General features: G+C 45.1%; 2 protein-coding genes and 1 long non-coding RNA gene across 8 annotated transcripts in view; 1 reads left to right on the forward strand and 2 right to left on the reverse strand.

Annotated features, from left to right (window-relative positions):
• Nucleotides 1-3,272: 3,272 nt before the first annotated feature.
• Nucleotides 3,273-5,356, reverse strand: LOC118941471 (uncharacterized). The gene is made up of 2 exons (XR_005037707.2): nt 4,728-5,356; nt 3,273-3,802 (listed from the first exon to the last, which is right to left on the reverse strand). It is a non-coding gene; the product is annotated as an uncharacterized LOC118941471 (long non-coding RNA).
• Nucleotides 5,357-6,317: 961 nt separating this feature from the next.
• Nucleotides 6,318-114,175, forward strand: LOC110497754 (homeobox protein Meis2). Its single transcript, XM_036954718.2, is given in 13 exon segments — nt 6,318-6,948; nt 7,501-7,730; nt 8,506-8,647; nt 9,026-9,076; nt 9,733-9,783; nt 10,380-10,529; nt 19,122-19,236; nt 45,202-45,347; nt 83,210-83,286; nt 105,930-105,988; nt 108,434-108,544; nt 112,401-112,630; nt 112,633-114,175. Coding segments are annotated over 13 exon segments (1,440 nt in total). The 5' UTR covers nt 6,318-6,936; the 3' UTR covers nt 112,699-114,175.
• Nucleotides 114,176-133,327: 19,152 nt separating this feature from the next.
• cdin1 (CDAN1 interacting nuclease 1) overlaps nt 133,328-144,179 on the reverse strand; it is a 78,210-nt gene continuing 67,358 nt past the window's right edge. For all 6 annotated transcript variants that reach the window (XM_090209605.1, XM_036954734.2, XM_090209601.1 and 3 more), the window contains one exon: nt 133,328-134,706. In XM_090209605.1, coding sequence (XP_090065731.1) covers nt 134,550-134,706 — 157 coding nt within the window. In that variant the 3' untranslated portion in view covers nt 133,328-134,549. The remainder of the gene's footprint in view (nt 134,707-144,179) is intronic.

Below are 144,179 nucleotides of genomic sequence, written 5' to 3' on the forward strand. Positions count from 1 at the left end.
TACACATTTATCCAAATGAAAACTCCCTCTTATTTAACTGTTCTTATTTACCACTACGCAAACGTCCCATAACAGGTCCATAATTGTTAAGATGTATATACACATAGGGGGGCTATATTCACCTGCCTTTTGATAAGACAATTTGGCGAGTTCAAAAATATTACCACGCACATGAAGACAGAGCCATCTGAAAGTAGCCTACAGTATGTCACTTTCACAACATGTTCCTGTAAAAAAACGATAATTATTAGTGTTGTATTATATTAAAAGTAGAGACTTTTCAACCAAGTAAAAGACAACAAAGCATTTCTGAAGGCTATAACTCGTAACAAACATATATATAAAATAGCATTGAACAATTTCAAGAAGAAAACTTTGCTAACCATTTACTTGTTACGCAAAGGGTGCATTACGTGGATGGCCTATTCTCACATTTGAAGACAATTGTAGGTCTGCAAGTAGCTTTAAATACATAGTGGGGTTTTCGTGTAGTGTCAGAAGCTTGCGTTAAGATAAGATATGGTTATCTGTTTAGTTGGATGCTTGTCTGACAGACATTCCAAGGTTTAAAGCTGCATGCCTAATTATGAATCTTGACACGTCTGCCATCAAGGCTGGCATAAAAACATCTCCAATTGTCCAGAGGGCAACCGAACACATTCTATTTGCGTTCTTGATTATTCTGTCCAATTGAATTCAATTCCGGGGCATGATGCAAGCATGAAAATGTAACACTTAAATTGTTCCCCTCTGTACTGGACAAACAACTCAAGGGTGGAATTTATGTTAAGTTTAAAGTGGAGAGGGGAATTAATACAATTTAATAACGGTTTAAATGGACGGGGTAGTTTCTTTGGTGCCTAAAGCCATGTTCCCCTTTGATCAGCGAGGGAGGGCGACTTTATTGGACATGTTTCTATTTCCAAATCCGCATAACACGCAACGATGCATGTATTTCCTATTATGTAGATAAGGAAGAGAGCGTTTGATATGTAATAAAGGTGGGCCCATAGCCTACTGCCTCTTTAAGCCCCTTAAGTCTGAGAAATGATGAGCGACAGAGGCACCGCGAGAGGGTCAGCGCTATTAACTTCTCGGTTTCTCGGGCTCCACTTAAACTTCTCTCTATTACATGTCGTAATGTGGCGCGATGGGCCCTTTACGTGTCCACCTCCTCAATCCCAAAATAAAAATGCATACCTGCCCCCCAAAGTGCTCGGTAAAATGATAGTCTAGCTACACATTTCTTTAGATTTGCTCAGACAGTTCGATACGAAGGGGACAAGGACAAATGATTAGGCTATAGTTAGGCTACTCTTGCACACCCAGTGTTTCGCGATAAACACACAATACAAGCCCCTCAGCAGCATTTGATGCATATGACCGTATTCCTCGCCACGGTCACTAATCTCGCCATGCCTGACTGAAACCGTGCTACTTCGGGAGGGATGTTCCTTCAGCTCTCGGTAATGATCCAGACAACTGTGGAAAAAGTATGATAGCATGTTCTTGCAAGAAAACCTCCGTGTCCTTATGCTAAATTGTGGTTGGTTTTGAAATTCGTTTCGGAGAATTCAAAACAGTATGACAAAACATTAACAAATTTATATTGACCTTTAAACATAACCAAATTTCTATTGACCTTGGGGGATTCTATTATATCATCATGGAAATAATAGAGTGAGGCAACATTAATCTATTTGGACGATATCGACCGGGAATAAATAATAGATTGCTGAAACATTCTAAAATATCTTTATTTCACGAAATATGACATTAATTCAAACGTGTTTATGTCCAAATAAATCAGACATATTTTTATGATTTATAATTAGATTGAAGCTGATTGCTTGTGATTTTGATATTAATTTGAATTAACAGCACTGTCAAATATTAGGCCTACATTAACGGATTGTAACAGTAATAATAACAGACAAATAATAATAATAACAATAATATAATATAATATACCGATCTTCATGTGTCATTTTTAATTACACCAGTTATCTATTTCGCAGGAGCTTTCATGTACAGAAAAACACCTTTGAGTAATTGCACTGAGGGATGAATGGCCTGCGTACCAGTAAATTCCTTTACATTAATTGAGCCAGAAACCATAACTAATGATGGTCCCAACTGCCTCACTGGGTTTTTCTATTTACTCCTAATCTTTGGACGAATAGTACAATTTTGGTTACCGTTATTTTGATATTACACAGCACCCTGCGTGGTTCACATTTCACTCAGAAAAATTGTTTGTTGGGATACAAATTATGCTTGATATATTGATAACATAGGCATTCGAATCCATTCTCTCCTCACAAAATATTTTTAAAATAGGCCTATTTTCCACTGTAAAATGTATTAAATTGCACTTTAAAAACATATATGGTTCACATAATAATGAATTCATTATGATCACAATTTATAATGCATATTTTTCGTTGTCACGCAAATTAGATTTTTCCTAAAGATTACCTATTTTTTTCTTAATTATTAATAGTGGCGCGATTCAACGTTTGGCGTTTGTTCAATCCGCCAGATGTCGCTAGAGGAATGCATATTTTACGCATTAGGCATGCTAAGTGTCTTTGAGACAGATCCCAAGGATTTTCAAGGGAGAACGCCACAGTTACATTTTGTGTAGCTCCCCACCCCACCCCCTCTCTCTCTCACCCTCCTCAGACACCAGAATCTGAGAATCGATAGAGGGGAAATACGGCTTAGGAACTGAAGAATTTACAGTTAGTCGCGAAACTTTGACAAGTATTTGAGTTGCTCATTCCACTTTCTGGGACCCTAGTCACATTTCACGTGGGGTCAGAAAGAGTTCAGCCTGGTGAGGTAATGCCGTATGTGTTGCATGAGGAAAACATTGACAGGGCTACGTATAAACAAAAAAAACTTCACTGTAGATTATGTAAACACTGAGATAAACAAACCTATATAAATGAATAGTTAGTTAATCACTAGATTTTAACATATACATTCGAGTATTGATATTGTCTGAACATCAATTGAACAAAAGCCTACTATAAAACTTCAGAAAATAACCAGACATTAAATATACCTGAACGCAATTCAGAATTATCTTTGTATTGACCTTAAGGTTACTGAAAGTGTTGGTTTTCTGTCCCCTTCAGAAAAGTCTATGATCTACTCTTATCTGTGGGCTTTCTATAGCCAACATTAGCTTTTCCTATTTGCATAATCTCAAATACTAAGGCGGGCCAACTCAGAACAAAGTAACAAACAAGATTAGGCCGATGTTATTTGTTCCTGTGGTTAAGCAGCGATTGTTTCTAAAGAAGTATTTAAGGTCACTAAGAGGATTTAAACCCCGATTCGTATCAGTGACCTTTTTGAAGGAATTAAATCAAGAAAATATTTCTCCATATTAAGCAACATATAGGCTACCAGGCTACTTTAGAGGAAGCCATGGCAAAGTGGAGATATTGGTGTCTGTTTTGAAATGGGAGTTTGGGGGTTACTTCTTTTACAGTAGGTGCACTTTTAGGATGTGACACCGAGTGGATCTTTAGCCTCGTGATTGTCTCAGTAGTGTTTTCCTTGAAATGGATCCGCTGTCCCCTAATGAATCCAAACGCAGCTGGCCATGTCCCACACGGACACCGAGAGCTTTAACCCTAAACTGACCTCAATTTGACACCACCAGATGAAATTTTACCGCCTGTTAATGCCATCTTCTGCAGAAGAGACGGATCCGCATGTTGACGGAGATGCACTTCTACTTGAACACAGATTTTGTTCATATGTATCCTTATCCATATGAGTCCTCAACCTGAAAAGTCACACAATGGGAAATCCACTTATTGAAAATGTAGTGCTAAACATAATGGAAACTTGGGCATGATATGGGACACTTGAAAGGTCTTGGTTTGCAAACACTTGCATGTTTCCAAAACCATGAGAACATGCTTTAGGTATCCTCCATTTAATCTAGGCTATGTTCTAGGTTTTATAAGGCTAATTTAATCGTATTATTAAATATGAATTATAATTATATTAAGACTATTAATTATTAAGATTGAAATACAATATCCAGAACGAGGATTTAGAGTGTATAAAAGTGTATTTATTGCCATAAATAAAATATAATGTCTCACTAACAGGATTCCGATTGATTTGATGTTATTCAGATTTATGTTAGATTTGAATGCTGATAGAGGCTATATTTTGGATTCACCATTGCATTGCATTGCATTGTAATGAATAGCATGTACTTAGTTTGTACCAAGAACTATAAGTAAAATACCTCTAATAAACTTCATAAACATTTAACATATTGTGTTATATACATTACATCAAATTCACAACTTTTGAATGTTCAAAAGGTTGAGGTGCATTTTGGAAGAAAAGGCTATTTCATATATCACCACCTCAAGTTTCACAAGCTCTTCGAATGTGTACATCCCCCGCCTTTAAGACCAAAATATTATATACAAGATAAAATATTTGTTTAAAAAAACAGTGTATACGATTTTGACCGTATAACGTAAAAATGTGCCACATTTTACTTATCCAACGTTAAAACATTTTACTTACATTTTTGGGGATTGGATGGCTCTAATGCGACTGAATCATTTTCTACATTCACAGAATAGGCCTAATCATATCAGCTACTTAGTCTGACTTTCCACAACTGCACTGTTGGAGAACCTTCCGTTTTACGAGACACAACAAAGGACATAATATGATTCACTTACCATGTTTGTCCGGAAGAAAAACGCTAGGGTTAGTGTACAGGTCATAGTGCACGATATCATTATAAGCAGTCGGGCTAATATCAAAAACCCATGTCTTCAAAAGCTCACGCATCCAGCCCCTGGTTCTGTTCACAGAATGTAACATCGGTCAGAGGTATTTGGAGACGATGCATGCCGCTCTGCGCATAACACTGTAGTTCCTTCTCGGGCTATTGCACGTTGAACTGTCCACACAGCCGTTCGTCAACCCTGCAGTCCTACTTTTTCTTGTAGGGCTTCCCACCCCCTTATGCCAACAAACATAATTGTTGTCACAGTCCTTCATTTTAAAAATATTTTTCAATTGCTATTTCTATTGTCATCCCAAGCAACCGTATGGCGCGTTTGTTTGTTGGGAGTATATTGACCTTACAGCTGAATCCAACCCACTAGCTCATTCAACCTATGAATGGTTAATTTCGACAACCACCAAAAATGTCACCGAGCCATAAATGTATCAATTTATGTGAAAACATATCAATTTAACGATTATGCCATCTGCGCAAAAGTGTATATTATCATTGATGGAGCTAAATATTAAAAGGGATAGATGGCCTGTTTCGGTTTTGTGCGTAAAAAAGCTTGGGCTCAGGGAAAAAGGGCTATAGCCTCAGCGCAATCGATGGCCGGAGCGTTGCTCCTCCTCTAAACTTCAAACTCAAGACATGATTGATGATCTTGGGGAGCTTTGATAATTGACTACTCTGAGGTAAGGCACGGATTTCTATCTAGAGAGGGGATTGGACGAGAGAAACATACAAAATGACTTTCTCTACAAAAGCTTTTTCTTTTTGGAAAAGTTCATTCTGGACTGAGAAGGGGTGCGCCATATCGTTTAATTTGCTAAACAGCCCCGTTCATAATTAGCAGTACGATTAAAAGGTATTACCGAGATATTTCATACTAGGCACACCGGCTATAACCACAACACAAGATAACAAGTAAGCGTTAACAAGTAAGCGTCATGCTCATAAATTAAACTCAAAACGAATCAGGTATCTTTACAGTGTCATTATAGATGATTTGACTAGAGATCATGTTTTGATTGCGTGACGGATTCTTAGTTTAGAATATTTTTGAGTGAAAACAATAAGTATGAGTGGTGATGTGTGAACAATAGGCTGTTCATGATTTATCATATTTATGATAACTTTTTTTGACTCGTGAACGGTACGGGGTGCCACGCGTATTTCTTTCAGACTATTTGCAATAGTGAAACTAGAACAAGTTAGTCGTGCGCCTTAGCTCGGGCATTTCCTACTGTTATTATACAGCGCTATAGGTCCGCGTTGGCATGTATAGGAAAACGCTGCTTCGGATCTAAAAGCAGAGCAGAGTAACACAAATAGGCTACTTCACTTTTTTGCCTCTCACTTATCAGCGAAGGGAATTGCCTGGGAGTGTAGAATCTGTGTTGTTTGGCTCCCCCCGTGAGGAGTTGAAGCCGTCCTCGTGCATACTCTGCATATCACAGGATTTGGTCTCTCCTCTCTTTCTGTAGCTGCTGTAGGACTGGCTATGGCCACCGCTACTTCCGGGTTCCGTCATTTCATTCTCCCGCCGATCAGCGCAGCAAACTGACTCTGTTCTATAAGCAAGCTAGCAGCCAACCTGCCAACACTCGCTGACACTCACTCATCTCAGACCGCGAGATAGACGAAATACCTACGGGGGAAGGAAAGATCTGAATTGCAATCTCTTAATTTCTATTGCTTTTTCTTTTTACAGTAATAATAAAACAAGATAGCAATCCGGAGGCATAAAGAGGACGCGGACTTGCTGGATGAAAACGGGCTGAAAAGATTCATCCTCTCTTGAACATCATCACCAACCATCATTCATTCATTACCTTGACAACCCCTGGCTTTGATTGACAGCTGGAGTGGCAAAAAGCCACGAGACACGACAGTTTAGTTACATGCAGGTTGTTGATGGGCCGATTGTAACCTTCAGTTTGGTGCTTGACAATTTTTTTTATTTTTTGGGGAAAGAGGAAAACAAGAAAAATTGCAAAACTCATCCTGATGCTTCTGCTTGCACTCTACCACATTGGAGAATAGGAGAATTCGCAAAGTTGGTTGAAAAAGGAATCTTACCACTAAATCACTTTCTAACCTGACTGGGATATTAAATATACGACACATCCAGGAGTTTATTGGAGCGCAGCCTGATGGCGCAAAGGGTAGGTTTTAAATCTCCAACACTTACCTATACAAATCCACTCTAGGAGGGCCTCCATATCGCTATCCTCTTGTCAGTGGCGGCTTATTTATAAATTGTTCATATCTAAGCCGTTTTATTTGACATTTTTGCAGTAGGCTACCTTTACTCTTCAAGCGGAGTTAAAGCCTCTGCTTAACCGACGGTCTCCGCAGCATTCGTGGAGCAGTTTTAAAGGGACTCCTAAGTAATTCGGTGTTTTGCCAAAGTAACCCACCTTCGGGGATTCAGAACTTTAAAATGTTTTTGGTAATTACAAATACAAACCTTATCAATGTATTCACTTGGTAGTTTAGCCATAGCGATTGCCTTTTCTGCCGAAGCAACAGGAATGGCACAAGGATTTGCTTACTTTTTTCAATTGCTGGTGTAGTAGCCTCGTTTTACTATAGCGCTTTGACTGTAGCCTACTATGACTTCAGTAACATGTTACCTGATAACTAGCCTATATGTACATTTTGGCCACGTTACGCGTGAATTTCTATCCTCTGACTTTGTTGTTGTTTTATTCCAGTACGATGAGCTGGCCCATTATGGTGGGATGGACGGAGTCGGGGTCCCGGCGTCTATGTACGGAGACCCGCATGCTCCACGGCCGCTACCCCAAGTCCATCACTTGAACCATGGACCACCGCTCCATGGCCAGCACTACGGTGCTCATGCACCCCATCCCAGCGTTATGCCCAACAGCATGGGCTCCGCTGTCAACGATGTTTTAAAGAGGGATAAAGATCAAATCTATGGGTAGGTGGACTATAATTACATACTTTATTTTTTAATATATTTTACGCTTTCAGTGTGTTTTGACTTATGGACGTTTTACTTGTTGCAAAAGTTAACCCAGCGTAGGCCTATATGCATTAGCAAGTTTACAAAATGAAGTGTAGTTTAGCTAAAAATGTAATATTGTCAAAACCTAGAGGTCTATGTTTATCAGTCATCTGATATTATCACAACTTACATTTTAAAAATAATATGGATAACCATTATAGTATACAATTAAAACTAAGCATGTTTTAAATAGAAGGATGCATCTTATTGGCATATTGTAAAAAGGGAATAAACACACACAGCAACGTATGGTTATGGCTACTTGTAAACAAGTTGATAGGTCCGAGTTTATATTTGGTATAATCGCCAAAACATTATAATAGTCAGCACTAATGCGTCAGTGTCCGTGCGTAAAATGCATTGGGAAAATATAAGACAAATTATGTAATTTGTAAACAATGCATTTTTGCCATTGATGTGCACATAGCTTATTCATAAAATGTTTACAAAGTAATCTACTTTATGGAAAAATGTGGAGATACGTTTCAAATGTTATCTCAGTCAAAACCTTGGAAAGTATAGTAGTTTAAATTATTCCTGACAAATTCTTCACTATTTACACTCCTTGGGATCTTTAGTTTTACGCACAACTTTAACTTGCTGTGTCGCCGTGTGATTAGCTTGTGTTAAGCCTGTGTGGAGGAGCTGGCTGCCAGGTTGTGCTCAGGCTCTGTTTCCCCTCTTGCAGTCACCCATTATTCCCGCTGCTCGCGTTGGTTTTTGAGAAGTGCGAACTGGCGACGTGCACTCCGAGGGAGCCTGGGGTAGCAGGCGGCGATGTCTGCTCCTCCGACTCCTTCAATGAGGACATCGCAGTCTTTGCCAAACAGGTCACTTTTTAATATATTTTCTAAACACCTAATAGGATTTTCCAAGTGCTCATGGCACACGTAGCACACGTATCTTCTTGTTAACTTTTTTACACATTTCACTTTTTTGATTTTTAAAGTTAAAGTTGAACATTTGAAAATTAAAAGTGTGTTTGTTAGGTTATATAATTTCGAAGTTAAAACGCAAATACACTGATAATATTGACTCATTAATGTCTACACATGCAAACATAATATAACTTTGAATTGTGTTTTATTTATTATACAACATTATTGCACTAAAGTCAAATATATATTTTGGAATGGATTCATGACTAAATGCATTCAACGCCTGTAAGAAGTAGTCGAATTAACCCCACATCTTTGGTGTTATTCTAGGTCCGAGCAGAAAAACCTTTATTTTCATCAAATCCAGAGTTGGACAATTTGGTAAGCACTATGCACGACCGTTTGCTTTTCAATTCCCTTTTTGGTGTAACTATTACTTCTACTTAGCTTGTTTTTGACTTAAACCATGCTCTTGTGTTCTCAGCATCGCAAAGTAAACATGTAAGGATTTGATGCAAAAGCACAACACAGATGTTAGATAGGTTTCTTTGAAGTGAACAAGGGGAAGCTCTGAGGGGTCTCGAGTGGCACAGCATTACGCTGCCTACAGGAGGCCGAGAGGGAAGCCTCTGATTAGGCTAAAAAGCGCTGGGACTCTCACTGTGCGAATCCTGCGCCATGGTCACTCATTGGGAGCAATGGAGCAGGGTTTGCCGTTGAAATCGCTGCCTATGTAGCCCAGATCAATTGGCTCGGTTGACCAAATGTGTCTTGCCTAATTCAGTTGTTAGTTCATCTTAACATTTTTATTTTTCGAATGTTAAATGAATAGCGAATGCAGTATCGCACACCACGACAAATGTGGGAAGCATAACTTTGCTCGAGAACCCCATTGTCTAAACTTCAAGAAAATGCAGGAGTGTGTTTTTGTTATATGAAGTGAAAATAACAATGCCTTATGCTTACCATTCCATTATACTTCATAATTTGATGACTCCAAAATGTTGATTTTTATTTTTGTTTATTCCTGTTTTCAGATGATACAAGCCATACAAGTATTACGATTTCACCTTTTGGAATTAGAAAAGGTATTTTTTTAAATATAATTCATATTTGTATTGTGTGATTATAGTGTTTGAGACGTGATCCGCTTTAGATTCTGCATGTGGTCCTGTATTTACATAACTCGTATTGTAAGTAGCCTAATTTGTTGCACAAATGTGAAAGTTAGACAGTTTTTGAATTTAGCTGAAAATGAGTTTACATGTGATGTAATACATTATTAAGAGAAACATTCATATTCAACTATTAAAATACCATAATATTTAATTGTCATAAAGAGACTCATAAAATAATTCCGAGATATTGGATTGAATTCACACTCTTGGGCCTATACAATACACTGACCGTATTGATAATGCTTTGGCATTATTGTTATGGTAATATCACAGGTTTGAAGGCTGGAGATTTGGCCTCAACTGGTTATTATATGCCGAGCTTACGCATGGTGTTTATTTTTTTCCGTTCAACTTGTTGCCCTGGTCTCAAGAGAATAATAACAGCTGCAACAATGTGACTATTGTTTCCTTGCGCGGATAATGTCCCTTAATTGTAGGCTAGATATTCTTGGACTGTCTGCACCGTTTCCCCATCCTGACCATTTTTTATTTTCTCCTTGTTCTAGGTGCACGAGCTCTGCGACAATTTTTGCCACCGGTACATCAGTTGTTTGAAAGGAAAAATGCCAATAGATCTAGTTATTGACGAGCGGGATGGAAGCTCGAAGTCAGACCACGAAGAGCTCTCGGGATCTTCGACCAACCTAGCCGATCACGTAAGTAATAAGCTTTTCTATCTTTATAGTAGTTTTATCAGAAAGTTATAGAGGCCTGTTACGGCGTCGTTGTGTGAGTGCGTATTGTTTGTTGTTTGTCATATTGAAGTAGACGTTTTCAAATAGTCATTTGTGACATTTTATTGTCGTTAGAAGTTGTTTCAAATGTATTTTACTAAAGGTGTAATTTGTTGATTGTTTTACATGGTGTGAACTGTCATTATAGTCACCGTTTAGCCTGTGTTGTGGTATATGTCCTCAGCAGTAGGCCTGTTGGTGCTGTTGCATGCTGCAGATGCATTTGGGAAATCGATATTTTTAGGTCAAAAGTCATTTGTGATACAATGCAGTGAGTTATTGTTTTAGTCTTTTGATTAGGGGCATTCATGTGTGTATAATTACTGTTTGTCTGTGTGTGTGTGTGTGTGTGTGTGTGCGTGTGCGTGTGCGTGTGCGTGTGCGTGTGCCTTTTGCGCGCGCGCGTGTGTGTGTGTGTGTGTGTGTGTGTGTGTGATAGAGAGCGTGTGTGTGACAGAAGGCGAGAATGTGTGCATGTGTGTTATGTTTTTTTGGGGGGATATGGATTGTTTTTTGGGGGATATGGACTGTTGGACATTGAATGTGAAAGCGATTAAATGTTGCTCAGAATTACAATAGAATAGCACGCTTTTGGAGTGGACTAATGATTAAAAAAAGCAAGGGCATAATTCCGAGAGACAGTGTAAGAGACTATAATGATTTGGGGCGTGCGTAAAAAAGCTTTCGTATTTTGCTGCAGAAAGGGCGAAAGTGATATTCAGTATGGGCTACCATCAATGTCAAGTTCATAATGTGGTATTAGGCCTACCTCACGGCTTGGCAGTGCAGTAATGGCGTTACTTGCTGTTGCTGTTAATGTGTTTAATTGTTTCTTATTGATCGCCCTGTGGTTCTGCTCTGCAGTGACTCTCTCCTCTGCACCCCCATTTTATGGACTTGAGTTTCCATAATAATGAATTCAATGACATACACCTGAAGTACAGTGCCTTTAAATGTCAAGATTTATCCCGTGCCTTAAACGCGTCTTGTTCGGTGTAAAAACGGGACGCTGCATATAATCGGTGCATTGTATAAAGGCCTAACGTTGATAATTCATTATTGATTTAATATCTGGGATCAGATCTAATATCCCTATTAAATAGGTTGTAGGGATGACGTTTTGGTGAATTCGCGGTGTGTATTTCGTGACAGAGTGACTGGTTTATATCTGAGCAGCACGAGCCCAAGCCTATTAGGAATGAAAGCAGATTTAAGTATTATTCAAAGTCACTGCGCTGCAACTGTTGGGTCTAGCTATAATAGCGGCTGATTCTCTTTGAAAAGCCGGCGCATTGTTCAGAGTTGCGCAGTCAGAGTGCAACGCATAAGGTGAATTAAAACACAATTAACACCCGTAGCAAAGTGGGGCCGAGCAGCGGTTAAAAGTTCAACATGGTGGAGCTCCTCTCCAGAATAGGCTAAGTGTAGAAATGAGGCATTCTGTTGTTTATACTGAAGAGATTAGATAAACTTGCCTGTTTAGTTTCGTGGCAGATGGTTGATATTCAAGCCAATTTCCAATGTTCCCTCGCAATGTTTATCCCTCGCAATGTTTAGACCTATGCAATTGTCATCGGGTCCAGTTGTGAGAAATATTATTTTGATAATTAGGTCATTAAATATGCCAATAAAGAAAATCAGGACCAGCAATAAACAAACGCGAAGGTGCACGACAAGTCATTTATCTTGGGATCGTTCACACTGACCACTTCATTAGTTGTTTTATTTAGGTTGGAGCGATTTCTTTCTTTCTTGTGGCAGCAATGATCATTTTACTACAGCTAATTGTTGTGCACAGCCTTACTAAAGCGAAGGGAGGTTGCGTATGCGTTTCTATATCTTGTTTACTGAGCGACTATAGTGCTGAACTGTATGTAGTGTGATTACAGGCTAATAATGTACATGCTCTCAGATTATCTTTATTCAAATGTAAAAAATAATTTAAAAAAATAAAAAATAAGATGTGCAGTATAAAATAAGATGTGCAGTATAAAATACACTGTAGCGTGCACGGACTGTTACGTTGTTATAAACGTAACGTGTACTGTGATAGGCTGAGCACATATTTATTGTTGCACTTACATGTATCGACTTTTTATTATACTTCTTGACAGTAATGTGAAATGCAGTGCAAAATATAATTGCTGATATAAAAGTAAAAACAGTACGGCTCAAACTATAGGTCAAGGGTCATGAAGAATACCGGATGCATACAACAGAAGAGTGTATATTATAGTGCCCTGTGCTTAACCAGGCCCTAAAACCCTGTAGTTAATGACTATATCCCCCACATTATGCTCACTCATTTCCATATAATATTTTAGTAGTTTGAGTTGTATATGCCTCAAATACGACGAGGAATATAATGAGTGAACACAATATTGAAATCGGTGTATAGCAACACGTGTGTGTAGGCCTGTGTGTAGGCCTACTGTTGGGTTTCTGAGTTGCAGCTACACTTGTTTTGTTTTATTTATTTTACTATTTATTTTGCTTCTGTTTTATTATTCATTTCTATCCTCTCTTCTAGTTGGAGAGGGGAAGGCAATTTGATAGTTAGATATGCTAATTTATTTAGTTAGAATCTCTCACGTCCATTTTTCTTTGCTTTGATATGCATTTTTAATATATAGCCCAGGGCTACATCTCATTTGGTGAAAGTTGGGCTTGCTGGAGATGATGAGGCTCTTCACGGAGACAGCCCGTTGAGCTTGTTTTTCCCCCTCTCCCTTTCCCTCTCTCTCTAACAAGGTATCATGGTCTGACTTCAGTATTCAACGTTTGTCCAGGGGATAAACGTACAATTTTGACAGTTAAGTTTAGGCATGAATTCCGACTGGTTAAGGTAAGGGTTAATGTTTGGGATAGGGGTTACGGTAAGAGTTAAGGTTTGGGATTGAACCCCCGATCCTCGGAGCCAGAGCATGCAAGCCTACTAGATGGTAATAGGTGCTCACGTTGCCCCCAGTGGACGGTATTGAAGGCATCTCCCAACGTCCTGGGGACCAGGACAAACGTCAAATACTTAAGTCGATTTGATGTGACCTGGCTGCTCTCCCTCTCTAGCCCCCTCAATTCTCTACCTGACAGTAGACCCTAATAAGTGCTCTGTTATTTACACTTCAACGCTGTATTGTCAGAGCTGATTGGATTATACCATTGTCAGAGGGGGCCTTTATGGCACTGTTGATTTCTTACGTTGGATTTCTATGACTATTGCTGTACTCGCATGTCTTTTAATTAATGAAATGACATTTCTGCCTTCTCTGTGCTACATCCAATTAAGGCACCAAATAGTCTAGAATGAATGGTTGCGGAATATGATCTGTTCTAATGAATTTGTTCTTTGTGCCTCCTCGTGTCTATTGTACAGCCTTTTTCCACCAAGCTGTACATATTGGCCAAGATTTGATTTATCCCCCAACACATGCGCATGCTGTTGACATCTTTTTTTACGACTTGTGCATAGTCTGTTATGAAGAAATATTGTTGGATTTGAGTTTTCTGCCACTCTCGGTTTTTCACTCAACGCTTGAGGGCTGTTGGTTATAGTTCCCACAAAGGTTATGCAGGTTATCCTAGCACTGCACGGCCAGAGAGAAAACACTAGTGTTTACATTTGGTTCTCTGGTAAAGGCTTGGGCTGTAAAAACCCATTGATCTGATGGAATGATGATGACAAGGAATCAAACCGATAATATGACATCTTGTACAACGTACAATGGCGTTTGTTGTTGTCATTGGACATGTAATGTATGTCCTGTTTCTTTATGTTCCTATGCTTAGCACTACACACGCTTTGCTCCATAATCATACACTCTGCCTCCCTGTGTTGGCCTTACGTCTAGCCTCCGGGGCTTCTGGTGCTGTCGAACCATGGAATTTCTCCATTTTGGAAGATGTTCTAATTTAACTAGCACTTAGCTCTCGCCGACCGAACTGTCTCTGTTTGGATCCCCCGTCAAAATAATATGTAGTTGAGTGGCCTGACTGCACTGTTCCAGACAATTGTTTTGTGATGGTAGAACGTCTGGGCCGACGTTTCCTATTTGATTTGTGTTCAGATGCAGGGGCCTGTTGGCAGGCATGTCTAATCAATATGGGTAGTAAGGGAGAGAAATACACACAATCCCTACTCGCCCGTCCCTCCCTCCTAGCTCCCTCCCTCCTAGCTCCGTGCAATGGACGCAGATGCAACCTACAACTGAGCCGGGGAGAAGAAAAAAAACGTTTCTAAAGCAGTAGTACTATTAGTTGTCAGATGACTTGCATGTTACACCTATTGCACCATGCATATTCATAATGACTACTGCCCAGGGGTGTGTATTCGCAATGCCTTTTCTTGTTGTTTTGTCATCTGAAATATTTGAGCTGTATTCTAAGACGCTGTTATCTGTGGTCGAGATGTCTTTTTGAATCAATCAGTTGTCAGATTGACGAGTAATGTTCTCGTGTTGGTATGAGTCGATGTCGTCAATCACATAGCATTCAATGGAGTGGAATCCCGTTCTTATCTGTGCATTCTGATAGAATGATTGCACATGTAATGTGCCATTCAGTGGAATGAGACTTATTTCGCCCTGAAGTAAATCCCCCACCATACACTCTGGCAGTCACCCAGGCCTCTCTTAAAACACACAACAGTGAATTATTAGTTACTTAATTAATGTTTCCTTTCTATTCTCGAAGGATAAATGTAGGTCTTGTAAAAATGCTCAGTTGTTCAGCAGAAGAGTACCTTCACGTTTAACATCTTTCTTTGGCGTGTCTCTATAATTAAGTGTAAAAATCGTCCAAAATGGCCGAGGACTTTAACTGCTTACGAGGGGTGGCAAGATGCGTCTTGAAATGTCAGCCGGCTATGATTAATGAATCTGTATGTTTCTAGTGTGTCAGCATTATGGGACATGTTCAGCACAGGAGCCTCCCAGGCCGAGCCGTTGAAGGCAGTGTTGTTAGAGACTACACTATACACCAGTGTAGTCCCCTGAATCACTCTGCATTCTTTTCTTTTTCAACCCCCCCCCCTAGGTATCTTGGGAATTTGAACAAAATTCAATGACAGCGCTAAATCAATTTGATTTGAAATTCCAAGGGGGAAAAGCCGGTGAAATTGCTGCGATGGGCATGTCAGACGTGTGTACATGAGAAAAGGAGGAGAACAGGAGCGGAGGAGTGAGTTGTTCTCCTGTGGCCCTGATGCACTACAAGCCTCTCCCCCATATTGTCTCCTGCTTTTATATTAATTACAACTTGCATTATCAGCTGTGAGACGCTAACCCCAGCAAATAGAAAAGTCAGCCCCGGGAGACCAGGCTTGCCTTGTATCTTATTTTCCATCTCGTCTACCTATTGTGCTGCCTGCCTGTCTGTCTGTCTGCCTGTCTGCCTGCGCTGTGTGTTGTGTTGTGTTTGCTCGTTGCTGCTCTCGTCTCTCCTCCTGGTAACAGTGCTCTTTAACACAATTAGAGAAGAGCATGGAGTGAACCATGTTTTGACTCGTAATTATGCCAAGCTACAGGGAGTAGTCACATGACGTGGTGCTGCTGGCTTTATCCCCCCCTTTTCTTCTTCTGTTTCTGTAGCGCTCTTGGTTTTTAGATTGATGAAGGAAGACCCTTTTCGGCGACGTAGGTTTTTTTTCCCCTCCAGCTTGTTTGAAGTTTAATGGACTCAAACACCCTTCCTAGCTCAGAAAGGTTAACCTTGTTGAGTGTGGAAAGTTAATGCCGGTGTTGTGATATTTCTTGTCATGTTGTGCGAGAGCGGTTATTGAAGAGAGGTGAGCGACAGATATGCACACTGTGGCGTCTGTTTGACCAAATGAAAACATCAGCATATGATTGGCCCTACATAATAATCTTACCGTTGTTTGGTCTTTGCTTATGTTACTGTGACCAACTAGGCTTAGTTTAGTCCAGGCCTAGATCCCTGGCCAAGCTTCCATTTACTGTACTTCTGGCTAGCAATTCACTGCCAAATATCACTCCCTTTAACACCATTAGCTAAGGTGTCTCTGATTTTAATTTAGTACCCGAGCCATTAAAAATGACACATTACTGTGCAATGATAGCTAAATGAAGTCCTATCGATTCAGCCGTTGCATTAAATCCATGTGGTTCCCTGGCATAGCTGGCCCTCAGACTAGAAGGTGACCTGGCTGGCTGCAGTGTTGTGGATGTGAAGAGAGAAAGAGAAAGATAGAGAGAGAGAGGGAGTTAGTTAGCGTACTGTAATGTATAGTAGCTTTCTAGGCCAGTCTGGCCGGCAATGGGTGTTTCAGTGTCAGGAAGTGGAACCCAGTCATTTTCTTCCCTTAGAACAACAAGAGGCCATTTGGAGTCTGGCTCTGGCTAAATACATCATACACTGCCTGGGATTCTTGACGCCTTTTTCCCTCTCTCTCTCTCTCTCTCTCTCTCTCGATCACTTACATTTTTTTTATGGCATTTGCTCGTGAGACTTAATTGAAGAGTTATGAGATGTCTAACATTAGTGATGTTACTCTCTATGTAAAAAAATATACCGATACTTGTAAACAAAGGCTCTTGGACGCATCAAAGCCCATCTCAGCCCATATATCTGATCAATAGCCCAGGTAAGCAGTAGATCCCAATCATCCGTCCCCTCTTAATTAAGTAGGGACGTTCTTCTTTTCCACTCCCTTGTTCAGAAGGGCTAAAACCCACGGGGGGCTATTGTTCGGTCCGGCCTGCCTTATTCCCCCCCACCTCCTCTCCTCTTCTGGGTAATTCTCCCAGTTCTTTATCTGATTGCCATCCGGTGAACAGCTGACGCTGAGAGGGGTTGTAGTGGAGCGCTGTGGCTGGGGCTGAAGGGCCTGCGTCTGTCTGCTGTTTGCCGCCCCGCTCTGAGCTGTTTGAGAACACAGCCTTCCTCCCTGAAAACGTACCAGATAAAAGGAGGGCTGCTGAGCTGAGGCACAGCTGGAGCAGGAGCACATAAGGACCAGGCACCCAAGGGAACCAGCGAGCCAGTCAGCGAACCGCTCTGTGCTGCTGTCTCATAGCCTCTCCTCGTGAACTCCTCTCCAGGCCCTCCCCTGTCTGTCCTCCCCCAGAACAGCTCACTCAAACTGGGACAGCCTCACTAGCAGGCGAAAGTTCAGCGCGAACGCTACCGATCTGAGGCAGAATGGTAAAAAAACGGGCTCTTTTGAAATATTTCTGTGCCATGTATTCCCCTCCCACTTTTCATATATGTATGTGTGTTTGTGTGTTTGAGACTGAAAAAAGAAAGCGGGGAGAAGTGGGATGAGGTTTGTGGGAAGCCTTGGTGCAGGCCTGTGTTTGTTTGGCTTGGGCTCCTTTCAAGGGGCTGCTTTTCCAGGCCCCCAGACAACGTTGGGCCAGCATTCGCCAACATTTTGTCATCGTGTTCAGGTGATGAGTTATATTTGAATAGGCTATCCTGTGTGTTTGTGTGGTTGTGTGTGTGTGACTCATGTGTCTGTTTGTGCTGTGTGTCTCACAGTCTGTCTCTCTGTGGTGTGAATGGCAGAGGAAATTCCCCCTCTAGCCTGCCTTCGTGTGGCACTGATAAAGCCTTTCCTGTACAGTACTGTAGAATTCCTGTTTCCCGGTCCGGACCTGCAGGGACCTGGGAAAGACCAGGAGAGAGAGGAAGGAGAGAGAGGAAGGAGAGAGAGAAAGGAAAAACTCTACTTATGAGCTCTATATTTTTCTGTAAAAACTATTACTGCACCAGTATTTGAGCCAGTTTGCTCTATAGGAGTGCTCTGTACTTTCTCTGAATGTGTGTGTGTGTGTGTGTGTGTGTGTGTGTGTCTCTGTCTCTGTGTGTAGGGGCGTGTGTAGGTGTGCATTTTTGGCAGATTAGAGGGAGAATCACTGTCATATCTTATTTTCATTTCTGACAGTGCTAATGATGAATAGCTCTTGTGGTGTATTTAGGCTTCTTACCTCGATATTTCTCACTTGACACGGAAGTCTCAATTGGTTACGGTATAAACTAACTCCACGGGGCCCGGCCATATGTGTTTAGACAATTCTTCAGCGAGCGCCCTGCCTGCACCGTTCAAAATCAGACGGCACATTAACCGTCGTCGCTGTGTTGTGTGCTCTTATGTATTAATGAAACTGTGTGATTGCAGAGTTGAGACTTTAGTGCCAGACGGTTTAATGCGCTAAGCTTGTTTCTTTCGGCCTTTGATTGTAGTGGCATTGTTGATTGTGTGCGAGGGGCAAAATGAGTGGAACTCTTTGCTTGCCCAGAAAATGTAAGCAGTCCAAGAGATCCTCACTGCACTGTAGACTCTTACAGATGTCACTCTCATGTTTCCAACATACTCATGTGGTCTCCCTTTCTCTTTCTCTCTCTCTCTCTCTCTCTCTCTCTCTCTCTCTCTCTCTCTCTCTCTCTCTCTCTCTCTCTCTCTCTCTCTCGCCACTCCTGGTTTGCGGTTTGGATGGGGAATGCGGACGGATGAATCCTCTCTTTCTCTCTCTCTCTCTTTTTGTAAAACCCATGCAGAACCCAGCTTCCTGGAGAGACCACGATGACGCCACCTCCACACACTCGGCCGGCACGCCAGGGCCCTCCAGTGGGGGCCACGCTTCACAGAGCGGCGACAACAGCAGCGAACTAGGTGAGCCAGCACACACACACACACACACACATCCCACACATACACACATAGAGGCATGCACATGCACACACACTCATACAAGCACACATGCAACATAATATTTTAAAGACTTGCCAACACACTACTTTTGGAGACGATCAAATTTACAATTACTGCTCATTAGAAATGGTGTTAAAGTGTTAATATTCTCTCACTTGCGCGCACACACACACACACACACACACACACACACACACACACACACACACACACACACACACACACACACACACACAGAGAGAGCAGCTTATTAACTGCTGTAAACTGTAGCTATTTAGAGGTAGAGTGCTAAGAAAGCTGGTGGTTAATAGGATATTTCTGCCAGTTCTCACTAGCATTTAAAACATATTAACTTTGCTAGCTCTACAAGCCCAATTACAGCTCAGAACAGCTTGTGCTTTTTATAGTCTGGACTGCCTGCCTGCCTATCATAATGCATACATTCTATTACAGTTATCATTTTTTTTATTTTTTATTTAACCTTAAGGCAATAAATAGGCCATAGTGGTGAAATAATTACATATAGCAATTAAACACTGGAGTGATAGATGTGCAGAAGATGAATGTGCAAGTAGAGATACTGGCGTACAAAGGAGAAGAAAAAAAATAACAGTATGGGGATGAGGTAGTTGGATGGGGTATTTACAGATAGGCTATGTACAGGTGCAGTGATCTGTGAGCTGTTCTGACAGCTGGTACTTAAATTTAGTGAGGGAGATATGAGTCTCCATCCAGCTTAAGTGATTTTTGCAATTTGTTCCAGTCATTGGCAGCAGAGAACTGGAAAGAAAGGCGGCCAAAGGAGGAATTGGCTTTGGGGGTGACCAGTGAAATATACCTGCTGGAGCGTGTGCTACGGGTGGGTGCTGCTATGGTGACCAGTGAGCTGAGATAAGGCAGGGCATTACCTAGCAAAGACTTATAGATGACTTGGAGCCAGTGGGTTTGGTGACGAATTATGAAGCGAGGGCCAGCCAATAATGCAAGTCATGTCTGTGAGTCTGCATTTTGGATAGTTAAACTGTTTAGATCTTCTTGTATTCACATTTTGTTGAACTATTGAAACACAGGCATCAACACGATGCATCAACACCAAAACAGAACAAACTTAAGTGATCTAACTCTGTTATCTTACTAGTGTCTTTGCTAAGACAACAGTGTTGATTAGCCATTAGCCTTTCCTTTCTTGTACTGCCCTTGTTTTCAGTGTTCTCTGTTGCAGTCAGATCTCCTTTCACTGGCGGCAGTGTGTGTGTGTGTGTATGTGTGCACGAGTGTGTGTTATTGTTTGTGTCCATTTCCATTCGGGGGTTTACATGGTGTTTCATCACACCACACACACACTCTTCTCTCTCTCACAGTCTGTCTCCACAAGACGCCAGACGCTTGTCATGTCCAATCATGGCTATCGTTTTGCCAATAGGCAATAAAATGCATCGATGGTGTGTGTGTTTCTGTTCTGTGGTTGTGCTGGTTTAATCATAGAGTCTGTCTGAGTCTGTGGGCCTGTTGGAGTGGCTGTGCTGCTGAACCATTACTGACCACAGAGACACTCCTAGAGGTGGGCCTGTGGTGGTCCCGTGTCAGGACTAGTTGCATTACAGGCAGCTGTCTGGCTGAGCGGAAGGGGCTTGACAGTGACAGTAACTCCGGCTCACGAGGTGCACTGCAAATTAGCAAGGTGGAAAGTAGCTCTAAGATTTAGCTCAAAGATTTAACCCACATTTACCCCATTTCTAGAAGTAAGTGTAGGTACATCTGTCAAATGACTTTTCTGTTATATTCAGGTTTATTTTATATTTATTGTTTGTCATTCCTGCAAAGCTAGTAGTAGAAGGGACTAAGCGATGCAGAAAAGAGGTTTGCACAAGGGGGAAAGGGATAGAGCAGAGAAAGTAGAGAGAGCAGAGAGAGCAGAGAGAGTAGAGAGCAGAGAGAGTAGAGAGCAGAGAGAGTAGTCAGCAGAGAGAGCAGAGAGAGCAGAGCGAGTAGAGAGAGTAGAGAGAGTAGTCAGCAGAGAGCAGAGAGAGAGTAGGGGAGCAGAGAGAGCAGAGAGCGTAGAGAGAGCAGAGAGAGTATGGGAGCAGAGAGAGTAGAGAGAATAGAGGAGTAGAGAGAGCAGAGAGAGCAGAGAGAGTAGAGAGAGTAGAGAGCAGAGAGAATAGAGAGAGCAGAGCGAGTAGAGAGAGTAGAGAGAGTAGTCAGCAGAGAGCAGAGAGAGAGTAGGGGAGCAGAGAGAGCAGAGAGCGTAGAGAGAGCAGAGAGAGTATGGGAGCAGAGAGAGTAGAGAGAATAGAGGAGCAGAGAGAGCAGGAGAGTAGAGAGAGCAGAGAGAGTAGAGAGAGCAGGGGAGTAGAGAGAGTAGGGGAGCAGAGAGAGCAGAGAAAGTAGAGAGAGCAGAGAGAGTAGAGAGAGCAGGGGAGCAGAGAGAGTAGAGAGAGCAGAGAGAGTAGAGAGAGCAGGGGAGCAGAGAGAATAGAGAGAGCAGAGAGAGTAGAGAGAGCAGGGGAGTAGAGAGAGCAGGGGAGTAGAGAGAGTAAAGAGAGTAGAGAGAGCAGAGAGAGTAGAGAGAGTAGAGAGCGCAGGGGAGTAGAGAGAGCAGAGAGAGTAGAGAGAGCAGGGGAGTAGAGAGAGCAGAGAGAGCAGAGAGAGCAGGAGAGTAGAGAGAGTAGAGAGAGCAGAGAGAGTAGAGAGAACAGGGGAGCAGAGAGAGTAGAGAGAGTATAGAGAGCAGATAGAGTACAGAGAGTAAAGAGAGCAGAGAGAGTACAGAGAGTACAGAGAGTAGAGAGAGCAGAGAGAGTACAGAGAGAGTAGAGAGAGTACAGAGAGTAGAGAGAGCAGAGAGAGTACAGAGAGCAGAGAGAGTACAGAGAGTAGAGAGAGCAGAGAGAGTACAGAGAGTAGAGAGAGTACAGAGAGCAGAGAGAGTACAGAGAGTAGAGAGAGCAGAGAGAGTACAGAGAGAGTAGAGAGAACAGGGGAGTAGAGAAATGCACTGCCTATTGATTATTTTACACACATAAGTACAAGTGACCTATAATCCACAGAGCACTTATCGACTCCTCTGCACCGGATCCAGTAACAGCTGATCAATATAGGCAAAGACAGTTACTGTACGACGCGGAGCAGGAGGCCGAGGAGGACCCCGTAGGACCTGGGCCTCCCTGCCCAAGACCAAAAGAGCCTAAATACTGTACACAGCTCCAGCTCAAAGCCTGGGTTAAAAAGCCCTTCAAACACAAGGAAAAGATGGAGGAGAGGGATAGAGCAAAAGAAAGAAAAAGAGAAATGTGGAGAAAAAAAGAGATTTGGGAAAATGAGTTGAGAGAGGAAATCAAGACAGAGAGAAAAAAAGAGTGTGAATGAGAAAAAAGAAGAGAGAAAGGAGAGAGAGAGGGGGCCGCTGATTTAATGGTCTAATGAGGCCGTTCTCCAGCCAGTTGTTTTGTGTGAGGCGCGCTCTGACCTTTCGCTCCGCTCAGGAGCCCAGCCGCCTCATTTTTCACATTCTTGCAATTACGTTAACGCTTGAAGCTCTCCCTGACTCCCGACTCTGACCCTTCCACTCTGACAGTCCCCACTCCTATCCACTCCACTTCACGCATGGCCAGGCTTCCCATCTCAACCATATTTCCACGTTAGAAAAATACACTCCTTAGTCGGAACACTTAAGCCCACAGTGAAAGAGCTAAACGTGTGCCTTACTTGGTTAATGAGGTATTTAACAGGTTAGCCTCTGTTAAAAGGGGTGGAGGTTAGTTGAGGTAAAAAGAATGAGGGGAGGGAGAGGGGTATAAGGAGAGAGAGAGAGAGAGAGAGAGAGAGAGAGAGAGAGAGAGAGAGAGAGAGAGAGACAGAGAGAGAGAGAGAGAGAGAGAGAGAGAGAGAGAGAGAGAGAGAGAGAGAGAGAGAGAGAGAGAGAGAGAGAGAGAGGGGGAGGCAGAAGGAAAGACAAGAGCTCCAGTTCAATCCTTTGGGTTCTGTGAGAAAACAAAACAAAACAGAATCAACCTTTTTCTGCAAACACCTTTAAAAGGTGTGTGGGGCTTAAATATCCCTCAATTTCTTTTAAAGGAGAAGTCTTAAGGACACCCTTTTGGGTCTTGTGCTTCCCAGCATGTGTTTGAAATGTTCCTGATTATATAAGATCTACACAGGGGGTCTCTGACCATGGCTGAGGGGATGCGTTGGCGAGTGTGAATTCTCCTCTTGTTTTCCTCCTCATGTTAATGAAGACATCACTTTGACAGTTTAGAGTTCCTGGTAGATGTACATTACAGTATACACCTCACATACCTCTCCCTCCTTACAGAGAGAGAAAGTGTGTGTGTGTGTGTGTGTGTGTGTGTGTGTGTGTGTGTGTGTGTGTGTGTGTGTGTGTGTGTGTGTGTGTGTGTGTGTGTGTGTGTGTGTGTGTGTGTGTGTGTGTGTGTGTGTGTGTGTGTGTGTATACAGGCCTCGAGATGGTCGCTGTGAGCAAAATGTACATTTGTAATCTCTGGCTTGTATCTCGGCACTGAGCAGCACTCTGAACCCCTGCCAGAAAACTATTTACCCAGTGAGAAAATATGTGTAGCCCCTCTTACGGAATAATTTACTGTGAAGCAGTAAAGCAAGGTGAAGCATGCTCAAAGCTGTCAGTAGAGATTGCCAGTTAAGGTTTTGACACCTTGTAAAGAGGGTTTGGGTACAGCACACAGGCCTGCTAACCCCCAACCCCCTCTGTCTCATCCTTCTCCACCTCATTCCTTCACACACTTTAAAAAAAACGGAATTTATTTAAAAAAAAACACAAGTATGCATTATTACCTTCAGACTTTCTGTGAGCAGGACTTCCTGTGTTCTAGCTTAAGAAACAGCACTGGCACATGGGAGAAGTTTCAATAGTTGTCCTTAAGAGATTGCAGCTCATTGCTCTCCACCATCAGACTATCAGCGTTGGCTCGGCTTACAGTTCTTTGGATTAGCAGCTCTTTTGATTTCTTCTGAGCTTATCTTGAGATATCAGAAACATCCTCACTACTGATACAGCTTCAGGGTAGGGAAGCTTTCTCTCATTCTCTCTCTCTGTCTCTCTGTCTCTCTGTCTCTCTCTCTCTCGCTCTCTCTCTCTTTAGACCGCTCCTGTAATTATTAGCTATGCATGAAAAGCAAATCCATTTTGACATCTTGAGTGGTGAGTAAAATGCCTCTCCACACTATTCCCCACTTTTACTATCAAAAGGCCCAGCAGAAAAAAAGATAAAACATTTTGTAAATTTTCTCAGCAATTGAACAATCCCCCATGTTCTGCAGAAACATAGACTCCCCAGAGAGATGCAGGGAGAGAAAGTGAGAGAGAGATTGAGGGAGAGAGAGAGGTTGAGGGAGAGAAAGAGAGGGAGGTTGAGGGAGAGAAAGTGAGAGAGAGGTTGAGGGAGAGAAAGAGAGAGAGAGGTTGAGGGAGAGAAAGTGAGAGAGAGGTTGAGGGAGAGAGAGAGGTTGAGGGAGAGAAAGAGAGAGAGAGGTTGAGGGAGAGAAAGTGAGAGAGAGAGGTTGAGGGAGAGAAAGTGAGAGAGAGGTTGAGGGAGAGAAAGTGAGAGAGAGGTTGAGGGAGAGAGGGAGGTTGATGGAGAGAAAGAGAGACGGAGGTTGAGGGAGAGAACGAGAGAGGGAGGTTGAGGGAGAGAACGTGAGAGAAAGGTTGGGGGAGAGAGAGAGAGGTTGAGGGAGAGAGAGTGAGAGAGAGGTTGAGGGAGAGAAAGAGAGAGGGAGGTTGAGGGAGAGAAAGTGAGAGAGAGGTTGAGGGAGAGAAAGAGAGAGGTTGAGGGAGAGAAAGTGAGAGAGAGGTTGAGGGAGAGAGAGGTTGAGGGAGAGAAAGAGAGAGGGAGGTTGAGAGAGAGCTAGAGAGAGGTTGAGGGAGAGAAAGAGAGAGAGAGGGGTTGAGGGAGATAAAGAGAGAGAGGGGTTGATGGAGAGAAAGAGAGAGAGAGAGAGGTTGAGGGAGAGAGAGAGGTTGAGGGAGAGAAAGAGAGAGGGAGGTTGAGGGAGAGCTAGAGAGAGGTTGAGGGAGAGAAAGAGAGAGAGAGGGGTTGAGGGAGATAAAGAGAGAGAGGGGTTGATGGAGAGAAAGAGAGAGAGAGAGAGGTTGAGGGAGAGAAAGAGAGACGGGGTTGAGGGAGAGAAGGAGAGAGAGAGGTTGAGGGAGAGAGAGAGGGGTTGAGGGAGAGAAAGAGAGAGAGAGGTTGATGGAGAGAAATAGAGAGAGAGGTTGAGGGAGAGAAAGAGAGAGAGAGAGAGGTTGAGGGAGAGAGAGAGGTTGAGGGAGAGAGAGAGAGAGAGGTTGAGGGAAAGAAAGAGAGAGACAGGTTGAGGGAGAGAAAGAGAGAGAGAGAGGTTGAGAGAGAGAAAGAGAGAGAGAGGTTGAGGGAGAGAGAGAGAGGTTGAGGGAGAGAAAGAGAGAGAGAGGTTGATGGAGAGAAAGAGAGACAGAGAGGTTGAGGGAGAGAAAGAGAGAGAGGGGTTGAGGGAGCGAGAGAGAGAGAGAGAAGTTGAGGGAGAGAGAGAGAGGTTGAGGGAGAGAAAGAGAGAGAGAGGTTGAGGGAGAGAGAGGTTGATGGAGAGAAAGAGAGAGAGAGAGAGGTTGAGGGAGAGAAAGAGAGAGAGGGGTTGAGGGAGAGAAAGAGAGAGAGAGAGAGGTTGATGGAGAGAGAGAGAGAGAGAGAGAGGTTGATGGAGAGAAAGAGAGAGAGAGAGAGAGAGAGAGGTTGATGGAGAGAAAGAGAGAGAGTGGTTGAGGGAGAGAAAGAGAGAGAGAGAGAGAGAGGTTGATGGAGAGAAAGAGAGAGAGGGGTTGAGGGAGAGAAAGAGAGAGAGAGGTTGATGGAGAGAAAGAGAGACAGAGAGGTTGAGGGAGAGAAAGAGAGAGAGGGGTTGAGGGAGCGAGAGAGAGAGAGAGAAGTTGAGGGAGAGAGAGAGAGGTTGAGGGAGAGAAAGAGAGAGAGAGGTTGAGGGAGAGAGAGGTTGATGGAGAGAAAGAGAGAGAGAGAGAGAGAGAGAGGTTGATGGAGAGAAAGAGAGAGAGTGGTTGAGGGAGAGAAAGAGAGAGAGAGAGAGAGAGAGAGGTTGATGGAGAGAAAGAGAGAGAGTGGTTGAGGGAGAGAAAGAGAGAGAGAGAGAGAGAGGTTGATGGAGAGAAAGAGAGAGAGGGGTTGAGGGAGAGAAAGAGAGAGAGAGGTTGAGGGAGAGAAAAAGAGAGAGGGGTTGATGGAGAGAAAGAGAGAGAGGTTGAGGGAGAGAAAGAGAGAGGCTCGGCGGGAGTGTGCTAGCCTTGGTGGTGGTGTGGTGTGTGTGTTTTCAGTGTGTGTTGGAGTGTGTGCAGCTCACCCACCCCTGGCCAGGGGCCCCTCTAGGCAGGGTCATTGTGGTTGAGCTCACTAGAGGGGGATCATTCCTGGTGGGGACAGGACTCCCTGGCCATATCCAGAAAGCACCAGCTAGCACAGTGCGAACATGGCCTGCTGAATCTGGCAGTTTCCGGACCTTTGGCTTCTTCTTCTCTTTTTTCAAGGCCTGGGTACAGCTTTTCTGTGTGTTTGAATGAGCCCCCCACAAATAAAAGTAAGGGAAGAAAAAGAGAGGAGGAGAGAAAATAATCATGAAACCACAACAGAAAGGAAGCCAGGGACTCAGCTAAAATGCAAGATGGAAGCCTTGTTGCGTTTTTGTGGCTGCTGTTCCTGCCCCAGAGTGAAATAGCTGGCTGTCTCTGGGTGCCTGTTCAAATTTAATTTAGAGTAGTAATTAAAGCTGAATACTGGCCCATAAACAACAGATAAACAATAAAGCAGAGCCTGGACCTGCTGTTCCATTGCCGTCACTCCCAGCTGTTGGAGGACTGATCATTTTTACCCAGTGCCCCTACCTCACCACAACACACCACCACAGCAACAAGGGTGTTTGTGTGTGTGTGTGTGTGTGTGTGTGTGTGTGTGTGTAAACATGCAGGCTATCCCTCCCTCTTCCCTCTTCTTTCAAAACAGAGGGCAGCGAAAGAGAAGGAAAGAATAAAGAAGGATAGAGCGATAGAAAGTGGAGTGAGGGCAGCCAGGATGAGGGCAGCCAGGCTGAGGGCAGCCAGGATGAGGGCAGCCAGGATGAGGGCAGCCAGGATGAGGGCAGCCAGGCAGAGGGCAGCCAGGCTGAGGGCAGCCAGGATGAGGGCAGCCAGGCAGAGGGCAGCCAGGATGAGGGCAGCCAGGATGAGGGCAGCCAGGCTGAGGGCAGCCAGGCTGAGGGCAGCCAGGATGAGGGCAGCCAGGCTGAGGGCAGCCAGGCTGAGGGCAGCCAGGCTGAGGGCAGCCAGGATGAGGGCAGCCAGGGTGAGGGCAGCCAGGATGAGGGCAGCCAGGATGAGGGCAGCCAGGCTGAGGGCAGCCAGGATGAGGGCAGCCAGGCTGAGGGCAGCCAGGCTGAGGGCAGCCAGGATGAGGGCAGCCAGGCAGAGGGCAGCCAGGATGAGGGCAGCCAGGGTGAGGGCAGCCAGGATGAGGGCAGCCAGGCTGAGGGCAGCCAGGATGAGGGCAGCCAGGATGAGGGCAGCCAGGCTGAGGGCAGCCAGGATGAGGGCAGCCAGGCTGAGGGCAGCCAGGATGAGGGCAGCCAGGATGAGGGCAGCCAGGCTGAGAGCAGCCAGGATGAGGGCAGCCAGGATGAAAGGTTTAGGAAGAGGAGCCTAGCCTCAGTAGATTGCTTACAAAACCACTTAAATGGCAACAATGATCGCATTAACAATAAATTAAGAGCTATCATGATGTGCCTGGTGTGCTTTCCGCCTGTGGCTTACTGGCATTTGGGCAATCAATCACGGTGTCCACACACCTTAGTGACACCCTAGCCAAAGCAGGAGACTGACGTCAGATAAACCCAGAGCTTTCCTACACAGGTCTGGCCGTAAAATAGACTTTACAGCATGACTTTCCTACATGTGTAAGATTAGTACATGAAGAGGTCTCCAAGGTGTTGTAACCTGTGTCACTACATGTCCAGGCCTTGCTACTCAGGTGTCTGTGGGGTTGTTGTGAAAGCATTGTCAGTGTCTCTGGGTTTGTTCGGAAGGGGCAGGGCTATTGTTGAAAGCTGAGAATAGTTGCTCTGGAGGGGGAAGAAAACACAGAACAGAGGGGATACTTTCATGATCCCATTAGCATAAGAGTGACTAAATTATTCATGCCGAGTGCTTAATCTATGGGGAAAAGTATAGTTAATGCACATAGTTTTAAAATGGATCCCTCCCGCTCCCTCAGCTCCCTCCACTCTGCACTGAGGCCAGATTCTTGCTGGATTCAGCATTCACAGGCATTTACGGGAACAGGGCCTCACTCTCTCTCTCACACACACAGACGCACGCACGCACGCACGCACACACACACGCACACACACACACACACACACACACACACACACACACACACACACACACACACACACACACACACACACACACACTCTCTCTCACATGCGCGCTGCTTTGCTCCAAGCTGTTTCAAAGGGCTCAGCTCTCAGGCTCATCCCCCTCTGTCTTTTAGTCTCTCCCTCTTTCTCTCTTTCCCTCTCTCACCCTCGCTCACTCACTCACTCCAGCACCACAGACTATCTGGCCCTCTTCCAAAAGGTGATTAAACAGAATGATCAGCTCCCTCTCTTTCTTTCTCCAGTCCCCCCTCCCCCTTCGCCCTCTCTCACTGCGTAACATGCTCAAATCTGTGGATTAACAAAAAAACACACATCAAAAGAAACAAAAAAGTTGTGTTAATGCCCTCCAGTAAGTCAACCAGAGGACTTCCAGTAACGTCATTTCTCACCCCCCCCCCCCTCTTTCCCGCTTCCCCCTCCAGTTTGCACCCCAAGCACTCTCCCCTTTCTCCCCTCCAATCCTCTCCTCTCTTCCTCTCATCCTTTCCCTTTGGTTCTCAGATGTTCCTCAGTCTCTCCCTCTCTGGCTGAGGCTAGGTCTCTCTGGTCCATAATCATGAACAGGCCGCCAGCCCAGTTCAGCCTGGCCCGCCCGGCTCTGATCAACCCGAGACTGGGTCCTCTTTCCCTCTCTTTCTCTCTCTGCAGCAGCACAGCCACAGTAACTGGGTCAGGCTAATGTGCAAACTAATGTTTGCTGGACATAGGGAAAAAATTACCAAAATTATTCTGACAGCAGCTGAAGAGAATGTATGTTATGCGCTATTAGGGGAAAGCTTTGGGGATACGCTTTTTCCTTTCTTTCTTTCTTTCTTTCTTTCTTTCTTTCTTTCTTTCTGTCTTCTCTTTGAGTAGATAAAGACCAGCTTCTCTGGACGTGAGTTGGGTATAATTAAAAAACAGAGAGGAAACGATGGGGGGAAACAGGAAAGCAATCATAATTGAACTATATGGAACATGGTGACTTTTTCTCTGTTGCACCTCGTGGGCAGGAGAGAGAGAGAGATACAGGAAGATGTAAATAGAGATATAGAGTAAGTTGGAGGTAGAGCAAAGGAGAGAGAGAAACACAGTAAGAGAGAGACAGAGTGACAAATAGAGAGAGAGAGTAACAGAGAGTGAGAGGCATAACAGGAGACATAACACAGAGAGCTTACACTCCTGGTCCCCTAGCTGATTACTCCCGTCACCGTGGCGATGTGGAACACCGTGGCGGGGCCTGATGTAATATGGCTAAAAGGGATTTGAGATCACGCCCCCCCAAGGGCACTGCCGTGTCCATTAATGCCTCCGCTTACTCGCTGCTGCTGTATTTTTACAGGGATGACAATGCTGCTCTGCCTCTTTAAAGGGATACTGTTTTCCCAGGAATTTGTCGGTCTTGTTTTAGCAGGCACCCTTAAGAGGTGATAATAATCCAATTGCTCTAGTCTCCACCAGATTGGCTTTCCACCCACAGCCTGGTGCTCTCTCTCTCTCTCTCTCTCTCTCTCTCTCTCTCTCTCGCTCTCGCTCTCTCTCTCTCTCTCTCTCTCTCTCTCTGTCTTTGTGTCTCTGTTTCTGTGTGTGTGTTTACATGTGAGTGAGGTGGAAAGAGAGTGAGTCCCAGAGACAGTCAGGTGCCATAGGCAGCACCAGACTATGTCTGGCCTGACCCCGGTCCCCATTCTAGCTGAGAGAGAGGTTAGGGAGGCCACGTCTGTCAAAGGCAAACCTGCGGGGGGACTCCGGTGCCCTGCGTAGCTGCTCAGCCAGCCCTGTTTAAGGTGTGCTTATTTGGGATTTATCCCTGACTCCCAGGGTCTCCTCCCTCGCTCCCTTCTTTGTGTTTGACCAATGGGCCTTGCTCTCTTTTACTTTCTCCTTTCTTCTGTCTCCCTTGGCTCTCTAATCCCCCCCCCCCCCCCCCCATCTCCTAACCCCACCTCAGCGCTAGAGTCCCACTCAAAACAAAACCTAGTTGAGGGTAAGTGTATTGCTAGCTAGCATGTTAGCGATAGCACGCTAGCTGTGTGCTGTGGTCTAGTCTAGTGTAAGGGTGGGTGTACCCTGAGTATTTAGAGCTGAGTAGAGCAGCTATACCCTACAGGTAGTAGCTGTAACTATGCAGCCTGCTGCCAAGAGAGTGGGAGGACGATAAAGAGATGATTCGGTTACGATCTGAGTTCTTCTCCCGATTTTACACGCACACATCTTCTACGTTTATGCAAATCTTTGGAGGGCATTATAGGGGATAAGCTCATTTTCTAGTCTGATTCCCACTCTGCTACATGCTTTAATGAGTCTTCTAGCAAAAGGGTGCTTGTTTTAGGGTAGAATGGAAGTCCCTATGGTAGTCTACTTACTACACATAGTCAGTGTGTCTTTACCACACTTGATCACTTTTGTTCCTCTATTTTAAGGGACAGGGGGCAGACTGAGGGAGAGATCTGAGTGCTTTAGTGCCAATAGCTCTGTTTATTGGAAGCCAGCGTCGAATAATGTTTTATTACCCCAAGGAGGTATTAGGAGTATTAGTCAGCAAGGATAATTTCTTATTTACATGCCCCAAGCAGTGAGCAAGCAGCACTCTTAAGGAAGAGAGGGGCTGAATGCGCAACAAAACAAATCAACATGCCAAACAAGATGCAACCGTCTTGGCTGGCTTCAGGGCTCAGGCTGAGAAAACGTTCATTATGCATTTACCATAATTCATTTAGAAGGTTATCACTTTCAGAATACAGGGGAGATGTTTGGAAGGGGGTGAGGGAAAATATCATATCAAAAGAGAGAGATAAAAAAGAAACAAGCTATAAGAGGAGAGGGAAGTCTGCGCCTGTATTTTTAAGTGCTGTTCCAATTACACACTTTTCCATGTTCCGAGGCCGGAACATGCATGTTAAATGCTGCCATATTTTTCCTTCTTTCCAGTGTCTTGCCCGACCCCCTTGAAATGCAGGAGCTTGATTTTGCTTTAATGAAAGCCGTTTGGTTTGGGGATTTACTTCTCTCTGCCATTTTGTTGTGATTGAGGCTGCCCAGCGATGCTCTACTTCAAATATTGTCTTTCTCCTATTTTATCGTTGTTTTTTGTTAGTCTTCTGCCCGGCCTAGTCAAGGGTTTGTGTGTGTGTGTGTGTGTGTGTGTGTGTGTGTGTGTGTGTGTGTGTGTGTGTGTGTGTGTGCGCGCACCATGACAGTGTGCTGTGTAGTATTTGCATGTTTCTGTCTTTCTCCACTGGCAACGATGTTTTTGAGAAAAAAACAAAGGTTTTTTTTAATGCATCTTTCCGTCCGCCATCAGGCAACGATGACTAAGGCCCCATTAGAACAATTGGAGGAAGCTAAGGAAGAAGGGAGGGTTTCAAAGAATGAAAGAAAGAAGAAAACATTGCTATCTTGCGATAGCCAGTCCTTTCTTTACATTTTACATCAAAACAAAAACCCCCACCATGGAAATAAAACACATTATTACAAAAAAAGAAAGAATACAAATTGAGAGAAGAAAATCACATTTCAAATATTTCCTAAGTGAGGAGGAAAAGCTGCATTGTTTGGAACGAATGCTTACTCCCTGGGATGCAGTCCTTAGACAACTGTCTGCAGTAGACATCTGTGAAGCCTGACCTCATGACCCCGGAAAGAATGCTCTTAAGGTGGGGGGGGGGGGGACTACCCCTGCCTTTACCCCTAAATGGCCCGAAGTACAGCCCATCCAGCACCACTGGAGAACAAACTCCACAACTATTAAAAACATACCAACACACAAAAACAAACGAGAAGTGTAACAAAAAAAAAAGAACAGAGATAGAGAGATGAAAATAAGACTGAAGGGGCCCAGGCATGGGCCAAGTAGGAGAGAAAGAGAGAGAGCAGAGCGTAGGACTTGGTCTGGATTCTGCCCCACAGGCCTCGCTGCCTGTTCCTCTTCTGGCCCCCCATGAGATCGTTTTCATCCTTTATAAGTCAAAAGGAAGCCCAGTTGAAAATGAAAGGTTACGCAAGCCAACCAGCATCGAGGCCCTTGGTACAAAGACAGAAAGAGAGAGAGAGAGAGAGAGGAGAGAAGCCCTCTGCTGCAAGGGTCCTGCTGCTATTCAAAGCACCTGCCATTGTGTGGGCGCCCATCCAGGGTCCATTGTTGGGAAGAAATTAGTCGTGCTCTCCTTGGCTCCATTTGGCTCCTGAGGCATGTGGCCCTCAGACCTCCTTGTTGTTTTCACCACCACAGATACGTGCTTGGATGGATGCGTGGCCCCGGCTACCGTCACCACTGGCTGGGGGCTTTTGCCCTTTTCTCCTTCTCTCTTTTTCTGTGTCCCACATTCACTCTCTTCTTCACTTCTCTTTCTCACATCTCTCAGCATTTGGAAGTTCAATCCTAATTCACCCTTATCCAGCTTGGCCTGAGCTCTTCCTATATCTCCAGTTTTCTCTCTTTCTTCCTCCCTCCCACACTCCTACTCTCTCTCTCTTCTCTTCTCTCTCTCAAGTGCTGTATATGCTTATTGTTTCAGGAGGGGAGCACCCTCATTACCCATGGTTACATTTTAAGGGCCTTTCTCTTTGATTTTGGCCTCCTGGGGTGTAAGCGCTGGGATGGTGATGAGCTGTGGGCTGCCCCTGCTCCAAGGGCTCCCCAGCCGGTGTCTCAGTGAGTGGGCTTGGGGGTACTGTCGGGCAGGTACTGCACCGCGGCTGCTCCTGCTACAGAAACACTCAGTGTTGCTACCACTGGTGGAGGGGGTGGATGCGAGTGGAAAATTGAAAAGTCAATAATGAAGCCCTGAAAAACAGAAGAGTAGAAACAAAGGGAGACGGCATCCAGCCTTCAGAAAGCTGAGAGGCATGGAGCACAGTTAATTAATAGCATCAGAGGAGAATTGTTTTTTGGGGGGGTTCTCCACAGAGCTGGAATTTTAAGGCTGCATATTAACTTGCAGGGCATCACGATTACAAGCTCAAAGAGGAGTAAGGCTCATCCTGGCGATAGCTGGCTTTTTTGGGAGGTTATGTTGTTTTGTTGGCAATGAGAAATGTTGTATTATAATGTTCTGGGAAAAAAACGTGTCAGAGCACCAGCAACAACAGAATTGAATTATGGTTGGTTGGACATTGTCACCTGCTACCCCCAGTTCACCACATATTTTAGACAGCTTGTTTCAGCCACCTAATTAGAAATAAAAAAAATGTGCCAGGAATGCGAATACTCTTTTGGAATACTCTTTTGGGCAGGTCAATGAAACTGAGTGGCAGTAATTTCAACCCTGGGCCTTAAAACTCTCACCTAACCTCAACTTGCCATGGCAACATCTACTGCAATCAACTGTCAAGCCCCTAAAATCTAAATTAGTGGCAGGACTGGGATATAATGAAATGACCTGCTGAATTTACCTTCAGGATCAGAGACAGTCAATAGAAGGCCTGTCAGAACCTCTCTGCCACTCCTGTTAAGGAAGGGAAAAAGTCTCTGTAAATGCATTAAGCACTGCGTACATCATCCAATTATATTTTCCCTCTCTGTTCATTAATCCCTCCACTATTTCACATTTTGCCTAAGCACTATGCTGTCTGAATGGGGACACTGAGAGCATTCTGGGTACACTGATGTGGGTCTCAATGAGGACTCATTGTTAAGGTTCCCACAAGGCAGGTACAGTATATAGGATCAGGTTATTTTGGCTACACTACTGTTAGTGTGTGAACATTGTGAGGACATCGGTTGTCCTCTTGGGCTTTGTTCCATGGAAGCCCCAGCTTTCTGAAAGACATGCTCCTCTTCTGTGTACTGTTATGCCATGTAAGAGAAGGAATACGAGTGATACAGTGCGAAAAGCATGAGGGAATGTACCTCACAACTACCTGGTGAGTGTATGTGCATCAGTGTGTTGTGGTGGAGACATAATCTACCGGTGCTTATTGTATGCTCATCTGTGTGTGTGTGTGTTGGTACAGTATGTGTGTGTGTGTCTGTTAGTAGCATACAAAAGGCCCTGTACAGAAGAGAGTCAGCAAGAGGGGAGACAAAAAAGCAGCGATCATCTAACGGAGCTCCTCACAGGCCTGACTAATTTATGAGGGCAAACTGTACTGCCGAAAGAGAGAGAGAGAGTGCAAAAGAGAGAGACAGATTGAGGGAGGGAGAGTCAGGTGGAGGAGGGAGGAACCGGAGGAAGTTTTCATTGACTCTCCTGAGCAGGACAAGCCGAGGCCCAGGGGGGGATTCCTCTCAGTTTGAACTTTATCAGGGGCTACGCTTAATCAATACGCTATTGGAAAAAGAATTAATTACTAAAGCAGAATAAAACAGCTGCATTTTAAAGCGTGGATTCATCAATTCAGTAATCTCTTGGTTACAGCTCAGGTGCCAGGAGGATCATTCCGACTCCATGTAATGAGGAACTGTGGGAGTTGGAGTTTCCCCTCAATCCTCCCTCCTCCTCCAATCTACCTATCCCTCCACCCCTGTCCAACTGGGGAGGAATTCACAATCACCTTCCTCTTCAGCTGTTTGTCATCCACCTGGCTAGCTTGCTAGCTACCCTTCCTCTCCCACTATATCCCTTTCGCCCATACTCCATCCATCCGATGGCAAGCTCTATCTCTCCCCTCTTCCCCTACTCCCCTTCCACTTCACCCCTCTCCCCTCCAAGCCACATTCCCACCAAATTCCTGTCTTCCCAGGGATGGGAGATGGGGTTATTGAAGTGGAAATCTCCGGCGTGAAAGCGGGCGGGAAAGGACCATTCCTGCTGCTGTTGGAGCCACTGGGCCGGACATTCCTGTACCGTGGCTGCCTGGGACACCCCTGCTGTTGGGTTTTAAGGGGGGCTTGTTTGGGGGCAGTGCGCTTTGGGGGGGGCGAAGAGGGAACACCCTTGGCGCCAGGGTATCCACACCAGGGTTGTAAACTCCCCCCTATCCCATCACCCCTCCACCCAGTATCTCGGCCCTGTAAACGGCTGCCCCTGCCTCTCCCATAATGGGGGGATTTCTTGGCGGGTCGAGAAGGGGTTATGGGTGATGAATTGGGTTTTTAGTGAGCTCATTAGGAAGCCAAACAGAGTTTAGACTGGCAGAGCAGGGCAGCGGCGCAGTAATCAGTTCTGCTCGCTTTGTTCCATGCCTCCAGGACATTTGTGAAGAAAGAGAAAACGTCACGGCAGTCGGCTGATGAGAGGGCTGCAGAGTAGAGGCTACAATCTGATGGTTGACTTGTTGATTTATACATCTTTTAACTCATTTTCGCACCCATACCCCACTCTTTACCCCACCACCACCAATCTCTGTAAGCCCAGCACTTTGATGCCATTGTCCGTGGGGTGTGGCAGGCCATGCAAGCCAGTAATAACTCCAAGGTGTCCTGCACTCCCAACACAAACTAGCTGCATTTGCTTGTTTGAGTCTGAGGTGTAATTGGGGGTAGAGAATCACTAGTAATGTTGCTCTCATCCTCCTCCTGCTGCCTCTAACACGGCGAGTGATCTGCGTTGCTGTATCACAAACTCTGCCAAAATAGGGAACCCCTCATTCCACTCAATTTCTTTCCTGCTGTTTTTTTGGAGAAGACTTTGATATGGTTCTACTAGGGATTAATAAAGTCATATAGCCCGTAGCTAGCAAAACAATCCATCCATGTGATGAGCTGCTTCTCTCTCTCTCCACTCTCTCTCTCCCTTTCTTTGTTTTCTTTACATTTCTCTGCTCTATTCTCTCGGTTCACGGTCTTATTCAGAGCTGAAAGGAGCAGCAAGACCCCCTATTTTGGGGGAGAAAATGGATCCAGTTTGCTTTGCTAATTTTCATCCTCTCCAATTAAATGAACATGACCCGGTTTTGCTTCCGGGGGGCACCCAGCCACCCATCCTTGGTGGGGCAAGACCTACCCTAGGAAGAGATGAAGTCCCTAGCTCAGAGGCTGTGAGGCACCATGGCCTATTATTTAGTTTTCTGCTACAGTAATAAAGATATCAAAGCTGAACAGGGGCAGAGAGGACATATGTCATTTTAACCAACCAGGGAGAGAATACCTCCGTCGTGCCAAGATCAGCTTTGGGAAGAAGAGGAGGGCAGAGCAGAGCTGAGAAGGGAAGAAGAGGAGGGCAGAGCAGAGCTGAGAAGGGAAGAAGAGGAGGGCAGAGCAGAGCTGAGAAGGGAAGAAGAGGAGGGCAGAGCAGAGCTGAGGAGGGAAGAAGAGGGGGGCAGAGCAGAGCTGAGAAGGGAAGAAGAGGAGGGCAGAGCAGAGCTGAGAAGGGAAGAAGAGGAGGGCAGAACAGAGCTGAGGAGGGAAGAAGAGGAGGGCAGAGCAGAGCTGAGAAGGGAAGAGAGGAGTAAGGCAGCAAGACTTCTAAAGATCTGATCTTTAAAAGTCGAGGGATGCACCTAGATAACCTCTGGGAGCAATTACAGCAATCTGATTTGGGAAAAGCTGAGGAGGGAAGAGAGGAGAGTATTCACAACGTTGTTGTGCGAGCGGCGCAGTGCAGACAGAGAGAAGTTGAGGGGGAACAGAAAAGGTTGGAGTTGTCAGGGAGGCAGCGAGTGTGAAATCTTTGGTCTAGACCCAAGGCCCTTCATTAGGCACTGATCCCTGTCTCTGGAGCGATCTAGGGGCAGTCATGGGCATCAAGACAACCTTTTAGTCCCCCCCCCCCCAAAAAAAGAGTAGGGGAGCGGTGGGGCGGGTGGTTTGGAGGGCCCCTCCCCGTCCCCTTTGCCATTCATGCAAATTGGATCCTGACATCTGCAACAGCCTGCCTCCTTCTTCTACACATCTTTATTCCATCCCCTTTCGTTTGATCGTTTTTTTTCTTCTCTCCAAATGATGTTCCTTTCCCACCCCGACTGGATGACAGTCTCCATGAGAGAGTAGCGTTACTCCTCCCAGGCCCAAGTTGTAGTCACAGGCTGAGACTACAGGATGTTATATGAGTACTCTTTATATAGATTCAGTGATATCTTTGTGCAGATAATCACCTTTTATCACACCGAAGGAATCCAGCTAGTTTTCTGTAAAACATTCCCCCTTAAGGTACATAAACAAATAGGAGTCCTTGATCATCCTGCAGGAAACGTTTACACACAGCTGTACTTGTTGATGAAGTGGCCCTAAAGACTTGCTCGGCACAAATGCAAGGTTTGTTGACTCCTAAAATCATCAGCACCAAGTGATTAACCAACTAATGAATAGTAGAGGCAGAGATCTTGGTCGGGGCTACTGGAAAAATCAGAGTCGCAATCAGAGAGAGGGCCAGGAGCAAGAGCCATTGTTAGCCTCTCAAAGGCCCTATTTATGATGTAATGAGAGAACCTGCTACCTGTAACAACACCTAATTACACTGGTAATTAACCCCAGCCCAGAGCCTTTGATAATATGCATAGCCCGGTTCTCTCGAACATCAGGCATATTGGCAGATGATTATTGCCTGGAACCAGAGGCCCCAGTGGCACTAGGAAGTAGAGTGCACTCTCCTTTGTGGCACCAGGAGAGAAGCTGTAGGAGAGTGGTAGTGGGGGGAAAAGAAGGAAGGATGCCTAGTTTTGCTTTTAGTCCCTATTTTGAGTAAAAAGTAAAAGAGCCTCACTGGCTCTAAAAAATTTGGCCTCAGTCCCCCCAACTCCCTCTTTACCCCCTCTCCCTCCCTGCCCCTCCCTCCTCTTATCCTTCCCCTGCCCCAACCTTACCTCCTCTCCATCCCTTTCCCCACCTTCTGAAGTACAGAGAGATGTGCACTGTGGGCCAGAGTAAGAGCTGGGCCTGTGAGAGAAGAATTAGAGAGAGAGAGAGAGAGAGAGGGCCCCAGTATCTGTGGAGAGGCGATAGTTATCTGCAGCATTCCTGGAATGACCGAGAGGTATCTGCCTGACGGCAGGGTTAGGGGGCTAGGAGAGCGGAGAGGGGAGAGGGAGGCGAAGGTGCAAGAGTTGAGCGACCCAACAGCCTTGCCTTGCCTGCTCTCTTGCCTGTTTTCCAGCCTGCTAGTCTGTCTTCCCACATTCAAGGAAAAGACATCTAATTAAAGCTCGTATTCCACTTCATTTAAGGGAACACTTCATTATGTGTTTTTCTGCAGAGACAACTGCACATTACTCCTCATGCACAAGGACCCACTCAGTCAGTCATAACTCGCAGATCACAGACCAGATGCAACTGCCTTAAGATGGAGCTTTACTCTTCTAGGTGTGCATGCAGGCTGGCGGAAAGCTGATCCCAGGTCACTCTGGCTGCAATGGTTCCTCTGGCCTGGTGTTCACCGGTGGTAAAATGGTAAAAGGCAGGGAGGCGACACCTGACTTTGGCGTTCGAAAGGGAGGAGAGCGGTAGTGAGAGGAGAGAGAGTGTAATTGCTGCGACAGGTTTTAGAGCTGTTAATGACTCCTGGAATGGCGCTCCCAATTTGTCACCGTGCTTTGTGTTTACTAAGTTGTTGTTTTATGGTCTAGTGCTTGTTTAAGCAGAGATCAGGGAATAATCACCCGAAAACATCGCTGGCCTTAGTGGCCAACAAACTAAAACAATTCCAAGTAAGACATCTCATCTATAGTGTGGTTCTGAGTGAGAGGGGTGTATAGGGCTTTTTAAAGTATATATAAAACAATTACATAGGAGCAGGAAGATAGAAGCGTCTAAACAAAAAACATTTTGTTTAAGGGATTTGGCATATTGCTAGCATTTTGGAGTATGTTTTTTTTATCTGAGGCGTTAGCATATTGCTAGCATTTTGGAGTATGTTTTTTTTATCTGAGGCGTTAGCATATTGCTAGCATTTTGGAGTATGTTTTTTTTTATCTGAGGCGTTAGCATATTGCTAGCATTTTGGAGTATGTTTTTTTTTATCTGAGGCGTTAGCATATTGCTAGCATTTTGGAGTATGTTTTTTTTTATCTGAGGCGTTAGCATATTTCTAGCATGCGGTTGGGACTAGAGAACCTGTAATCCCATGGGCAGGCACAGAGCGACAGAGGGCCAACTATACCCCTGCCTGCTGGAGTGTGAATGGAGGTGCTGCTTGTGTGTGTGTCTGTGTGTGTGTATGTCTGTCTGTGTGTGTGTGTGCCCGCGCGTGTGTGTGCCCGCGCGTGTGTGCCCACGTGTGCATGTGCGTGTGTGCGTCAGGAACATGTGGTCCCAGTGCTGTAGAGGGCCCTGCGTAAATCCTGAGTAAATAAAAGGGGGAAAGGCTGGACAAAAGAGGAGCCCCCACTGCTTCCCTTATTCGCAGCCATTTGGGGGACTGAATGTGCTAAACGTCGCTTATGCCGGCTGAAAAGTTGAGGAGAAAAAGAAGGGGAAAGGAAGGCATTAAATCCCGCCTTCTATTCTCTCCTTTCTCTCTGGCCCAGCCTGTGAGGATGGGGGGGGGTGGGGAGGGGCTGGAGGTCCAGGCATTGTAGAGACAGACCCAAGGTAAAGGAGGCATAGAGTGCCCCTGTTGTTCCCCCTGTGTCCCTCTATTTCCAATGGCCCGAGCGCTGTGCCCAAAAAAGCTGCCCATCTCGGCCCAGCCTGTTAACCAAGGAAGCCCCTGTCTCTACCATAAGTCCCCCACATCTACTTTGCCCTCTCCTTCTCTCCCTCCCCGGTGTGGCCGAGTCGGGGTGAGCATGCCTGAGTAGCGTTGCTCTGCAGGGGGGGCGGAGGGTTCCGTTGTAATTAGTCACTTTAACCACAGCCTCCGTAAGCCACTGCCTCCACACTCATGCTCCATTACCCTGAAACAAACACCGGAGCCCAGCAGCATAAATCCTCTGGTCAGGCTCTCAAAGCATACACGCTGCCAATCTAGCCATTATCAGGAGCAATCTGCATGAGTATACATAATAGCGTTGCGCTGAGGACAAATAAGTGTGCGCTATTTTAGATGCCCACAATGTGTGGTTTTGAATGGGATTTCTGAGTTATTACTCAGTGATGTATAGTGTGGGTGGACTGGAATGGTAGGGTAGGACATTCTTGTAGTATTGATAGGGCCACAACCTGTGTAACTAGTGGTTTCATAGTGTTCTCAGCCCTGGCCCCTAGTGGCTCCCTGAAGTGCTTAATGCCCTCTAGCCATGAAGAGTGTTCTATGGTGTCATTGTAGCCTTCAGCAGATTGCAGGACATAGTGTAGTGTACGACACCCATTATACTGCGTACACCTGCTATCAGAGACTCAGTCCCTGAATAAGATTTTCTTATTCATACTAACAATTAATGAAATTAATGAATGAATGAAATTGTATTTTTGTGTCAAATCGCCGGTTGGCAACCCATCCCATAATAATTGACACATAAACAATAATTCACTGTGATAATTCAATGATAATTCTTTTTCCAGTGTTCTCTGCAGTGCGCATCGCATAAAGAGTGAGAAAATGTAAGATACAAATCAATACATAATAGTAAACATGTGTGGTGGTAGTAATATATTTATCTTTACAGTCCTTTCCCAGCTCGTTAATGATCTCAGCCCTGAGAGATATCTGAATGCATTTTTAACACCCGACCATTGCTGATGAGAGACTTGATCTGACCGCAATGTTTTCTGTGCCTGCATGGTTGTTTCTGTGTTTGGTTTGTTTACTCGCGTGCCGCTCGCTCTTCATCGCATCCGGACATTCCTTGCAGCCTTCTCTCTCTCTCTCTCTCTCTCTAGCTGTGCACATACTTCCATTGTGAGCACTTTAAGTCATGAGAGAGAGGGGGGGGGGGGGGGGGGGGTGGTGAGGAGAGAGAGAGAGAAAGAGGGGATGTCTTTTCCCGTCTCCAAGGGGGCTGCTTTTCCAAAAGTGCCTGGGGCTACACTCCAGCACCTCACCTCCCCCAGGCCCTCTGCCCGCCTCCTAATAGCCATCCCCCATCTGTGTCACACGGGCAGATGATTTTTTTTCTCCACATTTTTTTTTTGTTGCAGAGTGCACATCCACACAGGTTAAAATGCCAGAGTTGCCAGGGAACAGTCAGAAGCCATTAGCGTTTGGGACAATTTGCCCTGCAGCACTCCTTCTCTGGCTCATAAGAAAGGAGTGGGGGAGGATGTAAATCACCAGCTCTCCTTTAGATGTAATGAGGTTGTGTAAGTTGGGCCCTTCTCTTCTTCTTTCTTTCTCTCTCTCTCAGCTTCCTCATTCCTCTCATCCAGAATCATCATTTCTTTGATTATTTCCACCTCTTTGGGCCAGCCTTCACATTCTCTCTGGTTACTGTGTGCGTTGTCTGTGTACACATTGTGCAGATGTACTATATATTTACACGTTTTTTCCCTGTGTGTCATAAAGAGCAGCTCATGTGTAAGACTCCATGACTGTATGCGTTAGGCATACGTACAGTATGTATGCGCATGTGAAAGAGAGAGAGAGGATTTGAAAGCCTGGGAGTCTGATTTCACCCTTGCTGGCCGGGGCAGGAGGGAGTGAGCAGGCAGGGTAATGAAGTGACAGGTCAGTCTGTAAATACGCATGGGTCGCCCCAGCCAGGGGGAGGCTATCGCATTGCAGTGAAAATGGAAACGTCAATAAAATGAATCTGCCAGCCTTTTGGCTACTGTGACTCTATAGGATGAGCCGGATGACTCCCAGCAGGAGATTCATTTGGAAACTAGCTCTGAAAAAAACTACAAAAACTAGAAATACAAAAACACAACTTAAAGTGTAACATTATTTAACCCAAAAGGCAGCATTGTGAAGTGTAGAGGACTGTAGGGTCCACTCTGGTTGCTGGTTTTGTTATTGAAGTGGAAAGCAACACTGGAGGAGTTAGACTAGTCCCTGCGTCTCGGTCACTTTTCTCAGGAAGCCACACACAGTCACGCTGGGGATACAGCTAAGCCCCAGTATATTGTTTTAGGCTTTCCTGAACAAGGATTCGTACTTAGCGTGGGATTTATGGCATTTGATGCTAATGAATGTCCATTCTACAATGACAACGCTCCCAGGCCGGACGCGTCCCCTATACCTATATGTCCTTCAGAAGGCTCAGCCACGTCTTTATCTCCAAGCAAGGAAGGAGGGCAAAGTCGCCTCTTCTGTTTCCCTCTTTCGTGTGGCTCCCACACTAATAATGTGGAAGGAAAACACAGCACAAACACACAGACAGACAGACAGACAGACAGACAGACAGACAGACAGACAGGGGAAATTAGGGAGAGCGAGGAGGAGGGGGAGACAGACAGACAGACAGACAGACAGACAGACAGACAGACAGACAGACAGACAGACAGACAGACAGACAGACAGACAGACAGACAGACAGACAGACAGACAGACAGACAGACAGACAGACAGACAGACAGGGTAAATTAGAGAGAGAGGAGGAGGAGGAGGAGACAGACAGACAGACAGACAGACAGACAGACAGACAGACAGACAGGGGAAATTAGAGAGATAGAGGAGGAGGGGGAGACAGACAGACAGACAGACAGACAGACAGACAGACAGACAGACAGACAGACAGACAGACAGACAGGGGAAATTAGAGAGAGAGGGGAAGGAGGGGGAGACAGACAGACAGACAGACAGACAGACAGACAGACAGACAGGGGAAATTAGAGAGAGAGAGGAGGAGGGGGAGACAGACAGACAGACAGACAGACAGAGACAGACAGACAGACAGACAGACGGACAGGGGAAATTAGAGAGAGAGGGGGAGGAGGGGGAGACAGACAGACAGACAGGGGTAATTAGAGAGAGAGAGGAGGAGGGGGAGACAGACAGACAGACAGACAGACAGACGGACAGGGGAAATTAGAGAGAGAGGGGGAGGAGGGGGAGACAGACAGACAGACAGACAGACAGACAGACAGACAGACAGACAGACAGACAGACAGACAGACAGACAGACAGACAGACAGACAGGGGTAATTAGAGAGAGAGAGGAGGAGGGGGAGACAGACAGACAGACAGGGGAAATTAGAGAGAGAGAGGAGGAGGGGGAGACAGACAGACATACAGGGGAAATTAGAGAGAGAGAGGAGGAGGGGGAGACAGACAGACAGACAGACAGACAGGGGTAATTAGAGAGAGAGAGGAGGAGGGGGAGACAGACAGACAGGGGAAATTAGAGAGAGAGAGAGGAGGAGGGGGAGACAGACCTTTATGCTGCATGTCCTTGTATTCTTCATCTATTTTGCATTTGACTATGCCGCCAGTCGGATCCGTTTTCTTTCCTCTCTTTTTAGTGTTATTAGTTCAAATATTTATGCAAAATTAGGGCTTGTATAGGTGCCCCTGATTGATGCCTCCCCAAAAACAGGAGGACATGCAAGTCTGAATTTTGAGAATGCCGGGGTCCTTCTCAGCGTTAGTGAAGGAGTTTTTCAGATACATAATTTAGATGCCCTCAAGGAAGGCTTTCAAGGCATTTGTGCCCGAGGGCAAGAAAAAATAACTATGACTGTTAAAAGTAAATCATTTTTGCTAATGCACAATTAATGGCCAGAGGAGAGGAGACAGAAAAGGCGAGGGCACAAAGATGGAAATTTTGGTTTAAAGGAGAAAGACTGCCTTGATATGCACTTGTTTTCCTCCCGAAATCAAACATTATTGGACATTAATGCAGGGAGGGCTCCCGAGAGGCGCAGCGGTCTAAGGCACTGCATCTCAGTGCTAGAGGCATCACTACAGGCCCTGGTTCGATCCCGGGCTGTATCCCAACTGGCCATGATCGGGATTCCCATAGGGCGGCGCACAATTGGCCCAGCGTCGTCCGGGTTAAGGGAGGGTTTGGCCGAGGTAGGCCGTCATTGTAAAATAAGAATTTGTTCTTAACTGACTTGACTAGTTAATTACAAAAAAAGGGAGAGAGAGCCGACCCTTCTACTGGCCTGCCATGCTAATCTGCATCAAACTGCAACAATGAACAAACCCAATGCACACCCCACTTAAATTCACAAGCTACTCAATTGGGTGCCCCCGAATGTTCGCAAACAAACTTCTGTGGGTTTGTTTGCGTGTATGAGTGTGTTCAAAAGACTCCGTTCTCAGTCCATCCAGACCCTTTGGATCAGAAAAAAAGCATGACATTATGTCAAGCCTGTGGATTTAATTGACTTAATGTACTGCAGCCCCAATCTTGAAGCCTCCTTGTCGTTTTTTCCCCTTCTTTCCCTCGCTCTCTCCTTTTTTCTCCTCCTATTGAACAATCTGGAGTGGAATCAGGAGCCTAGTGTTTCTGCTTCCAACCAAAACACTGTCATTAACCCCCATCCATTCCTCTCCACTGTTCTGGGTGTAAGAACTCACCTCTAGTTCTCTGTCTAAAGCAAACCCCTCTCCCTCTGTGCCTAAATCCCACTACTTCTATGCAGGCATTAGTGAAGGCTACTACTGTGTAGGCTATGGCATAGTCCTCCATCTAACTTAGATAACCCACTGGGTTAGCTTTAGCGTCTTATATATTAGGTTTAGCTTCTAGGGTTCTACCTAACCCTTTGTGGTGTTAATGCCAGGGCTTCTTATTAGTCCATCTTCTGTCCTAGGCTGCTATTTAACCCTGTGTCTTGTTTCTGCCTAGGAGATGGTTTAGAGAACAGCGTGGCGTCTCCTGGCACAGGTGATGATGATGACCCGGACAAGGAGAAGAAGAGGCAGAAGAAGCGCGGCATCTTCCCCAAGGTGGCCACCAACATCATGAGGGCGTGGCTGTTCCAGCATCTCACGGTGAGTACCCACATAGTGGAGCAGCCTGTGCACACTGGGGCCGGAACTGTGGGCTGTGGCAGTTATGAAATCTGTCAGCCGGTGATTATCAAGCAAATAACTGTCGGCCTCACGGTAATTGACCATTAATTAACATAAACAAATGTAGCATCTCCTGGCTTCCACGCATAGCCTACAAGCCACTGATGTAGACCTTTGGAACATCTACGTTTGACAAATTTGAATAAATCTATTTAAAATACACCATCACAATAAATCCATTATTTATTTAAGACAGGTCGAAAGAAGCATGATATAAAGAAAATGTAGTTTATTGCAGAAGAACAGAATAGCATTCTCTGATCTGTCTATGCCATATGGCTGTGGGCTACACTAGTTCATTTAGCAGACAAGATTTTCTTAAAATTCCGTGGCATTATTTTATATTATTTTATAGTATGAAGAATACAATTGAACATAGCTGAATAAAATAGAAAGGATGTTTTCTCCAAACGATTTCTGAGGGAGTACGCATACGGCTATTCAAAGAAACACGTCCTCCTATATGCTTAATTTATAGTTATTTATGCAACTTTAGTTGTGATACAAACATTGGACGATATGTTTTTATTTTTAATACATTCCAAGGCTGCATGATGCGACTCTAATGATGATTTGAAAAAAGTTGCATGAAAGGCAGGAGCTCTGCTTTATTTCTTGCTCAGCCTGCACACACTTCATCAGTCTCTCATTCACAATTTGACACTTGATAATATCTCGAATTTCCCAACGGCAGTGATGCTCCCTAAAAAAATACACGCCTTTTACGGCCATTGGCCGCTGTGCCCTTGGGCTGTACATGATAATTATAATTCCCTTCTCCTGGCTGTGTGTTCCGAAGCACCTCTCACTCACATGGCTCTCTCAGATATCTCAATTCTTATTAGCCAATGTCTGTCATGTGATCGGCTTCTTCTCACACGCGTCTATCTCAGCTCCGAAGTAGGCTATAAGTGAAGACAGACACATCGGGGATGCACCTGCTCACATCCTTGTTATTGAATTCCGAGGTGCATATGGAAGATGTTAGAAGAACTGTCCTCAATTACATTTCGTCAGCCAATAAGATGAGTAGGCCTAACGAACAGCAAAAGCACTAGCCTATGTCAATCTACTTCCCCCATAGTTCAAAAGTTGACCTTATTCTGTGCGAGAACTAAATATTCCAAACATAGTCTGGGACAGTTGTGGGATGTGATAGATCCCAAATTAATACAACCGCTCGCCTCCCAATTTATTTATTTTTTAAGCAATGAGGCTGAAGAACGTTTAGCTTAAAATGTTGATAAACTATTAGGTTATTTGTTTACATTATAAGCGCAGCAATGCACACACAGCAGTAGGCTATAAGCACGAGTATTCCAAGATACAATCAATTAGCGGCAAAACATTCTCAAAATGTATCACATATGCAATTATTGTAATGTTTTATTATAAAGGTGTATTTTTACAGTGAAATCATCCCCAAACTTGAAACTCACGCGCCACCTATGTATGCCAGTTAGGCTCTACACCGGTTGTAAAGCGGATGAATGTGTTTCATTTTAAGAAGTTATTTGTTACTTTAGTTGTGATACAAGCCTTAGCGAAACAAACCTTATTAAAACATATAGGCCTATGGGCTAGGCTTCATGAGGTGTGATACAAACCTTATGAAAACATATAGGCCTATGGGCTAAGCTTCATGAGGTGTGATACAAACCTTATTAAAACATATAGGCCTATGGGCTAAGCTTCATGAGGTGTATGGACTATGATTTGAAAAAGTCACCAAAAAAAGGCATGCGCTGTTTCTTGCCTTACTGCACACAAGCTGGGCATCATTCACAAATTATAATATATCATTCACAAGTGATAGGCTAATATTGTCACTCATCAGAGTATTCTTGATTTAACTTTGTCTTTACATAAACTAAATAATATATGCGTGAAATTAGTTTTGATTTAGAGTGGACCATTATCATGCACCTGTCTCAGAGCAGGGGCAGCGGGAAAAAATACATGTAACCTATGCACTTAAATAGCGAATGGAGGACGCTTTTCCCTTGGTTTATTTTCATGCCAGCCAGATAGTAAAGTGATGCAATGTGCTTAATATTAGGAAAGTTGAGAAATAAATATTGTAGGCCTAGCCTATAGAAAGCTGATGGGATCCTCCTCTTTTTATTAGAGGCCCTCAAAACTCTGTTTTCTCATGCAATTGCATAGCCTACAGAATTGTTGTGCAACATAAGCTCATGGGCTCTCTTGAAGTGTTTGATTTGATTTTGAATTACATTTGCATTGATATCAGAGTGATTAGAGGGACCAGGCAGTTGCAAGTTTGGTAGGCTTCTAATGACCATCAGCAGCATCAGAGATTGTAGAAGGCTAATTAACATGACTAAACGGTCACATGGAATTTGCCTGCGGTCATGACTCGTGACTGCCGGTGTGGCGGTAATACGAACACCCGTAACAGCCCTAGCTGGAACAATACCAGTATCGCGATACTCGTTAGTATTTTGGCAAGGAAATATTGAACTTCTTTAGGAAAACAGCCCTAATGTTGGAAACAAACATCCTGTTGTCATCCAGAGTCACATGTATTTATTTTCCAAGCTGTAGCACACAATATTTTACATACAGCAGGTTTCTAAAGGACCAAAGACTTTGGTCTGCTTCTTGTTTTTATTTTTGCCATGGGGAAAAAAAATGCGATATCGTCACAGCCCTAGTGGACACACATCACAGGAGGTTTGATGCACTTTAATTGGGTAGGACAGGCTCGTGGTAATGACTGGAGCAGAATATGTGGAATGGTATCAAATACATCACATACGTGATTTCTATGTGTTTTGGTGCCATTCCATAAAGTCCGTTCCGGCCATTATTATGAGCCGTGCTGCCGTCAGCAAGCTCCTGTGACACACATATACACAAGTGTACACACATGTACATGTACACGTACACAAACGCACACATACACACCTGTCACTGACTTGTCACGCTCGCCTGTCACTCACCTGTCATTGGTCCAGAGTGACCGGGTCAATTCAATCAGACAAAGCTAGTTTGCTCTGCTGAAGAGCCTCTGAGATGTGGAGGTAGTGCTGACGCCTAGCTAGTGTAACATCAGCAGCCCTGTCCACTGGTTTGGCACATACTGCACATCACATTGCCTTTCAATACAATACTGGCTCTGTGTTTATTCTACACTGACAGCTACACTGTTTTTTCACATAAACATTTTGCACAAACATCATCCAAACCGGAAAATGTAGCCTACATCAGTCCTAGCTCTAACTGACAAAAGACTGACATAACACAAGCAGTCATATTTAGCTAACTCTTGGCTGACCGAAACCACAATATGAATGAGCTAATAGCAATTACTATTTACAATTCATCACATCACGGGTGGTCTCTCCATTGATCGAAATAATTGAGTAAAACACTTGTTAAAAATCGAAACTAATCCGACATTTGTGCGCGCCACCACGTTTGTTTTTTCGCATCAGCCAAAGATAAGAAGAGGAGACAAGATAAGTTTAGTCTGTTTGCAGTATGCATGTTGAAGGGGGTGTGTCGTCTACGATCATTCATTTCCCTTCATTCACTTACGGAAGTTTACTCGAAAGATGAGTGAACCATTCCTTCACCTCAATATCCTCTCTAGGCTAGATGGGACTCTACCGTCCCACCTGACCAACATCCGGTGAAATGGCAGAGTGCCAAATTCAAATTAAATTACTATAAATATTAAACTTTCATGAAATCACACATGCAATACACCAAATTAAAGCAACATTCGTTGTTAATCCAGACAATGTGTCAGATTTCAAAAAGGCTTTACGGTGAAAGCAAACCATGCTATTATCTGAGGATAGCACCCCCTCAAACAAACACAGACAATCATATTTCAACCCGCCAGGCGCGACACGAAACTCAGAAATAAAGATGTAATTCATGCCTTACCTTTGACGAGCTTCTTCTGTTGGCACTCCAATATGTCCCATAAACATCACAAATGGTTTGATTAATTCCGTCGTTATATATCCAAAATGTCCATTTATTTGGCGCGTTTGATCCAGAAAAACACCAGTTCCAACTCGCACAACATGACTACAAAATATCGCAGACGTTACCTGTAATCTTTGTCCAAACATTTCAAACAACTTCCCTAATACAACTTTAGGTATTCTTTAACGTAAATAATCGATAAAATTTAAGACGGGATAAACTATGTTCAATACCGGAGGAAAACAAAGTGGAGCGTGCTTTCAGGTCACGCGCCTCTAACAAACAGCACACTTCACTCGACCCTCGTTCTGAACAGGGCTACTTCATTTCTCAAAGGAAAAACATTTCTAAAGACTGTTGACATCTAGTGGAAGCGATTGGAACTGCAAGCAAGGGCCTTAAAATTCTAGATTCCCATTGAAAACTAATTGAAAAGAGAGTGACCTCAAAAAAATGTTTCCCTAGATGGTTTGTCCTCGGGTTTCGCCTGCCAAATAAGTTCTGTTATACTCCCAGACATCATTCAAACAGTTTCAGAAACTTCAGAGTGGTTTCTATCCAAATCTACTAATAATATGCATATCCTAGCTTCTGGGCCTGAGTAGCAGGCAGTTTACTTTGGGCACACTTTTCACCTGGACTTGAAAATACTGCCCCCTATCCCAAAGAAGTTATAACATCTTTGGTCTGACAGACGTTTACGTGACACCCAGATTGCATTGTATAATGTCAACATGGTGCCACACATAGCTGGCAAACAGAATAGCGCATCATAATCAGTACAACCTTCAAAAAAGTATTTTATACACATTACAATCTATGCAATAATCGGAATGCATTATTTGTCACCAGTATTTGAAAACATGTGAATAAAACTGTAAATACATTATGCTCCATACATAGATACATCATATATACATACATACTGTATGCTACTGTACAGTAGAAATGACAACAATATACAGAAAATAAGGCACTTACTTTGATAGGAATGCACACATGTCCAACGTTATTATTTGTTATAAAAACAAACAATGAAGGCAATGCGAGCACCAGCCAGAAAAAGTTTGTTCAAGATTGCGCAAATGTCTACATACATGATCTGCGGAAACACTGGGGAAGTGCTTGGGCTCTCCTCCAAGAGAGAAGTTTGTCCGGCTAAGTAAAGCCTATATTCTGTCCGTTGTTTGAGGTTGAGAGGTTGCATGTTAAGCTGGCTTCTCGCCAAAACACAGAGAAGCTTGTTTGTTTGCCTCACTCTCTCTCTCTTTGCCGAACACTTAAATCAGACAACATCTGACAACGGCTCATTCACTTCAGTAGGCAAAGAGTGACACTACGCCTTGGATTAAATATTCAGAGGACACATTCATTCTGTGGATAGTTTTAGAAATTAATATCTGTGTGTGTGTGTGTGTGTGTGTGTGTGTGTGTGTGTGTGTGTGTGTGTGTGTGTTTGTGTGTGTTTGTGTGTGTGTGTGTGTGTGTGTGTATGTGTGTGTGTGTGTGTGCTTGTGTTTATTATTAGCGAGGGTCCCTGTCAAGCCACTGTAGAGTCAGGAGTCACTGAACAGTGTTTGTGTGCACTGAGGTGATAAAGCTAGCCAGGCAGCATGGTCCAAGAGAAGGGAGTGTGTGTGTGTGCGGTGGGTTGTCATGTCCCACCGCCCTCTCTGATGTCAGAACATTATCAGAACGGCGGTCTGTATTGATTTTTAACCGGGAGGTCTGATTTCAGGCAGAGAGGTGGACGGGACACACAAGCTGGTGCCTGCTGACCACGTGGCATAGTTAGGATGGACAGAGTGATAGGATGAAGGAGGGATGTATGAATGGAGAAGAAGAATGAGGGAGGAAGGTAGTGAGCCAGGGCAGGTCAGAACCCCAGGATGATCCTGATCCTCTCATTTAAGAGGGTCAGGTGCCCCACACTCCCTGTGGCTGCGTTGCCCAAAGCCTCTGCCCCCCTGATTACCTAACCAAAGCCCAAATAATGAGTGGCTAGCAAATACGGCCTAATTGAAAGGGCTGTAAATCCATTACATATTGGTCAGGGATAATCAGGAGTGCTTTAATCACTTTTATCTATTCAGGAGCAGTGGAGCTGCAGTACCACCACACAGCACAGCCCTTAGCCTTGCAGTACCACCATACAGCACAGCCCATAGCCTTGCAGTACCACCACACAGCACAGCCCTTAGCCTTGCAGTACCACCACACAGCACAGCCCTTAGCCTTGCAGTACCACCACATAGCACAGCCCTTAGCCTTGCAGTACCACCACACAGCACAGCCCTTAGCCTTGCAGTACCACCACACAGCACAGCCCTTAGCCTTGCAGTACCACCACACAGCACAGCCCTTAGCCTTGCAGTACCACCACATAGCACAGCCCTTAGCCTTGCAGTACCACCACACAGCACAGTTCATGGCTAGGCTACATATCCTTGGCTGGAGATTTCTCCCCAACCCGCAGAATAGAATGGGCTTTGTTTGGAAGCTGACAGTGAGCTTGAAGTTAGATGGTTGTCCTGTGTGTGAAGGAGGGAAAAAGGGGAAGATAGTGAGGGTTGAACATTTCGGGGGTCCACCTACCAGGGTGGTTAGAAACACACACACACACACACACACACACACACACACACACACACACACACACACACACACACACACACACACACACACACACACACACACACACACACACACACACACACACACAAACACACACACACACACACACACAAACACACACACACACACACACACACAAACACACACACACACACACACACAAACACACACACACACACACACACACAAACACACACACACACACACACACACTTGGTTAATTTGGTGCGCTCATACTACAGTACGTGACCAAAAGTATGTGGACACCTGCTCGTCAAACATTTCATTCCAAAATCATGGGCATTAATATGGAGTTTGTCTCCATTTTGCTGCCATAACTGCCTCCACTCTTCTGGGAAGGCTTTCCACTAGATGTTGGATCATTGCTGTGAGGACTTGCTTCCATTCAGTCACAAGATCATTAATGTGGTCGAGCACTGATGTTGTGTGATTAGGCCTGGCTCACAGTCGGCGTTCTAATTCATCACAGAGGTATGCGATGGGGTTGATGTCAGGGCTCTGTGCAGGCCAGTCAGGTTCTTTCACACTGATCTCGACAAAACATTTATGACCTTTCTTTGTGCACAGGGTCATTGTCATGCTGAAACAGAAAACTGTTGCCACAAAGTTGGAAGAACAGAATCGCCTAGAATGTCATTGTATGCAGTAGCGTTAAGATTTCCTTTCACAAACTTAGGGGCCTAGCCCGAACCATGAAAAACAGCCCCAGGCCATTATTCCTTCTCCACCAAACTTTACAGTTGGTGCTATTTATTCGGGCAGGTAGCGTTCTCCTGGCATCCCCCAAACCCAGATGTGTCCGTCGGACTGCCAGATGGTGAAGTGTGATTCATCACTCCATAGAACGCATTTCCACTGGTCCAGAGTCCAATAGCGGCAAGCTTTACACCACTCCAGACGACGTTTGGCATTGTGCATGGTGATCTCGGCCATGGAAACCCATTTCATGAAGCCCCCACAAACAGTTATTGTGCTGAAGTTGCTTCCAGAGGCTGTTTGGGACTTGGTAGTGAGTGTTGCAACCGAGAACAGACGCATTACGCGAATCAGCACTCGGCGGCCCCGTTCTGTGAGCTTGTATGGCCTACCGCTTCGCATCTGAGACTATGTTGCTATTAGACGTTTCCACTTCACAAAAACAGCACTTACCTATTGACCGGGGCAGCTCTAGCAGGGCAGAAATTTGACCAACTGACTTGTTGGAAAGGTGACATCCTATCACAGTGCCACGTTGAAAGTCACTGAGCTCTTCAGTAAGACCATTCTACTGCCAATGTTTGTCTATGGAGATTGCATGTCTGTGTGCTCGATATTATACACCTGGCAGCAACGGGTGTGGCTGAAAGGCCCGAATTAACTAATTTGAAGGGGTGTCCACATACTTTTGGCAATTTGGTCAAATTAGACATTTCTCGCTTTATTGAGGGATCATTAGGCTTCTTTCCTGGCGACTCGAGGAATGCCCATTTGAAGGCCTCTCACAGTTCCAATGCTCCTCTGCTACAAAAAAACAGAGAAAGAAGCAAAGAAAGCTTTTCAGCCTCTCCACCAATTTCCTTTAGAATTGTTTTAAAATTGCATTGAAAGAGTGGAAAGGGGAGACACAAGAGATTGGATCCAGGGGCAGTTGTTCTAATTCAGAGAAGTAAAGCTTTCAAAATCCCTTTTTTTCCCACTCTCCTTTATTACCTCTCCTGCTTTGAGATGTTTTCTCAAATCTTGATTTGTCTGTTGTGAGACGCCTAGGCCAGACTTGTACAAGCAATAATCCCTCCATTTTAACCTAACTTAATTTTTTCAAAGTCAAAAAAGAAGACTTATTGAATTATGCCCCTCTACTTTACTCTACCCCCAACACATCCACACACACACACACACACGCACACGCACACACACACACACACACACACACACACACACACACACACACACACACACACACACACACACACACACCCACGCCTTTTCTTTTAATTTGTTAGGCAAATGTACTTTCCATTTCAGGATGCGTTTGTGCAGGGGCGAATTCTTGGGGACTTTGGCCCCTGAATGGCCTATTGCAGCATTCTTCCATTGACACATTCATTAACTGAGGCAGAGAGTGAAAGGTAGCGGGGCTTGCATTTTCTCCAGCGTGCTAGCTTCTCTACCATGAGAGCGACCACAGGGGTCTCCCTACATATGTTCTCTACATCCAGCCATTGTCACCTAATTCTGAAAGAGCTCAAAAGGACGGGACCCCCTTCACACGCAAAAAACAACACAGGCCAACAGTAACAATTGTTGGCTTTCGGATTCAGAATAACAAAATCGCCTCCCCCTCCCCTCCCCTCCCTCCTGGGTTCCCCCTGACCTCACACTCTCATGGGAGAAATCGCAGGGCGGCTTTCTTCATCACAATCAGATATGGAAAATAGGCCTGCTTCAATTTCCACTTGCCCCTCAGTCCTTCAGCGGCCTTCAGTCAGCCCAGGGAGAATGAAACACAGCATTTTGTGTGTGGCAGCCGAGATCTGATATCTTCTATACGTAATGAATACGCTGGCAATTATTTGTTCGAGTTATTGTGATAAGCCCAGCCTCTTTCATGTATGTATTCATATAGCAGCAGAAAGCATGCGAGCTGGCTTCTTTTATGCCCTGTGTGGAATTGGCAAACTGCTGAGATCAGCTGGCGTAAGCTAGCACTAGAGGGCCAGAGACAGCCTCTCCCTCTCCCCTCCCTCCCTTTCTCTCCCTCTGTCTTTCTGAGTTTCTGGATGTCTTCCAGTCACATTAAGGGAAGTGAAATACCAGACTGTTGGTATAAGCTTTTCAATACTACAGGGAGATTATGTTATCAGAAAGGTAAACTTCACTGTTAGGGGTAAAATGTTCGACTGCACTTCAAAAGCAGGGAGGCAGAAAGGGAAGGAGGGAGGGAGGGAGGGATGGAGAAACAGGAAGATAGGATAGATGTAAGGAGCAGAGGAGAGGGAAAGAGAGAGGTGGGCTCTAGGGAGAAAAGGGAAGACATAGGCAGGGTGAGATAGACAGAGAGTGAGGTTGTGTTGCTAGGCTAACTGCTAGCTGGGGCGTTTCCATAGCAGTAAAAGGGGCTGCCCCTTCATTTGGTGAAGTTCTCCTAATTAGCCTTTTGGCGCCCTCAGCCTTCCGCTTTTGTAGCAACCTGCTAGCCCTCTGTTAGCCCCAAATAGAACCTGCTAAGGCAAGGGTCGAACCAGGCAATGAAAACAGGAAGCACTCGCATTCAAAGATACCACTCCCGGCCTGGCCTTGTCTTTTGACTAACCTAAATCCTCAAACACCTATAAAAATAAATAGGGGACCTCAGGAGCAGACCTAGTGTGTGTGTGTGTGTGTGTGTGTGTGTGTGTGTGTGTGTGTGTGTGTGTGTGTGTGTGTGTGTGTGTGTGTGTGTGTGTGCGTCCACTCACCCAGAAGTGTAATGCAGTCTATGAAGGAAGGGGTTGCACTCTCAGGCAGGCATCAAGCATCTCAGGTTTTGTGCTGGGCCATGCACCGTTTTGGTCGGGGTGTTTGGGGAAATGCTGTTAAGCTGCTAAGCCAAGTGTATTGCAACCCTGGGCTGTCTGAAAGGGAAGTGATATATCCCAGGGTCAGTTTGGGGGTCGTACGTTGAGCCGAACACTTTCACGTGGGTTCATTTGAATTGTGTTTCGTATAGAGCCCTGTTGCATATTCACTGGAACCTTAGATATGACTGGTATCTTTCACTGTCAAAAAGTGTGACTGAATGTTGTGAAACGTTGTGTCATTGAGAAGAATTAGTTATTTATATCATGGGTATTTTTTTATCTCCTACAATCATGAGTGTATGAAGACATCTGTAAATCAGATGCAGCAGGGTAGGAATGAGTGTCATGTCATTGTGACATGATGACTGCCATGATCCAGGGCAAAATTAGTTACACAAACATAACTATCAATGGTAACATAGGCAACAACAGCGGAAGTAGAGAGATGGCACCTATAGTATCAACCCTGTCAATATAGGATTTAACATGAGTGATGACATGATGAGTGGATGAGCAGTATTGACGTGATGAGTTGATGACTATTAATGACGTGATGAGTAGATGAGTAGTAATGACATGATGACGTGATGAGTAGATGAGTAGTAATGACGTGATCAGTAGATGAGTATTAATGACGTGTTGAGTAGATGAGTAGTAATGACGTCATCAGCAGATGAGTTGTAATGACGTGATGAGTAGTAATGACTTGATGAGTAGTGATGACGTGATGAGTAGATGAGTAGTAATGACGTGATGACGTGATCAGTAGATGAGTAGTAATGACATGATGAGTAGATGAGTAATAATGACGTGATGAGTAGTGATAATGTGACGAGTAGATGAGTAGTGATAATGTGATGAGTAGATATGACATGATGAGTAATGAGTAGTGATGACGTGATGAGTAGATAATGAGTATATGAGTGTTGATAATGTGATGAGTAGATGAGTTGTGATAACGTGATGAGTAGATGAGTAGTGATAATGTGATGAGTAGCGATAACGTGATGAGTAGATGAGTAGTGATGATGTGATGGGTAGATGAGTAGTGATAACGTGATGAGTAGATGATTAGTGATAACGTGATGAGTAGTGATAACGTGATGAGTAGTGATAATGTGATGAGAAGATGATTAGTGATAACGTGATGAGTAGATGAGTAATGATAATGTGATGAGTAGATGATTAGTGATGACGTGATGAGTAGATGATTAGTGATAATGTGATGAGTAGATGATTAGTGATCATTTGATGAGTAGTGATAACATGATGAGTAGTGATAACGTGATGAGTAGATGAGTAGATGATTAGTGATGACGTGATGAGTAGATGGTTAGTGATAACATGATGAGTAGATGATTACTGGTAACGTGATGAGTAGATGATTAGTGACAAAGTGATGAGTAGATGACCGGATGAGTAATGATAACATAATGTGTAGATGATTAGTGATAACGTGATGAGTAGATGATTAGTGATAAAGTGATGAGTAGAGGATTAGTGATAACGTGATGAGTAAATGATTAATGATAACGTGATGAGTAGATGAGTAGTGATAATGTGATGAGTAATGATGATGTGATGAGTAGATGAGTAGTGATAACATGATGAGTAGATGAGTAGTGATAACGTGATGAGTAGATGAGTAGTGATGACATGATGAGTAGATAATGAATAGTGATAATGTGATCAGTAGATGAGTTGTGATGACGTAATGAGTAGATAATGTAGATGAGTAGTATTTCACCTTTATTTAACCAGGTAGGCTAGTTGAGAACAAGTTCTCATTTGCAACTGCGACCTGGCCAAGATAAAGCATAGCAGTGTGAACAGACAACAACACAGAGTTACACATGGAGTAAACAATAAACAATAAACAAGTCAGTAACATAGTAGAAAAAAAATAATCTATATACATTGTGTGCAAAAGGCATGAGGAGGTAGGCAATAAATAGGCCATAGGAGTAAATAATTACAATTTAGCAGATTAACACTGGAGTGATAAATGATCAGATTAACATGTGCAGGTAGAGATACTGGTGTGCAAAAGAGCAGAAAAGTAAATAAAATACAAACAGTGTGGGGATGAGGTAGGTAAATTGGGTGGCCTATATACCGATGGACTATGTACAGCTGCAGCGATCGGTTAGCTGCTCAGATAGCAGATGTTTAATAAAGTTGGTGAGGGAGATAAAAGTCTTCTGAGATTTTTGCAATTCGTTCCAGTCGCAGGCAGCAGAGAACTGGAAGGAAAGGTGGCCAAATGAGGTTTTGGCTTTAGGGATGATCAGTGAGATATACCTGCTGGAGCGCGTGCTACGGGTGGGTGTTGCCATTGTGACCAGTGAACTGAGATAAGGCGGAGCTTTATCTAGCATAGACTTGTAGATGACCTGGAGCCAGTGGGTCTGGCGACAAACATGTAGCGAGGGCTAGCCGACTAGAGCATACAGGTCGCAGTGGTGGGTGGTATAAGATGCTTTAGTAACAAAACGGATGGCACTGTGATAAACTGCATCCAGTTTGCTGAGTAGAATATTGGAAGCTATTTTGTAGATGACATCGCCGAAGTCGAGGATCGGTAGGATAGTCAGTTTTACTAGGGTAAGTTTTGCGGCGTGAGTGAAGGAGCCTTTGTTGCGAAATAGAAAGCTGACTCTAGATTTGATTTTGGATTGGAGATGTTTGGTTATGATATCATTTAGTACCTTGAGCGTGGCTGAGGTGCACCCTTGATCGGCTCGGAAACCGGATTGCACAGCGGAGAAGGTATGGTGGGATTCGAGATGGTCAGTGATCTGTTTGTTGACTTGGCTTTCGAAGACCTTAGATAGGCAGGGCAGGATGGATATAGGTCTGTAACAGTTTGGGTCCAGGGTGTCTCCCCCTTTGAAGAGGGGGATGACCGCGGCAGCTTTCCAATCCTTGGGGATCTCAGGAGAGGTTGAACAGACTGGTAATAGGGGTTGCGACAATGGCGGCGGACATTTTCAGAAATAGAGGGTCCAGATTGTCAAGCCCAGCTGATTTGTATGGGCCCAGGTTTTGCAGCTCTTTCAGAACATCTGCTATCTGGATTTGTGTAAAGGAGAAGCTGGGGAGGCGTGGGCGAGTAGCTGCGGGGGGGGGGGGGGCTGTTGGCCAAGGTTGGAGTAGTCAGGAGGAAGGCATGGCCAGCCGTTGAGAAATGTTTGTTGAAGTTTTCGATTATCACAGGTTTATCGGTGGTGACCGTGTTACCTAGCCTCAGTGCAGTAGGCAGCTGGGAGGAGGTGCTCTTGTTCTCCATGGACTTTACAGTGTCCCAGAACTTTTTGGAGTTAGAGCTACAGGATGCACATTTCTGCTTGAAAAAGCTGGCCTTTGCTTTCCTGACTGACTGCGTGTATTGGTTCCTGACTTCCCTGAACAGTTGCATATCGCGGGGACTATTCGATGCTATTGCAGTCCACCACAGGATGTTTTTGTGCTGGTCGAGGGCAGTCAGGTCTGGAGTGAACCAAGGGCTATATCTGTTCTTAGTTCTGGATTTTTTGAACGGAGCATGCTTGTCTAAGATGGTGAGGAAGTTACTTTTAAAGAATGACCAGGCTTCCTCAACTGACGGGTTGAGGTCAATATCCTTCCAGGATACCCGGGCCAGGTCAATTAGAAAGGCCTGCTCGCAGAAGTGTTTTAGGGAGCGTTTGACAGTGATGAGGGGTGGTCGTTTGACCGCGGACCCATAGCGAATACAGGCAATGAGGCAGTGATCGCTGAGATCCTGATTGAAGACAGCAGAGGTGTATTTGGAGGGCAAGTTGGTCAGGATGATGTCAATTAGGGTGCCCATGTTTACGGATTTAGGGTTGTACCTGGTGGGTTCCTTGATGATTTGTGTGAGATTGAGGGCATCTAGCTTAGATTGTAGGACTGCCGTGGTGTTAAGCATATCCCAGTTTAGGTCACCTAACAGAACAAACTCTGAAGCTAGATGGGGGGCGATCAATTCACAGATGGTGTCCAGGGCACAGCTGGGAGCTGAGGAGGGTCGGTAGCAGGCGGCAACAGTGAGAGACTTATTTCTGGAGAGATAAATTTAGAAGTTCGAACTGTTTGGGCATAGACCTGGAAAGTATGACAGAACTTTGCAGGCTATCTCTGCAGTAGATTGCAACTCCTCCCCCTTTGGCAGTTCTATCTTGACGGAAAGTGTTATAGTTGGATATGGAAATCTCAGAATTTTTGGTGGCCTTCCTCAGCCAGGATTCAGACACGGCAAGGACATCAGGGTTGGCAGAGTGTGCTAAAGCAGTGAGTAAAACAAACTTAGGGAGGAGGCTTCTGATGTTGACTTGCATGAAACCAAGGCTTTTTTGATCACAGAAGTCAACAAATGAGGGTGCCTGGGAACATGCAGGGCCTGGGTTTACCTCCACATCACCCGAGGAACAGAGGAGGAGTAGGATGAGGGTGCGGCTAAAGGCTATCAAAACTGGCTATCAAAAAGGAGCAGATTTATGGGCGTGGTAGAATATATTCAGGGCATAATGTGCAGACAGGGGTATGGTGGGGTGCGGCTACAGCGGAGGTAAGCCCAGGAACTGGGTGATGATAAGAGAGGTTGTATCTCTGGTCATGCTGGGTATAATGGGCGAGGTCACCGCATGTGTGGGAGGTGGGACAAAGGAGGTATCAGAGGTGTGAGGAGTGGAACTAGGGGCTCCATTGTAAACTAAAACAATGATAACTAACCTGAACAACAGTATACAAGGCATATTGATATTTGAGAGAGACATACAGCAAGGCATAAAGTAATCGCAGGTCTTGATTGGGAGAGCTCGCTAAAACAACAGGTGAGACAACAACAGCTAGTCAGCTAACACAACAACAGCAGGTAAAATGGTGATGACTAGGCAGAGAGGGTCGGATTAACTACACACAGAGCCTGAGTTCGCGGCTGGGGCCGACAGATAAAACATAAATAAACTGAATGGAGTACCGTGATTAATGGACAGTCCAGCAGACATCAGCTATGTAGCCAAGTGATCATAGTGTCCAGGGGGCAGCTGTAGATGGAACAGGGAAGCCGCCACTATGCTAGCACGCGGGCGACACAGGGTTTAAAGTTAGTAGCCCGGGGGTGGTAGGGGGGGTCTGCTCAGATGGAGGCCGGTTGAAGGCACAGCGGATGGAGTATTCGTCGGCAGACCAGTCGTGGTGGTGCGGCGGGAGGCCGTGTCGACAGAGAATCCAAGCCAGATGGCGAAAGAGGTTTTGTAGAATGTAACTGGTGCTAGCTTCAAGGCAGTGGCGTTAGCCAAGGTCCAGAGTTTACAGCAAGGATCCGGTGGAGTATTGGGCTCTAGCCGAGTATGAGTGGGGTTCGGGTGAACAGCTGAGTAGGCCGTTAGGTGGACCTCAGGGATAGCTTCGGTACTGGGTGCAAGCTAGCTGTGAAGATCAGAAGTAGTGGTCCAGGGATTACGGCAGTTAGTAGGCCGGGTTAGCAAGCAAGCAGATAGCAGGGGCTAGAAAATTTGCCTTTGATGGACGTCGCGATGGGGTTAAGTCTGCTTTTGCCTCTTCATGCGGTGACGTCGATAGACCGGTCGTGGAATTAGTAGGGTTCCAAGTAGCTCTAGGTAGCTAGCAGGCCTAGCTGGTTAGCATAATAGGCCTTCAGCGGGCGTCGCGCCTGAGGGGCCTGTTGGAGTCCTATGTCGGAATTCCAGTCGTAGAGCATCTTTTTTTTTTTACCTTTATTTAACTAGGCAAGTCAGTTAAGAGCAAATTCTTATTTTCAATGATGGCCTAGGAACAGTGGGTTAACTGCCTGTTCAGGGGCAGAACGACAGATTTGTACCTTGTCAGCTCGGGGATTTGAACGCTCAACGCTCTAACCACTAGGCTACCCTGCCATCTGTTGTTGATCCAGATGAAAATGTTCAGTTTGCGGTGGGAATCCGGGGATAAAAATAATAGGTTCGATATGCTCTGGTTAGAGTCACGTTGTTCGAACTGGCGAGAGCTATTCGAGCTGAAGGTTAGCTGATGACCGCTAGCAATGGTTTGCTGACTGATAGCTGGTAGTTAGCTGGCTAGCTTCAGTTGAGGGATTCCAGATCCGAAGTAAATATAGATACTTTATGTGAAAAAAAGCAGATCCACGCTACATTGGGTGAGGCGGGTTGCAGGAGAGTATTTAGATGTTGAGGTTTAGCAAAATATTTTAAAAGATATGCAAAGAAAAATATGTAAAAAAAAACACGACAGGACAAAGACGTCTGACTGCTACGCCATCTTGGATCTTAGGATGAGTAGATGAGTAGTGATAACGTGATGAGTAGAACGTGATGAGTAGATATGATGTGATGAGTAAATTACTAGTGATGACGTGATGGGTAGATGAGTAGTGATGATGTGATGAGTAGATGAGTAGTGATGACGTGATGAGTAGTGATGTGATGATTAGTGATAACGTGATGAGAAGATAAGTAGTGCATCACATCAGCACCACAAGCATCCCTAGCAAATGATCACAGAATAATCTCCCCCTCAACCGAGCATTAGTCTCCATGGCGACCGGGTGTCTTCTCCAGGTCGAGCCCCGATGGGAGTGGCTCTGTGAACCAGCCCTTTAGAGTGAGAGAGGGACACAAAAGAGCCTGGCTAGCTAGGTCATTCTGGAGTCATGGGCTTGGAAGAGTTGGCCAAGCTTGGTAACCGGTGTTTGTCCCAAACGATAAACAAGTGCACTAGTCTGCCTTCGAAAAGAGAGGGCCAGCCGGTTGTGTTTGAGCAGACTAAACATCTCTCTCTGTAGTGTCCCCTGTCTGTATGTCTGTTTGTCTGTTTGAGTCCTTCTAATCCATGTGTATTGTTAGGGCCACCACTAGAGCCATTTCACTGGTATATCCCACATCTGCAAACAGTTTGAAATACACAACTGTTCTCATTTTACACCACTGTTTTTAAAACTGTTTATACCATATTTTTTGCTGCCTACACAATGTATTTTTATTCCACGATTTTGTATGTTTATAGGAGATAAAGAGTATGTTTTGTACGACTCTGGGTATTCATTGCGACGGTAGTGGTTTCATTTTCTCTTGTTTTGTGTTTTGTGAGGTTCAGAAGGGGGTGTAAGGGAGAAAGGGGGGTTGATGAGGTTCCTAAGGGGTCACGGAGGTTCAGGGCTGAAGGAGGCCCACACACTAATTTGTCATGTGCTCATTTGCCTCGGAGCCAAGAAGTCAGCTCTCCAGTCAGCCGAGGCAACCCAGGTAACCGTTTGGTTCACCGCCACTGCATAACCCTGTGTGTGTGTATGCTTACACATACCACATGACCCCAGGCTTATATGCCTATAAGAAAGCTTGAGTTGCCATATTAAGTGTATATATATGGAGTCTCTATCTGAAGTTTACAAAACTAAAGTGAAGCGATAATACATCAGGAAAGAGGAGAGTGGCTGTGTTTTGGAAGTCACTGAAGTCAAGGATAATGAGTGAAGGGGAGCTTCAGGTATGGTGGGGCGGGGCCTTTGGTTCCACAGTTTGTTCCTCTAACTAATGCTGCTCAGCTCAGCGACCCTGGAACGAGGACACAAGTCACTTCAGCTCAGTCTACCATCTGTTCCTCGCTAGCCTGGTTCTCACATGAGCCTGTGAAGCTGGGAAGCCACTGTACCGTCAGTCAGTCCTCATTGATAAAGACATACAACTAAACCTTCCACTAGAAGATAAAACCATGACAACCAAAAACTGGACCCTAACAAATGTTTTCATTTCAACTATAGGAAACACTTTTTGTCTACCAGGGCTTTACAAGAACGAGCGAGACCTTTTTTCATACACGACAGAGAGAGAAAAAAACTCCCTGAAAGTTTAGAAGGCGGTATCCAGTGACTCTGGGCCGTATAATTATATGACAAGCCACATCAACCTTTGGTTGTTTCATGTCGGAGCCTTTTTACAGTAATGCCCAGTGGTGTTGGTGTGTCGTGATTGACAAAGCTTTGTTTACAGTATGCACAGCCATGTAGTCTGGCTGGCTGGTTGCTCCACAGGTTTAGTGGAGCATTAGGGGGTAATAGCCGTGACTTGTTTCACGCGAGATCATTAGACATTTTCACTTGGCCCCCTTAATCTAGATCTGTCATAGTTCCACTTCACAGATCCCAATCTAGGGTGGCACTGATAGAGAATACAGAATACAGCACAGCTCTCTTGCAGTTGTTACACACCTACTGTATATCTGTGTCAATGTCTCACATAGATCCTTATTGTCTCTCTAGATAAACAGTGTTGTGTGCTATTTATTAGTTTACCCTACCTGTTATTAACAGGCAGCCTCTCGTACCTTCTCTCCTCCGCTCCTCTCCCTCCCTCCGTCCCTCCCTGTTGTTAATGCTCAGGCCTGCTGTTCGTGCCTTAACGCTCCTTGTTTAATGAAGTAGCAGAAATGAGTGCTTTCGCTAAGGGGATGTTTACAACACGTTGTTGACGCTGTTAGGAGGGGATTAAGCCATGTGAAACTCTGCCGCGCCTGCCAACAACAAAAAAAGAACAACCCTCAACATGTTCTCCCAAAAAGTAAAAACAACACCCCAAAACAACAACAAAAGGAAAACAAGTGCAATTGCAAGAGGCCCATGCATGTATGTTAGCACTGATGTTTATAGCCACCGAAAGCTTGAATTGTCTCAGAATTTGTGACATAAAGCTAGTTAGTTCAGTGCATCTTTAATTAATATTAATCTCTTCAAGAGAAGCCAGGGACTATCTTAAGCACATTCAGATGGGTGTCTACAGTGCTAGGGGCCACTTTGTGCAAGACCAGGGGCCCATACCCTGTCGAGGTTACTGCACATGCCCTGACCTGAGCAGAAGACAAACAGAGGAGAGCTGAGGAGTTTATAAACTACTGCTCCATAGCTGGAGATTCCTCTTGCCTCCTCTAAGGCCTCACACTTCAGCAAAAACAAGCCTCAGCTACCCCCTCGACCCTTGCGCCTCCCTCCCTCCCTCATAACATTGATCCATTGGCTAAGGCCAGGCCTAGCTTACTCTTTTGGTGAAAAGAGGTGAATGATGTAATGGACTTGGAAGGAGGAAGGAGGGCAGTCTGCGCTACTGTATGCGGTGCCCCAATGGTGGGAAAACTCCAAACCAGGACTGGCACTGTTACAGATGGAGAGGCCCAGATTATCTGAGGTTTTCCTTGTCCTTGTTTTATGTGGTTATCTTCTCCATTGCAGACTGTGTTAAAGGAATGGGTTTGAGGCTTTTGAATCTTCTCAGAGTAATTTTGTCAGACCTCTCATTCTCCCAACCTCACATTGTCTTCCCTCTCCCCTATCACATTTTCCTCTGAGCCATGCAATTTACCAAGCCAGAGGGGGTTGTGGGAAAATGGAAAAATGGGGAAAAGCCCCCTGCACTCTATCGATATCCCCCTTGGTCAGTTGAATCATGGGCCTGTGATGTGTTGGTGGTGATCAGCTAAATGAGATACTGTAGTTTTTCTCCCTCTAAGCTGCAGGCCTCAGAGCAGCCCATAACCCCCCCTTGGTATTTATCTCACACCAGGAAATGCAGGAAAAGGAGAAGCACAAATAGGTGTGAGGAGGGTGAGGTTAAAGGATGGAGGCATCGGGCAGAAATCAAAAACAGACCTGGTGCTGTTCCTCTGTTTGGTTTGTCATGGGACCCTGAGTCTACCAAATCCCACTCCTGACATTTTGTTGTGTGATTTTCCTTTCCTCCACCTCCCCTTTCCTCTCTCCCCTCCTCCATTGCTTTTGTTTTGCTGTGTGCTTATTCCAGGCAGGGGATTCCTTCACAGTGGGGTCCTTATAACTGGGAGCCTCTTGTTCTCACCTCAACTCCCCTCGCGCTCCTCCCCTCTTCATCTTTTCCATTCAATAATACGGCTCGCTTTGACACCATGGGCATGCAGTTTCATATCCGCCAATGTACAATCTATGTGGAGGATGGAAACTGAGTGAGTGGGTCAATTTGTTTGCGGTTTCCTCCCTCGGACACTTTTTTGACAGATTTTTATAGCCTATCCCCATGTGTCACCCCTTTACCCACAATGGATTGGTCCATCTATAGCACCATAAGGCCATGTGAATCTGAGCGTGTGTAGATATAGCCATGTATCTGTTATCTAGCAGGCCTAGTTCATCTCCTAAAATCATGTAAGTCTACACAGATGAGCGCATACGATACAGAGCCCTGCCACCTGCTGTATCAGAAAATAGCCCAGATACCCAAGAAAAAAAAAGATTTGAGGAAAGAAGGCAAGCAAATCTAATAAAAATAAGGAAATAAATCCAAATCTAAGTAGAGCAGGCCTTGGCTCCAGATGGGAATCTGTGTGAATATTGATTGAGGGGGAGAGCGAGCTAGTACCCCCGTATCCCCAGGGCTGGACCCTCTTGCTAAAGCTCATAAACCGAGCTTGTACAATTATTTAGATAAAGAGAGCCTGGCGCGACACCACATGCCTCGCAACCCTGCACCTCCTCCTCTCTCCTTGTTTCTCTTCCTATACCTCTTCCGCCTCCTCCTCCTTAACCTCATCTTCCTTATCCAGCATGAAAAAGTCAAAAGGGGGGGAAACCTGTAATTATCCACACTTTTCTGAATCCTTCCTTAATGTTCATTATTGAAACCAGCGGCAATTACAAGTTCAAAGAGGTTTAGAGGACCAGCAACCCGCATAATCAGGAGCAAATTAAGTGGCGCTCATTCGTCACAGCAGAGCACACACACACACAAACACACACACACACACACACACACACACACACACACACATTGGCAGGGGTGAATCATAGACACAGTGACAGGCATCAATTTCCACACAGGCAGGATCTCGGCCACCCCAGGGCTCTACCCCAGCATAGGATCCACAATCTTCTTATATACTGCTTTTGTGTTTTCCCCTGTGACAAAAACCTTAACGACAACATCTTAAGCAAACCCAGGCTGATACCACACTATACTATACCTACTATCTTTCCCTTGTTAGTGTCCTGTTGTGTTTGTATTTCCATCCCCCCTATCTCAAATCCTCCCCTCTCCTCCTTCCTTCCCCTCTGTCATCCTGTCTTCCTGCCTATCTGGCTGGGTCCTGCCTGCAGCACGTGGGAGTGTGTGTTTCAGGCCCGTCCCCAGTGGTGCATCTCTGTTACCTTTGGGGCTGGGTCACAATGGCTAATCCTGTCTTCAGGTGCCTGTTCAGCACACTGAGAGGAGAGAGGAGAACCGGAGGTGAGCTCCTGTTACAAGACTCCCTGACCAGGGGTCACCACAGACACACACACACACAGTGGTAGCCACAACACACAAACGCACACACACATCAAGTCCCACTCATCAGCCCCAGGTGGCTCAGCCCCTCCCTCCCTCTCTCTCTTTATCTTTCTACTGTACGTCTCCTTTTTCTCTCTCTCACTCTCTTCTTTCTCTCCCAGATCAGTCAAACTCTTGTTCGCATTAGGGGATCCCTGATATGATCACCGTGGGGAGCTGCTCTGGTGGCCATGTCCTCTCTCCTACCTGGCACCCTCTTTGTTAAAGCCTGTCTCTCAGGGACACAGGCTGGAGTCTCCACTGTATTGAATGTATAGAGCCGTGTCATCTGGACCTGCATCTCAGCCTGGGATTCAGCCACTGTTAGAAGAGTCCATTTTCGTTGTAGGAAAGCCATTCATCTCTGCACCCAGAGGCCGCCTTGTTTCATTAAGTAGCCCATCCAGGCAGACAGATGTGCTCGCCACACAGCCCTGTTTGCCTATGCAAGAGTGTGTATTAACCCACAATCGTTTGGGGGAGATGAATAGGCTAACGGTCTTCTTCCATTGATTATCTCCACGCCATTTCCCCTCCCTCCCCTCTCTCTCCTCCTGCTACCATATGAAAAGTAATGGAGCCTATGGAAAAGCATCTCTCTCTCTCTTCACGGGTCATTTTAAGTTATTTGGATTCAAACCGAGAGGGATCTCTTTAAGGCACAATTTGAGTGGAATTCAGTAAATAAAAGTGGAGTGCGCCGTGGAGAAAGAAGAAAAATACAGCGGGGACTGTAAAAAGATGTGTGTTTCAGCAAAGAAAACTGTACCGAACATAGAAGGAGGCTGATGTTAGCAGATGTTAGCAATTGCAGCGCAGGCAGAGGGATTCCTAGTGTTAGAAGGGCTCCTAATTGCCATAATGGACCTGGTAACCACTGACAGTAATGGAACCATCCTCAGCACCCAGAGTTAGGGGCCGGGGCCATCACCCGCCTGGTCCGCTTCAAGATGTCCACTGTTGATTTTAACAACAAGATGGTCAGGCAGATGAGGCCTTCTCCCTTCGACTCTCATCCCAAAGCCCATCCACGATCTACTATCCTTCATCCACCACTGTCATCCTTCATGGATGAGCTTTCTTATGGACGCTAACATCCGACCCCACTTATTCCAATGTTGATCCTGGTATTGACTACACCCTTTGTCCTCCACCGGGGGGGGGGGGGGGGGGGGGGGCAGGGCGGACCTATGCAGGCGGAAAGTTGAAAGTGGGCCTGTGTGTCTCTGTCTGTGATGGGCTGGGCTGGGTCACCTCTGTAGTGGTTCAGCCTGCCTGGTGAAAGGCAGCAGGGCGGCAGGCAGGGCTCTGTGGGGGAAAATGACTTCCTGAGACATTATCATCAATCACCAGACAGGTCAGCTAGTCAGGCCCCTGATCCTGCCATCAGGAGGGGCTGGGACGAAGAGAGGAGAGGAGAGGAGGATGGGGATGGGTGGAGTAGGACTGGAATGGTAGAAAACACCAGTTAGGTGGAGAGCGTAGAAGAGCGAGTTCCCATATTGGAAGTCCAGGTTTGGGGTGGTGGTCGTGCTTTGGATGCCTCCTCTTCATTGGAAGAATAGGTAGTGGAGCTACAGTCAGTACTGTACTGGAGGCATTACTATAGCTTAATAAAATCCCCTGCCCCCCTGCTGGTCAAAGTCTTCTCTCTCTCCACAGCTCAATTGACTCATTAATTATTCCACAGTACATGCAGAGGGGTGGTGGCAAATATAAAGAGGGCAAGAGACAGAGAGGGAGAAAGACAGAAGGAGGGCAAGAGAAAAAACAACAACAGCTGTCTTACACCTCCAGTCTGCCCCCCCCTCCCTCTCTCTCTCTCTCTCTCTCTCTCTCTCTCTCTCTCTCTCTCTCTCTCTCTCGCTCTCTCTCTCGCTCTCTCTCTCTCAACGAGAAAGGGAGAAAGGGAGGGGCTTGGGTTACCTCAGCGAGCGGTTGTGTTACATTCCTGAGAAGGGAAGGGGTGAGGGAGGGGGAGAGGAGAGAAGAGGAGGAAGTGGGGGGAGGGGGAGGGGTGTGGCTCAACGAGTTGTTGAAAAGAACACAGACGCTTGTCAACAGCCTCCGTGCCGTGGAGCCATCGTGCCTCGCTCTAGACCCAGTGGTTAATGACCCTCCCCTGCACTTTGGGGTCCGTGTGTGTGTGAGAGACAGAGAGTGAGACCGCCAAATCTCCCAGCAGTCCCACAGAATAGGGTGCGTGTCATTGCTTGTCTGTGGCAGAGGTCAGACAAAAGCCTCCAAATCCCCTTCTTTCCCCCCTACCTCAATCACTGTAGTGGATAGTCATACACTGAGTCACTGACTGACTGCGTGTGGATTAACATAGGCCTCTCAATGGCAGAAAGAGAGAGAGAGAGGGGGAGAGGGAGCGAGAGGGGGGAGAGAGAGAGAGAGAGAGAGAGAGAGAGGGGTAGAGGGAGAGATAGAGAGAGAGAGAGAGAGAGAGAGAGGGGGAGAGGGAGAGAGAGGGGGAGAGGGAGAGGGAGAGAGAGAGAGAGAGACAGCAGCAGCAGCAGCCAGGCAAAATGGCCCATTAGATTTAAGGAGTAAAAGTTCATCAGCTTTGTTAATGGCAATGTATTTAAATGAAGTATGACTTACCCAGCTTTTATGGAGTGCTGAGAGGGAACTGGAGTGTCTGATCTAATGTTTTAGTGAGCTCTGCCGGCCACTCAGATGACTGGGCTGAGGCAGGAGAAGAGGAAGAGAGGGAGGGAGAGGGAAAGACAGGAGATGAGCGGTCAGAACAGAAATACGCTGTAAGGTCCCCTGAGTCCTTCGCCTGGACGCCTGCCTGATTGTCACTAACATGCGTAGCTGATCGGGTTAGCCCAGAGACGGGGGACGTTTGTGGCTTCCAGGCTTTTTCTTCTTTGCGTTTCATTGGTTAGGAAAACCGGCGGCGTGCATGAAAAAAAAGGTCAGTTACGATCGTTTCTGATTAGGTTCCCCCTGCTCCTCACACACACACTTGTACACTCCATGCAGACACACTCCATACACACACTCCATACACACACTGCATACCCTTACACATACTTCCTACCCTCACACACACACACACACTCCCCACCCTGGTCTAATAAGCGGTAAGCTGAGCTAGCTGATGGTCATCCTCCCATGGGGTTGCTGGGTGGCTGCCAGCTTCCTGCCTGCTTTGTCAGTGGATAAAGCCTGTAACAAACGAGGGGCCTGTAGCCAGCCTGGGCCAGTCAGGTCAAAGGTCAGTACGGCCCCAGGGCAGGATCAGGCCAGAAAGCACTACAGGGAAAGAGAAAGAGGGATGGATGGATGGACGGACAGAGGGAGGATGGTAGAATGCACTTAAGAGTATAGCCACGATTAGCCGGCCTAGACCTCTAAAAGCTACCACTCCTCTCTTCTCCATTCCGTTCTTCTCTCCTCAGCTCATTATACAGGCATTTTAACTCCTCTGTCCTCTCATGGAACATTAAGAAAGTGAAAGATCCTCGGGGCATGTGTCAGACACGTAGTTGCACACGCGCGCACACACACGCACGCACGCACACACACACACACACACACACACACACACACACACACACACACACACACACACACACACACACACACACACACACACACACACACACACACACACACACACACACACACACACACACACACACACACACACACACACACACACACACACTGATGATTGACAGGGAAATCGCTTTCTTGAGTCATGCAACCGTCCCAGATCAAAGGGCTTCTCTCAAAGACGTGTGTTTGTGAAAGGCAGAAATGGCATCCTGCAACCTAAACAGACACAACAGGTATGGTGACTGATCAGGGCTGGGCTGTCTTGGTTTCACCTGAGTCGCTCAAAGTGTCTGTGATTTGAGATGAATACACTTGTGGTTCGCTCTCAGCACTTCCTTGTGCTGAGAGTGTCTGAATGGCCGTCTGTCTGTCCATCCGTCTGTCTGTCTGTCTGTCAGTGTTAAGACAACTGCTACTCCTCACCCCAGCAGTGTTCAGGCCATTCAGAGAAACAAGGACTTGACATGGTTGTCTTGAACACATTTAGAGTCATTAACAAACAGGAAATGTCCCCTGCAGCTGTTTGGGAAAGCAGCTCCTCAACCCCTTCACCCCCTGTAATGGACAAATGTTATCCTGCTTTGATATTTGAACCTCCCAAAAAACAAATAAATTGACATTACAAATGTGCTATAACATCTCCAAATAGGCTTGACATTATATACCTGCCCTGTGGGTTTTTGTTAGCCTCCACTAAATGGTTACTCTGCTGTTGTCGTTGTGTCCTAGGGCAGGCTATTATAGCATAACGTAGTGGCCATTTCTGAGGCCAACATGGAGTGTCTTTCTGAGAGACAGAATGGAGACGTCCTGGTCCTGTATGAATACTTAAATACTTCATTTAATACTCAAGTGGAAGGAGAGTCCATCAAGGGCCACTTTCAGGACCTCATCTAGCATAGGGGAACAAAACGCCCCCCTTCTTGTGAAAGTGAAACAATGTTTAGAGGACACAACAGAGAAGGGGGAAACATAGACAAACTCTGTAAATACTCAGTCATTCACAACAGACCATGAGAGTCTAGGAGGTGAAGTATGCCAGGCACTGTACCCCTGTCGCTTGACCCTGTTGCTCTTGGCTTACCCAGAAGCCCCTTGGAGGAGCACAGAGATTCCTGGGACACTCAGCGTGTAATAACCTTGTCCTGTTTCACGCAGACTAAATATATTAAAGTATGGAGCAGGGAAGTTCAGGCCCTGGGGAGAGGGACGGTGGGGGAGATAGATAATGGAGCAGGGTTTGTTCGGAGGTAGTTAGATGCCTAACGGTGTAATACATGGGACATGTAGGGTTTGTTCGGAGGTAGTTAGATGCCTAACGGTGTAATACATGGGACATGTAGGGTTTGTTCGGCGGTAGTTAGATGCCTAACGGTGTAATACATGGGACATGTAGGGTTTGTTCGGAGGTAGTTAGATGCCTAACGGTGTAATACATGGGACATGTAGGGTTTGTTCGGCGGTAGTTAGATGCCTAACGGTGTAATACATGGGACATGTAGGGTTTGTTCGGAGGTAGTTAGATGCCTAACGGTGTAATACATGGGACATGTAGGGTTTGTTCGGCGGTAGTTAGATGCCTAACGGTGTAATACATGGGACATGTAGGGTTTGTTCGGAGGTAGTTAGATGCCTAACGGTGTAATACATGGGACATGTAGGGTTTGTTCGGAGGTAGTTAGATGCCTAACGGTGTAATACATGGGACATGTAGGGTTTGTGACTTACAAGTCCCAGCTGTATTAGTGCTGTAAGACTTTTCAGTCTCCCAGAGAAAGATCCAAGTTAGAAAAGGCGTGTGCCACTCTAGCAGCACATGAAGAGTTAAGCCGGTCTCTTACAACGTGAAGGATTCAGTATTTCTATAGGACCATCTTTGTCTTTCCTTTATCCTTGCCGGAGGCTAGAACAGATTCTTTCTCCCCTTCACCGTTTGGCTACAATAGCCAGGTGGATCTGGACACCATTAAGTTAACGTGAGAACGTTTAGGCCCAAATTCTTCCTACTATGTCTTTAGACCTTGGATGCTTCGACCCAGGTTGTTAGCCTGCTAGCCTGCTAGCCTGTTAGCCTGCTAGCCTGATAGCCTGTTAGCCTGCTAGCCTGATAGCCTGCTAGCCTGATAGCCTGTTAGCCTGCTAGCCTGATAGCCTGTTAGCCTGCTCACCGATTCCCTGCTTTTTAAAAATGTAACCTGCCGCCGCTTTACAATGTGTGCTCAGGTCATTAAAGTGGTGTCGGTGTTTATCCAGCTAGCAGTGGACTGGGTCGTTTAGCATGTAAGCAGCGGCTCCCAATGTCTTTATGACAGGCAATAGTGGCAAGTGGTGTGGATATGGGGGGTCCTGAATGATGGGCCAGGGGGATGGGCACTCTCCTTTTTCACTGGCCCTAGGTGACCGTACCAGCCCGCTAATGACTACCTTATAGACCCTAAAAGTCACTTTCAAAGAGTATACATGAATTACTTCACACCACCCGCTGCAAGCTGTGCAACACCAAAGATGACTGCTCTTGCTGTACTGGAATACTGGTACAGTCTTTACAAAATTCCTCTTGCAATTAAACACGATAGAAACATATTATTATTATTTATATTTTATTAAAAAGGACTGTAAATTAAGTTTTGCCATGTAAAGCCAGTGATAAAAGTTTTCGCGGGGCAGTACAAGTGTTGACGTTTAAGAGAGCGAGAAGGGGGAGAGAGAGAGAGAGAGAGAGAGAGAGAGAGAGAGAAGGGGAGAGAGAGAGAGAGAAGGGGGAGGGAGAGAGAGAGAGAGAAGAGAGAGAGAGAAGGGGGAGAGAGAGAGAGAGAGAGAAGGGAGAGAGAGAGAGAGAGAGAGAGAGAAGGGGGAGAGAGAGAGAGAGAGAGAATGGGGAGAGAGAGAGAGAGAAGGGGGAGGGAGAGAGAGAGAGAGAAGAGAGAGAGAGAGAAGGGGGAGAGAGAGAAGGGGGAGAGAGAGAGAGAAGGGAGAGAGAGAGAGAGAGAGAGAGAGAAGGGGGAGAGAGAGAGAGAGAGAGAGAAGGGAGAGAGAGAGAGAGAGAGAGAGAGAGAAGGGGGAGAGAGAGAGAGAGAGAAGGGGGATAAAGAGAGAGAGAGGGAGAGAGAGAGAGAGAGAGAGAAGATGGAGAAAGAGAGTGAGAGAGAGAAGGGCGAGAGAGAGAGAGAGAGAGAGGGGGAGAGAGAGAGAGAGAGAGAAGGGGGAGAGAGGGAGAGAGGAAGAGAGAAGGGGAGAGAGAAAGAGAGAGAGAGAAGGGGAGAAAGAGAGAGAAGGGGAGAGCGAGAGAGAGAGAAGGGGGAGAGAGAGAAGGGGGAGAGAGAGAGAGAAGGGGGGGAGAGAGAGAGAGAGAGAAGGGGGGAGAGAGAGAGAAGGGGAGAGAGAGAGAGAGAGAGAGAGAGAGAAGGGGGGAGAGAGAGAAGGGGGGGAGAGAGAGAGAGAAGGGGAGAGAGAGAGACCAGGTACCCTCTGTAAGGATAAGGGGATCATATTCCTCCCCTTGGAAGCGGTGGGGTGGCCGTGTGGTAGAAAGAGAAGCCATGAACTTGATCTGATGATTAAACAGTCCCATCTCTATGGCTGCGGGCCACATCTGAGACCAGAGACAGGAAAACAACACACACACTCACATGAGGGTCTCCCAAACCACTCCATCCACCTGCTCACCATAAACAGTACAAGGCTGTGGTAACACCAAGCTCTACCTTCCCCACTGTGGATATTTTCTTAGATAGTTGATAATAAGGATGTTATCAAAAGTAATACACCAGGAGACATACAGTACAGTTCACCGTAAACATCTCTCCTCTGATTGGTTGCTGGGTGTAGGCCGTTACCCATGAGCCTCAGCCCTTGCGCTTGCTCTTGCTCTGGGAGAGTGTGGGAGTGATTGGTTTATAGCCTCATGGACATTTAAGCCCAGATCTCGCATATCCTCTAGAGATGCCTCCTCCCTTCCCCTCCCCTCCCATCCCTCCTCCCCCCCTCCCTCCCTCCCTCCCTCCCTCCCACTCCCACACCTCCTCATTTGCCAGTTCCCCTCCCTCCTTCACAGGGGCAACAGTTTGCTTGGCAGGCTCTTGCACCATCTCCAATGAACATAAATGAATGGTGTAGAGCAAACAGTCTGACTGGCTGGGGGCCAGGAGCCCCATGCAGGAGGCCAGCCAGCGATTGTTGAGCTGAGTTGAGGGGGGGCTGGGGCTACTGCCATAGTACTGCTGCAGCAGGCAGTACTACTATACTGAGCCCTGGCAGCCAACCTAATGCTCCACAATAGGGCTGCCTGGCCACCACTTTGATGTCTATGACATGATAACTGTTTTATTTCAGAGAACAGTCTAGGTGTTAGTGTGTGTGTGTGTGTGTGTGTGTGTGTGTGTGTGTGTGTGTGTGTGTGTGTGTGTGTGTGTGTGTGTGTGTGTGTGTGTGTGTGTGTGTGTGTGTGTGGATGGGGTCTGGATTGCTGGTGGATGGTTGTGTGGGAGTGTATTATATATATATATATGTGTGTTTGTGTGTGTGTGTGTGTGTGTGTGTGTGTGTGTGTGTGTGTGTGTGTGTGTGTGTGTGTGAGTGTGTGTGTGTGTGTGTGTGTGCGCGTGCACGTGTGAGTGTGTGTGTGTGTGCACATGTGTGTGTGTGTGTGCGTGCACATGTGTGTGTGTATGCGTGCACATACGTGTGTGTGCGTGCACATGTGTGTGTGTGTGTGCACATGTGTGTGTGTGTCTGGCACAGTCTCAGGCAGTTGAAAGCAACAGAGGTTGAGTCATTGAGTCATGTGGCATTCTTGCCTGTTTTCTCCCTGTTGTCAGGAAGCAGCTTAGTCCCCAGGAAAATAAAACAAACACGAACCTAACCCCCCTCCAAACCCCTCCACCCACCCAAAAACACACACACAAAGACACACACACACAGGGAGGGAGAGGAGGATAGGAATACACAGCCTACAAAAACCTTGTCTTTGAGCTTCAACAGCAAGCAAGGTTTCAAAAAATATGGGCCTACGTTTCAGCAGTCAAATGTTCATTGATTCTAATGAAATAGCGATAGTGTAAGATTGTCAATTGTCAGCCCATTTGACATTGTCAGACTGATGAACTAAATCCAACAATTCAAGGAAAAGGACTTTCATTATGAAATGTAAAAAACGATCGTGCCGTGCACAGTAATCAAATCATGAGGGATAACTTCAAAAAGTCTGATTGGATATATGTATGGCATATATTTTTTATCTATAAGAAATGCCTCAATCTCATTCAGAACTGTTATAATATTAACAATGGCATATTTATATTTAAAATGTGCCAATCTTACTCCAACTCTATGCAGAGTACATATTAAAATGTGCTAATCTTACTCCAACTCAATGCAGATTACATATTAAAATGTGCTAATCTTACTCCAACTCTATGCAGATTACATATTAAAATGTGCCAATCTTACTCCAACTCTATGCAGAGTACATATTAAAATGTGCTAATCTTACTCCAACTCTATGCAGATTACATATTAAAATGTGCCAATCTTACTCCAACTCTATGCAGAGTACATATTAAAATGTGCCAATCTTACTCCAACTCTATGCAGAGTACATATTAAAATGTGCTAATCTTACTCCAACTCTATGCAGAGTACATATTAAAATGTGCCAATCTTACTCCAACTCTATGCAGAGTACATATTAAAATGTGCTAATCTTACTCCAACTCTATGCAGAGTACATATTAAAATGTGCCAATCTTACTCCAACTCTATGCAGAGTACATATTAAAATGTGCTAATCTTACTCCAACTCTATGCAGATTACATATTAAAATGTGCTAATCTTACTCCAACTCTATGCAGATTACATATTAAAATGTGCTAATCTTACTCCAACTCTATGCAGAGTACATATTAAAATGTGCCAATCTTACTCCAACTCTATGCAGATTACATATTAAAATGTGCCAATCTTACTCCAACTCTATGCAGATTACATATTAAAATGTGCTAATCTTACTCCAACTCTATGCAGAGTACATATTAAAATGTGCTAATCTTACTCCAACTCTATGCAGAGTACATATTAAAATGTGCTAATCTTACTCCAACTCTATGCAGAGTACATATTAAAATGTGCTAATCTTACTCCAACTCTATAGAGATTACATATTAAAATGTGCTAATCTTACTCCAACTCTATGCAGACTACATATTAAAATGTGCCAATCTTACTCCAACTCTATGCAGAGTACATATTAAAATGTGCTAATCTTACTCCAACTCTATGCAGAGTACATATTAAAATGTGCTAATCTTACTCCAACTCTATGCAGATTACATATTAAAATGTGCCAATCTTACTCCAACTCTATGCAGATTACATATTAAAATGTGCTAATCTTACTCCAACTCTATGCAGAGTACATATTAAAATGTGCCAATCTTACTCCAACTCTATGCAGAGTACATATTAAAATGTGCTAATCTTACTCCAACTCTATGCAGAGTACATATTAAAATGTGCCAATCTTACTCCAACTCTATGCAGAGTACATATTAAAATGTGCCAATCTTACTCCAACTCTATGCAGAGTACATATTAAAATGTGCCAATCTTACTCCAACTCTATGCAGAGTACATATTAAAATGTGCTAATCTTACTCCAACTCTATGCAGATTACATATTAAAATGTGCTAATCTTACTCCAACTCTATGCAGATTACATATTAAAATGTGCCAATCTTACTCCAACTCTATGCAGAGTACATATTAAAATGTGCTAATCTTACTCCAACTCTATGCAGAGTACATATTAAAATGTGCTAATCTTACTCCAACTCTATGCAGATTACATATTAAAATGTGCTAATCTTACTCCAACTCTATGCAGATTACATATTAAAATGTGCCAATCTTACTCCAACTCTATGCAGAGTACATATTAAAATGTGCCAATCTTACTCCAACTCTATGCAGAGTACATATTAAAATGTGCTAATCTTACTCCAACTCTATGCAGATTACATATTAAAATGTGCTAATCTTACTCCAACTCTATGCAGATTACATATTAAAATGTGCCAATCTTACTCCAACTCTATGCAGAGTACATATTAAAATGTGCTAATCTTACTCCAACTCTATGCAGATTACATATTAAAATGTGCTAATCTTACTCCAACTCTATGCAGATTACATATTAAAATGTGCCAATCTTACTCCAACTCTATGCAGAGTACATATTAAAATGTGCTAATCTTACTCCAACTCTATGCAGATTACATATTAAAATGTGCTAATCTTACTCCAACTCTATGCAGATTACATATTAAAATGTGCTAATCTTACTCCAACTCTATGCAGAGTACATATTAAAATGTGCTAATCTTACTCCAACTCTATGCAGAGTACATATTAAAATGTGCCAATCTTACTCCAACTCTATGCAGAGTACATATTAAAATGTGCTAATCTTACTCCAACTCTATGCAGATTACATATTAAAATGTGCTAATCTTACTCCAACTCTATGCAGAGTACATATTAAAATGTGCTAATCTTACTCCAACTCTATGCAGAGTACATATTAAAATGTGCTAATCTTACTCCAACTCTATGCAGAGTACATATTAAAATGTCATGCCTTCATTTGCTTCTTTTTATTTAGACTGTAAGTATTATTATTATCCCTTCTAGTCACTTTGATTAAAAAACAAATAACATTGCAATCAATTTGGAAAATATCTGAAATCCTACATTTCATCAATACATTGCTGCATAAAGCAGAATCGAAGATCCAAGGAACACATTATCACAATACGGTCCTATCAACACAATAAGCAATACTGTCAAAAATATTTGACACTCAAACAATTATCATGTTGGTTTGCTAAGTGGCGTCTTTATTAAATATTGTTGAAATACAGATTGAAAGGATATATGGTTTTAATAAGCCTATAGCGACATCGATGGGACCAAATTACACCAATCAGCACAAGGGAGGAAAACAAAACAAATGGGAGGTTGGTTGGTGGTGTGTTGCCATGGCGTTAGGGGTAAACAGCCAATGGCCTGTGATTTCCTGGGAGGGAGGGAGTCATTAGCATGGAATGGATTTTCAGGACACCGCAACCCTGTGGCCTGGGACTATAATTCATGCCACACTGGCCCTGCCGCTGATGATGTCATCCATCAGTAGGCTCAGGGGTGAAGGGGTGGGGGTGTAGGAGGATAAAGCGGTGGGGGTGAGATGAAGTTGGGATGGGGGGAGGGGGGGGGGTAATGGCTGGACAGTCGCATTTGGGAGGGTTGTAGGAATGGCCACTGTATATTTATATGAATTTGATCCATAGCAAGACAGCCAGTAGATTTTAATGGATGGGGATGCAGTAGGAATTGATGGATATGGGATAAGGGTAAGAGTGGTCTAGTGGAGGTAGGGTAAGGTGGAAAAGCTGGTCTGGCAGGGTATTCTCTGGGGCTAAAGGAGGAGTGTGTAGGGAGGAATGATGGAAGCCTAGCTCAGCTGGTAATGTGCTGCAACCGCAGGGGCCATTACATTCAGCACTATCAGAGAGCACAGAGAGCATCACACCCTTAATCTGGCCAACAGAGCCATCACACACACACACACAAACACACACACACACACACACAGACACACACACACACACACACACACACACACCTTGCAGTCTGGTAGAACACCATTCACCTCAGCACGTCTCCATCACGTGTGTGTGTGTGTGCGTGTGCGTGTGTGTGTGTGTGTGTGTGTATTGGGGGGTGTATCGGGGGGTGTATCTGTGGGTCAGATAGTAGAAATTAGAGGAGTGTGGTTGCGGGATAGCGCATGCTTGTGTAATTAACAGAGCTGTTTCGATCACAAGAGGCCGGCCCCGCACTTTACTGAGCAATAAAACACGCAGCTCATTTCTAGGCCTAATTATTTATAGACTGGATGGAGCGCTTTAGATTTTGTGGCCAATTCCTTTTTTTAGGATATTGGTTTTGGTGTTTGTAACTCGCTCTATTGATTCCATTCAAAGCTAGCTGAGGGAGATTTTCAATAACCTCTTTGATCTCTGTGGGTTTGGTTTGTGTTGCATCCATTAAGAAATCATGTCACACTCATGCTTCTGAGGGTGGACAGACATCTTAAGGAAAGAAAAAAACAATCAACAATCAAAAACACTGAATGATTTATTATTTTCGACTTAACACATTTGTCTCTCACTCAGAGTATATCTATCTCGGGTTTTCATATTATTTCTTTGACATTGGTGATTTACTGCCCTAGATTTTTTACGGAGGAAATGAACGTGAAGAGGTTGCTCAAAGGGCTAAATACCCTTCCTCCAATTTCAGGGCTGCTGTAGCCCTCTAACCGCTAGCCTGCCATGATGGCCTGGTTCTCTGGGTTGTGTGTACAAAGCACCCCGGCCTGTATTAGCTCCTAACCGCAGCACTGTCCATTTTTGTCTGGCCGGGATATTCAGAGCCCCCATGCTTTAGAGTGCTGCCACAATGTAAAGCTGTGGGTGGCCTGCAGACTCTCACTCGTAGAAACAGGGGGAACGAGAGTGAGAGCGAGAGAGAGAGAGAGATGAGGAGGTGAGGTGAGGTGGAGGAGGAGTGGAGAGGGGGGTGGCTGTAAGCTGTAAGACACAGGCACACGTTTACTGTGTGCGTGCATGCGTGTATATATATATACTGTATGTGTGTGTGTGAGGCTGGGGGGGTCTGGTGGAGGGAGGGAGGCTGAGTGAAATAGGATTTTATTTTGTGTCGTGTCTATGTGGTTAGGAGTAAATCTCCTTACTCAGGGCTTTTTGCTGCAAGGGGCTTTAACATCCCCACTCTCCTTGATGAGACATCTTTCTTGTTTGTTCAAACCATTCATTATGTGGTGCTGCTGGCCACGGCGTGCCACGGCCCGCTGTATTTATCACCCGGCCCGGTTGACAGTGGGGCGATTGATGACCGGGTCTGAGCCCGAGAGGCCGAGGAAGCCTTAATGCAATGTAAATGACCCACTCCCATTTCCAATCTGGCCCTGTCTGCTCCTCTCCCCTCACCTCCGCTCCCCATTAGTGTGTGTGTATATGTGTGTGTGTGTGTGTGTGTGTGTGTGTGTGTGTGTGTGTGTGTGTGTGTGTGTGTGTGTGTGTGTGTGTGTGTGTGTGTGTGTGTGTGTGTGTGTGTGTGTGTGTGTGTGTGTGTGTGTTCATGTCAGAGTGTTTGTGTGGGTTTTGATGGTGGCCGAGGTCATTACTAACGTGAGGAAGCCAGGGAAGCTGAGAGTGGAGGGAGAGGGAGGAAAGGTCCTTACTCTTATTACATGTTGTTGTGCAGGGAAGAGAAGAGAAAGCCAAACACACGCTCATAAAGGTGGAGACACACACACACACACACACAGAAAAAAACGGTCTGCTTCAGCCAAGAAAATGTCAGCACCTGGCAATCAGGCAATGTATTTCTATATAAGCATTATCATCTTTCTTTGTTAATGATTTTAGCATATTAAAAGGGACTGCATACACAAGTAGAATCAGATTAATCCTCCTTGCAGCCTTGATTCATTATTTGTCCAATCCCAGCCTTGTTTGTTATTAATTGAGCGCATTCCTCAAATGTTTTTTTCTTCTTTCATTTAATTAAAAAGGGAACATTGAGACAGACATTGTTACCTGAAGAAATGTTCTACTGTTTGTTCTACTGATAGGATAGAACAAGTTATATTATCTATTCTTGTAGCTGTAAATGAGAAAATGGAGCAATGATTATCTTTTGAAGTTATTTTATATTGAAAAGCATAGGGCCAAAATGAGATTGCTAGAAGTTACTATCACATGCGTACCCTGCATTGGTCTGGTGAAAAACTGAAACAAGAAACAAAGTAATGGTTGGTGAGACAGAGGGTAAAGGAGGGAGGAGGTGGCAGAGGGTAAAGGAGGGAGGAGGGTGACAGAGGGTAAAGGAGGGAGGAGGGGTGACAGAGGGTAAAGGAGGGAGGAGGGGTGACAGAGGGTAAAGGAGGGAGGAGGGGTGACAGAGGGTAAAGGAGGGAGGAGGGGTGACAGAGGGTAAAGGAGGGAGGAGGGGTGACAGAGGGTAAAGGAGGGAGGAGGGGTGGCAGAGGGTAAAGGAGGGAGGAGGGGTGACAGAGGGTAAAGGAGGGAGGAGGGGTGACAGAGAGGGTAAAGGAGGGAGGGGGTGACAGAGGGTAAAGGAGGGAGGAGGGGTGACAGAGGGTAAAGGAGGGAGGAGGGGTGACAGAGGGTAAAGGAGGGAGGAGGGGTGACAGAGGGTAAAGGAGGGAGGAGGGGTGACAGAGGGTAAAGGAGGGAGGAGGGTGACAGAGGGTAAAGGAGGGAGGAGGGGTGACAGAGGGTAAAGGAGGAGGGTGACAGAGGGTAAAGGATGGAGGAGGGGTGACAGAGGGTAAAGGAGGGAGGAGGGGTGACAGAGGGTAAAGGAGGGAGGAGGGGTGACAGAGGGTAAAGGAGGGAGGAGGGGTGACAGAGGGTAAAGGAGGGAGGAGGGGTGACAGAGGGTAAAGGAGGGAGGAGGGGTGACAGTGGGTAAAGGAGGGAGGAGGGGTGACAGAGGGTAAAGGAGGGAGGAGGGGTGACAGAGGGTAAAGGAGGGAGGAGGGGTGACAGAGGGTAAAGGAGGGAGGAGGGGTGACAGAGGGTAAAGCGTGTGTCGATAGATGAGTAGGATTAAGATGTCACCTTTTAAACCCCAGTGTCTGTCGTGTGTTTGTGTGTGCATGCCATCCACACATGTATGTGTGTCGTGTGTGTGCTGCGCGGCTGAATGAAACACATAGCGACTCGTTTGTTGCGTTTGCGTGTACACTTTCCTCTAATCTGGCCCTTAAAGACATCTGTCACCAGCGATCACTGTTGTTTTGTCATGCTTCATAGCAGCAACAGCAGTGTACACACACAACAGGCCCAAGGTCTGCCATTTATATCATCTCATGTTTGCTATATTGAATCTGACACAAATAGTATCATTACAGCTCCACTCTGGGAATTACATTTGCAGGTAGAGGTGTTGAGATAGAGAGCGAGAGAGAGGGGAGACATTTCCTATCATTCTGTTCCTCTCAGCGCTACACTGGCCTCTGTATGAAACCAGAGTACCATGTTTTCCCTTCAGACATTCAAGGAAAATAAATGGATTCAATGCAAATCTTCACACACTCATTTTCTATATTGTATTACAAACGGGAGTCTAAGACACTGGAGATTGAGGGGGAGAGAGGCTGTGTGTGTTGGATGGTGTGTTTGAAAGGCTTGTCAGTGTGTGTGTTGGATGGAATGAGGAAGACGAGTTATCGCAGTTGGCAGTTTTGACAAACTTGTTTGACCTCCTCTTGACAGGTTTGCGTGTGTGTGTGTGTGTGTGTGTGTGTGTTTATGTATGGGCAGTCGTGTGTATGCTTTGTATGTCATGTCTATACATTAGGAAGAGGCGGGGTTAGTTGTAGGCCATGGGAGGTATAGTCTTCACCTACACAATACATGTTATGCCACAACACACACAGTGCAATACACCTGTACATAGTCATGACTGGAGAGCTACAACATCCGTACCTCAGCCACGGCTCTCGCCCTCTCTGAGTGTGATACGGTACGGGGATATTTATGTTTATCTCTTTGAGCAAAGAAACTCATCTCGTCTATCTCTCTGTCTTTCTCTTGTAGCACCCGTACCCTTCTGAAGAACAGAAAAAGCAGCTAGCCCAAGACACAGGCCTGACCATCTTACAAGTAAACAACTGGTGAGTCAAGACTTCACGTCCTCCTATCTCTGCCACCAGCATCGCTCTGCCTTTCATTTTCAAAAGCCTTCGTCTCCCTCTTCCCACCCGCCAGCCAAGACGGCTAAGACTCCTAAAGTGTGAAAACCGTTTATGTACAGTCCCCCCTCCTACCACACCTCATCACACACACACACACTCACACCGAACACACACATGTCTTTGTGGCATCCCTGGACGCCAGGTATAAGGATGTTGTGGCTTTATCAGCAAAGAGTTTAGCACGAAGTCACCAGTCTCTGCTGTTTATATACATGTATTCACTTGGAATTGGTTGAAGCAAAAAGGAGAGATCACATGCCCCCCCCCCCCCCCCCCCCTCACCTTACCTCCCCTTCATCTACTACCAGTACCACCACCACCGCCACGCAAGCAAAACCCACCAGCCGCCCCCTCCCCTTTTTACACATGCTATATGGTGGATTAAGGTTTTCGGTGGCCTGGCCAGCAGTCTCTTTGTAGATGGCTTAGCACATAACTGGGGGTGGTGGATTAAATAAAATGATCACAGAAGCAGAAATGATACAGGAATTACGTATCAAAATACTAGCCCAGGTTTTATCTACGGCTTCATTTTGTTCAGCACATTCTCGGGGTGATGTTCAGATTAATTGAACTGACAGCTTCCTTTCAGAATTCCGGGAAGGTATTTGCACGGATTTCAGGTCTTACACAAACTTAATTACATGGAACCCCATTTTATCATTCTAATTCCATGTAGCGAGGGTTCTATTTACAAATGAGAAGTCCCTGCCTTTTATTCGCAGCTCTCCTTAATATATTTATCAAAGCGGGTTCATTTACAAAGTGCTCTATCAGTTGGGTGCAGGCGGGCCGACGTTAACCAAGCTTTTAGGTTTATCACACTCGCAGCCTGACAAGACACCCGAGGGTCAATTGATTTTTTGGTTCCTTGATTCATTTTTTTTCTAATTTATCCGGGATCACAATGAGAAACATGCCTGGAGAATTAGCTCGGTTTGTCTGCCTTATCTGTCAGGCCATTTTGTTCCTTCCCTCTCTCTCTCCTTTTTTTTTAGCAGAGGGAAGTCAAGCTACTTAAATTGGCCACAGGAACCACTGTTATCAGACTTTAATGCACCCTACAGTGTGGATAGCATTTCAATTACACCAGTAACCAAAGATTAGCCCCCGCTTGCCTGTTTCATGCCTCGCTGTGCTGCTGTTTCGGGACGCCACGCACCTTACCTACAGGAGCAGAAAATTGAGTTGCCTTGCCTGTGTCATGGTGATTAATGCAGAAATAGTCTACTAACCTGAGAGGAATGAGAGAGAGAGAAAGAGAGAGAGAGAGAGAGAGAGCGAGAGAGAGAGAGAGAGAGAGAGGGGAGAGAGAATACAAGGGAGAGAGGAATTGCGACAGAGACAGAGAGAGAGATAGAATCAGAGAAAAATGCAGCCGATCTGTTTATAAACCGGCTGAAAATGTGTCTCGGCGGGATGCATCGTCACGAGCCCAGTCTCCCAGCCAGAGCCAGCCCAGACACACCGTGAGCCAGAACCCATGGCCTTAGTTTCACTTATACATTAGCGCTAGCTAACAAAAACACACCAGGAATCTGTTTTCACAAATAAAGTCATTAGAGAGGCTTATAGTGGCTTCTGGTGGCATGCCTCTGGTGTCTCTGGTGGCGTGGTGGGATAGAGGGGGGAAGGGAGAGCCGTTGGGAGCCAGCACCGTGTTATTTGGTGTTTAACGGTGCAGGAAAGATGAGCCATAGACAGGATGAAATGAGATTATTTTATAACCAGGCATGGCGGTGTGGTGAGGTAGAGTTAAATGGTCCTTTGTTTGGGACCCGGCCCCTCTCTCTTTGGTCTGCTGTCGTCTCCTCCCGGGTCCAGGGCCCTGAGAGATGGGCCATCCCTCCACCCAGGATATGATAGAGGATATTTCGGCCTTATGAAATTCCTGTTGATGGGGCCAGAAAAAAACGGCCTCTGAAATTCCTGGCTGGCCGAGGGAGTGCATTGTGTGCTGCTTTCCTTTGATTTGGGGCGCTGCCGGGTTATTGGCCCGCGACAGAGAGATAGACGGAGGGAGGGAAAAGAGAGCGGGAGAGAGAGAGAGCGAGAGAGAGAGCGGGAGAGAGAGAGCGATAGAGAGAGAGGGAGAGAGAGGGACGGCCACCGTCTTCAGTTTCCAGCTCTCCCCCTTGGGGGAGGATGTCCTGAATCACGGCTTTGTCCACCGGCACAATCGCGGCCCGAGGAGGGCACAAGGGTGCTCTGTGTAGTGTCAACGGACGGTGCATCTCCCTCTCTCTCCCTTTCACCCTGCCAAGCCCTCCACCAACCTCCCCCCAGCACACTTACCTGCCCCTCACCTCAACTGTATTACCCCCCCGAAGGACTATTGCAGCTGTGGAGTATTCCTTTGGTTATTTTCCAAGTCCCTTAACTAGAAAGACTAGGCCTTACAACGTATTAGCCTTGAAAGCTATAGGCTAAAAGCTATATGCTGAGTGCTAGCGGGAAGCTACTAAGTGTCACTGTAAGCTGTTAGCTTACAACCTCACCTGTTGTCTTATACAGCCCACACCCCATTAGCCAAGTGTTGCTAATATGGAACAAACAGTGCAGGTTAAAGTACACTTTATCACTGCACTGATTTGCAATGGAGGAGGAGGAGGCAGGGTAAGTTGTTCCTCAAACACTGGCCTTGTGTGTGTTAATAGTTAGAGTGACACTGCACCCTCTGTGTGTGTAGAGTAGACACTGTGTGTACAGTGTGGTGGGGGACATAAGTTCACCATTAGTTAGCGTCTTGTTTGCTCTGCTTACAGTGTGGAGATTAGTGTCACCCTAACAGTATTGGGGAGTGGTCGGAAAACATTGAAACATTTGTTTGAGACGAAAAGGAGGGTGAGGGTTGTGACTAGAGGTTCCACCGAGCAGAGGAGGTGAATCAGCAGGCCTTCCTTGGCTCAGGTAGAGATGCCTTGGAACAGCTTGGGGACTGGAGGCAAGGATCCAGAATGTAGAATCCAGCTGCAGTTGTCATTGTGAGCAGAATGCAGCAGCTCTGTGTTATTCTATCAGTCTGGGCTAAATGGGGCCTGACCGGATCCTTTCATGTCTCAGCATCAGCCCCAGCACGACATGCCCCCGCTCACTACCATCAACACACCATTCATTATTTACTCCTACACACACACACACACACACACACACACACACACACACACACACACACACACACACACACACACACACACAGGGTTATTACGCAGCCCTGAGAGATGAGTCCGATGACAGACGACTGAGGAGAGCAACAGCGCCTAAAAAAAGGAAGGAAATCGTCCCCTCATTATTCCCTCATCTCATAGGCAGGCAGGCAGGCAGGCAGGCAGGCAGGCAGGCAGGCAGGCAGGCAGGCAGGCAGGCCATTTCCATGGCACACAGAGAGAGAGAGAGAGAGAGAGAGAGACAGACAGACAGACAGACAGACAGACAGACAGACAGACAGACAGACAGACAGACAGACAGACAGACAGACAGACAGACAGACAGACAGACAGACAAAGTGTGAGAGAGAGAGAGAGAGAGAGAGAGAGAGAGAGAGAGAGAGAGCGAGAGGCTCTGAGGCCATAATGACTGAGTGTCATAGCACTGGAGCACTAATAACAATAAAGAGGGCACTGAGCCACACTCTATTGTTACCTATCCACCTCCTCACTGGGGCTCGGCGCTAGGGAAAACACACACAGAGGGAGAGGCTCTAATTAGCGGCAGAAAGGAATACAATGAGTGAGTTATTAAGACACGGGGGCGACCTTTGGCCTCTGTCAGAACACAGGTCACATGATAAGGGGATGGATATCCACCAGACCATGGCGCCAAGTACCCATTGATGCCAACGTGGGAGATAGTCAGGCTAGACGGGATCCATAGACAGTAGAGGGGGAGGCACAGCTGAGGTGATAGAGGGGGGGTCTGTCTGCGCCCCTCGAAAGTCCAAATTCCATTTTTAAGTAAAATCACCTCATCTACTACTTGTGATGTCACAGTTTGGACTGCGCCTCACTGTTTATTTTGTCCATCCAGCCAGAATCAGTAAAGTTTCTCTATTTGTTCTCCCATACGGCTCGCTGTAGATCAGCCTGCCATAGTTAGTGTGTTAGCTAGCATATAGCCTGACTGCAGTGGAACTCCCTTCTCAGCATGCTATCCCCCCTCCCCCCCTCTCCCTCCCTCACCCCCTCCCCTCCCTCCCCCCCTCCCTCCCTCCCTCCCTCCCTCCCTTCCCCCCTCCCTCCCCCCTCCCTCCCTCCCTCCCTCACTCCCCTCCCTCCCCCCCTCCCTCCCTCCCTCAGACTTGGACTCACAGTAGAGAGGCATATGCCGCTATAGATTCTAATGCAACATCTTATTAGTGGTGTGGATAACTAGATACACAACATGTGTCTATAGTGGTGTCTGGGTAGGTAAAAAAAAACGAAGGCTAGCTTTTGTTACTTCACTTACTGCAGCTTTTTCCTCCCCCTTGAGAAAGCCCAGGGAGACACTTAGAAACAGTGCTTTTTATGATATGTACGATTTCTTTATGACCCTCCAACTTGGCATGAGGAGCTGTCATGAAATGCTAAATAATAACTCATATTTTCCAAATGTAATCTGAAATTGGTCCAACTTCGTTTTGTGTTTTTATATCTTCTCACTCATCTAAGCATTTTGGGGTTTTACACAGAGGCATTTGAGTTCCTTTCCACCCTCTCTCCCTCTCTCCCTCTCTCCCGCTCTCCCTCTCTCCCTCTCTCCCGCTCTGTTTGTCCCCTGGACTTCTAAATATACTGCAGAAGGTTGTAGCAGCCGGGTGGATGTATATATCTTTCTATCTACAATGGCAAGAAAAAGTATGTGAACCCTTTGGAAATACCTGAATTTCTACATAAATTGGTCATAAAATGTGATCTGATCTTCATCTAGGTCACACCAATAGACAAACACAGTCTACTTAAACCAATAACACACAAACAATTCTACGTTCACAGAAATGTACAGTACAGGGTGGGAAAAGTATGTGAACCCTTGGATTTAATAACTGACTGACCCTCCTTTGGCAGCAATAACCTCCACCAAACGTTTTCTGTAGTTGCGGATCAGACCTGCATGATGGTCAGGAGGAATGTTGGACCATCCCTCTTTACAAAACTGTTTCAGTTCAGCAATATTCTTGGGATGTCTGGTGTGAACTGCTCTCGAGGTCATGCCACAGCATCTCAATCGGGTTGAGGTCAGGACTCTGACTGGGCCACTTCAGAAGGTGTATTCTCTTCTGTTGAAGCCATTCTTTTTGTTGATTTACTTCTGTGTTTTGGGTCGTTGTCCTGTTGCATCACCCAACTTCTTTTGAGCTTTAATTGGCGGACAATAACCTAACATGCTCCTGCAAAATGTCTTGATAAACTTGGGAATTAATTTTTCTGTCGATAATAGCAAGCTGTCCAGGCCCTGAGGCAGCAAAGCAGCACCAAACTATGATGCTCCGCCACTATATTTTGGTGGTTGGGATGAGGTTTTGGTGTTGGTGTGCTGTGCCTTTTTTTCTCCACACATAGTGATGTGTGTTCCTTCCTAACAACTCAACTGTAGTTTCATCTGTCTACAGAATATTTTGCCAGTAGTGCTGTGGAACATCCAGGTGCACTTTTGCAAACGTCAGACGTGCAGCAATGTTTTCTTTGGACTGCAGTGGCTTCTTCCCGTGGTGTCCTCCCATGAACACCATTCTTGTTCAGTGTTTTGCGTATCGTAGACTCGTCAACAAAGATGTTAGCATGTTCCAGAGATTTCTGTAAGTCTTCAGCTGACACTCTAGGATTCTTCTTAACCTCATTGACCATTCTGCGCTGTGCTGTTGCAGTCATCTTTGCAGGACGGCCACTTCTAGGGAGAGTAGCAACAGTGCTGAACTTTCTCCATTTATAGACAATTTGTCTTATCGTGGACTGATGAACATCAAGGCTTTTAGAGATACTTTTGTAACCCTTTCCAGCTTTATGCAAGTCAACCATTCTTAATCTTAGGTCTTCTGAGATCTCTTTTATTCAAGGCATGGTTCACATCACATTTTGCGTGTGTTTTTTATAGGGCAAGGCAGTTCTAACCAACATCTCCAATCTCGGCTCATTGATTGGACTCCAGGTTAGCTGACTCCTGACTCCAATTAGCTTTTGGAGAAGTCATTAGCCTAGGGGTTCACATACTGTTTCCAACCTACACTGTGAATGTTTAAATGATGTATTCAATATAGACAAGAAAATACAATAATTTGTGTGTTATTAGTTTAAGCACACTATGTTTGTCTATTGTTGCGACTTAGATGAAGATCAGATCAAATTTGATCCAGGTAATTCCAAAGGGTTCACACACTTTTTCTTGCCACTGTGTGTGTGTGTGTGTGTGTGTGTGTGTGTGTGTGTGTGTGTGTGTGTGTGTGTGTGTGTGTGTGTGTGTGTGTGTGTGTGTGTGTGTGTGTGTGTGTGTGTGTGTGTGTGTGATTTCTTGTGTGCGTGTGCGCGCATGTGTATGTGTGTGTGCTTGCCGGGCGCTGCCAACACGGGCACCATGATCCCTCTCATTTAGGGACCACTAATTGGCAGTTAATTAGCAGAATTGACTCTGTTGTCACATCCCAAGTGCCTCACTCCACCAACACCCCCCCCCCCCCCCCCCCCCCCCACCACCACCACCAACAGCCCCCTCCCTCCAGGACAATTTGATCTGGCTGTAATATTAATCCCACTTTAGTTAAACCATTTTCCATGTTTGGAGGAGAAAAACATATGTTTGATTATTGCCAGAACAGAATCCCTCTGTGTTGGGCTGCAGTTTTATTTGGTTCATCGTTTTGCTATAAGTGTGACTGGATGAGAGACTAATGTCTAGCTCAGTCACACACACACACACACATACATCCATTTACTGGTTCTCACACTGAGATATGGGTGGCAGTGCCAGCCATGATGGTTGGCTGAGATTAACAAGACCCTGTCCACCTGTCTGGGCATGAAGGGCCACATTGGGTCATAGGCTGGCACAGTGCGCCCACCACGCCATGGTCATGGGGCGAGAGAGGTACCCACCTCCGTGTGAGAGGGGAGTTCTGAAAAACAGTTGGCTCCTTAAGAAAAGCTGGCACACTCAGATGATCATAGAAAGTGAAGACCTTTTTTAGTTGTTTTCCCGTAACCAAGTCAAGCCTTTCCAGAGTTGGGGTCAACATGCTACAAGAAGCCAGACAAGGCAGGAGGGAGGGTGAGAGAGAGAGAGAGAGGGGGAAAGAGAGAGAGAGAGGGCGTGAGAGAGAGAGGACTAGAGAGAGGGCGAGAGAGAGAGAGAGGGTAAGAGAGAGGGCGAGAGAGAGAGGGCGAGCAAGAGAGAGGGCAAGAGAGAGAGAGAGGGCGAGAGAGAGAGAGGGCGAGAGAGAGAGAGGGCGAGCGAGAGAGAGGGCGAGAGAGAGAGGGTGAGAGAGAGAGTGAGAGAGCGAGAGAGAGAGAGAGGGCACGAGAGAGAGGGAGGGAGGGCGTGAGAGGGAGGGAGGACGAGAGAGGGAGGAGGGGGGGGAGAGAGGGCGAGGGAGGGAGAGAGAGAGAGAGAGAGGGAGGGAGGGCGAGAGAGGGAGGAAGGGAGGGAGAGAGAGACAGGGCGAGGGAGGGAGAGAGAGAGGGGGGGAGAAAGAGAGGGGGAGAGAGAGAGAGAGCGAGAGCGAGAGAGAGAGAGAGAGAGAGAGAGAGAGTCATTGTACATCTAATTTTGGCTCTTTTATTCTACAATGGCTTGGTTTTATTGGTGGGTCGTTTAATAACAAGGGCTCTGCGTTTGAAATGAAGTCGAGCTGCATTTGCGTGGGCAAGCCTCCTTTTCATTTTAAGATGGTAATTTCTGTTTGGGGTAAGAGCTGGAAAGAGCAAGCACCAGGGCTGGAGAGAAAGGCTCATACACATAGAGAGTAAAGGAGTGGGAGAGAGAGAATTCAAGGAAAATACAAGGGGGAAAGTAGGTTAATTTATTTCATTTGCAGGTAGAGTTTTAAAAAAATAGAGTGGAGAGAGAAAGAAAGAGAAAAAGTGAAGGATGCCGTTTTCATGAATAAGCAGCTGAATGCGCCCGGGCAACCAGTGTAAGCCTGGCAGAATCTCTCAGTGCCTGGGGCCATCTGTGAGCAGAATAGCAATTTTATTACTTTGTCATTAAACCAATTTCACAGCAGTGTTGTTTGTTAATGAGCAGCCGCAAACGAGCGAAGATGTCACATACTAGAATAGCAGCAAGATTTGTGACTCTGCTCTCTTTCTCTTTCTCTCTCTTCCTCATTCTTATTCTCCTTTTTCTTCTCTCTTCCCTTTCTTTATATCTTTCCATCCTCTTCACCTCTCTCTATCTCTCTCCACCCCCCTCTCTCCCTCCCTGTTTGGAGAGGTCCCTGGCCCATAAAAGCAGAAACTGCTTAAAGATAAAATGCAAAGTCTATACAGTCAAGTCTCTATTTATGAGCTTCCACTTGCCTTTAGAGCTCATTGGGGCGAATGGTTTCTCCATGGGCTTTCAGAGACTGCAGCTGGAAGGGCCAGGGATATTGGCCTGTTATGTAGCACTAAAGTCCACCATTTGCTGCCAATGTCAAGCACCAATAGAACAGGCATTGGAATTGATACACTGGGACCAGAATCATCGATGTCATGCACGCAGTATTGCAAAGGGACTAAATGTATTAGAGCTACAGCTTTGTTCCTCCTCATCAGACTCACCAGACCTTACTAATGAACATAGATTACACTGATGTGGATGTCCCCCTTCCAAGTAATGGCTAAAATAAAGCATCTAGTGATGTCTGGGGGCTAGGGACAACAATGTCTGCTCCTTTTCTCTCTCTCTCTCTCTCTCTCTCTCTCTCTCTCAGCAGTCACTGTAAACAGGAGAGGTGGCATCCCATCCTGCACATGCTCAGTGCAAGGTGCAATTGAAACATCATTGGTGATAATGGGGGAGATAAATATTCATAAGGCTGGGGGGAAATCCCAGATTATACTGATAGGGGCCTCATTGTGAGCCTAACTCTCTCTCACTAAGCTTGGCTGTGCATAATAGTTCTGACTTAATACCTCCAGCTTCCTCTGATAACTTCATCGAGGAGTGTGTGTGTGTGTGTGTGTGGGGGGGGGGGGGGGGGGGGGGGGGGAATGAGGTGAAAGGGAGGGCTGCATCGTTTATTTCTCACCTCTCTCCCAAATTGCAAATTACCAGCTTTTCAGGCCACGTTCCAATTAAAAGTGGATTGTTCTAGCCTTGCTTTGCACTGGGAGCCTAGGGGACTCTCCTCCCACGCTGTGCAGCGCTTCACACTTATTCTATTGATACCTCATCCATAACAAGCTGAACCCTGGCAAAGCTTGCTGAATCAAACAAAGGCCTGTATTGATTTATAGGGTCCTCCATGATGGGGTTATTGGCATGGGCCTCGTCTCGCAGCCATAGGGCACCCAGCCATATAGAACTACTTCAAAAAGAACACACACAAAACAGGTCAAAATAATATATTAAGGTTGTTGTGGATGTGGTTACAATGGTGTTAGGAAAGGGATAGGGGGGAAGGGGGAGGGAGGTAGGAAGATTGAAAGAATGATAGGTGGGGTAGGTAGATACAGCATTATGGAAGAGACACCATTCCAGGAGAAAGAGAAAGACTAACAGAGAGAGAGAGGTAGAGAGAGAGGGGTAGAGAGAGAGAGAGCGAGAGCAGGCCTGGACAGATAGAGAATACCTGTCTGAGGTTCACTGGATTTAGATGGATCAGGTAAAGAAGGAGCTTCTGTATGTCTCCTGTCCGCTCTGGCTCCCTAACACAACGGCCCCAGGGCCACTCTGTCACACCTGGTCACCTTAACCCTCCACACACACACGCACGCACGCGCACACACACACACACACACACACACACACACACACACACACACACACACACACACACACACACACACACACACACACACACACACACACACACACACACTGCCCCGACCAGTCCCATAACTCCCTCCAACACACCACTGTAAGCCTATGGATAACTCTCCCTTCCACATACTGCAACCACAATTGCAGCCATCTACCCCAACCAGCAGATAAACTAATTATATCAAATATTTTCTGTCAGGTTGGCTGGTCCTCTGGGGCCAGTGCTCACTCTCTCCGCCTGAATCTCTCTCTCTTTCCTCTCTCTTTCTCTGTCTATCATTTCATCTCTGTTCTACATGCTCATCTGCAATGTCAGCAGAACGCCTGCTCCATCTATCTCTTAATCTTACTGTATTCATGATTTCATTCAGGTGCTATAGCGAGGTGCTATAAATAATATCAGGAATAAAGAGGCCATTGATCGGTCACTGACAGAAACCAAAATAGGTTTATATGTGATTCTACTACAAAGTTTGATTGAATTGAGAACTAAAGCCCCATTTCCATTGGCACTTTGTCCATTGTCAACCTGGGTTGGGCTGGCCTTGGTGGGCTGGCTGGAATTGCGTATCCACTGACTCCAGAAATGAGAAATGATGTCATGTTGCTAGGTAGCCAATATGTGATTCATTCACCCTCACCATGCTGTAACTAACATTACCCTGTACTCCTGCCAGTGCCAACCAGACTCAGAGCCATGTATTTAGCAAGCTAACCAAGCAAACCAGACAACAGGTTTGATATGATGTAGCTAGCTAGCTATCTTTCAATACGACCTGGCCAGCTAAAACTCCTACTAGCTCACGCTAGCTAGGTAGCTTGTTTCAACTCTGATTTGCTAGCTAATGTTAGGTAGCTAGCATTTGAGGGCTGACTGTTCTTATGGACCAGCTATGGTGGTCATTTGTGTCATGTCTGACTACTGCAGTACTGCTTGTCCGTGTGCTAGCTAACAGCAGCAAGCCCAGACGAGCTAGCTAAACGTGGTGTCAGCATCCAGCAGTGTAGTAACGGCGTCACCAGCACGAATTCTAATGGAGCTAGCACAAGTTGTGAAACTGGGCTGCACTGGACCGGGTTTCCCTCGACCCAGCTCCAATTTGAGAATTTAAGTGCCAGTAGAAATGGGACTTAAGTGGCTGTAAGGTTGTAAACTCATGGCCTGGTCACATATGGAGACACAATGAGATGTATCCACGGACAGTAGCTTATCTGAGCCTTAAGCCATGAAGAGGAGATATTTGGCAGTCGCTGGACACGTCTGACTGCTCTACAGTGTCAATGCTGCTGCAAACAAATCTATTTATATTACTAGACTGATGTCTGACTTTTTACCCCTAAACTGTGGTTTCTCAGAGTGTCCATCTGTGTGTTTCTAGTGATTGAGGGGCCAATTAATTATTTAAGAGAGAAGTCAGAGGAGAGCCAGAAGTATTTGACTGATGGCTCTCAAGGCCACTAACACAAAATACTACACACAGACTCATTCTCTCTATGTCGGTCTCACACACACTCTCTACCACACACCACAGACACAATGATGAGGAGATGATGACATCCCAGTGGGCCACCCGTGGGAGAGTGTTTCCTAACACACACACACACACACACACACACACACACACACACACACACACACACACACACACACACACACACACACACACACATACACACACACACACACATTTCTCATCCCTGCCAATCCTTCTTTAAGAGCGTGAGAGCAGAAGAGTAGAAGCGAAAGTTTCTGGAATTAGGGAACTCAGACAGTCCCCCAGACAGGTTTAGATGTCACTCCTTAATTGCTCAAACTGCTGTGCATTTTCACTGCCCTAAATTCGTGGTTACTAGCAAGGGAGTGTGAGAAAAATAATACAATTAAAAGGGGGCACCTTTCTACCCTACCACTGGCTCAGTTTTCTGTCTGTTCCACGTGCATTTGAGAATCAGAGTATGTGTGCACGCTTTCGTGTTTGTGCATGTGTGTGTGTGTGTGTGTTGCATAAGGAGCAACACACAGGGTTGAAGCCCCTCTTTGCAGGTCCCCCCTTCTAGAAGCAACCTGAGCTGAGAGCCCATTATAGTGTCATAACCCAGGGAGGGAGAATAGACGATTGATTCAGATGTAGGATCTTAATTTGATCACTATTTTGTTGCTGAGAATTTGCAACTTTTAGTGTATCCGTGGTTTAAAAGGATTTCTAAAGTTAGTAATTTCCACTTTAAAATGTCAGACTTGATTTTCCCTCACGAAAAATGTATCAACCCCTACAAAAAAATGTCCATTAATTATAATCCACATAATTCACATTTCCTGTTGCTGCAGGATTATTTTCCTGTTGTAGCAAACCGGCTCCAACTAAGATCCTACATCTGAATGAAGCAAAGGAAATAGATTGGCCTTATTTCCTGCCTGGCTGGTGTGCCGCAGACACTTGTGTTGCCTAGACGATGCGGTCAATTGACACTCAATTTTGTTTGAAATCTCATGCATCCATCATGTCATTATCAGTTTCCCCTGGTAATTCAAAAAGCCGCCCATTTGAAATCTGACAATGGGGGGGGGGGGGTTGCGGAATCTTTTTCTCTCAATTACTGAGAAGAGAGAGAAAGAAAAAAGAGAAAGGGACAGAATGAAAGGGAGGAGAGAAGAGTGGAAGAATGAGAGAGAGGGGAAAAAGGCCCATATTTGTGCGATAGCGCCCTGCGATTAGAGGTGAGGGCGGTTAGCGTGGAAAACAGCGATTATACCTGAACTCCCTACAGAGACAAACAAAGGGTCCCAGCACGCCGGGAATTGTGGGGAAAAGCAGGGGCGGCTGCATAAAGAATAGGAGCTGGGCGACCTCACGAACACCTACTTATTTTAGGAGGCTGGGCCTAATGTGTGTGTGTGTGTGTGTGTGTGTGTGTGTGTGTGTGTGTGTGTGTGTGTGTGTGTGTGTGTGTGTGTGTGTGTGTGTGTGTGTGTGTGTGTGTGTGTGTGTGTGTGTGTGTGTGTGTGCCATAGTAATGATAGTGCAGGACTCTCTCTCTCTATCTCTCTGTGGACTCAATAAAAGGCAGATAATTGAGACGTTTTGTGGAGTCTTCCCCTGGTCGCTGGTCTGGAATTGAATGACAGAGGCCAGTTGACTGGCCCCAGGTGCTTTGAGGGCTCCGACCTACACAGGGGCTCTTTAGGAAAAAGGAGGCGGGGGAGGGGGAGGTGCACACACACTGAGAGACATCTAGCAAAAGAAGTCTAACCATCTCCTTCTGCAGTATATGTATACTTATCTCTCTGTTCGGATGTGTTCTTTTCATGTGTGTTAGAGGCAGTGTGTGTCTGTGTGTGTGTATTTATATTGCCAGCGTGTGCCTGTGCTGGCCCTGCATGAAAGCGGAGAGCCCTGGCCAACCCTAAAGGTGAGAGGCTGGCTTTTGAGAAGAGTTACCTTCCAGCGCTGAAGACCTCTGTCATGCCGCCCACGCTAGAAAGACTTGACAGAGGCTAATATTGACATGAGCTGGATGTTTTCAACTGCACTTCAAACAAGGGAAAACACAGCTGTTGTTCCCCCTGAGCCTCGGTTTACCCAGACAGGGATAGGAACACCTTTAGTGCACCTATGCACCTTATTAAGATGTTGTCTTTGGGGGGAAAGAAATAGAGAGAGAAAGAGACTGAGGGCTAACAAGAGGATGTAGATCAACTCCTCTCCCTAATCTCTCCTGTGCCGGTGATAATCTAAAATAATAGCACCAGTAAAAACATTCCAAGGTGACTGCCTGGAGAAGAAAGGGGAATTAATGAGGGAAAATATTAGGGTGCCTTCTGAGAGAAGAGCAAAAGAGAGAGAAAGAGACACGGTGGCATGCACTCTTCCCCCTCCTTAACAGCCTAAAAACTGGTAGAGCAAGGTGCAGGTTTGCAGCGTTGCCAGGTTGCTACAATAAGGCCTCTTTCATACAGGTGTGTTGACGCCCGGGGCAGGCTTGGCCGCATTTGAACAATAACTATCATATCTCTTAAAAAAGAAAGGAGGGCGAAGCGTCAATAGGAGATGCCTGAGAGCCCTGCTGGGGCCAAGAAAAAACCCCGGTGCAGTTGTCAGAGCTTGTTGATGTTTCTTCATTCCCCCCCCCCCCCCTCGTTTCTTTTAAATATTTCTCTGGTTTTCCAGTGGTTTAGGATGGGTTTTGTTCTGTGCCCCGAAACAGACAGAGTAGGGAGAAGAGAGGAGGAACGGAGGAACAAAGTCGTGGCTGTGTCAGGAACAGCAGCTGCTAGCCAGATCCAAATAGCGACGATCGTGGGCTTCCTGGCCCTGTGGGCCCGCCCACTGGCCACTGGCGGTGCTTTTGACAGACAGTCAGCAGCTGGGGTCTGGCCGGCCCCGCCACACAGGGGTCAGCCCTCAGCACCCCCTAGGAACACCAGCCTTACCCCACAGGGGGAATGGCCCAGGGGTGACATCCCTAAACTTGCTTGGTTTGGGGGAATGTTGAGTTGTGACGAGGTATTGGTGGAGAGCACAGGAAATATTTGTCTCACTGTCCCATTTTTTATGACTTCACCCCATTGCAGATGTATTTGATAGAGAGGTCCCTCACCCATAAGCCTGATATAGATCATCTGATTGGTTATGATTTGGATAAGATAATACAGATGGAAATACCTGATTGGGAGTTATATCAGAGGTAAAGCCAACAGTGAATCACCCCACTTCTGCACCCCAGAGAGAGAGAGAGAGAGAGAGACAGAGAGAGAGAGACAGAGGGACAGAGAGAGAGACAGAGAGAGACAGAGGGAGACAGAGAGCGACAGAGAGAGAGACAGAGGAAGACAGAGAGAGACAGAGGGAGACAGAGAGAGAGACAGAGGGAGACACAGAGAGAGAGAGAGAGACAGAGAGAGAGACAGACAGAGAGAGAGACAGAGGGAGACAGAGAGAGAGAGACAGAGAGAGAGACAGAGAGAGACAGAGAGAGAGAGACAGAGAGAGAGACAGGGAGACAGAGAGAGAGAGACAGAGAGAGAGACAGAGAGAGAGACAGAGAGACAGAGGGAGACAGAGAGAGAGAGAGACAGAGACAGAGAGAGACAGAGAGAGAGAGACAGAGAGAGAGACAGAGAGAGACAGAGAGAGACAGAGAGAGACAGAGGGAGACAGAGAGAGACAGAGAGAGACAGAGCGAAGGAGAGAGAGTGAGCGTGCCGCAGTGCTATTGATTTATTTTAATTAGCTGCTCGTTAAATCGTGTCAGTTTGCAAAACAAATATATAATTCTTTGTCTGATTTACCACTCCACTCTTAATGGCTCCTAGCGGGTTGGAGAGAGAGACAAATGGCTGAGAAATGCTAATGCTGCTCATATTTTGAAGAGAGAGGAATGTTACAAAAGTAAATGAGAGAAAAGCTATAGAAAATGTGAAAAAACAGGTCAGTGGAAGTGTATGGAGAATTAAAGGTGAAGCTATTCCATTTTGAGAGACAGGCGGGAGAGACAGAGCGAGAGAGAGAGAAACTATGTAAACACAGTGGCTGCCCTAAACGTGGGCCTTTGCAGCCTCGCCGACGTCCCAAAAAAAGCAATTCCCAGCTTCGCTCCGTTTCACATCTGCACTAAATCAAACACGGCAGTGAGGTAATGCTGCACGGCTTATGTCTCTTGACTCCTGTTTTAACTTAAAGAAGGAAAGAAGAGAGGAAAGGGACTCTCCAATAGGAATAGCTGGAGGAAGTTTCATTGCTCCTCCTCCTCTTCCCCCGCTTCTCCTCCTCCTCCCCACCTCCTCGGCTCGTGGAGTAGCTTTTGAAAAGATTATTTCTGATAGTTTATGATAAATCCGTAGATAGGTGCTTACAATCCGGTGGCTGGCTTAAACAGTTACTGTGTGTCTAGGACGCCCAGGTGGACAGATTCCATCTGTATTTACATCACAGTAGACTATCAGCCTTGTATCAGCTCAGTGGACCCTGGGCTGCCCTGCAGACTGCCTGATAATTGGGACCTGTTTGCTTTCTATTAAACAGGTCAAAGTGCATCAGCTGTATTCCATTTTTTCATTCCAGCTAAGAGTGACTCAACCACTCACTCAGAGTTCAGAATGTTTATCTGCCTGAAAGCGGAAGTATGGATGCAATGAGTTCTAATAGAAACCAGAGGACAGCGATGTTGGCAAACAATGATCCAGGGATTGAGTCTAATCTTGTTCCAATTCAGATTGCGTCGCGTCTAATCTAAATTCATAGGCCCAGAATTTGACTGGCAAACGGAAACTCGCTCCGACCCTACCTCCCCTAACTCTAACTCTGGCATGGGTACTCCAAACGGCCATGTTCAGGTCAGCTATGGAAGCAGTAAACTGTCAACTATTTCCGTGTTGCGATCATTTGAAGGACCCCTCCTCTCTTAGCTCCGGAGGGGCTCAATTTGGAGCCATGGCCCTGGTTTCTTGGAGGGCCATGTTTGGTATGTCTCTCTCTCTCTCTTGCTCTGTGTCTCTCAACTCGTCAAACAAGTGGCTCCGCTCCTCATTGGCTGGGCTCCCTCAGATCTGCCTGTGATTGGCCCGTTGAGTCTCTCGCTCTATTGCTCTCGCGCTCACTCTCTCTCTTGGCTGCGCTCCATGGCTGGTTGGTTTGGCATGAGGTTTTCTCAGGGAAGGAATGCTGACAACAGGAGCGAGTTACCAGGTGTGGCCGCGAGTCAGTTAACCAGAAACAAGGCCTTTCTGACAGATTGAAAGGAGGAGGAAGGGAGGGGAAGAAAAAAAACAGGAGAGGAGAGGCAAGACCCTGATATTCAGCAGCAGGACTGGTTTGCTGTGATTTAAATGCAAAATTACTCTGTTCTTCTCTATCTCTATGATAGACTTTTCTTTCTCTGTGAAGAAACAGCATGTGACAACACAGGAAGAGAGAGAATACCAAGGCTAAGGTCTTCTGAAGGTGAATCTCTCTCTCTCTCTCTCTCTCTCTCTCTCTCTCTCACACAGGACAGCAGTCATTGTTATAGAACTGGAATCTCCCACCTCTCATACACGCGCGCCGTCTCTGGTCTGACGATAGCGTAGCATAGTGTGCTAACGCGCTAGCCGGGGTATTTAACACCTAAACGGTTGCTTTGCAGTGGCACCCCTCTGTTTGAGTGAGCTGAAATCAGTGGCTGGGGATCGTGTGTTGATCCAGCTCAGTGGAGAGCCAGGTTCAAGTGACCTCCTGCTGTCTTGACTCCATCACTCTGCTGTTTTTGTGTTACGCTGCAAAGGCCCCCATATAAAATATAATTCAGAGCTGCAGTAAATCCAAGTCTCTATAGGACTTCTACTGAAAGTGATACCCTCTTGGCCTTGTTGCAAACAGAGTATTTGTACATAGACACACTATGTTCCTGGTGGATAGAGACGTGCTGGGTGAAGGAGTGTATCTGTGAGTGGAGGTCCATTATCACTACACTGTACAGAATGTGAAAACACACTCATGTACAGGAGGCTACATCCACGGGTGTGCACACACACACACATGTACAGTAGGCTACATCCACGGGTGTGCACACACACACACATGTACAGTAGGCTACATCCACGGGTGTGCACACACACACACATGTACAGTAGGCTACATCCACGGGTGTGCACACACACACACATGTACAGTAGGCTACATCCACGGGTGTGCACACACACACGTACAGTAGGCTACATCCACGGGTGTGCACATACACACATGTACAGTAGGCTACATCCACGGGTGTGCACACACACACATGCTGGATATTGGCATGAACAAGTACACATACACACACACAAGCATTTTCCTTGCGAATCACAAGTGATTGGAACCTTTTTTTCTACTCGTTATGTGTCTCTGAGTGGATTAGTAAAGCAAGGTGCCCTGCACAGCCTCTCTCTTTCTCTCTCTCTCTCTCTCTCTCTCTCTCTCTCTCTCTCAGGGTAATGTACACATTCTGTTGGGTATCCATAGAAATGACCTCCCCATGACCCCGTAACCTTACTTTAATTATTTGTTTGAAGACAACATGGAGTTCCCATGCTGAAGCCGGTGTGTGTGTGTCCCTTACAGACAAAACACGATTTAACATGTGGAAAATCATTTCACGTGAAAGACTTCACATGTGATCACGTTTTCACGTGTAGTTTTCGTGTTATCACATGTTGCATTAAATGTAATCACATTAATTTCACATAATATCATGTGATCACGTGAAAACGTGTTTTTGGAACACTTCACATGTGACCACGTGAAGTTGATGTGGTTTTTCTGTTAGGGTGTGTGGTAAGGTAACACTGAGCAGAGTCAGGACATAATAAGGGAAACCACCAGAGGTAAATACTAAAACATGGTTGTCTGTACCTGGTGTACCTGCCTCTCTCTCTCTACTGGTCTGGTTAACCCTCGAACATGTAGAGGCAGTGGATGTGGTGTTGATGTGTGGATGTATGTGTGTTAGCAGGACGTTTGGGAGTGTAGTCCCTCCCACCTCCACACATCCATCCATCCCTCCATCCCTGCCTGCCACCCACCCACCCATCCATCCATCCCTGCCTGCCTGCCTGCCACCCATCCATCCATCCCTCCATCCCTGCCTGCCACCCATCCATCCCTCCATCCCTGCCTGCCACCCACCCATCCATCCATCCCTCCATCCCTGCCTGCCATCCACCCATCCATCCATCCCTCCATCCCTGCCTGCCTGCCATCTATCCATCCATCCATCCCTCTATCCCTGCCTGCCTGTCTGCCATCCACCCATCCATCCATCCATCCCTCCATCCCTGCCATCCATCCATCCATCCCTGCCTGCCTGCCACCCACCCATCCACCCATCCATCCCTCCATCCCTGCCTGCCTGCCACCCACCCATCCATCCCTCCATCCCTGCCTGCCTGCCTGCCATCCACCCATCCATCCCTCCATCCCTGCCTGCCTGCCTGCCATCCACCCATCCATCCCTCCATCCCTCCATCCCTGCCTGCCTGCCATCCACCCATCCATCCCTCCATCCCTGCCTGCCTGCCATCCATCCATCCCTCCATCCCTGCCTGCCATCCATCCATCCCTCCATCCCTGCCTGCCATCCATCCATCCATCCCCGCCTGCCTGCCATCCACTCATCCATCCCTCCATCCCTGCCTGCCTGCCATCCACTCATCCATCCCTCCATCCCTGCCTGCCTGCCATCCATCCATCCCTCCATCCCTGCCTGCCACCCATCCACTCATCCATCCCTGCCACCCACCCATCCACCCATCCATTCCTCCATCCCTGCCTGCCATCCATCCATCCCTGCCTGCCTGCCATCCACTCATCCATCCATCCATCCCTGCCTGCCATCCACTCATCCATCCCTGCCTGCCATCCATCCATCCCTGCCTGCCTGCCATCCACTCATCCATCCATCCATCCCTGCCTGCCTGCCATCCACTCATCCATCCCTCCATCCCTGCCTGCCACCCATCCACTCATCCATCCCTCCATCCCTGCCTGCCACCCATCCACTCATCCATCCCTTCATCCCTGCCTGCCTGCCATCCACCCATCCATCCATCCCTCCATCCATGCCTGCCTGCCATCCATCCATCCCTCCATGTGTGAGAAGAGAAAACAGTGTTATCAGGCCTGGCTCTGATAATCTCAATTGGCTTTACTCAAACTGATAAAAGGCGCTCTGGGGTCATAGAGGGGGTCTTGGTTGGTCAGCAACCCCCCTCCCTCCCGCAACCTCGCCAATTGCGTTACTGTGGCAACTTGTTCAGAGAATAAAAACAGAGCCTGTTGTCATGTGGTTGGGTTGTGTGTGTGTGTGTGTGTGTGTGTGTGGCCGCCAATGGGGACAGTGTTGACAAGAAGGGAGTCAATCTCGGCAGCAACCCTGAGGGAAAATATTTGAATATCCATATATGTTTGTGTATGCTGCTGTAAAGAGCTGTTTTTCCTACTCAAATGACCATGTCAGAACAGCATAACATTTGAGTGTGGACAGCAAACCAACCCTGATATGAAAATATTTGCAGGTAAACTTACACAATACATGTCCTAAGTAGTAGATACTGAGCAGCAGTTGAGTTGAATAAGATCAATACCACAAACACACTGTTTCGTGTGCACTTTGTTATTCCTGGGGAATCTTCCCATCAATGATCGGGTATTGGAATATTTATCCCCGGCAAGGAACATTCCTGATTTGACGTGTTTATGGTTATGTCCCAGAATAGGTAAGAATCCACATGGTTCTAATTTCCAATCCTTTGTGCCGTCTTGGGAGAAAAAAGAAAAAGCCGGGTGTATATTTCTGTCAGGCCTTGCTCTGTGAGCCTGCCCAGAGAGGGAGCACGATGGTGGGACATTCTGCTGGGTTTACTTGCTCAGCTGGTTTTGATGCTGGAAGCCTGTCTCTCTCCTAAGCACTGCAGGCATAGGGACGTAGTGAAGGTAGACGATAAACGATAGACAGCCAAAGATGCTCTTTTATATCCCTCTTGCTCATAATGCGTGAGAGTTTAACCGTTTAAAACAGTATTTATGATATAGCCCAAACAAAACCACCACCTTCAATAGATCACAAATTACAGCCCCTTTACCCTGTCCTTTCCCATATACATGTTAGTGTGTCTGCCTGTCCTCTCTCTGGGGCCAGCGGTGCACCCTAAACCCTACCTGTACTCTGGGTGCCCCCTATATCCTACCTGTACTCTGGGTGCACCCTATACCCTACCTGTACTCTGGGTGCCCCCTATATCCTACCTCTACTCTGAGTGCACCCTAAACCCTACCTGTACTCTGAGTGCACCCTGAACCCTACCTCTACTCTGAGTGCACCCTAAACCCTACCTCTACTCTGAGTGCACCCTATACCCTACCTGCACTTATACCCTACCTGTACTCTGAGTGCACCCTATACCCTACCTGTACTTTGGATGCACCCTATACCCTACCTGTAGTCTGGGTGCCCCCTATACCCTACCTGCACTCTGGGTGCCCCCTATACCCTACCTGCACCCTATACCCTACCTGTACTCTGGATGCACCCTATACCCTACCTGCCCCCTATACCCTACCTGTACTCTGGATGCACCCTATACCCTACCTGCCCCCTATACCCTACCTGTACTCTGGATGCACCCTATACCCTACCTGCACCCTATACCCTACCTGCACTCTGGATGCACCCTATACCCTACCTACACCCTATACCCTACTTGCACTCTGGGTGCACCCTCACAAATGAGCACTGCTCCATCTCTTTTCCCAACAATGCATTTTGTCCATTTAACTATGGCACTTTGAGCGGGCAGATTACAGCCGTTTACGTTAACAGGAGACGGTAAGGGCAGGTATCAGGGGTTCACGGGGGATTAGGAACTGAAATTGGTTCCAGAACCTTCCCTTTTTCCATCTAATGACCAGTCCTGTAGCGTTGCCCTCTCCACGTTCCCAGAAACCTATTTTTTTCTCAAGAGGGCTCCATGCAGGAATACCCCACGATGATTTGAAACATCTCTCTAATATCAACCACATGTGGGTACCTGTAGTGCTAGCGATCTCACTCCTCTCTGACTTCTTAGAGAGAGAGAGAGAGATGTACTAGATGGAGATGGAAAGAGAGGGACAGTTGCTCAGTCCGTAAAGGTAAAGCCGGTCCGGGGCGGTGTAGGCAGCTTGTCTTTGACACGGCCCTGGGTCCCTGCGTCCCAGGTTGCCCCTGGCTGGCAGTCACCTCCAGATGACCCCTCTGTCTTTACAGTGGAAAGCGGCGGGAGCAGAGAGGAGAGTCGGGGAGGACTGCACAGGGAAGGCTTTGTGGAACTGCACTTATTCGCCGCTGTGGCGGTGATAAAACTTCACACAGCCTAATTGATGGGCTTGGTGACATAACAATACCTTGTGAAAGCACCGAGTGGCCAGGCCTGGTCCTCATTTATAGACAGCTGGACGGGGAGCACAACCCCCTGCAATGAAGGGCCAGAGAGAGAGTGTGTGTGTGTGTGTGTGTGTGTGTGTGTGTGTGTGTGTGTGTGTGTGTGTGTGTGTGTGTGTGTGTGTGTGTGTGTGTGTGTGTGTGTGTGTGAGAGAGAGAGAGAGAGAGAGAGAGAGAGAGAGGGTGGACAAATGAAAGGAACGGATTGTATGTTGCCCCTTGCGAACTTGCACATTATTTTGAATTTCTAATGAGCAATAACACGCTAGGAATAACATGTTTATAGGGTCTATGTGAGTGCGTACGTGTGTGTGTGTATGAGAGAGAGAGATGTGACATACTGAGTGGTCTAGCTCCTCAGTTGCACCTCCGCCTCACCACAGCACAACACTTAATGCCTGTGGAATGGCTCCTCGGTCTCCATAGCAACCGAATGTAATCAAAAGCTTTATTAAACAAGGGGAATAGATCATAAGGGCATTAAAAGAAAACCTTGTCGGGTTCCCAAGTCTGCTCACAATTGCCCTTTTGTTACTGTGTGTCTCTGTTGTGATAAGCCAGTGGATAATGTTACTAAGTCATACAAAACTGTGTTGTTTTGGTTGCCTTTTAAAAAAAAAAAGAATACTGCTACTTGTATCGTGTGAATGCTGTGTGATTTAAAGTGTGTTTCTCTCTCCTCTCCTCGCTCCCAGGTTCATTAACGCCAGGAGAAGAATAGTACAGCCCATGATTGACCAGTCAAATCGAGCAGGTAACGAAATGACTATATATCTACATATCTCTTCCCAGAAACACCCACTCCTTGCAAATCCACCCCCCTATTACCACACACACACACGCACGCACGCGCATACACACACACACACACACATAAAACACACGAGTCGTTAGGTGATTAACTGTAATTGGCGATATCCCAATCTAACCCTGAGAGGTGCTTTAGCAACACGTTCCCTTTCTGTGAGTTACTAATTGGGCACAAGAGAAGCTCCAGGAAGGCTTGGAGCATTTTCATTTATATTTTTTCTTAAGGCTGTTGTGTATTTTTTTCTGTCTTTTTTTTTCTTCTATCCTTCACAGCTTTTGGGGGGATAGGTAGGGGGAAAGAAGAGAGGAGGGTTTCAATTGGTATCTACTTTGTGTTTTTTAATTCACTCGATTCCCTCCAGTGTCAGTCCTCTAGCTGTTGTTCTGTATTCACTTAGTCCAGATCTGAAATATCAAGGGTCCTATATATGCGATTGTATTGAACTTCATCATTTCAATTTAGTAATTATGGGCGCTTAATTTATTCCGGTCATGAAAAACAACCTAACGGATGAGAATGAGTTTTATATGATCCATTGATCTCTGATTCCTGTCTGGCCGCCCTACGTAGGGAGAGACATCCATTCCTTTGAAAAGGATTAAGGATGGGTTCATATTGTAAATTGATCAGGCATTGATTTTCCATATCTTCCATGGTCAGACGACAAACACTACTGAAAGATTGAGTCATAAACATGCCACTGAAATTGAGCAAATAATCTGTACAGGAATTTATGTAGCCACCCTATGCCGCATCGACTGTGACATTACGATGAAAAAACGGAAAGTAATATGTCTCTGAGGAGGAAAGCTCTTTGTTGATTAGCTAGCTCCGAGTCTAGAGAGAGCCCCGCAAATTGGGGAGATTTGTGCAAATGAAGTTAAGCAATTATTGAAATGAGACGTGCCTTTCCAAATCGCACCGACTCCCAGTACAATTACTGCGGTTTGTTGGGAATATTTGAAAGAGAGGAGATAGACAGAGAAGGGAGGGCAGGGCGTGTGTTTAGGGTGTGTCAATCAGCAATCTCTCCAAAAACAGCATGATTTACAGCTTCCCCTAATCTTCGGGGTTTACAGATTACTCCGGATTAGGCTGTTTAGTCCGGGAATATGCTGTTCGCTAGACTACACAATACTCTTACTCAATAGGTCTAATAATAGGACAGTATGGTGTAATTTGATTTCTACTGTACACAGTATTATAATGTTATAATAATATTATGATATGAATCTCATTTGTAAATAATCATCATAATCAGTTCTTTCACCTTCTGTAATTTGAAGATTTTAAGTCATTTAAATTTGCAGGGATAAATAATGACAGTTGCAGGGGGATAAATAGTGATATTTGTGCAAATTGTGTCACATATTGTGTTCCTGTCCAATAATGTTCCATATTGTGTTCCTGTCCAATGATGTTCCATATTGTGTTCCTGTCCAATGATGTTCCATATTGTGTTCCTGTCCAATAATGTCCCATATTGTGTTCCTGTCCAATGATGTTCCATATTGTGTTCCTGTCCAATAATGTCCCATATTGTGTTCCTGTCCAATGATGTTCCATATTGTGTTCCTGTCCAATGATGTTCCATATTGTGTTCCTGTCCAATGATGCTCCATATTGTGTTCCTGTCCAATGATGTTCCATATTGTGTCCCTGTCCAATGATGTTCCATATTGTGTTCCTGTCCAATGATGTTCCATATTGTGTCCCTGTCCAATGGTGTTCCATATTGTGTTCCTGTCCAATGATGTTCCATATTGTGTCCCTGTCCAATGATGTTCCATATTGTGTTCCTGTCCAATGATGTTCCATATTGTGTCCCTGTCCAATGATGTTCCATATTGTGTTCCTGTCCAATGATGTTCCATATTGTGTTCCTGTCCAATGATGTTCCATATTGTGTCCCTGTCCAATGGTGTTCCATATTGTGTTCCTGTCCAATAATGTCCCATATTGTGTTCCTGTCCAATGATGTTCCATATTGTGTTCCTGTCCAATGATGTTCCATATTGTGTCCCTGTCCATAACATCCCTGTTGCTTGGGGAATGGCTGGTGATGGTCTTGACAGAACGCCCTGATCTCGTCAAACTGCATGCTTTCTTTTCTCTGTTAGAGAACAATGCTTAATCTCTTCTGTTCTCTAGTGTTAAAGTGTGTGTGTGTGTGTGTGTGTATGTGTGTGTGTCTCTGGTGTGTGTGTGTCTCTGGTGTGTGTGTGTATGTGTGTACTCATACTGTGTGTGTTTGCATGCCATGCATCAGTCATCGGGGACACAATGTGTTGCAGTATGTTTGGGCCAGAGCTGGGACAATAAGCTGATTGTGTGGTGTGTCTTCTCTTTCTTTCCCTTCCTTTGTGTCCACGTTTTGACTACAATCAGGTTTTCTTCTTGATCCTTCAGTGAGTCAAGGAGCAGCATACAGTCCGGAGGGCCAGCCCATGGGCAGCTTCGTGCTGGATGGCCAGCAGCACATGGGGATCCGGCCAGCTGGTAAGCCCTCCTCCTCCTATCCTGCATACTGTATACCAGTCACTGGACTGTGTATGTGTACAGTCACCAATACAACCCATTTTACTTTGTGACTACTGTAGACTGCCAGGAACACCCACCAACAACTCTAGCCATGGAAATATCACCCCAGCACTGACTATTGTACTGTACATGACAGCATCATCAACCCAAAACTAACCAATGTCACAACACTACTGATGATATCACTGCACCCTAGTAAACTCCACCCTCCAACTCCCCTGGGTATCACCCTTTGCCTGCTGCCTGCCTTGCTTGTCTCTCTATTCACCCATCTGACTTTGTAACAAATGTAGAGATTTGTGGGGACTTGTGGGGATCTAACGGTTTTAGACTCTTTACTACGGCCCCTTCCCTTCCTACATTCTCTCTGCCGTTTCCTCTTCAGACTTAACCAATCATTACTTCTACCAGGGTGTCTGTCTGCTCTGACCCATCTGTGATTCGACCTTTGACCTTTTGCTGATCTTTTCTCTGGCGTGTTTCCCCTCTTCTAGGGCCTATGAGTGGAATGGGGATGAATATGGGCATGGATGGGCAATGGCACTACATGTAACCTCCATCTTGTAAAGTAAAACGCAAAGAAAAAGGGGGAAGTAAGTACAACTGGGCTCTTTTTTTCCTTGGATGTATTTTTCAAACCTCTGGGCTTGTGGTTTGTACCCACAATCCCCCTTATTCCACCACAATCCCTCTCCCATCCGCACCCTAATTTTACAACAACCTCCCCCACAGCAACCCCCACGACAACCAGTGAGTGTGATTGGTGTAGCATGGTGCTTTAAGGGGAGAAAGGGGGGTAAGCAAGGGGGGTTAGCTAGCTACTGAAGGATGAATGGAAGGACTGGGAATAGTCACCATGTCGTGAGGCTTTCTCCTGTCGGTCCTTGGGAGGGGGGGGGGGGGGGGGGGGACTTGTGGCGCCAGCCAAGACAACAGGAAAACATTCACCCCCAACAACAACCCTGGCCTAGCATGGCATGTACCGATGCCACACATTTATTTATCACAACAGGGCCATCGCTCTCCCCATCTCCGACAGCCAATGCAAATGTTGGACATTTAAGGGAAAAATAACATCTCCAGAGGCAGGGTCTGGCGGGGAGAAATTAAGCAGGCTCCAGTGAAGCAATAAAGAAGGAGAAGTGAAACTGTCCTCCGAGTGACATAAATCTGTCTGGGGAACGATTGATGCCCAAATTATCTTATATGCAAAGACGGCGCGCAGCAGTACATTACGGTCCCCGGGTGAGATATACGGGCCGTGGGTGACATGGCCTATCCTTCACTGTGGGGTGGGGGTGGCGAGAAGGGGGGGTTTGGATGTTTTTTACTCGAGGGGGCATTGACTAGGCCCGACATGAGACACACACAGATCCATTTAAAGGACCAGAGACATTAAAGAATGGCTGTGTTATAAAGGAAGGAATCTCTCGCTCTCGCTCACACTCACACACACTCTAAATGGCTGCCGTCTGATTGAGCCTGGCCATTCTGCCTCCCGCTAGCACCACATCGCTGACATTTGAGAAATCAAGACATATCACATCCCAAAGGCAGCGGTGCAGAAGAGATTTTATTGAACACCCAAACTCCTTTGCCCAATGAGGCACAATATAATAACACTTACCTTGATTAAAAGAACCCTTTATATGTAAATTGGGCCTGGATTTTCCATAGGGTCACCATAGCCAATTCTATCGACAGAGCCCATTTCACCCCTCGTTTTTTCCTCCCTCTCTCATCTCCTTTTCTCCTGTCTTTGTTAATGGCATCAGGGATAAAAACCCTTCAGGAAGCAATGTTCCCTAAAACAGGCAGATAGAGACAACATTTGCTCAGCTTGGCTAATTCTTAATATAGGCTATATCATTTTTGGACTATTTAATTACATAACATATTTTATGCTTCATGACCAATAACATTAATAGCTTAATACAGAGGAATATTATCCTCTCTTGATATGATTAAGCTGCCACACAATATGGTATATTTGGTACTTAATTATCGCAAGCCATTGAGCAGGCCTGCTCTGCCAGAACAGGACAGAACAGAACAGGTAGAGAGAGAGAGAGAGAGAGAGAGAGAGAGAGAGAGAGGGAGAGGGAGAGAGACTGGTCACTATTATTGTCTTCAGATGGTTGAACCACTCCTGTTAATAAAGGGGGCCCACAGATCTACTTAACAGAATGACTGCAGCTTACAAGACTGGAGATTACCAGCTTACAGTGTCAAAAACATCTGTTGGGCCTTTTAACAGGAGCCACTCCAGGTTATATAGAGGTGAGAGCACCCCTCACATACCCCTCGCCTCACACCCCAGTCCGGCCCAGCCCAACCCAGCATGCCCAGATTGATTTACTTATTTTATGACCCCGATAGTGAGGTTTTAAGAGAGCCTTCTGACAAACATGTGCATTTCCAATGAACTGATGTGGATAGTAGGGGTAGCGAGTATTAGAAAATGGCTGCCCACCTTTCAGCCAATGAGATTGGTCATTAATCTCTGCCTCTGCTGTCCTTTTTCCTCTCCCTTCCCTCCCCACCTTCTCCCCCTCCCCTCACCAGGCCCTCTTGTGTCATTTCTTAATTGCGGTGTATTAAGGTGGAGGAATGTGGAGAGTGAGCATGCCTGGTGACCTTGCTGCTACCCCTCCCCCACCCCTTCTCCTCAGCAGGGTTAATTCCCCAGGGGTTCACATTACAAAGCAGGCCAGGTTGGTCCAGGACCCACTGGCTCCAGCTCCAGAAGTACCCAGGCCTGCGCTTCCCTGCCTGTTCCCTCCTCTGGACCAGGCCTGTTCCTATACTCCATTCCCAGGCCCCAGTCCCCTCCCCACCACCACCACCACTACTTCCCCTCTGGTCTGTTGACAACAAACCCCCCCTGAATACCCAAACAGAGGCAACACTGAGCAGGTTCTGTCTCCACCACCCAGGCACAGTGTGAGGGAATGCCAACAGGCTGGGGTCTCCACACACATCGACACAGGGTCCTACTCTCCATACCAAGGGGTATCGCATCAGCATATTCCTTCCTCCCTCCCTCTTTCCTCCTCCTCCTCCCTCCCTCTGTCTTTCGCTCTACATCTCTCTCTCCCTCCTTTTATCTCTCTGTGCCTCCATCTCTTGCTGTCTCTGTGCTTTAGCAGTTGTCGTCATTATACTCCTAAACCCACACTCCCTCTATTCCAAGAGCAGCACTTTGTTTTGTTTAAAAGTGCCTCTTATTGGAGGGGAAAACGCAAAGCCTTGAACGCTATTCTTAGACTGGCATGTTGTGATAGTTAACTGAGCTCTAAATTATTTAATAACTTCTTTAAGGGGTTTTAAATCAAATATGTTCCCAGTAGCGCGTCCCCCTGAGAAAATGCCTCTTATTCGATTTGTCACTACATTCAGCGGGGGAATTGACTGTTCTGCCTGTAAAAGTATTAGTGCTACTAACATCAATACAGCTGCTAGCTTCTCCATACGCAATCCAAAACGACAGTGTCTGGATGGTTGGAGATCACTTTCCAACCTGCGAACTGACCATGATTCTATTGACATTGTGAAGGACTCTCCATCACCTAAAATAGAGTGATACAAATGCTTTTTTTAGCTCCTTGAATACAAATCTCTGAAGTAGCTTTTGGGATATGTGTAATCCTAAATCTAGCTAGTATGTTTTTTAAACTTTATTTCTACACCGCAAGATGAGCTCACTTTACACAAAGTATAAATTAATGTATTGTTTTTTGTCAAAGTCACGCTAATGGAATTCAGTATTAAGAAATGGTGAGTGCTTGTTTCTAAACCTCTCTCTCTCTCTCAGGTCTGCAAGGCATGCCAGGGGAGTACGTACCTCAGACTGGTCCTATGGGCATGAGCATGGCCCCACCAAGTTACAACCCTACTCATCAGATGACCCCTCACCCCTCCCAGCTTCGACATGGACACCCCCTCCATCCCTACCTGCCCGGCCCCCACCACCCTCATCACCCTGCCATGCTGATGCACGGAGGACCCCCCTCTCACCCAGGAATCACCATGTCTGCAGAGAGCCCCCCCCCCTGCTGACCCCCATTGACCCCAGCGCTGGAGGACAAGGCTTGGACATCCATGCCCAATAGTATAAGCAAACTTTACTACCACAACATCAACAACAACAGTAGCTTCTAAGAGAAGAAAACAAACATCAACAACCCTAAAACAAAGATATCTTCAGACTATTTTTCTGAATAAAAGCAGAACCGTTTTGACCATTATTAGACAGTGAAAACAGAATTCCAGATGAGCTGTGATGATTCTTCTTCTTTTTTTTTAAAACTTTATAATTTTGTTACTTTCATCCAAATGGAGGACCAAGCTGACAAGAACACTTTGTAAAGTCTTGGGCTTTTGTTAAAGATCAACAGAAGATGTTTTGAGGACAGACACATACGTGCGCACACACGGACACAGGCACACACTTAAGACACACGCATTCGCACACACACAGTGCACACTCTCTCCGGTGACACGTTCAACTCATTTTTTCAAAACGGAATCACTCTGGAAGATTGAGAGAAAAAAGAAAGACAAAAAAAGACTCCAAGAGTTATAACTACTGTAGTATAAAAAGTATAGCAACTAAGTTAAAACGTTTGCATTTTTTGTTGATCACTCAATTTCCTGAGCTAGTTGTAGAATAAAAGGTTAAGCCTTTCTCTCACACTGTGTGTGCTCCTTCCTGGAGGAGAAACTGTCTCGGTGGTGAAGCAGCACCAGAAAAAAGAAAAGATGGAACATCTCAACAACGGACGCCCACTTGCTCCCAACCACAGCGACAGGCAAAACAGGCCCTGTCCCCCATAAAGAACAGGGCATGATGGGAAAAGGCTGCTAAATGACACCTGATCTCTCCAGAAGATTCAGTTTGAACATGTTTAATGCCCCTCTTTTTTTGGTTCATGAATGAATGTTACCCTGTAGGTATATACAAAAAAGTTCTTAGTTTGAATTGCCCAAGCACTGGATTGTGTTGGTTTTATACATTTTCATTTGATTATTATTTGATTTTTTTAGTATCCTGGACTCTCATTGACAGAGCCTATTGAAGGAAACTTAATCGTGGAAAAGCAGCATCCTACTCTGCTTCTTTGCCTCTGGATCAACATACTTGCCATATGGACAATACTGACACAATGGTGAATTCTTTGGCACTGGGAGAAGCAATTGGTGGTAGATGCACCCAAAAACCTAAAACTTCAAAACAGAAGTAGAAGAAAAGAACTTAAATGATGAACTCAAAGCTTTAGGGAAAAGCTAAGAGAATATTGTAACAAACTTCGTACAGAGTTCAGTCTATTAATTGTTTCATGTTAGATATTCTATGTGTTTACCTCAATTGAAAAAGAATGTTTTTGCTAGTTTCAGATCTGCTGTGGCATTGATATTGTATGTCCATGAATTCCTTCCTTTTTCAGCACGTGTTCCTCACTAGATGATAAAATGCCGTCTCCCTTAAGCTTTGTCAAAAATACATTATTAAATACTTGTATGAGGACTGTGACGTAATGTTTAAAAGGTGTTCAGTCACAAATGCTGTAATAAATATTTCATTTTTGATTTTTGTTAGATTTTTGTGTGCTGTGTGTTAAACATAACTTTAAGAGTAGGCTAATAGTAATTACGTTGTAGTGGGTTTACCTTTTATTATAGGTTGTATATTATTATTATCATTATTATTATTATTGCAAAGTTGTCATGGTGCTGACAGAAAATGTTTAACAATGTGTGGCTAAATAGCTAGGTAATGTCAATATTAAGGTAATGCTACTAAGCTCAATTGTGCATTCAAAGACAGAGCATTTCCGCGCCCTTTGGTTACCTAACCTGTCAAGGCTTATAGTTGCAAAACCCCCAAGGGAGTTGCGCCACTTTAGTCGAATGAAGCATAATGTGATTTTATGATTTTCACAATGCAACCTGTTGCAACCAAACAAATGAATAAGTTAATATTCATTTTAAATGTGTGTTTAAATTATATTTGCAATGGTTTGTTTTCTTTTTCCTTTTTTCAGTGGAAATTAGGAGGTGCGAAGGCTTGTGGAGATGATTTGCATGCCTTTATGGTAGAGTTTTAAACAGATCATCGATTTAGATAAAGTTTAACGTGGGCCTATTTACAATCACCTGAGTTTTATCACAGACAAATAATTGCATTAGCTCCAAACAATAGAACATTCATTTGTCCCTTCCCTTGTGCTGCAGCCGTTTCCAACTGAGAACAGATCCTCAGTAAACTGCATGTGCTGCAAGTGGATATTTCCGCCGCTTTACAGCGACCCCTGCCGGCATAATCCGACTTGCTCACGGGTTCCCTCACATTCTTTTGATATCTCTTTGCCAGTGTTTGCCCGCGGCCATAGAAGTCATAGCCTTAAACTAGAAATGACAATCTACCTGTCTCGCAGGAAGAAATCTTTCTGCCCTTCAGATAGCGGCTTTAACTCCAACAGTGTTATAATGGACTGGGCATATTTTTACACTCCTGTCCATTATGCTATTGTAAAACATAGTGGATTGTGTTATTATTTTCCACACAGCGAAAGCAGTGCATATAATACAAAATAATAATACATATGTTTTTAATTGCAGGAAATATATCTAATACTTTCTGTCTTATTTGAAAGGCCCACTGTCACTACACCATACACGTGGTATTTTGTCCTTCGAATAGTCTACAGTAGGAGAGAACTGTTAGGGCTACAGAGCTTCCCTTATATTTACCGCTCACCCGTTATTGTAGCCTTGGTGACTTCAAGACTATATAGGATTGGGTTGTTGCGCCAGAACAAGCACGGGGCTGGTGGAAAAGGGAAATATTGCTGTTAATTATGTTCACTTCCATTGCAACGTACAAACTTCGAAATGCCTAATGATCTTAAACATGAAGCAAAATCAAATTAGTTCATGTGATTATCGATATTTTGTATCAGTTTTCCAATCCGCTGAATAATCATCGCTTGATAATAATTTATTTAATTTCTAATCATTCAACATCCTCGAAAACAAAGTTTGCAAATCCAAAATTATTTTGATAAAGTTTATTATTATTCGCGTTTATTATTATTCGCTTTTCAAATTGTTTGGTCAATCTATTTTATTCCATCAATTGCGCCGCATCCATGAGTTTCAGTTGAAAACGTGAAAATAAAAAAACATTTACAAATGGAAGATTGCATTGGTAATAGAATACAAATAGTTTCATGAGTATTTCAATATTACAGGAATAAAATATGCAGGCCTATATATTGAAACATAAACCAAATAAAATAATGAAGTAAACATGCAAAATATTCTACACATCAATGTTTTAAAACTACGTCAAATTAAGATACAAAACACTTTTCTGGGCCTTCCTTCGACAGGTTGGGCAAACTGTTTATTTTTCATCCACGTTCACAACGCATTTGATGATGTATAATTTCAATTGCTTAAAAGCATATAAGATGTTTTATCATCCTCTATGTGGATCAAACGGAAGAAGCCCTCCGTTTTGTGTGGAGATGATCTGATCTAAAAGAGAGAAAACGCCTGGATTATTGTGGATGGTGGTATTGGCTGTGGCGGTGGCGTGGGGTGGAGGAGGGATTTTAATATTAATAGTTTTTTTTCTCCCTTTTTCCCTTTTCGAGGAGACAGAAGGTAGATTGCCTCTGCTGCTTCCCTTTGCCGATTCGGTGTGACAGGAATGATGGATGATCCAGCCGAGCTAAACAACTCCGCCCCTTCATCTCCTCCCTGTCAAAACTAGTTCGGGTACTGCTGCAGGAATAAAATAAGGAATAGTCCCGCTGCACTGCTTTCTCTGCACAACACACCACCACCCGGCCTCCATAGCACCTTCCATCTCCTCTCCCATTCTCAGACGATGATATTAAATGTCCACAATACACTGCAGAACACGACGCCGTGGCTGGGTGCAGCCTATGTGTACACACGCAACATGTTAATAAAGCCCTAACCTTGTGATAATATGGGCTCTTCTACACCTGGAAAAGCACAGTGGGTTATTCGATCTGCACCACTGGCTCAGGCTTTGGGGGGGATGCAGAGTTTGAGGCGCTTTGAGTGAGTTACAAAAATGCCATTGCTACTAAGATGTTTTTCTGCAAATAATTAGGTATTTTAGAATCACAGTTGTGTGTCAAGTTAAACCCCCATTGCACGAAGTTTGTAGCTTTCTTCTTTCGAAATGCTGCATTGGAAGTGGGTGCATGAGTGGTGGGGCTTCGCGCGTCCTTCACTTTGCACCTGGCCTCCCCAAAATGCCTTGCTTTGGGAACAGTTTTTATTTAGGCCGGGTTTCTATCGCTCTGTTTTCGTTTTTTTGTTGCCCTCCTTTTTGAACATTTCAGCAGTTTTCTCTATTTTTGCCATAAGGTGTTTCTATGACTACGTTGTGTATGTGAGCGGGCCAGAGGCGGGGGTCCCCGGGAGAAAAGGCCGCATTTCGGTGATCATTTATCAATGTCAACCGCATAATGATTCTCCCTGCAGTCCCCTATTGATGAGGATAATTACATTAGCTCGGACTGACTGATCAATAAAGCACGGGGAAAATGGTTTATTATAGCACACCAAAAAGGATTGTGGAGGCTAGGGGAGGTTTGTTGTTTTGTTTGATAAAACTGGGTTAGAGGGGAATAGGGAAGGATATCGAGTTGGAGGAGGATTGGAAACAAACTTCACTTTGACAGAGGGAGCGTTTGAGATGTAGAGACGATATTGTTTGATTGCTTTGCTGTTCCTTGACTATACTATGTGGAGATATTTTAATCGGCTCTGCTATTGGTTTGTTCCATGATGATGGAAAAATGTCGATTTATCAATACTTGTCTCTAAAAATGAGATGCATAAATTTTCAGTAGGTCTATTTCTAATACTAAACATTTCCCAACTGAATATAACATAGCACATATAGGCCTATCATTTTATTTGGATGAAAAACAGAAGCCTCCAGTGGCCTCAGAAATGCTGTTTTACAGCGTAGTGCGGGTTAGTGTATGTTAACTTTGACTTTAATAAGGACCTACCCATATTTCACACAGTGTTAGGATATGAAGGAAGAAAGGGATGTGTTTATCGCGTGTTTATCAGCATACATACAATGTATCTCTCTCCTGTGTGTGTGTGTGTGTGTGCGTGTGTGTGTGTGTGTGTGTGTGTGTTTTAATTGTCAACAACTTATCCCCTGCAGGAATGTTGCTGACTCTTTCTCCTAATTCTCCGTAGTGCTCTGCCAACTCCCATTTACCCTTGATGAACGCGTCTACTGAAGACAGCTCCATAGGCTACAACCTATTTATCATTAATTATATTTTCACACAACTACTGTATCCGAATAGAAGCGTTTCTTTTTATTCAAACATTGCCTGCAGCAACCAAAAGAAAACACCCCGCACATTTACTGGCCATTTTTACTTGAAAGAAATAGAGCTACAGCCGAAAGCTCAAATACAGCAATGTAGGCCAAACAATAATACCACTAACCTATAATACAATTTACATAAAACATTTATTAAAACGTTGATCATAATACCTCATGATAATGATATGGCTAATAATAGGCCTTTCTTTAGAAATGTGCTTAAAATCATACAATTTCTCTACAATAAATAAATAAAAGTCACCAATCGTGCATTGAGATCCAGAAGCATGATTGTGATTGACAAGATGGACTAGTGAGACGCATCAGACAGTCAAGTCTTCACCACAGCCACCATATCGCAACCTGCATCCCACTGCGCGCAGCCTAAATAGTAAATACTTACATATAAGGCCATTAATAATCCATGGGCGAGTGGAAACATGCATTCAAATTATGTTGTGGAAAAGGAGAGAAAACTAACGATGGGAATTCTGTTGCAGGGGGAAATCACATTAATAACTAGCAGGCTAATGTTGAGGACTTTTTGCGCTTGGTCGCTTTTTTGAATTAGAGCCGATTTTTTTTACACTCCAGTGGTGCTTGTCTATTTAAAAATGAATGACATATTTTGCTCTCCCCCTCTCCCCTAAAACTCAATGATGTAAAATGTATAATTAGTTAAATCACATAGCTAAAGGGTGAAGAATTGGCAATCGAAAACTGCAGTGCAATGGTCAGTCGGTGCGTTGGGAAAATAGAAGGAACTTGCACGTGTGAGTGGAGAATAAATAAAGCGCAATAAAATGAAATAGCTGGGAGTTTCAAGCCGCTAGGTGCAGCTCGAGCCTTTATATTTGAATGAGTTAAGATTTAATTAAGCCAGCCTCCGGCAGGACGATCTGATACTTCCTCATTAGGTTGCCTTCCGTAATGCTGAGTGTTACATGGGCTTGAAGGTTTTCAACATTTGAACAGTTTTCCAATGAAATAATCGTGGTTCATAGCTCGAGGACTTCAAGATTCTGCAAATAAATCTAGCCTCATTCGGCGAAACTAACAGGCGGAAAAATGTGGATAATTCGTCGTTGTATACCTAACATGGATTTATGTATAATTATTACACCTATTTGAACAAAAACAAGGTTAAAAATATATTGCGGGGAGTTTAGGGCAGCAAAGTGAGACATTTCACGACAACTGTAAACAACAGAAGGGCTCTGGCAATGGAATGGCGCTTCTAGAGAAAGGAGAGAAGGAGATACGGGGAGAGAGGGAGTGAGAGCAGAGACAAGCAGCAAGAGAGAGAGAGAGAGAGAGATTCTTTCCCCCATCTTTACCGAGTACAAGCGGACCCCTGGGCACTGTGCAACATCATGGCGACCCCTTCTGGAAGAGAGAATAATGTGTTCATACTGCACTGAGCTGCGTTTCTCCTTCCTCCCCATACACGCATGTTATTATAATGTTTCCAATTAGGTTATCTTGATTCATTTAAATACGGTGTATCGAAAATTTGACAACATTTTGGAAAGTTATTTCCTCCAATGCTTGTGTATAGCTTGTAGGCCTATTGAGAGTGCATACTTTGCTATAGCCTAGTATATTTTTGAAATCAGGTGCTTGCTTTCACATTTAGAATTTACTAGGAAAGTCAAGTACCGTAGCCTACTTATCAATCACATACCTCCCCGTGATTGATGATTTATCATTAATTTGCAAAGCCTTTCGATGCATTTTTGTTACACAATCCTTACCACATATTGTTTCTTGGTGGCCATGACGTTTTATGAAAACGTAAGCAAAATTGTCCAAAACAATGGTCAATGGGCCTATAGGTTTATCTGACGTCTCAGCGTCCACTGCCACGATGATCCTGTTTATATAGATGACCCCTAAAGACTCTGAACATCTATTTACTCACAGGTATAGACCTCCTTATGCGAGGCTTCTCATTCCGGTGTGTAGTAGGCCAACCATTTCCTTCGTGTATTCTAGGGAGGTTTCAAACACCATAACCAAACCAGGCAAGGAGCCATCTCTACTCAGGACTGTCAGGCTCAAGAGTAAACAGCATGGCTAAAGTCACACAGCAGTGAACCAGGAGCACCCTGCGCCGAGTAGCTAACGCGACGACCATTAATCTTAGCCCACTTTAAGATTATGACTGAAAGAATGGAATCAGTAACCATTATCTTCTCGGATGGCAGTACAAACCGCTCCTTATTTTCCAAAACATAGTAATGGTGTACCCGAACAAGGCGAAAGATAAAGGGGAGAGAGAAACCAGATAGGAAGAGGTAGAGTCGGTGCCACTTGAACGTGGACATGCCCAATCTGATTTATACATTTCCTCTCCCCTTGAGGAACATGTTGAAGAGGGAAATGTTAAAGGATATAGAGGGAATATATTTATTTCATTACTTTGTTAAATACACAATATTCCAAAGGAAATAATAACACGTTTTTTTAATTATTATTAACCATATTATTCCTTATTATTATTATTTTTAAATATAGCAACATTTTAGGGTAAAGATGAATGAATACGGATATTGTGCACTTGGCTACTGAATGAATGTATTAAAGCCACTGAAATTTGTTTGAATTTTTTTTTTAAAGATAAGCAGTGTAAACGCATATTACAAGATTATTTTGGGAGTACTTTCATATCCAACATTCTGCCTGCTCACTCGGAGGAAAAAAACGATTATACTCAGAAAATGTAAAATCAGCGGTGAACTCCATAACGAGATTAAGCACACATTTTCGAGACAAATCTGGTGAAATTAGGAATGGCCATTTAGTTAACGACCGCACACAACCCCGGAAAATATTTAAGAGGATAATGCTTAAATAATCGAATGTCCCGTAAAAGGAATGCATATTTAGAGAACACGGAGCAGAACATTTTAAATAGGCCTAAAGAATGACATTTAGGATGCGTCTGATTTCAAAATTAGAAAGAAATTAAGATAACATTAAAATAGATGCATATTACACACTATATAAATTAGCCTCAATGTCTTAGAACTTCTTGCAGCTAAGCAATCTTAATGAGATTTGATTTAATATCTTTTATCATTTCGATAAAATAAATGCTATGTTAATCAATTTATTTCTTGACATTTCCCACCCTAAATCAAAATGTCGACGCTGTCATTCGACTTGGGTGAGCTGGTCGCTAATTTAGGACATCCACGTTCGTGCGTGTGAGACATGTCCACTCAAAACAATCCGTGATTGAATCGAAAATGCATTATGCCAGGGCAGGCATCCCCCAGCCTGCCGGGCTTTCTAATCTCAACGGAAATACTGTTACTTTGGGAGGTGGAAGAAGATACCAGCAGTAACCAGCAAAACCCCGGTGTATTTTTTTTAAAACCCTGGCCTGCCCATTTTCATCAACTGAATCGACTTCTTCATAAATGTGCCATTATACTTCAGTCATTAATGATGAGCAGTTTATTTAGGCCAAATCCATTCAGCAGCAGGTTCTCTCAAAGCACCTGAATAAAAAAATCAGACAGTGTATTTTTCCTGTTATGACTAGTACTGTTAGGTCTAATTACATCCTGTATGTATCTAGTCACTGAAACACTGTTGTAGAGGTGTGTTATCCTGCATGGCTAATTCATGTCATAGACAGAAAAAAACACCTACATCTGCAACATCCATCCTGTGTGTGTGTGTGTGTGCGTGAGTGCATGCGTGGAACAGTGTAGAGTGGGGTCCGAGGGAGGCAGGGAGGCCAAGGGCACAGATAGCAGGAGCCTGTTAGCAGTCGGAAGCTCCAGCGCTGAAAAGCAATGGCTGGTGTCAATAACTTTTTTTTAGCCCATCACCACAGCTGGTGGCAATAAATAGCAACGGGGGATGTCCAAACTATGACTTAAGGCTATTTTGGTCTCCAGCCACTCCACAGGGGCACAGTGGTTTGAACACACAGTCTTCCACAATGATAAAAAGCTGGATGAAAGGTAAACAAGTCAGGCTTGTTTCTCAACAAGAGTATCAACTGCTGTCAATATCCAGATAGCCTCTCTTTGCCAATAATAAGAGCTATCTTATCTGTGTCTAGGTAGAGCAATACCTGGGGGACTGGGCCATTGTGATAAAGAGTGGCTGGGCCAATAGAAAGCCTGTTGTCTGACTGTGGGGGAGGAAACGGAGGATGCCACTGGAGACAGGAAGTCTTCAGAAAGTGAAAAGCACTTTATTGCAGCACACCTGAATGGCCCTGGCTAGGGTTTCTCTCTAACCCACTGGGAACAGACCATTACCACTCCTTTACAACAGGGCCATGGGGTTTAAGTGAGCTGTGACATCTGAATAAGATGCATCACTTCTCATTATTCGTCCATTGTTTACGTTATCTGCATATGCAAACAGAACAAGATGTAGACAACAGTAATGGTGATTATTTTTAATAGCTAATAGCTAATAACTAGTATTTTTAGGCCCATAAACCTCCAACGCAATATGACATCATTGCATCACTAAAAATGAATGGCACAATTGATCCCTGTGCAAGGTGATCTCCCATAAGTCAACTGTAGTACATACAGGATGTGTTGGTGTGGTGTTTATTTATCTGTCACCGGGAACTCAAGGATATGGTGGCAAGGTTGGATCCAGCCCCAGAGTGGTGGTGGAGTGTTTTGGGTGAAAATGAGTTGTAAAAGTGACAAACTGCCCCCATTTCTCAGACGGAGAGCACAGGAGCCGACACGACGCTCGCAGCCAAACAGTTAATTGTTCGCTACCGCCAGGCCCAACAAAATGCTCATAAAACATCACAAAAAGACAAGTCCAACCCCCCACCCCATGTCTCCACTCCTCTGGCTAGCCCCCTCTCTAGCTCCATCGCTCCTCCATCCCTCCACCCTTGCCCTGCCACAATTTTCCAGCACAAAAATATTATGTTGCCACTGGCAACAATTTAATAAAATAACCAATCACATCTGCCTTTTCAAACAGTTCCAAAACGAAGCAGGGGCAGTACATAATGTCTCATCTCAGTGTTAGGATCTCAGGCCAGGATTTATCACACACTGATAAATGATCACTGGGCTGGTTTTGACAAAAGCTAGGCTATGTATTTATGAATGAGTGTGAGTGGGGTGAGTGGGGTGGTGCAGTACGCAGAGAGAGGCAGGCCCTGCTATCAACAGTATTAGCGGGTTCTGATTGGGCTCTGTCTCGGTCCGAGGCTCTGCTCTCCGCTATTGTCACTAATCACAGCCTGTGGTTGAGACAGCCCATAATACTACTACCCCCCCCCCCCCCATCTCCATGGCCACCATCAGCGTAAGCATCCCTCCCCCACCCCTCCGCCAGCTCCTAAGTATATTTATTTCATAATAACAAGCCAGTGACAGCTCTCATCAGGCTCTGGCGCTCACAATCGGAGGGCTAGTGGGAGGGTCTGCCCGCGTTTGTTTTTCCTGTATCAGATTCCACCGTCACCTCTTCACCCCCCCCCCCTCCACTTCTCAGAATCACATTTTCCTACCTCAATTTTTTTTTTACTTTTAAAATGTCAGAAAGACCTATAGCCCCCCCACCCCTAGTCGTCTTCCCATCCCCCATGCATTAGTGTGGGCCGGTAGATGTCACCGTGTCTGGGCTGGACCCACACTGGGAAGGAGAGATGACACACTATCTGGGTCACCTCTGTCAGAGTCCAAATGCCACTCAGGGGGTCTGACCTTTCAGATGGGCAATTCTACTGCTGCAGCCTCCCTCTCGCTACCCCCCTTACCCTCTTTTCTCCACCACCACAGTAAACCAACCCTCACTCCTTACACCACTCCAATCAAAGGTCTCTTTCTCTCCTTCTCCTCCTCTTTATTCCTCCACGTCAATACAATTTACATCAAAAGGGACAAATCAAAGCCGACAAGCAAATACTGCCACTGTAAATATGGCGATGTACAGCTTATCATCTTCAGCCTGAAAGAAACGTCATGGCCCTTAACGATGCATAGGAACTCCAAATGTGTGCCTTGGATTTATTTGAAGTCATGAATACACCTCAAGCTCACTGTTTTTACAAATGGTCACTCGAGTTAAAACTCAATACCTCACTTAGCAAGAAGCCCCAGTCAACACCTTTCAAAGTTCTAACATCGTATCCGCATCCCAGGTATTTGGGTTTCCACTAACTGGCAGTCACTTTTAACAGGAAGTGACTTGTGTTACCAGAATGGCTTAAACCGATACTCCATGCTGCTCATTTAAGGCCATCACAGAAAGGCTAGTGTTGAGGTGCATGTGATCTCCTATCACGTCTGGTCTCTCCCAAAGCTGAGGACTGTGTCCCTACTTGTCCCACATTGTCAGTGAGTCATTCTACCCCCTTTCATCCACTTGACCTGGATGTGTAACAGTTGTCCAGCTTCCCTTCGAACACACATGGAACCCTCTACCCTGTCAATAAGGCCTCCACCAAACTGTCAATCTTGAAATCTCACTTTTCCCATGAGTTATTCTTGTTCTTTGAATAATACAATTTGATTAGTGGCACTGTTAACAAACAAAAATATGAAATTTGAAAAATCTTCCACTGGAGGCCTGTATAGAGAGAGTACCGATTCCCATTGATGTTACTCGACCCATCTCCAAAACGTGCTTTTATTCTGGACCTGGCTTGGGCCAATCAGAAACCTTATTTATTTCCAGCAGTGGATCTCTTCCTGGTGGGGAGAGACTGAGCAGGCAGGGAAACTCCCATGGAAGAGCATCTCAAAGCCTGGGGCAGATACAGGCCAGAGGTCCTTCACCATAAATAACCAAGGACCGCTGAGGAAGTCTGTTTGGTGGTCCGAACGTCTGCTCTGCTGGAAGGATGGAACATAGGACTCTCTCTCTTTTTCGCCTGCTCCCTCTTTCTGTCTCAGCAGTCTATCTGGAAGCTTAGTTGGAGAGAGATAAAACAGCGGGAACGGCGGGGAGGTTGGGCCAAGACGAGACGCAGCTCAGAGCGGATTGTAGACTTCCTTTGGCCTGCGGGCCCAAACTAAACAGACTGGGCAGCGGTGAGGGAAACCACACTGATCTGACACATGGGATTCTCAGTACAGGTTAATATTGGAATTTGTGTTTTAATATCCAATAAAAAGTCATCTTTTCACTATATACAGTAATGCAGAGCTAATGCAGAATTGGATATAATGTAAGGATCACTGCAGCCACCAAGTTGAAACCTTTTACAAAAAAGTCCCCGAACCTCGACTCTTTAGTTTTATAGATCACCAGTGTCAATGGATTGTATTTATAAACTGGATTGTATTGACATAGAGGCTTGTAATTACTTGTTTCAAAGTTATTTACATTGTAAGAGGAGAGAACTCATCTCATTCACCAACAATACTATTTACCAAGAGACTTTATCTGTACTTTTTGGTAGCTGTTTAGTCACAACCACAAACCAATGCTGGCACTAAGAACGCACTCAACGAGCTGTGTAAGTCCATAAACAAACAAGAAAATGCTCACCCAGCAGGGCGCTCCTAGTGGCCAGGGATTTTAATACCGGGAAATTGAAATCCGTATTCTCATTTCTAACAGCATGTCACCAGTGCAACTAGAGGCAAAAAAACAAACTCTACATCACCTTTACTCCACACACAGAAACACATACAAAGCTCTACCTCGCCCTCCATTTGACAAATCTGACCATAACTCTATCCTCCTGATTCCTGCTTACAAGCAAAAACGAAAACAGGAAGTACCAGTGATGCGCCCAATACAGAAGTGGTCCAATGAAGTGGATGCTAAGAGACAGGACTGTTTCGCACAGATTGTAATATGTTCCGGGATTCCTCTGATGACATTGAGGAGTTTACCACATGCATCGACGACATCGTCCTCACAGTGACTGTACATACAGTTGAAGTCTGAAGTTTACCTACACCTCAGCCAAATATCAGTTTTTCACAATTCCTGACAATCAATCCCAGTAAAAAGTCCCTGTCTTAGGTCAGTTAGGATCACCACTTGATTTTAAAAATGTGAAATGTCAAAATAATAGTAGAGAGAATTATTTATTTCAGATTTTATTTCTTTCATCACATTCCCAGTGGGTCATAAGTTTAGCCTTCCACAAGCTTCCCACAATAAGTTGGGTGAATTGGGGCCCATTCATCCTGACAGAGCTGGTGTAACTGAGTCAGGTTTGTTGGCCTCCTTGCTCGCACACACTTTTTCAGTTCTGTCCACAAATTTTCTATAGGATTGAGGTCAGGGCTTTGTGATGGCCACTCCAATACCTTGACCTTGTTGTCCTTAAACCATAACTTTGGAAGTATGCTTGGGGTCATTGTCCATTTGGAAGACCCATTTGCGACAAAGCTTTAACTTCCTGACTGATGTCTTGAGATGTTTCTTCAATATATCCACATATTTTTCCTACTTCATGATGCCATCTTTTTTGTGAAGAGCACCAGTCCCTCCTGCAGCAAAGTACCCCCACAACATGATGCTGCTACCCCCGGGATGGTGTTCTTTGGCTTGCAAGCCTCCCCCTTCTTCCTCCAAACACACTGATGGTCATTATGGCCAAATAGTTCTATTTTTGTTTCATCAGACCAGAGGACATTTCTCCAAAAAGTATGATCTTTGTCCCCATGTGCAGCTGCAAACCGTAGGTTTTGGAGCAGTGGCTTCTTCCTTGCTGAGCAGCCTTTCAGGTTATGTTAATATAGGACTCGTTTTACTGTGGATATAGATACTTTTGTACCTGTTTCCTCCAGCATCTTCACAAGGTCCTTTGCTGTTGTTCTGGGATTGATTTGCACTTTTCGCACCAAAGTACAATTATCTCTAGGAGACAGAACGCGTCTCCTTCCTGAGCGGCACGACAGCTGCGTGGTCCCATGGTGTTTACACTTGCGTACTATTGTTTGTATAGATGAATATGGTACCTTCAGACATTTGGAAATTGCTCCCAATGATGAACCAGACTTGTGGAGGCCTACAATTATTTTTCTGAGGTCTTGGCTGATTTCTTTTGATTTTTCCATGATGTCAAGCAAAGAGGCACTAAGTTTTAAGGTAGGCCTTGAAATACATCCACAGGTACACCTCCAATTGACTCAAATGATGCCAATTAGCCTATCAGAAGCTTCTAAAGCCTTGGCATAATTTTCTGGAATTTTCCAAACTGTTTAAAGGCACAGTCAACTTAGTGTATGTAAACTTCTGACCCACTGGAATTGTGATACAGTGAATTATAAGTGAAATAATCTGTCTGTAAACAATTGTTGGAATAATTACGTGTGTCATGCACACAGTAGATGTTCTAACCGCCTTGCCAAAACTATTGTTTGTTAACAAGAAATTTGTAGAGTGGTTGAAAAACGAGTTTTAATGACTCCAACCTTAGTGTATGTAAACTTCCAACTTCAACTGTACATATCCAAACCAGAAGGCATGGATTACAGGAAACATCCGCACTGACCTAAAGGCTAGAGCTGCCGCTTTCAAGGAGTGGGACACCTCCGAAAAGCCATCAATCAGGCAAAGCGTCAATACAGAACGAAGATCGAATCCTACTACACCAGCTCTGACACTCGTTGGATGTGGCAGGGCTTGTAAACAATCACGGATTACAAAAGTAAACCCAAAGGGAACCATGAATGAGAGCACCAGCTGTTCTGGACGACTGTGTACCCACGCTTCCCATAGCCGATGTAAGACCTTTAAACAAGTTAACATTCACAAGGCTGCAGGCCCAGACGGATTACCAGGATGCATACACAGAGCATGCGCTGACCAGGTGGGAAGTGTCTTCTCTCACATTTTCAACCTCTCCCTGACCCAGTCTGTAATTCCTATATGTTTCAAGCTCACAGAACGGGACCGCCGAGTGCTGAAGCGCATAAAAATCATCTGCCCTTGTTTGCAACACTCACTACCGAGTTCCAAACTGCCTCTGGAAGCAACATCAGCACAATAACTGTTCATTGGGAGCTTCATGAAAAGGGTTTCCATGGCCGATCAGCCACACACAAGCCTAAGATCAACATGCACAATGCCAAGCGTCGGCTGGAGGGTTGTAAAGCTCGCCGTCATTTGAGTCTGGAGCAGTGGAAATGCGTTCTCTGGAGTGATGAATCACGCATCACCATCTGGAAGTCCGACTGAAAAATCTGGGGTTGGTGGTTGACAGCAGAATACTACCTGCCCGAATGCATAGTGCCAACTGTAAAGTTTGGTGGATGAGGAATAATGGTCTGTTTTTCATGGTTTGGGCCCCTGACATCAACCACATCAAAACACCTTTGGGATGAATTGGAAGGCCGACTGCGAGCCAGGCCTAATCGGCAAACATCTGTGCCCGATCTCACTAATGCTCTTGTGGCTGAATGGAAGTAAGCCCTCCAAGCTCATCACTAGGCTAAGGACCCGGGCCCTGAGCACTTCCCTCTGAAACTGAATCTTGGACTTCCTGATGGGCTGCCCCCAGGTGGTGAGGGTAGGCAACAATACATCCGCCACCCTGACCCTCAACAAGGAGGCCCCTCAGGGCTGCGTGCTTAGTCCCCTCCTGTACTCCCTGTTTACCCACAACTGCGTGGCCACACACGACTCAAACACCATTATTACGTTTGCTTATGACACAGCTGTGGTAGGCCTAATCACTGACAATGATGAGAAAGCCTATAGAACCCCAAAGTGGATGTTTCATAATACCCATGAAACCTAGCGGTTAAACGGGGAAATGGTATAAATTTTTCTCATAGGTGATTTTGTAAACGCTTAAAATAAGGGTTGTATTTCGTGTAGGCTTACCCTGGCGTGATGTTTTGATAACCAAGTGAATCTCTCTCGGACAAGGTGACTTTTCTCAATATCGCCCGGGCTGTAGTGGAGCGGGTCGAGAGCGTCAAGTTTCTCGGTGTCCACTTCATCAAGGATCTATCATGGTCCACACACAAAGCCTCTTCCCCCTCAGGAGGCTGAAAAGATTTGGCATGGGCCCTCAGATCCTCAAAAAGTTCTACAGCTGCACCATTGAGAGCATCTTGACGGGCTGCATCACCGCTTGGTATGGCAACTGCTTGAAATCTGACCGCAAGGAGCTACAGAGGGTAGTGCATATGGCCCAGTACATCACTGGGGCCGAGCTCCCTGCCATCCAGGACCTCTATACCAGGCGGTGCCCTAAAAATTACCAAAGACTCCAGCCACCCAAGTCATAGACTGTTCTCTCTGCTACCTCACGGAAAGAGGGACCGATGCACCAAGTATGGAAAACAACAGGAGCCTGAACAGCTTCTACCCCCAAGCCATAAGACTGCTAAATAGTTAGTTAAATAGTTAACCAAATAGCTACCCGGACTATCTGTATTGACCCTTTTTGCACAAATCTTTTTTTCCTCAACACATATGCTGCTGCTACTGTTCATTATCTATCCTGTTGCCTAGTCACTTTATTCCTAGTTATAATAGATGTGTAGTATTTACTGTACATATCTACAGTGCCTTCAGAAAGTATTCACACAGTATTCACACCCCTTGCCTACACACAGTACCCCATAATGTCAAAGTGGAATTATGTTTTAGGACATTTTTTGAAATGTATGAAAAGCTGAAATGTTTTCAGTCAATAAGTATTCAACTCCTTTGTTATGGCAAGCCTAAATAAGTTCAGGAGTATACATTTGCTTAATTAACAAGTAAAATAATAAGATTCATGGACTCGCTCTGTTTTCAATAATAGTGTTTAACATGATTTTTGAATGATTACCAAATCACATACAGATAATTCTAAGGTCCCTCAGTTGAGCAGTGAATTTCAAACACAGATTCAACCACAAAGACCAGGAAGGTTTTTCAATGTCTCGCAAAGGGCACCTATTGGTAGGTGTGTAAAACACTTTAAAAGCAGACATTGAACATCCCTTTGAGCATGGTGAAGTTATTAATTAGACTTTGGGTGATGTATCAATTCACCCAGTCACTACAAAGATACAGGCGTCCTTCCAAACTCAGTCGCTGGACAGGAAGGGAACCGCACAAGGATTTAATCGAGGCCAATGGCAACTTTAAAACAGTTACAGAGTTTAATGGTTGTGATAGGAGAAAACTGAGGATGAATCAACAACATTGTAGTTACTCCACAATACTAATCTAAATGACAGAGTGAAAAGGAAGCCTGTACAGAATAAAAATATTCCAAAACATTCCTCCTGTTTGCAACAAGGCACTTAAGTAATACTGCAAATAATGTGGCAAAGAAATAAACTTGGATACTTGGAACCTGAATACAAAACTTTATTTTTGGGGCAAATCCAGCACATCACTGAGTACCACTCTTCATATTTTCAAGCATGGTGGTGGCTGCATCATGTTATGGGTATACTTGTCATCGGCAAGGACTAAGGTTTTTTAAGATAAAAAGAAACGGAATACAGCTAAGCACAGGCAAAATTGTAGAGGAAAACCGTGTTCAGTCTGCTTTCCAACAAATACTGGGAGACAAATTGACCGTTCACTAGGACAATAACCTAAAACATAAGGCCAAATATTGCCAGAATATTGCCAAGATGACGTTGAAGGTTCCTGAATGGCCTAGTTACAGTTTTGACTTAAATCGGCTTGAACATCTATGCAATGACCAACAAATAACTTGACAAGAATAATAAAAATAATATGCAAATATTGTACAATCCAGGTGTACAAAGCTCTTAGAGACTTACCCAGAAAAACTCACAGATATAATCGCTGCCAAAGGGGATTTGAACATGTTTGACTCAGGGTGTTGAATACTTATGTAATGAATATGTATTAGTGCTTTATTTTCAGGATTTTTTTTTTACAAATGTTAGAATTCTTCTTCCACTTTGACATTAGAGTACTTTTTGTAGATCATTGACAAAAAATGACAATTAAATCCATTTTAATCCCACCTTGTAACAACAAAATGTGGAAAAAGTCAAGGGTGTGAATACTTTCTGAAGACACTGTCCTCAATGACCTCCTACTCCTGCACATGAACTCGGTATTGGTACCCTGCATACCCTCCAAGTTATCGTTACTCGTGTATTCATTACTACGTGCTATTACTTTTCTATTACTTCTCCATTTTCTTTCTCTCTGCATTGTTGGGAAAGGCTCGTAAGTAAGCATTTCACTGCTAGTCTACACATGTTGTTTACAAAGCATGTGACAAATAAGATTTGAACAAGACAGTTCTCGCTCCTTCATCCAGGCTTATAGAATGGAGCCAGGTGGTGTGATTCTCTGTTTCTCCAGGTTATCTGACACCAGGTTCACATTACCAACAGAGCAGAGCACAGGGAGTCCTGGTCCCCCTTGGCCCCAGGAAGCAAGCCCTCCACTCCAGACCATCCATATCTGGGGAGGTTTCACTGTCCCATTGTTGTGACAAGAACAATGAATCTAAAAAGAGACAGCAGTCAAGGAAAACACAACATAAAGAATTGAACTTTCACAAAATCACCTGATGGAACCCTTTTCTAAATTTGCACTCACATCATGGAAATATCTCTGGGTTGACCCAGAGCCTTAGAAGCAGGTTTAAAAAAAGCCCTATTTGGTTTAGCATTGTGTGCAAAAATTAATTTATTGGGGTTGACCCCAGCTCCTCTTTTGTGTGACAGCCATCTTGGAAAACAATGGCAGGAAGGCTTGAAACCTGAGAGGAACTGAATCTGCCATTTAAAAAAAAAATATATATATATAAATATATTACTATTTTTTTCTCGCTGAAATGTTCCCTCCTCTGTTTAGAAAAAGCTTGTTTTTGTGTCCGAGAGAAGCCGTAAAGTGATGTCTAAGCATTCCACGGCCCCGGCAATAAGGCTGTGTTTAACTGGACACTTGGGGACAGTTGTTTTGTACCGGGGCTGAAGCAGGGGGCTTGCTGCAGGGGGCTGGGGGCCTGACTGAGGAAGCCATGACCGCCCAGCAAAACAGCCACGAACCTCCCGGCCTCCTCATGGTGGGACCTAGGCCTAAATGGAAGCCGGCTAAAGGTTAGAGGTTTAAGGCTAACAAATCATGCAACACTTTACTGGTATTTAATCTGTGTCGAGGATGACCCCTAGTACTCTTCACGAGTGGTTTGTGATATTACAGTTAAAATCAGTGTGTTTGGTATTAAAATCTCCCATGATGATGGTATGGCCGTTGTTTTTCAGAGGGTGTTGTTGAGGGTGGACAGTCTATAGTGGGTATCAGGTCAGGACTGGTCTGCGGGTGATTAGAAGGGGAGAAGAGAAAGAGAGAGGACGTTCTTGATCTCAAGCTTACCTTGCTCCTCTGGGGCCTCATCTATAACCGTTGTGTAAATTTTACACAAAATATCTGCTTGTGCCATTTCTGAAAAGACTGTACACACAAAAATAGAGATTTATAAACTTGGCGCACACCATACATACGCATATTACCAGCTATAAATCAGACCTGTCGTAAAACTCTGCATGCATGAATGAGCATCCGCTTGAAAAACATCCACCATTCACCTTTAATGGTGACAATAACGCCCTTATTTGCTGTATACTTCGGAAGTATTGGAATTAGGCCAAGACGGTAGGCTGTCTAAAGGAAATAGCATTGTCGAACTTGATCAAATATCTTTGGAGGTGTTGGCAGAATGTTTTCTTTTACAGTGACATTTGCTGTAGTCTATCTGACCGTTTCTGAAAGACAAAAACAATAGCAAGTTGTTGTGGACCTGTACTGTAAACGGATTGAATTCATACTGTTATGCATTTACTTTTTTCCTAACCTAAATATCCTGCACCGCCTGCAAATTCTGAAACAATATCTACTCCGATGATTGTTTTTACTACAGTAGGCTATACTTACAGTGGTAGCTTACACACATCCATGTAAAATATCTACTGTCTGTTCACCTATATGTTATAAACCGCGTTTCCTTTCAGAGAGCGAAAGTTTGAAATTATAATAGCATATCTAATAGGCCCAATTAATGAGAGATGAGCATGGTCATTTCTTGTATGGCTACTTAGGGAATATGTTCTCATCATGGCCATAAAAGGTGAAGAATTTATGATTTATGTATTGTTTCTAAATGAAATAATGTCTTCTTGAGAAATTCGACATTACAATATACAGATGTAGCCTACAACAGTCAATGGAAAAGGTGAACCACCCGTTCTACCTTTAAACTATGCTTCGGACCGGATAGGGCAAAATACTTGAAATAGCTTATCCATTTACTAGGCTACTGTGAATTGGGTCCAGTTAAATGAGCGATGGGACAAATGGTAGCCTATCCTAACAGTGTCACCTCCTAAGGTGCTTCTACAAAGTGTTGACTCAGGGGTGTGAAAACGTACGGAAATGAGATATTTCTTCATTTGATTTTTAATACATTTGCAAACACTTAAAAAAACAACTTTTTCACTTCGCCATTAAGGGGTATTTTGTGTAGATGGGTGGAGAAAAAAAAAAACATTGAATACATTTTTCATTCAGGCTGTAACACAACAAAATGTGGAATAAGTCACGGGGTATAAATGCTTTCTGAGAGCACTGTATATGCCTTTTAAAAAAAAAAAACATTTGACTTTACGCTGCCCACGCCACTGCTCCAGGCTCAGCCGTGTTTCTTCCATTAAGAGCTGCTCATAAAAGGATATATCTAAGGGTGGAAAGATGAGCAACAGACGACTGCTGGGGAGACCACATGGACATCAGGTATGCACGTAGAAGTCTACGCTACGCTGCTGTGGCTCTAACACCATCTGTGAACTTGTACTTGTGTCTCGCACAGGACATACTGTACTGTGCTTTGTGCGAGTGCTTGTTCGTAAACTTGGATAATAACATTTCGTCATTCATCTTAAATAATTACAGTGACGAGTGCATTCCATATGGTTTTCAATTACAAAACAGGACCGAACCTAAAGTCCATAAGTCAATAGCTAAATATTTAAGACAGACATAAAAGATACAGATACAAATGTTTAGATTTATAAACCTGTTTGACCAGGACAATGTTTTCCTATCAATGTGACATATCATAACAAAGACAACATCCTCAACAACAGAGGGCAAGAGGTCAGAGAAAAGCCCCAAGCCAATCAGAAGGGATCTGTTTGCCCCCTACAGAGTGACAGAGGTCAGTGAGTGACGTAGAAGGTAGATAAGACATCCTCCCTCACCCCCATTTCCACCAAACCCCACCTCCCTTATCTGCCTATGGAGAGCAGAGGAACGAGTGACGAGGGCCAGGGCCCACTGTGTGATAAGGGCATGTCCTGTTCTCTTCCAGGGGCCTCCGGGGCCACGGTGGGGGCTACAGGCTGACCAGCACCAGGACAAACTCCCAGCCTTGTTTTCGCACCAAGGTATGAGGCTGACCCTGGCTGGCTGGCTGACAAAGAGAGAATGGGAGAGGAGGGGATGGAGGGAGGTTCATCTAGAGTTCAGAGCAGATATTTGCCAGTAGTCTTGCGCCGCAGGAAAGCTAAATTGCTTCCGTATCCACGTATCCACCTCTGCAATACCCTTCCTTAACCCTACCACTCCCCTTGCCCTCTCCTCTCCCTCCCCTTGCTCAGGCCAGTGTCAGCCAGTCAGTGAGTCAGTCGTGGCTGGGCTGGTCCCGTGGCAGAGGGTCACAATGTCAGACGGGAAGCAGTCTTTGAGCAGTATGCCTCTGTCTCTCTGGCTGTCCAGCTCACCAATGAAACCATGCCAGTAGATGACCAGTCCTGGACCAAACCTATGGAGTGGGAGAAGACAGAAAGACATTAACGTTGATGTCATCAAACTGTCGAGCAAGGCATTCATCAACAGAACAGAGACAACATAGTGAGGTACTGAAGAAGCTTCCAGACAGTTTCCCACCCAAATCCCATATGCTTATGGCTGTTTACTTTGGATTTTGGGAGGATGACAGTGACAGTGAATTAGAGAGTGAGCGAGAGAGAAGGAGAGAAAGAAAGAGGGAGAGAGAGATTGATTGAGATATACAGAGGAGATAAGCTCTTTGAGGTGCACTCCTTTGATCCCTGTCCAGGAAACTTGTGCTGAATCAAACAAAAAGCTGCCGCTGCGATAAGATCCCACTGACACAGTGATATACACACCGGATCACCTTACAATGGCACTGAAATAGCAATAATCATAGTAGCAACAAAGCCCCAGCCAGCCCTAGAAACCTCTCTGTCATCAGAAGGCTCCTATACAGTGCACAGTGCCCAGAGAGAGTTCAACTAAGAGGCTAAGTGAACTGCCCCACTAAAACAGTGCATCGGTCTGTGACAGCGAGGCAAACTAGCTAAGCTAGTCCAGCAGCGTCCAGCTGTTTCATTCACATGCTTCACTCTCCAGGCCGACAGACAGACAGCCACTTTGCCTAGGCTCACGGTGCTGTTCCAAAGCACAACGAATAATGACGACTCGCCAAGCAGCCGAGGAAAAGTCAAGTTCAGACAATATTCAAATGTACACCCCCCCCCCCCCACACACACCTCTTTCTGTCTAGCTCTCGTCGCAGCGTCGTGTTTTATTGGCCCCATCACATATCCTGAGCCCCATTGAAAAGGCTCGGAAGCAATTAAAATGGCAGTGTGGCTGGAGAAGCATTGCGCTATTTCACTGCTTCTCCCTGACATGTGATAAATCATCTTCCAAGCTATTTATTACACCCCAAAGATCTGCCAGTGGCCCCCTATGTGTAGCGCAGATCATACCTATTCTTTGAACTCTAGCCGCCATGCATAAAGTCATGTCACAGTTGAACTTTCAGGTTCGGGAGAGCAGCCCCCTTTGCGCACAAAAACAGATTGGGAGTGAACAGTGAAGTAAGGCAATCTGGTTCCTGACACTCTATCCTCAGACAGTAAAGGGTGTTTTGAGGTCTCTGAAGACGTCTCTGAAGAGCCAGACAGGAAGCTGCCCAAAGGGGCTGCAGAGAGTGAACCAGGAAGTTCAGCCCAAAGGCAGAGTTCATAAAACCTTCATAACCTTGGAAGGTTCCGCGATCAATCATCAAATCACAGCCTATTAAAAGTAACAACCCCAGCCAACACCACAGAAGGATAGGAACACTAATGCTCAGAATAGTAGCAACTGTAAGTTATGTGCTTGGTGATACTGCATAGGTGTGATTATAAATAATCGTCTCGTTGACCTCTGACCTGTGTGTGACAAGACATCTTAGCGATGTAAATAACCACAACAGAGCGCTCCAGTGTGAACATTTTACACGCACATGCGCCTAAATATATTTTTGCCGTGCGACCTGGACTTCACATTTTCATTGTGGTCCTACATTTCTTTACGTGCTCCTACATTTTTCAACTTAGGCACACACGTGCTCCTTGTAAAAAAGGTCAGCGTAAAGCCCTGCACAACCTGCAGAGGTAGTCAGGTGTCATGACATCAGCCTTTACATCACACTATAGTTACATTTACACTTTCAAGGAATGCATGCAAAATGTATTCCTGGTCAACCAACTGGCACACATAAAGCATGTACACACATGTAGGCCTACACACTCCCTCTTCCTGTAGCAGCCCCTAAAAGCAGTACACTCCTGCACCCCCGTCCTGCATTCCCTGTTTTACAGTGTGTGATTTACGGCCCTGTATCTGTGAGCAAACCAACGGGCCAAAGCTAACAGCCCCAGAGAAAGCCCACAGATGTAAACGGCAAGTTCACCGCAAAGTCACACACATAGCTCAGCCTATTCACTCCACACAGGGCAGGCTCAGACCTCCTTTCCCCCTCATATTCCAACCAGCCACGGCACGGGCAGCACCACAACTCTCTTTATGGAATTGTTATGGAATCAAAACCTAAACATTTACATTAGATGACTCTGAAGAAGGGGTTACGCTCCTCTTTCCTGTACTGTATGTACTCATCGCTTGGCGAGGGGGGCCGGGAGAAGAGGAGAGGGGGGAACGGTTCATAGAGAGGGGAGAGGCAACCTTCTGAAAAGGTTAAAACTGTACGTCAACAGATAACGCGTACAGCGATGTACGATACATCACAGCCATGGTTTGTCAGGGGAGGCCAGGCACAAATTGAAACAAGCTAAATTATAAGCACAGGGGAACCAAATGGGTTTTGACTCCTACTCTGAATTAATAAGAGTCAATACTAGTGGAGGACGTTAAAGTAAAATCCCAGAGCAAGGCCTAGCTCTAGAACAATAATACTGGTGCTGACGGAGGATAGGTGGTGAGGTAAGCAAAGGGTCAAGGGTCGTAACATGGGGTCGAGGTTAAGTAAGTACGGTTGGAGACCACAAACGATGGGGCCCAGGTATTTTCATTGGACAAAGTCAAAAATAAACAGAAACTCTTACAAAACTCAATGTATAAACCTCCTCTAAAGGAGTATGGTAATGAATTATAAACCTCCTCTAAAGGAGCATGGTAATGAATTATAAACCTCCTCTATAGGAGTATGGTAATGAATTATAAACCTCCTCTAAAGGAGCATGGTAATGAATTATAAACCTCCTCTAAAGCAGCATGGTAATGAATTGTAAACCTCCTCTAAAGGAGCATGGTAATGAATTATAAACCTCCTCTAAAGGAGCATGGTAATGAATTATAAGCCTCCTCTAAAGGAGCATGGTAATGAATTATAAGCCTCCTCTAAAGGAGCATGGTAATGAATTATAAGCCTCCTCTAAAGGAGCATGGTAATGAATTATAAACCTCCTCTAAAGGAGCATGGTAATGAATTATAAACCTCTAAAGGAGCATGGTAATGAATTATAAACCTCCTCTAAAGGAGCATGGTAATGAATTATAAACCTCCTCTAAAGGAGCATGGTAATGAATTATAAACCTCCTCTAAAGGAGCATGGTAATGAATTATAAACCTCCTCTAAAGGAGCATGGTAATGAATTATAAAACTCCTCTAAAGGAGCATGGTAATGAATTATAAACCTCCTCTAAAGGAGCATGGTAATGAATTATAAACCTCCTCTAAAGGAGCATGGTAATGAATTATAAAACTCCTCTAAAGGAGCATGGTAATGAATTGTAAACCGATTCGAGGCTCCAGTTTCTGTAATTGCGGCTTATTATGGGGGCTGCCTCTCTCCTTAACCTAGCGGGTGCGTATTATCCGCCGCTCAGGGGAAAGTCGGCGATCTTCCAATAAACACCTAACTGCATAACGAGTTTGTGAAATTGTTTGTGAAATGTAGCTAATTTCAGCGAGTGGGGACACTTGGCTTGACAAGTCAGGATGGGCGGAGATTGGGACTGCCAGGCACACTGTCTGTCGTTAGCGTTAACGAGCGGGTGGTGTGGGTTCTCTCTGAAAGCAGGTGCCATGCTGCTTAGAACAGCAGCTTAATGAGAGCACAGCACTTAGGAACAAAAAAGATGCAAATAGAGGTGTACAGAGAGTAGTATTAGTGCTGCTGCCACACACACACACACACACACACACACACACACACTAGCATGTGCTCATAGACAATTGTAGCGTAATTAATTGACTAATTGCAGCCCTCCACATGTCAGATTCAACCTCTCCACAGTAGTTCTAATGGAAAGTTATAAAAATGTTTTATTTGATTTCTTAGTAGCACCACAGTACACTCTGTGAATGTCCCTGGATGTCAGAGAGCAAGGCCTATATTTCAGCCTTTAACATTCCAAAAAGAAACAAAGATCAAGGTTCATTTGACGTGTCAAGAATAGTGAGGCGGTTCTGATAAATCTGCACAAGAAAACACGTTTATTCGACACTATTTGGTTTATAAATTACCACCGCAATGTAACCGAAATGAAGACAAAATTACCCCCGACTTTACCATACTTTCCTCTCATTCTACATTACCAACAAAACTGTTTCAACAAATGTCCCTGAAATGATTCAGATAGCATAAGTCCCTACATGACGGTGAACCTTACAGGGTTGAGGTCTACACACAAAGACGTCTTTGTTGGCCGGTCCATACATCAGGTCGCAAGGTAAACTGGTAAAGGCACAGCCAAACATGAGCTAAGTCAGGGGATTCTTTTCTTTTTCTCTCTCCCTTGAAATACAGGTCTGGAACCTGCTCAACCCCTTTAGGGAAGAAGTTGGAGAGTGACTAAGTAAAAGACAGAGAGAATGGGATGAATAGAGGTAGAGAAAGAGGGGAGGAAACAGAAGGGATGGGAGACAGACCGAGAGACAGACAGAGAGAGACAGAGAGAGAGAGTGTATGTGTGAGAGATGACCAAACCAGCCTTTACAGCCATGGTCAGTTGTTGCTGTGGGTGGCTGATTAATAGGGGTTTATTTATAGGGCTTGAATTGGGCGGTGGAACTCCAGGTCTGTAAGCCAGCCGATACGGCCTCCTTGAGAACCCTGCATTTGTCTGTACATACTGCCTGCACATTTCAATAGCCCAGTCTGGAGGACTGCCTGCGTCAGTCAGCCCAATGATAACAGCACAGCACTGATAATAAAGGCTCTTTGGCCAGCCTATCCACAAACAGGATATTTAAATGTCTGATTCGGCCCAAAGAGGTGGCCTCCAATGAAGCAGGCAGTAAATAAGCAACCCCCCCCCCCCCCCATGTGTTGCTGCCCGACTGTTCATAAATAACACAAGGTGAACAATCAAGTCAGCCAACCAACAGAACCCACATCACCACCTCTTCTCTTCTCCTCCTCCCTCCTTCATGGTTCTGGAAACATTCAATTCTGCTCAGGTATGTCAAATAAAAATATCAGGGGGCCAGAGCCAATGATCAGCCTCCAAATCGCCGTAATTAAGGTGGAATAGAGGGCAATACAAAATAAAACAACTCGCCCCACAGTTTTTATGCCTTTCCACCCCTCCTGTCGATGGGGCTTGGAAATGGGACGTGACGTCAGGGATTTTTGTTGTTGTTGGGATGCTTAAGTACAAACTGTAAAAAATGAATACAAAAAAACTCAAAGTATGTGAAATGATAATGGACCTATATCTTTATTTATAATATTATCTTCGATAACTAACCATCACCAAAATAAAAGCTAGATAGACAGTGGAATTGAAAACAATCAATTTAATATGATTTATTTTGTTACTAAGTTTGAGCAAAATAAAACAGCATTAAAATTGCATAGAACTGCAGGAAATTATCTTTAAAACAGCAACAGTTTCTCTCAGCTCCATGGCTAAATGTATAGAATTGCAGGAAATTATCTTTAAAAAAGCAACAGTTTCTCTCAGCTCCATTGCTAAAATGTATAGAATTGCAGGAAATTATCTTTAAAACAGCAAGAGTTTCTCTCAGCTCCATGGCTAAATGTATAGAATTGCAGGAAATGTACTTGCAAAAATGTATAATCTCGGCTCCATGAAGAACATCTGAGAATTGCAGAAAATTGGCCTGAAAATGCTACAAATATTATATATATAAAAAAATAAAAACACACCAAGACTGGGGCACCACACCCACCACCTAAGCCTATTTTTGGTTCTTATTCCTCTATAACTGTTTGTGGTGGAGAGGGGGATGGAGGGAAGGGGAGTTTATGCCCACCGGCGTAATGCCAATAGGAGCAAGGGAGATTAGAGGCGATTATGGAGTTTATCAGGAAACCTCTGTGACCCTGAGAGTAGGACTTGCCCTGGGACCTCTGACCTTGGCTGTCATTGGTCAAGGCTCTGCTCATGTCGTATAGCCTGAAATACAAGAAACTGGCCAAGAAACAGTCGACCCAACCCCATAAACAACCATGTACTGTTAAGCATGCTAATCACATGACCTTAGAACCCCAAATCCCTTCCCATAATCCCATGCTCCGACAGCAAGGATCCCACTTCTGACAGCAAAAACAGTCATGACCTTATATTGCCCAACACAAATCTAGCCCCACTATCTGCTTCAACTTTAGAACCCTTCTTTATCCCGTCACACTTCTACCACAGTATCACCCATCACAACCCTAACGCCTTCCAAAAACTACCACTTACAGCCCCCATATCACCCTTCACAACCCTAACGCCTTCCAAAAACTATCACTTACAGCCCCCATATCACCCTTCACAACCCTAACGCCTTCCAAAAACTACCACTTACAGCCCCCATATCACCCTTCACAACCCTAACGCCTTCCAAAAACTACCACTTACAGCCCCCATATCACCCCTCACAACCCTAACGCCTTCCAAAAACTATCACTTACAGCCCCCATATCACCCTTCACAACCCTAACGCCTTCCAAAAACTACCACTTACAGCCCCCATATCACCCTTCACAACCCTAACGCCTTCCAAAAACTACCACTTACAGCCCCCATATCACCCCTCACAACCCTAACGCCTTCCAAAAACTACCACTTACAGCCCCCATATCACCCTTCACAACCCTAACGCCTTCCAAAAACTACCACTTACAGCCCCCATATCACCCCTCACAACCCTAACGCCTTCCAAAAACTACCACTTACAGCCCCCATATCACCCTTCACAACCCTAACGCCTTCCAAAAACTACCACTTACAGCCCCCATATCACCCTTCACAACCCTAACGCCTTCCTACCAGGATCCCACTTCTGACACCAACTAGCGTCTTTTAATCTTATCACTCTCTGCAACCCTATAAAGCCTATCAGCTGTACTGATAACCTGGTTAATACATGGAGGGTAGCGAGGATCGTCTCCAGCCGAATCTGGATGTTATAATTGTATCAAACTACTAAAGCTCATTACCCTGCTCTGGTGTACTAATCACTTGGCCTCTATGGGTGAGAGTAGGACTGAGACATGTAATAAGCAGCAGGCCTGGCCTGTCTGTGATAACTGAGATGGAGGGCCAGATTTAGACTCATCTAATAAGGCTGACACGGTGCTAGCTGGGGAGAAGTGGACGATCGTAATGATGATGATTCTATCAGGTTCATTAACGGATACAACAGGACAGCCTGTGGATGAGAGCCCGAATGAACACTGTATGAAATATGTGCAAAACGAACACATATACAGTTGAAGTCGGAAGTTTACATACACTTAGGTTGGAGTCATTAAAACAAATTTTTCAACCACTCCACAAATTTCTTGTTAACAAACAATAGTTTTGGCAAGTCTGTTAGGACATCTACTGTGTACATGAGTCATTTTCCAACAATTGTTTACAGATTATTTCACTTATAATTCCAGTGGGTCAGAAGTTTACATACACTAAGTTGACTGTGCCTTTAAACAGCTTGGAAAATTCCAGAAAATTATGTTGTGGCTTTAGAAGCTTCTGATAGGCTAATTGACATCATTTGAATCAATTGGAGGTGTACCTGTGGATGTATTTCAAGGCCTACCTTCAAACTCAGTGCCTCTTTGCTTGATATCACAGGAAAATCAAAAGAAATCAGTCAAGACCTCAGAAAAAAAATTGTAGACCTCCACAAGTCTGGTTCATCATTGGGAGGAATTTCCAAACGCCTGAAGGTACCACGTTCATCTGTACAAACAATAGTATGCAAGTATAAACACCATGGGACCATGCAGCCGTCATACCACTCAGGAAGGAGACTCGTTCTGTCTCCTAGAGATTAACGTACTTTGGTGCGAAAAGTGCAAATCAATCCCAGAACAACAGCAAAGGACCTTGTGAAGATGCTGGAGGAAACAGCTACAAAAGTATCTATATCCACAGTAAAACGAGTCATATATCAACATAACCTGAAAGCAAGGAAGAAGTCACTGCTCAAAAACCGCCATAAAAAGCCAGACTATGGTTTGCAACTGCACATGGGGACAAAGATCATACTTTTTGGAGAAATGTCCTCTGGTATGATGATACAAAAATAGAACTGTTTTGCCATAATGACCATCGTTATGTTTGGAGGAAAGGGGGGGGGGGGGGGGGGCTTGCAAGCCAAAGAACACCATCCCAACCGTGAAGCACGGGGGTGGCAGCATCATGTTGTGGGGGTGATTTGTTGCAGGAGGGACTGGTGCACTTCACAAAATAGATGGCCAACTTCACCCAACTTATTGTGGGAAGCTTGTGGAAGGCTACCTGAAACATTTGACCCAAGTTAAACAATTTAAAGGCAATGCTACCAAATACTAATTGAGTGTATGTAAACCTCTGACCCACTGGGAATGTGATGAAAGAAATAAAAGCTGAAATAAATCATTCTCTACTATTATTCTGACATTTCACATTCTTAAAATAAAAGTGGTGATCCTAACTAACCTAAGACAGGGAATTTTTACTGGGAATTCACAGGAATTGTGAAAAACTGAGTTTAAATGTATTTGGCTAAGGTGTATGTAAACTTACGACTTCAACTGTACCTACAGACACATATTCCACAGTAAGGAATGGATTTGACCAGGCTCGTGCAGTGGAAAACCACGCTACACTGTAGCTGCACTTTCCGGCCATTTGGTCTTAGTTAGGCACCAAACACAGTCAACCCTGAGAAGAAGAGGTCTCAATGCATGTTTAATGCTTAGTGAGACCACTAACTCATCTTGTACCCAAGCTCAAGTAGAATCGCATATCAGGGTGACCTGTGTATGTGCGTGTGTGTCGGGTTCCTTTCAGATCTGCTGCATTATGGTCTGACGTGCTCTGACACACACACCCCTGTTTTGGCTGAGGAGAAAAACCAAAACAACCGGCGGTCTGGCCTTGGTCCTGTCTGCTTTGTGTTCGGAGCAGAGGGGGCGGTCATACAACAAGCTAACCTACCATGATGTCCTCATCAGAACATACCAGAGAGAGCACAGTACACAAGCTGGTGGTCTATGGCTACAGCACAGATCTTCATCCATCCACTGCGGACGCATTAAACTCTTCTTTCTCTTTCCATCGCTCTCCATTTCTCTCTCGCCCTCCATCTTTCACGCTCCTCTTTCTCTCTGTCCCTCTCTTGCCCTTTCCAACTCTCTCACTTTTTTATCTCGCTCTCTCCCCCTCTACCTCACTGGATCAAGTGTCATGTGATGGGGAGTTCACCTGATCTCTCCCAGAGATGTGTTCCCCGTCACCCCGGGAATGGCACTACATCACCAGAATGGACCAACCCCTTCCATTATGATATGCTGAGTAGGAATTCATTAGGAGATGATGCCTTTAGAATGCATTTTGTCTCTCATGTAACAAAGGAATAACGAGTAGCACTTCCAACAACCAGGGACAGTTTAATCTTGTAACTCTGAGTCGTGTCGGAGTTGTTTTACTCAACACACACTTAAATCTTGTGTTGAGTGAAAGATCAGTATTTG

Source organism: Oncorhynchus mykiss, chromosome 19 (genome assembly GCF_057628025.1).
Source record: "Oncorhynchus mykiss isolate SJ-2025 chromosome 19, ASM5762802v1, whole genome shotgun sequence".
Lineage (NCBI taxonomy): Eukaryota > Metazoa > Chordata > Actinopteri > Salmoniformes > Salmonidae > Oncorhynchus > Oncorhynchus mykiss.